The 119,949-nt window shown below is 42.7% G+C and overlaps 3 protein-coding genes and 1 pseudogene across 5 annotated transcripts; 2 read left to right on the top strand and 2 right to left on the bottom strand.

The window, feature by feature from the left end:
- The first annotated feature begins 5,935 nt into the window (after positions 1 to 5,935).
- rassf10a (Ras association domain family member 10a) lies at positions 5,936 to 9,401 on the top strand. Its single transcript, XM_011492362.3, has one exon. It carries the CDS (start codon positions 6,209 to 6,211, stop codon positions 7,649 to 7,651), a length of 1,443 nt encoding a protein of 480 aa, XP_011490664.2. The 5' UTR covers positions 5,936 to 6,208; the 3' UTR covers positions 7,652 to 9,401.
- Positions 9,402 to 23,727: 14,326 nt separating this feature from the next.
- si:ch211-266k8.4 (uncharacterized) lies at positions 23,728 to 100,713 on the bottom strand. 3 transcript variants are annotated; one of them, XM_078948204.1, is made up of 15 exons: positions 100,466 to 100,713; positions 100,133 to 100,220; positions 99,938 to 100,045; positions 98,527 to 98,686; positions 97,912 to 98,037; positions 93,498 to 93,624; positions 92,192 to 92,261; positions 91,063 to 91,177; positions 86,678 to 86,795; positions 85,137 to 85,246; positions 54,052 to 54,162; positions 50,919 to 51,013; positions 49,434 to 49,552; positions 42,733 to 42,927; positions 23,728 to 24,016 (listed from the first exon to the last, which is right to left on the bottom strand). In XM_078948204.1, the coding sequence occupies exons 1-15, from the start codon at positions 100,600 to 100,602 to the stop codon at positions 23,950 to 23,952; spliced, it is 1,746 nt and encodes a 581-aa protein (XP_078804330.1). In that variant the 5' UTR covers positions 100,603 to 100,713; the 3' UTR covers positions 23,728 to 23,949. The 3 variants fall into 3 exon arrangements, with proteins under 3 accessions (XP_078804330.1, XP_023811194.1, XP_078804329.1); XM_023955426.2 differs by having other exon boundaries at positions 50,856 to 51,013; XM_078948203.1 differs by lacking the exon at positions 23,728 to 24,016 and adding an exon at positions 27,127 to 27,224 and having other exon boundaries at positions 50,856 to 51,013.
- LOC144992374 (uncharacterized) lies at positions 87,211 to 90,498 on the top strand (annotated as a pseudogene).
- Positions 100,714 to 108,371: 7,658 nt separating the features above from the next.
- On the bottom strand, positions 108,372 to 115,972 carry olfml1 (olfactomedin-like 1). Its single transcript, XM_011492341.4, has 8 exons — positions 115,653 to 115,972; positions 113,371 to 113,474; positions 113,089 to 113,279; positions 112,829 to 112,932; positions 111,249 to 111,437; positions 110,807 to 110,987; positions 109,296 to 109,455; positions 108,372 to 108,696 (listed from the first exon to the last, which is right to left on the bottom strand). Exons 1-8 carry the CDS (start codon positions 115,779 to 115,781, stop codon positions 108,555 to 108,557), a joined length of 1,200 nt encoding a protein of 399 aa, XP_011490643.1. The 5' UTR covers positions 115,782 to 115,972; the 3' UTR covers positions 108,372 to 108,554.
- Positions 115,973 to 119,949: the final 3,977 nt, after the last annotated feature.

A 119,949-nucleotide genomic window follows, 5' to 3' on the forward strand; every position in this document is an offset into this window, starting at 1 on the left:
GGTCCAGATGACCCCCCCCTTCCATTGAGGTGTTCTCCCTACCATGACAAAGGTGGGTAAAGGTAGAAAGATTTCATGTAATCCATGGACACCAGTGAAGATCACAAATCATTGAAGAAAAAAGGTTCAGAGCTCTGTCTAGTGGGTCTAGATGACCCAACTCCCAATGTTAAAGTGCCTAGGATAGCACAAGGGTTAAATTTCATTTGATGAGAGTGAAGCATGTATATGATAATCTTCTGATGTCCGTTTGATGGGCATCAGTCTGCTTCACAGTCTTTCATTTGTCTCAATATTCTCTTATGAAACAGGAAAGTAAAGGAAAAGGACATTTCTTCCCCGAATTTCATTAACAGTTTGGTTTTGTTGTCTTATTTGTTACTACATTTTTCCATCCAGCATAAAAAGCATAATATTTTTCTCAGAAACTCCTGAACAAATGAGTGATCAGATGATCACAGGAGGGTCTTTACAAATGCAAAGATAGTTTAAATCAGCGGATTTCGTCATCAAAGCAGATTCTATGTCATGGTGCCTCTGTCAGACCCCTCCCCCTCTCCTCTCCGCTTGGTTTCCTGATTCAGCCCAGCTGCGACCACTCACTTCATCATCACCGCCTGCCTACTTAAGGAGCTCCTGGACCAGTATTCATCGCCAGTCCGTTGCCCCTGATGGTGCATACTTGGCCCTCAAGTCTAGTTCATGTTTTGCTATCTTGTTCCAAGCCTGTGCCTAACGTACCTTGTCTTACCTGTCTCCAGGAAAACCCCAAGTCACGAGTGGTCACCTGAATCTGCCGTTGTCTGGAAATGTCATCTGGTCTGTTCCATCAGACCTCACCACGAGCCTCTGCCGAACCACCTACTTCACGGGACTCCTCCTACGCTGTCGACTCTGGACCCCTCGGACGAATCCACCAGTGACGCCACAGGAATCTGCCTCTCGCTCTCCGGACCTCCAGGAACTGTGCCTTCTCATTCTGACCTGATCATTAAATCCGCTTACTCGCCACGCAAACCCTGCCCTGTGTCTCATTCCGGGTTTCAGCATCTGGGTCTCTGAAGTTCTGTAGCCATGACATTCTAGGGGTGTAATGATTCATTTTAACAACCATTCAATTCATATAATGCTTGACAATAAGATTCATCGTCAGCATTGGTCTATTCTGATCGATCTGATTCTCTGGCCTAAAATGGATTCAGAACATCTTCATCCAAAACTTCCAGCAGTGAGACTCAGACAGAAATTCCTGCTACTGAACAGTTAAGTTTTCCAGATTCTTGGATTTCTTCCAGATCATCAAGTGGAAATGAAATCTGTGTCCAAAAAAACAAGTAAACTAGAATGAATGTCAAATCCATTCACATGTTAGTTTCCTAAAGTTCAGCCCACTGTTTTTACACATCCAAAGGGAACATTCTTAGAACATTCTAGCACTATGGATGGTCACATGACTTTATTCAGAGTCTTTCCACACATTGGACTGGAACCAGAATCAGAAGCCTTTAGTTATTGTACATAATACAACAAAACTGTAGCAGCCTTGGAGTGGTAAATACTATAAATCTAATCAAAATATGTACAAGCATAAAAAACAAGTGACACCACAATCCAAGAGCTGCGAGCTGCTGCATCCGTACGCGCCGCCATCTTGAGCAAATTTTCTGGATGGACGGATCCGTTTTTGCCGACATCACATGTGTGTGTCCGTTTTTTTATACTAGTAGTAAAATAAATCTACCATGTCTCAATCCAAATGGTATTGTGCGAAAGAAATATAATTATTATATTGTAGTAATCTGTTGGTATGGCTACCCTGCCCATGACAGGAGTGCATTGTGGGAGTTTTCTGTTTGCTTTTTTGAAACCATGAGTGAGTTGGGTATTTCCAGTAAAGACATTTATAATGTTGATCTGTTCTGTTTATTTTTACTGTTTCCAAACTGTTCTAATAAAGGGTGATTCTGAAGACATTGGATGCCGCCATTTTATTGTGCCTCCTGAATTTAACCCTTGTGCTACCCTATGACCCCCCCCTTCCATTGAGGTGTTCTCCCTACCATGACAAAGGTAGATAAAGGTGGAAAGATTTCATGTAATCCATGGACACCAGTGAAGATCACAAATCATTGATTTCAGTTCAGAGCACTGTCTAGATGGTCTAGATGACCCAACTCCCAATGTTGAAGTGCCTAGGATAGCACAAGGGTTATAGCTGCCTGGGGTTGGGTGGAGTTTGGGGCACGGGTCAGCTCACTTTTTAGCTTGCTGCTACGGTTCAGGCGACAGGCGCTAGCACCTTGCTAGTTAGTATTGCTAAGTTCTGCTCCATCCTGGCCTACCTGAGTGAGCAGCTGCTACAATATATAATTTATGTCCTTCAGAAATGAGTTTACATTGGTATAGTGTGGTGTTACCCTTGCCTTTGGGCTTCACGCCCAACAGGCTTTGCAGTTGCTATGGCGTGGTCTAAATCTGTGTTTATTACCCCTTGTGTTATCCTAGGCACTTTAACGTTGGGAGTTGGGTCATCTAGACCCACTAGACAGTCATCTAAGATAGCACAAGGGATATGTGATGTTTTGCTCGCCTTATCTTCTGTTGGCATATGAGTGAATAAAGCTTCACGTTCAGAAGTCAAGACTTGTCTCCTCATCATTGTCACAACAGGTTGATTCAATTTACAACTTGCCTAAAACAGAACAATCGGATTGAATTATGAGAAAATAAATGAATTCAGTGATTGATGACTTAAGTTTGTGTCTGATCTGACTCTCAGGATGCTAATGGGGGCTGCTCCTCCATCTTCCTGTTTTGCTTCATCTTGTTTGGGGTGCGCTTCTGGGGGTTTGGGCCGGGGGGGGGGGGGGGGGATGTTCCTGTGCTCTCATGTCAGCTGCGCAGTGTCCTTTCAAACAGCAGAGGGCGCCCTTCTCAAAGGAATGGTACTGCACGAGCTCACGGTTCAGACTTGAGGTCCAACATCATACTTTAGCATTGAAAGGTCCTTGAGATTTTTTTTAAACTGAAAAAATTAGTTTATTTCTCATTCCTCAATCAGGTTGACATTATTATGCAACAAAACATTCCCATCAGGCCTTGCAGTCACTTTTCCTTTGTTGACGTTTCAGAAAAAACGATCTAGCATTCAATAATAAGTCAGCTGGTTACTCATAGTGCTCTCACAGGAAAAGAGATGAAAAAAAAAACGTTATCTCCAATCCCAGACGAGAGACGAACCTCCAACAATCCTCTTAACCCAAATCTACTGTTTGCAAAGCTCAGAGCGCGTGTGTCACGTTGGTGCTCGGATTTTAGTGAGTGTTCAAATTCCCAGATGCTTTTTATAAGCATATATTTAACCAACAGAGAGCAGAGGTTACAGAACACATGGAGGCTTTGTGGACCAACAGCAGAAACAACACAGGCGGATGCGACAGAACTGGCCCCAAATGCAGAACACAGACAAACGTTTCAATCATTTTCTACATTTGTTTTGAAGGATCTGGAAGCTCCACGCGGAGCACGGAGTTCCTGCAAAACACATCTGTTTGTGGCTAAACGTAACTTGTGAGAATGAAAACTGTGAGTTGATGACACGAGACAGGGCGCGCGTGGGGATTTCTGCAAAAGTCTCATTCTGCCGCCGTGATGTCCGTGAACGCATCAAAACAAACCTGAAGATTCAGAGGTGAGGCTCTGCAGCCCTTCTTTCCACGTAGTTCCTGCTGCTTTTCTATCAAACAGAATGACTCTGACACGCGCGCCTCTGCGGGACCTGTGTGCGTTTCAGGTGAAATCCACAGAAACCCTGAAAACCGCATCTCCACCGCGTGCTGAATCTGGAGGCAGTGGCGCCACCAGGGGGTGGCCAGGGGTGGCCACGGCCACCCCTCTCCGACACCTGGCCACCCCAGTGGCCACCCCAGTAGCCACTATAAGCTGTGGTAGCATCAGTTGTGCGTTTCATCCCAAATGCACAGCCAGCAAGCGGGCAAGTCGCTCTGATCACCTAAACCGGCCCTCACCCCCTCCCCTCCCTGCTGCCTTTGAGTGCGCAGACAAGAGGAGCCGCTGGATGCAGAATGAATAAGACGCGTGGTTCACTTCCGCGTTCGAACCCTCAGATCCTCGGTCAGACAAAAGAACCAGTCTCAGTCACTAAAGATGAACTTTCTTTATTACTTTTTCTTTAAGTCAAAAACGGCGACTGACCGCGCGTGTACGCGCTCCACACCCTCACGCGCTCTCCCCCCTCTCTTCCTGCATTGCGCGAGCACCGGTTTCAGCACGCACACACACGCGTGCGCACGTGAACGCACGCACGCACACACAATCACACATCCCAAAATGCTACGTTTCTATTCCTGTTAAATATTTTCCGTGGGTCTTTAACAATCTGTTTACTGTACTTTAGATCTGGATAGATAGATAGATAGATAGATAGATAGATAGATAGATAGATAGATAGATAGATAGATAGATAGATAGATAGATAGATAGATAGATAGATAGATAGATAGATAGATAGATAGATAGATAGATAGATAGATAGATAGATAGATAGATAGATAGATAGATAGATAGATAGATAGATAGATAGATAGATAGATAGATAGATGACTTTATTAATCCCACAATGGGGAAATTTCATTTATCTGTGGCAGCAACACGACATTCAGAAATAATCGGTATAATATAACATCAATAAAGGACATCACAAATGACATTTATATTAAATAATTAAAAATATCACTAAAATTATTGTGAAAAATTATTATCAAAAATTAGATTCTTATTAAATAAAGAAATAAATATTAAATTTTAAATAAATACAGCTGCAAAGGTGTAAAAAACATGCGGTCTGCAAAACATGTAAACCCAGTGTGCAAATACTTGGTGCAAATACGCCACATCATCAGCGGTGGTGGATGTGTCATTACTTTTTATTAATAAGTAAAAAAAGGATGTCCCTGTCACAAGCCACTCATTTTCATGGCACTATTTAAGCACCGGTTGTTGTGTTACCGCAACATTTTGATGTGTTTTTGTTTCCACAGAGTTACCTATAGTCATTAGTTGATGCTTGTGTCTGTCCATTTTCAGAGAATGAAGAGAAATTCAACATATATTCTTATTTTAAGAATAAAAGTGCAGCAGAAGGAGTGAAAGAGATGGTAGGGGAGCAACAGAGGAGTAGTGAGGAGGAGGAGGAAGATGAGACAGAGCAGCATGAATGACAGAAGAGAATAAGGAAGACAAAGATGAGACGGCATCAGAGGAGGGACAGTCAGCATCATCGGTCAGAGAAACAAGGCAGAACTCAGCATAAGCAGGGGCTCCACCTGTTCCTGGACCAACTGGTGAAGTTAGAATTATGTTACCCTAATAATAAAAATGTTTCATGATTATTAGTCTGAATAGAAATCTCAACAGATATAATTAATAATTAGAAGGATATTTTTATTATTATTTCAGAACAACAGATTTAATTTTTTGTTTATTATAGATATCTCTCAGTCAAGAGCCGAACACCCCAAGCAGACACACCTAAGCATTAAATATAAACAAAAAAATAAATAAATATATATCAGTAGTAGTATGTACTAATGGTATCTACTAGTATCTATTAGTTATTATACTAGTAGTATCTACTATAAGTTCATGTTCTACAAAATATCAGTAGGCATTTATCTTTCTGTTGGTTTTCTAAAGGTTGTTTTACTACGTTTGGTAGAATGAATTTTAAAAATATAGCTCATGGTTTTTGTGTGCCACCCCAAGATTAAATGTGGCCCCCCACTGGCCACCCCCATGAAAAATTTCTGGAGGCGCCACTGTCTGGAGGAGACGCGTGAAGCAGACAGCTGCTGTTTGTGTTTCTCTGCGTGGGAGCAGCGAGACGGGGTGGGGGCTGGGGGCGTGTCCCAGCAGTTACAGCAGCCTCCTCCGTCCCGCACGCCACAGCAGTCTGTCCTCCAGCACGGGCGCAGTCCTCCTCCTCCTCCTCTCCCGTGGAGCTGCGCAGAGCCTTCAGTCCCGGCTGCAGCCCGCGGAGCGCCGGGAGTCCGCGGATGGCGCCGTCCCCGCGCGCGCGCGCAGTTTGAGGCGCAGCGAGGTTAGAGTCCCGGAGGACGCGCGCGTCTGTCCGGCCTGCAGAAGGAAAGTTTTGATTTGTTTCCGTTGATCCGAAAACTTTGTGGTCGGGATGGAGCCAGAGGAGGGCAAGATCTCGGTGTGGGTATGCCGGGAGGAGAAGCTGGTCTCCGGGTTGACGAAGAGAACCACCTGCGCCGATGTGGTCCGAGTTCTGCTGGAGGACCAGAACCTTCAGCAGGGCGGTTCGGCTGCGATGCTCACCGGCTCCCCGCAGTCCTACTGCGTGGTGGAGAAGTGGAGGGGCTTCGAGAGGATTTTACCGAACAAGACGAAGATCCTGCGGCTGTGGAGCGCGTGGGGGGACGAACAGGGGAGCGTGCGCTTCGTCCTGGTGAAGAACGATGCATCGCTGCCCAACAACGGCCCCCGCAGCGCCGAGGCGCGGGTGGTGCAGAGCCGGGAGAGCGGCGGTCCCGGTGGGCTGCTGAAAGGCACCGCCAGGACCTGCTGGACGGCCGCGGCCGCTGCAGCCAACCTGTCCCAGGAGAAACAGAGGCGCATCGTCAGGAAAGCCTTCAGGAAGCTGGATAAGATGAACAGAAAGAAGGAGCAGCCCGCGTCCAAGGAGAAAGGCTCCGCGGAGAAGATGGAGACGCTGGTCCACCTGGTGATCTCACAGGATCACACCATCCGCCAGCAGATCCAGAGGATCAAGGACTTGGACCGGGAGATCGAGCGCTATGAGGCCAAAGTGCACTTTGATCGCATCAAGACGCACGGGGCCAACTATGTGCAGGACACCTACATGGTGGACTCTTCCACCACTGAGGCACCTGCCGCCTCCTCGGACTGCAAGCCCAAAGCGGAGCGTCAGGACGCGCGGGGCACGGCGGAGGCGCTGGCGCAGTTTGAGGAGTACGCGCGCTGCTGTGAGGAGGTGGTGAGGCTGCAGGAGGAGCTGACGGAGCGGGAGGCTTTGGTGGAGAGCATCACCGGGGAGATTCAGGAAGAGCTTAACCGACGGTGGATGAAGCGGCGGCGGGAAGAGATGGGCGCAGAGGCGGCGCCGGACGCGGACAGCGCAGAGGAGGAGCTGTGCCGCGCCGCAGCTCCTGCCGCGGACACGGAGGAGGCGAGCCTGTCCGAGAACGAGCTGGTGCTGGAGCAGGAGAGGATCAGAACCCAACTGGACACTAGTCTGTATATTGGCCTGAGGCTGAAGACAGACCTGGATGCCATGAGGGGAGACTTAGACCTGAGTCTGGCACTCTGGGAAACCAAAGAGAGCGAACTGTTGGACCTGCTGGCCAAAGTTGAAACCATTGAACTGGAACCAGGGCACCAAACCCTGATGGATGAAGGACAGGAGGGCCTGGCAGCGGGGAGAGCCGAGGCTGATAGCAGCTCAGCAGAGAAGAGCGGCGGATGGGTGGAGCAGGCTCGAGGTTTGGCAAAGGCCTGCAGCACCAACGACGAGGACTCGGACACGGGCCTGAGCTCCATGCACAGCCAGGACTCTGACAACCCGCCTGTGTGCGAGTCCCTCGTGTAGACTGACTGAGCGGACTTTTATGCAATTCATTACCACAAACTCAGGGTGGATACATCTGTGTTGGCAGTTCAGAGCATGTTCCAAAACTCCAAATGCATCAGTGTAAACTCTGCAGTCCCACAGAAATAATGTGCAGTCATTAGAGGCCAGCTCTGAGATTCTCTGCTGATGACCTTTGACCTCCACGAGGAGAGCCAATATGAAAGTAGCCTAGAAGAGTATTAACTCCAAAGTAGTCCTCAAAATGATGGCATGCAGCTCGCTTCTGTCGGTGCATTCTGATGACTGAAGCTGCAAAAAATCATGTGCTGCTAAAGATCTCTGGAAGCAGAAGCTCCTCAAAGCTCCACATTAGAGGAACTTAGCAAACAAAAGAAATCAGATTCTTCACGGCTTCTGTAAATAAAAGTCCTTGAAGCTGCAGATGTTCCTCTGTTTAAGGAACAATAATGTTAGACAAGCGAGTGTAGAAACACTGACGCCTGCCTCGCAGACCTGATGGAGGAGCCAGAACCTCCTCACGCTGACGTGTGATCCATGCCCTTCTGTCCACAAGGAAAAAAGAAAAACTTTAGATTTTTCTTTCAGGATGTTCAGAGCTGCAGTTTTCTGCTTTGTTTGTGTTTGATATATTTCTATATTGTGGCTGATTACAAAAAGCTTATTTGAACAGAAAAAGCAGAGAAGGAAGGATAACCTAAACTTTACTCACTGAAACTTTGATTTCAATCCAAATAAAACATCATGAACGGATCCTGCAGACCCCAAAGATCTGAGATAACTACCATCAGTTATGTATCCCCACATCCACAGTAATGCAGGGAGTGACGGTTGAATTTCTTGGTTAACACTCGAGAGGACCATGTGGCAGAAGAAGCTGAGGAGTTCTGACTTTCAGTCCCAGAAGCAGTTTCTGCGTTTGGTTTACTGTCACTGGATGAAACAGAGGTCAGAGTTTAGATCAGATGGCTTTCAGCTCAGATCTTTACAAATCCTTCCTCCCATTATCAGACTGAATATCACCAGAGAGACGGGTTGAGTGCACCTTTAATGCTTCTTTTGCATTGTTGCTGCTGTTGCTGCAAAAGGTTTATTCCCCACAAAAAGCTTCTTATCAGCCATTATCAATGTGAGCGGAGCACTGAGTCTGTGTCTGTAAACATCAGGATTTATTTGCTGTCAGGTGGACACTATTCCGTCATTAACCCTTGTGCTATCCTAGGCACTTTAACGTTGGGAGTTGGGTCATCTAGACCCACTAGACAGTGCTCTGAACCTTTTTTCTTCAATGATTTGTGATCTTCACTGGTGTCCATGGATTATATGAAATCTTTCCACCTTTATCCACCTTTGGCATGGTAGGGAGAACATGTCAATATAAGGGGGGGGGGGTCATCTAAGATAACACAAGGGTTAAAGGATGTTCTCTGGGTTTGAGCACCCAGCCTGTGTTGATGTCGCTCCGTTGAGTCTGTTGATCAGACCTCCAGGAGTTTCAGGCTCCGCATCTCTGAACACTTCAGAGGGGAAAAAAAACGAAGTAAACTTGTTCTGTGGCCTCTCCAGTTCTGTAATGATGTACAAATGACCCGTGGGGTTTGTGGACTCGATCAGGGAGACTTCTCGCCCTGCAACATCAAACCAGCTTTTTCCAGAAACTCGATCAGCTCCGAGGCTACAGTTAGAAAACTCGCCTGCGCCAGAACTCCTCACATGGCCGTTAGTGATGAAATAAAAAAGTCGAAATTTGTGTGGCTCTCCTGACATTTTTTGGCCTTTGGTGTGGACGGGAATAAACGTTGCATTCCTCAAAGCCGCGGCGCTTGATGCTGAGCCATGTGTGTGTTTGCATCCGCCCCTTCGTCATGCATGCTTGTGTTTAATTGCTGCTTCTTGCTCGCTCTTGCATGAACGCCTGCATTAGTGATGAGAGGATGGAGCGGAGGCCTGGATGTACAGAGCCCAGCTGAGCAGCTCTTGTTACACCTCAGTAACACATCTCTTCACATGCTCCACGGGAGGGGAGTCACACTCTTAGGGTTTGAACTCTGGTTCTTCTCATGGATGGAAGTGAACAGAATCATCTCACAGTCCTGTGGAGGTCCCGTGACCTCACGTGGGACTGCTGGCGTCTGATCTGAGTGACTGTTCACTCACGCGTGGCGGCTGGCTTTGTCCACCACCCACCAGAATTCCAGAAAGTCCATAATGAAACCGTCTGGTGAGAACGCCACTCCCTGCAAGTTGCCTCAGTTTAATGAGCTTCCACACGGTGACAGGGAAAATGAGCTCTGGGGGAGAAAAGAATCCATTTGACTGCTGCAATATTCTCGTGAGCACAACATCCAGGTGGAAGCGGGACAGGACGTTCTCCGTCTCATTCCGATGTTCCACTCCACTCCATCGCTAGATTCTATGCACAGACGGTCACTGGCAAAGATGGGCGTCAGAATTTAGTCCTGCTTTCCCTCCATATTTCTGCTCCCAAACAAAGGGAGGTTCATCAGAAGTCAGATTCATCTCTTTCTTCCACACTGGTCTTTTATCAGACTCTTCTCTTTTACAAATTAAGATGACCAAAAAAGGCCTCTTTGATTCTGTAAAAAATGTTTAGGTAGCGCCTTTGACCTGTAGAGGAGTTAAATAGTCAAAAATAAAAAACGTTCATCTTATCATAACTGATCAATACAAATGTTCAAATCTGAACGAAAGCACCTGAAAGGTATTGCTTCAAGCTTTTTCCCTTCACATCTAAAGTGTGCAAGCTTTCATGTCTGTTAAAACACATGCAAGGGTTGACAAGTTTAAACAGAGCCCAAAACACATCTCTGAACTCCCAGAAATCCCTTAATGGACTTTAATCCCTTTATCAATCCTATAAATCCCAACGGCAAATTCCTCTTTCAAGAGAATCAAGTCTAGATGATAATGTGGTTGTAACAGTCTTGTTATTGAGACAATCAGGTATGATGAACTCTGCCTCCAGTGCAGCTTTAATAGCAATAAACAGACCTCCATGACCATAATCCATCAAGTGGCCACCAAAACCCTGTAAAAATGTCCCTTTGAATTAGACATAGAACCGCAGCAGTGCTTTTGTTTTGAAATTGACGTGTAGACTAAGCATGCTCCACAGAATCCTAGACGCACATGTTTGCTCCATCCATCATCAGTTAACTGTAAATTGTCACAACAGTGGAGGAGCGAGCCCAGTTTTTCCTCATGAAATGCCCTATTCACTGTTTGTGAAAGTGAAGCATCACATTTGATGTTTGTACCAGGGAAGTAAAGGCGTTTCTCTGTAGGGCTTCCCCTAAAATCATGGGAAACTAACTCTAGCCAAGAGTCAGCCCTTCACACTGTGGTGGCTCACTGAGCACAGAATCCGGTCTGTCAGGACAGCAGGCCCACTCTTTGTCTACACTTACAGATGAAGTTTTCATTCTTGGGTGTTTAGGTCAGAGGTAAGGAACAGCATTTTACCGCCGCCGACTGTGTTGCTTTTGTTTCAAACCTCAGAAAGACAAAAAGTACCAAACTCATTCAATCAAGTGACAAAGTTTGGATTTTTCGCTCAGCTCCAGCAGTCTTTGTTCAACCCAAAGAATAACTATTTAAAGTTTGGTTAAGAACCTGGATCATCCATTTGTCTTTCATTTATGTTTTTCCTGTTTGTGGTGGTTCTCTTAGACGACCTGTGTGATGCTGATCACAGCTTGGTGTCCCGTCTGTTAGAGTTTTTTTTAAAAAGATTTCAAGCTCAAACAATGCCAAATATAACTGAATTTATTCCTTACGTTTATCAGTTTTTGTTTCACTGACAGAGGGGGACTGACTTTTTCATGAACATTTTGTGCAGTCGTTGCTGGGTATTTTTCGGAAACAGACCATGAGTGTGTTTTTTTGATGACTGCTGAAAATGAACCCATAAGATCCCATAGTGACATGAGTGTAACGGAAGGACATCAAAATGTGTTCTGTGGTCCAATTGGTCTGTAGTATATCCCATATCATTTTCATTTGAAGGAAAAGTCAGGTTCCTATAATTATCAGTCAGTACTTGATGGCGCACCCTAGAGGTGACTTGGTGAACTCACTTGGCTCCATCAACGTTTGGTTCTTATGCCTTTAAATGTTAATAAATCTGGAACATTTTTTAGTGTAGTAAAAGTTTGCTTGTCTGTCTCCCAAGTGTGAGACTTTTAATTTTTCGCCGTTTATCTGACTCTGCAGCTCTATCCTTATCTCTGTTACGCTTTTGTGATTTATTTTTAGATACATTTGACTCCAGATTTGACAATTTTTGACTAAAATTTCATTGAGTTTAAATATTCAGAGTTTTAACCTTTGTATGCTACACTCTTCCAGATCACTCAGTTTACTTACAGCACCAGAAATAATGAAACGTGGCGACAGAGCTGGAGGGACTTCTGTCACTGAGCGCGAGCAGCACTGGTCTGAAATGAAATGAAAGAAGGAGAAAGAGAGACTGATAGGGTTCAGTTACGCAACCTCATTTAAATGTGTGTATGTGTGTTTTTCCCCCCTGGTGTTGTGTTTGGCAAAAACACTGTTGGGTGGTCTAAGCACAGTTATCAGCAGCTGCTCACATCGTTCCCATACAACACAGCCATTTATGTAATCAGACCTGGAAACTCGGCGGACGGTTGGCTTCAGCAGAGCGGTCATGGGTTCCATGGCTTTCTCTGACATGAAAGTGTGTGCGCTCCATTCAGTTCCAGTGATCAAACACGCATCAAAATGTTTTTGGAGGGAACCGCAAACCTGCAAAACAAGAAAACAAAAGCTTACAGCCACAACCCACCAAATCCCCGAGTTTCCCCGAGTCTCCCAGCTGATGACATGAAAACATAAACAGCTGTGCAGCCCGGGACGAAAGAGGATAGTGTGCGTGTGCGCATGTGTGCACGTGCAGCCGCGGGTCGGGTTAATCCCTGATGACAGTTTGTGGACAGACAGACTGACAGAAGTGCACGTGAGTGTGTTCAGCGTTAGTGATTGAGCCTGAGGTCACTGCACCTCCAAACGTCTGCGCTCACACCTGCAGGTTCAAACCCAGACGCCGCAGGTGGATAAACCTGCAGTTTGGAAGCCATCAAACTCTTTGGTGAAGCATGTCAGTTGAAGACAGAGACAAATGTTTTCTGCTTGTGTTGCTGAATGACCTGTTTCTCTTAAAGACAGAGAGCTCACTTTCCTGCTGTCATTCAGCTGATCCTCCTTCAGGTTGCTGGTTAAAATAAGCAGTAAACTCTCTCAACAAGTACCTGCTATTAGTGTAGCCATTTGAGGCGGGGCCGCTCTGTAGATAAAAGCAAACAATATCATAATTAAGATACAGGAAGTGAAAGTAAAAAGTGAAGCCAAATCATTACAGTTGACCTAAAAAACAAGGTTTTGCTCTTATTAGCGTTTGAGTGTCACAGTCTCCCTGGTGGATCACAAACATGAACATTTATCTTCAAACTTTCTCAGCTTTGTTTTTGCGTTTCAAACACAGTTCTTGATTAGGTTTCCCTGAAATGCAGGAAGAGTAGGGAGAGCTGGATGACCGCCGAAAACCCAAACTGTGACCGACCGGACACAAAGTCTGGTTTAAAGAGCAGTTTGTGTCACACAATCAGCTCTGCTAAGACTTTGGTCAGGCAAACAGGACTCTTTAGAATGATGAGGAACTTGATGAGGAACTAGATGTAATTGTGAGAGAGCATCTGTCCCTTTGAATGTGCACCATGAGTCGTTTCTTTTAGAGCTGCTGCCACAGACATCAATCAGTTTAGAACTGTAATAAAAAAGTGCAGCATCTATGTGTTCTATGGCCAGAGGAACCTGTGCAGACTACACCGTGTGACGTCCTGTTTACAGTACAATCACCTTTTTGCTCACATCGCTTACGTTTCTTTTGGAAGTCACTTTTATGAGTATTCATTGTGTGTGGGGTCATGGGTTGTATGTGCTAACGGGGGCCAATGGGGAGGGGTTTTATTGCAATACTGTGTATGTTTTTTGTTTTTAAATGTAAAGAGCTTCGAGTTGTTCAAAGGATGAGAAGCACTTTTTTTCTTTTCTTACAAATAAAGGATAAAGTTTGATCAGACAGCTGCTTCTGGCCCCTCCTAGTGGGACTGCTCTGACTCACTCCAATAGTTTCCATTTTCAAGCCGCCTGTGGCGCCTCTGCTCTCAGTGGGTCTTTAGTTTTCATGCACGATCAATCCACATCCCAAAGAAACACAAACAAGCTCATAGAGTCAATTAACTCTCACAACTTTGCATCAGTTGAAAGATAAAAAAAAACTCTCATTGGGACAACATGAAAATGAAAAACCTTACAAAGGAGTCTGTGACATCAAAATAGGCTTCCTGTGAATTGCTCTCATGATGAAAACAACATCTGGGTCACATTAAAAGTCCTTCTTGAAGTTCAGTGTGGAGTCTCTCCTGGTTTCATGTGGGTTATTCAAATATCGCAGTTATGGAATTGAGTAGTTGGAGCTCATGCCTGCTCTTCTCCTCAAAAACATCAACACCCAGTGAAGAAAAACAGGTGGCACTTCTGCGGGTTGTGTGACTCATCATAAGTCAGGGATGTTGATGCCCGCCAGGCCAAGGTCACAGGGTTCACCATGGTAAGCCACTGATGCCCAGATAAATCTCTAAAAACATAATTAATATGGTAAAAATTTTCTGACACAACCAACCCTGGGCTACACAGTGGTGCAGTGGTTAGCACTCTTGCCTAACAGTGAGAAGGTTGCCTGGACATATGCTTGTGGAGTTTGCATGTTCTCCTTGTGGATGGGTGGGTTTTCTCTGCCTTGCTCCCACAGTCCAAAAACATGCTTCATAGGTTCGTTGGTGTCTCTAAATTGACCCTAGGTGTAAATATGTGTGCACAAGTCCCTCCTACAGCCATCACCCAACTGTAACTGGGATAGGCTCCAGCGACCCTGCAAGGGATTCAGTGGGTTCTGAAGATGGCTGAATGGATGGACAACTAAACTTAGGACACAAAAAGAGAACATTTCTGCTTGGCTGATTTTTCTAGTTCAAATCTATTAAAGCCAAGCAGGGCTTTATCAGTTCCCTATCACAGTTAATTTATCAGAATAACGAGGACTAGAGAGGCTTTGGTGCAGGTTATACGAAGTAGTTGGGTGTTGTGTCTAATGACACCACTGTGATGGTATGGGGGGTGAGAATTATGCCCTTTGGCTTCCAAAACCACTGGTGGCATAGTGGTTAGCGCTCTTGCCTCACAGCAAGAAGGTTCAAGTCCCGGCTGGGGGACCTGAAACAATAGGAGACCTTTCTGTGGCTTTTCTCCAGGAACTCCGGCTTAATCCCACCATCCAAAAACATGCTTCACAGGTTAATTGGTCACTCGAACTTGTCCCTAGGTGTGAATGCGAGTGTACATGGGTGTGTGATTTTGGCCCCGCGACAGGCTGGCGACCTGTCCAGAAAGTCCCCTGCCTTCGCCCACGGGTGGCCGGGATAGGCTCCAGCACCCCGGGTTTAGAAGATGAAATGATGGTTTATGTTTTTCTCCTGCCATAATCTTTGATAATTACCCGATCTGTCTTTGTTTAAATAATTGTCTTCTGTGTGTTTAAGTTTCTGGATTTCAGATGATCTTGGTCAGATCGTTTGCTTCATCACCCTTTTGATTCTTCCTTTGGAAATGAATTAGTCATGTTTAGGTTCCCCCACAGGTCTGGTCTCCTGCATTTTGAGTCCTACACCATCAGGTACTGACGTGGGGGGCATTTAGATAAAACCTACCTTGAGATTGGAGAAGGAAACATATTTGTTGCCATTTTTTTCATTTGTTTTTTCTTTCAGTAGCTTTTGAACTCATTAGTCTATCTATGCTACCACATGGCTCTTGACCTAAACTCATTTACCACATCATGGATGAATGGTTTCATGTATGGATAAATGGATAGATGCACTATAGCGGATGGACAGATGGATGAATGGCATCTTTTCCTTCACGTCGGTATATATTTAGGCTGCTTTAATTATGTATGTGTTCAATGCCCTTGGGTGTTTTGAAAGGCACATTTACACAAAATGCATAATGTTTTATCATGAATGTTTAGGGCAACACCATCAGCAGATGTTCCCCCCATTGACGTTTTGAGCTTTACCCACCTCAGTTGGGAAAACCGACCAATCAGACATGTGCATTGGTCCAGGTTTGACAGGTGAGCAGGCATCAGCTCATAATGAGTTGATTGGATGAACAGAGAGCGGTGGCGCATGGTGCATAAGAGCCCTCTCCACATTGAACCTTTTTCTTAAAGCTTCCACAGGTGCTGACCTCATAGGAACATGTCCCCAAACTCATGATTTATTAACTTGGACTGGCTCGTGCCTCGGGGCACAAAGCATCCAAATTTCCTATAAAATCCACAGACAACTGTGTAATAGACTTAGATGATAAATCATGAGGCAGACACAGCTTGCAGGACCAGCTTGCTGCTGTTCTCCCGTGTCAACCTGAATTAAGAAGAGGAACAACTGAACCAGCAAGAAAGTCAAACATTATCACAATGTGTTTGCCACAGGAACGAGCGGGTCAGAGTTTACGATGATAAACAAGAGTGAGCCACAGTGATTTATTTGGGAAGGAGGAGGCAGCGAGGACTTGACGTTTATGAACTTGAGGAGCCGGTTTTCCTCCTTTCTCATCTCTGTTTTTAATTCAGAGACTTCAGTCATTTTTGCGGCAAAGCCTTGGCTCTCGTCTGCCGATCAAGACAAACGTCGGCAGGGGGGAGGAGACACCACCATGCCAGACAGACAGACAGACAGACGGACAAACGAAAACACAGACTGTAGAACAGTCAGACAGACAACAATTAGTTAGTTAAAAAACAAAAAGGTTGGAGCTTCAATTATTTCATTGGTTTTAATGATAGTTCCAGGTATTGGACTTAGTGAAATGTCCTATGATTCTCACAAAGCATCTTCAGACAGAAGTGGTTTCCTCACACGCACCATGAAAACTAAAGAAAAACACTAACAAAACAATTAACTGGGGATTAAAAAAAGTCAAATTTCTATAATAAATGTTTGTACCATTGACTGCATGAGAACTGGATTGAGTGAGTGTGATGTCATCCATAGAAAATGACTTACTTCCAACTGAAGGAAGTCGGTTCAGTGAGCTTTTTTTTGTGATACAGATGCCGCCATGTTGGTGCCAGACAGTTGGTCTGAGTCAACACCACTCTCACTAATCAGAGTTTTTGGAAGGCCACACCCCTACCATTTGAAAACTGGATCATAGAATCTGTCAGTCAAACGTTTTGAATGTTCAAAGTGAGAACACGTGCATAACTTGAATAACGTGCAATAAAGAGAACATATCCTAAAAAAAGAAGTTTATCAAGAACATGTTAAAAAAGGTATCAGATCAGGAATTACTCTTCTGACCAATAGAATGACTGAATAACAGCTGGTTGTTTCTCTATAGAAGTCTATGGGATTTTGGCTTCTTGGAGCCAGCGGGTACTTCCTGTTTGGAACGCCAGGGGGAGGACTCACTCAGTCCAGTTCTCTTATGCAGTCAATAGTCTTCACTTGTGAGAAAAATACCAACATAAAACAAACATTTCTCATTGTCTGCTTCCAAAGACAATTAGACTCATTTCTTCTTTTTTTCTTCTTTGTTTTTTTGCTTCTTTTATTTAAACTTGACTATAGCGCCATCCTAAGGTCTTAGTGTAAAACAACACATAAAACAAGACATATGAAACCTTAAATAAAATGTGGCAGTTACATGTTCAATTTCGCAAAGAATTTAATAATTTAATTTCACTTTGACTGATTGCAGCTGTTAAATGGTAAATGGTGTATACTTATATAGCGCTTTCTACCTTCTTACGAAGGCCCAAAGCGCTTTACAGTCACAGTCCCATTCACCCATGCACACATTCACACACTGATGGCGGCTCTGCTGCCAAACACTGGCGCCAACCTCCCACCAGAGGCAAAGTGGGGTTCAGTGTCTTGCCAAGGACACTTTGACACATGGGCGTGCAAGGCGGGAATCGAACCTGCAATATTACAATCATGGGTCGACCGCCCCACCGCTGCACCACGGCCGCCCTGTTAACGGTTCTTGGTCATGTTCCAGGAGCTCACGCTGGAGTTTGTATTACTAAACAGCCAAGCCTCATCAGTTCACTGGTGAATGGGATTAACAACTATTACAATAACCCTCTCAACAAATAAAAAAAGCATAGGCATGAAGAGAACCTGAGGTTCTTGATCCCTGCAGCCCATTTTCAGCACTGATAAACGGTTCCAGTCTCCAGAGCTGTTTACATCCACGCGTAGAAGCCCTCACACATGAAAAACATCTAGTATGTAAATAAATAAGAGTTAAATAAATACAGTTATTGGAATGTCAGGAAAGCCTCTTCTACAGTGTAACCCTTGAGCTAGCCTATGGGGTCAAGATGACCATTGACGTGTTCTTCCTACCATGTCAAAGGTGGATAAAGGTGAAGATGATTTCATGTAATCTATGGAAATCAGTGAAGATCACAAATCATTGAAGAAAAAAGGTTCAGAGCACTGTCTAGTGGGTCTAGATGACCCAGCTCCCAATGGTAAAGTGCCTAGGATAGCACAAGGGTTAGAAGAGCTCTCCCAGAAGCCTGTTTGGTTTGTCGCCTTGATAAATTGTAATAACGAGATTTAAGCATTTAAGTCCTGCAAACTGTGTTATCATCCCATCAGTTTGAGCCTCTGCCAGCTTTTGTTTACAAGACCGGTAATATCATAGGAAACTTACTTTCTTCAGGGAGAGACTTCCTGACCCTGAAGCAGAGCAGCGGCAGACACTTATGCACAAATACCTTTTAGAGGAACACTTAGAAGAAAGAGGAGCAGGAGAGTAATGCACAAATACCTTCAAAAAATGAGTCTTCTGACTGTTAGAGAATCTAAGAAATAATGCAGCATGTTTGGTTTTATATTACTGTAACCCTTGTGCTATCCTAGGCCCTTTACCATTGGGAGTTGGGTCATCTAGACCCACTAGACAGTGCTCTGAACCTTTTTTCTTCAATGATTTGTGATCTTCACTGGTGTCCATGGATTACATGAAATCTTTCCACCTTTATCCACCTTTGTCATGGTAGGAAGAACACCTCAATGGAAGGGTGGGGTCATCTAAGATAGCACAAGGGGTCAATGAGGTGCTACGGCCCTCCCCTGGGACATCCGGGAGTCTAGAAATTTAAATCCTCACCCTTCTGTTCTCCAGGTTTTCTTTCTGGAACTAAATTCTGAGAAAGAAAAGTGCTGTGGCTTCAAAGCTAAAACAGCGAGTGCACCTATAACTGAAAATGGAGGTCATGCAGTTGTCTCTTTCTAAACAGCGACCTGTTGTAAAAGCTGGTGTGATAGTCTCCTCTCCTCATTTATCCACAGAAGATCCAGAAGAAGTGAATGCATTCAGATGCAGCTCTGATCAGCCAATCAGGGAGCAGATAATAGAGACATCAGTGAGTATAAAGTGCATTTGAGTGAGAGGTTGAGGCGCTGCTGAAACCTGGAAAAGTTTTTTCTGAGGGAGTCTGAGCTCAGACATTTTTAAACTGGATCAGGTTTCAGTGTGTGTGAGTGTCATATTTATTTCTCCAAAATTTTGGTAATTTTTTATTCCAGAAATTATGGGTGACACAGTTACCACGGAAAAAAACAATACACATCAGAAATGCTTTCACACTTTACTGAATCACATTTCATGGACAAAAAGATCAGATTTTCACATAGACTTCATAATTAAGTATTTTTGCAAAATCTGCAGCATTATTTGTCCTCAGTTTATCTTTTTTTGGCAGACATGCAGAGCCTCTGATGGGTCTCTGTTAGAAACTCAGCATGTTGAAGCTGAAAGTTCCACAGAGCCTCGGAGAGCTTTGGTGGAGCTGCACATGAGGGCAGTGAGACAGAGCCGCAGGCAGGAAGTTTGCTCCGTTTCCAGCTTCACGTCATGCAGCTGAATGCAAGGAAGCAGATGCTGCCTTTCCCTTTCCTGCCTGTGCTACATCCATGACGAGTGTTCATTTCACACACAGCATGGCTGTATTTCACCTGCATGCACAGGGAGGCTTTGTGTGTTACCTCTGATATTGAACCAAAACTTCAATCTATTTGAGCTTTTCTTGGAAGTGTTTCAGAGTGGGGCAGGTTAGGATCATGTAGGGTGTGAGTTCCAGGACTTCCCCGCCTCCAGTCAATCCTGGTTGTGAACATTTACACATGAATTGCTTCAACGCTGACATCTGTGCACACAGACATCACATCCTTCATTCACAGAAAGAGGAGCTCTTGTTGCCCACGAATGTGTGACTAAGGTTAACCAGACCATCAACTGAAAGATGACAGTTAAACTTTTGTTGCCACACTAACTCATTTTGCATTCATTCTTTATTATAACATCTTCAATAATATTGATTTGCATCATTCTAATTGTCTTTTATAGCTCTGCAATTTTCTCAGTTTAATGTATGTAAAGGATTATATCTTAGCATCCGTTTTACACTTTTAGCATTTATTCTAAATATTTTACCCATTTTTTTTATTTTTACTTTTTCAGATAAGTTTACTTGAGGGTTTATATTTCAAGATTTTCATATGAAACATTTAGCATGTTAGGTTTCACTTTTTCTGACCCCTTACTATTTATTTAAACATCTGAAAAAGTTAGGCTTTGATTAAATGCAAAAGCGATCATTTGAACATTAAAATAGATTTATATTTTATTAGCATTGTTTAAAATTATGTAGTTATTCTCCTTTGAAGAATTAATGTTTGGATTCAAAGTTGAGAGCTAATCAACGTTCCACTCTGGTGTTTCTAACAAACTTGTGGCTTTTTCTGATGATGGAGGACATATTTAAAGAAAAACCTTATCTGGCATTTCTGAGCATTTCTTTATACAAATTGTTTGAAAAAGATTGCATTTGGTACGTAGAAAATATGCTGGGCAGGCCACAAGCTTTGCTGCTCCCAGTTCTAAGTAACAGAGAGGCAAAGGGGGGCGGGGTTGCTCCATGCCAGCAGCCCCCCCCCCCCCCCTTTCAACTCAGAGGTGAATTTCTAACGAACTCCTGCTGCTTTGCAGAAACTATGTCCTAAAAAATGGCTAGTTTTTTTTTTGTTCTGTCCTAAAACAGCATAATCATAATTAAAGGACCACCGGAAACACTTTCACAGTAAATCCAAAGATGATCGGAGAACGGATTTGATTTTCACAGCAGAATTTCTTCGGTCCAGAAACTCTCCCTTCTTCTTGTTAGTAGTTGTAATGTGTACATGTTTATATGTGAACATTTTTGGAGCCAACAGGTATGTTTGTAAAATGTGTGTGTGTGTGTGTGTGGACAGGCTCCGCCCCTTCTAGATGTGTATTACATCTGAACCTGACCGTAATGATTATAAACATTCAGCAACTTGTTGCTTTATGCTGCGTCATGGTTTTACCCCCCCCCCCCCCCCCCCTTCTATACTCCCCCTCCTCCCCCCTCGCTAACATCCTTCTCTCTTCGACCCTCCTTTTCTTTTCCGTCAGGTCCAACAAAAAGCTGTTACAAATATAATTAAGATGAATAAAGTTTAGTCTAAATTACAAAAGGGGTTTGTTCAAATATACCTCTGGTGTGTCAGAAGATCCATAACCCATGTTGTAACAGTAAAATATGTCCAACACAAGAGGCCTTCAGGACAAGTTAAGGGGAAAAAAAAGAATTCCTTCAGACCGTCTGCTGTGGTCAGGAGCAGAACTTCAGGAGGTTTCCAGCGTTTGATTGCTGATCGAGACTTTGGGCTGTAGGACTCCTCTGTACCTTCCCCTGGAATGAAGGAATGCAATTGTAGATTAGCCCAAGCGGGAGGATGTCAGGGAACAGCTGGAAATCATTAACCTCCACTCTCTGTCCAGCTTTGGATCGTTCATATTTGCTACTACAATCAGTTTTTTTTGTACAATGTTGGTGAGTTTAATGTTCGTGTTCAACGGTCAGTAAGAATAAATTTGGTTGGAAAACGTTGAAAATGTGTGCACCAACAGTTGTGAGGGATTTTCAAATGTGAGGTCCAGAAACCTCAAAGACAGAAAGAGACTGTTACCTGTTGCAGCTCAGGTGGGCTCTTCAGATCAAATAAAGTGCTCACAATGAGGCCTTCACTGACTCAATAGTGCGTGACCTCAGCTGTGACTCAGAGCTCTACAGCTGTTCCCGCTTTCTGAACGCTCATGTATAAATCAAGAAGGATCAGAACCTCCACCTCTAAAGTGGGAGCAGTAATAACACGTTTCCTTTCTTGCATTTGTCATACTTTAACCCAAACAGCAATTTTCTGCCAGAGACTTCATACAAAAGGCATTTATCCTTACAACAAATCATCTGGACCATTAAAACAGAGTAACATTTGAGTGTTGCTCAGATAAGCTCCTCCTTCTTCACATTCATCACACGAGGCAGCTTGAAACGCCAAAAAACTGTTTTCTGTAAACTTTGGACACAAATAAGCGTCGGTGACGAAACGTCTGCAGAGGTTTAATGTTTGTACTGCACGGACTGCTGGTTACACAAAGTGTGCAGCCTAGCGAGCACAGGTATGCCAGGCACCCCCCACCCCCGCAGGTCGGCTTTGATCCTGAACTGCTGGGTCAAACCACTGCCAGGTCAGAGGGGCCAGGCCTACATTCCTCAGCTTTTAATTGGTGACTATTGAAACATTTCCATCTGCAAACAGAGTACGGAGCTTATCAGAGAAGGAGAAACTTTCCCACAATCCCTGAGCAGACGGCCTGTTTGTGCTTGTTGCAGCTGACTGCGCTCCACCAGAATCCAGTCCAGTGTGTTTTCTGTCTTGGCACAGATTGACACTAAATCAGGCTTTGCTGTCGTCACACAAAACCAGCAGAAATCACCATGGAGACGCGTGGATTTACAGGTGAACGGCAACTTTGGAGCTTTTCCACCATCAAAAACATGACGGAGGACTTAACCCCATTTGTAATTCAGAAGATCAGTTACAAATAACTGAATCAACAGATTAATGAAAAAGGTTTCGCAAATCCAGAAACAACAAGGAATCTATGAAGACAAAAGGTTTTACAATTACATTTAGGATTTACGTGACTAAAGGTCTGTACATTTATTAAACAATAAACCACAAGTTATTCGTCTAATAAAAAGCAATTTACTGTGGAACTTTAAAGCGTTGTTTCATGAAGTATCTAGTGGTAAACTTGAATTAGAAATCTCATTTAGTACTTCTTTTTTTAACTCAATGTTGATCTTTAAAAAACTGTCATCGTTTCTAAAGACCTTCAGAAATCCTCCAGATTTCTTGCCCTAAAGAGAATCACAAGACGACGTCGCAGAATTCTACACTGGTTTCTTGAATGTGTCTTGCTGTACATTTATAGTCAATTCCTTGTTGCAGTTGGCATGCATTTGGGACAGTAGAAATGGGTCTGCATCATCTTCTGAATGAAGAGCTTGCTGTGAAAGATTTCTGGACCCTGCAGGTGCAGCAACAGAGATCTCTGTGTGAGTAACAGGGCCTTCTCAGCGGATAGCGGCTGCATAAAGCGGTACATTTAATTCCATCCACAGCTCTAATTTGGGCTGAAGAACAACTGCTGCTGCTGCTGCAAGTCTTCACCAATGTCATAGATCTTGTAACATGTGTTTCAAACACAGAAATCTGGTTTCAGAGCAGTTCCTGCTGACACCCAGAAAGTAAAGCAGACTCTGCACATGCTGACTGTGTACATGCAGAGAATGCCGTCACTTAAAAGACAAGACCCCAGTGACCCAGTTGAACCAGGATTTTCCACGCACCCGCATAGATCAGACTGACAACAAGCAGCAGCTCCTCACTGTGGGGAGTTTGATTCAGGGTCCCACTGGGATCAAACGCACCTCTGTGGTAGGATCTGACATCTTTGCATGAGCAATTTAAGAAATCTGCAGAAAAGAGACAAGCACACTCATTAATCACTAAGATGACTCCAAGGAAAGCAAGATCAATATTTTATTTGTAGCTACAACAGGAGCAAGAAAGGCTGGAGGACAACTGGAAGAGCAACCAGCAACAGCGCATAAACAAAAAAGTTTCAAAAGTAGATCTTTGAGTTTCTACACAAAAACAGGCAGCTTAAAACCAAAAACATAAAGACAAAAACATGACACTCTAAAATCATGTTCATAACAATCCTATTTCCGTCTTCATTGACCCTCAGATCAGCCGAGACTCTCTGGTATTCCCGACCCGGGCGCCACTCTGATGACCGTGTGACGCCTCTCTGAAAGAGCAAACAGGAAAAAATAGAGTCCAAATCTGGATTACACTGAAAAATCAACACAGAATTTCACAAAAAATCAATTACATGATTAGAACAACCAAGATCAGAGACAGAGAAGCTTTCCAATCAAAAAAAGCAGCCATCAATCGTTGTTTTATGAGCAATAATCAAGTCATTTTTACACTTGTTATTGGAAAACTGAAAAAGACGATGTTTTTTAATCAGTTAAAGTAAACTAGATAATTAGGACTGATGTCTATTTGTTTCTCTGTTCCAACTTTGGTCAAAGGATCCTTTTAGAGCTGGAATCCCTTCCCTGCAGAAACTTTCCCAAAGTGAAGCACATGTGATCGCTTCTTCAGTCCTTCTTTTGGTCGTCAGACAGCTTTCACCCCATGAAGAGCTCCTCTGGTGGATTAAAACATCAGAAATCGACAGACAGAAGTAGAGACGCCGTCTGTGGGAAAACGCTTTTTTCAGTTGTTGAAGTTCCGCCTGATTGTGCGTTTCTGTCGATGTGAGAAGAGATTAGCCTGAGCAGGTTAGCTATGGTAGCTTTAGCTGCATGTGGCTGGAGACGGGCAGCAGCCGCTGACGGGCTCAAACACGGAGAATAAAACGACCAGTAAACATCATCCAGTGCCGAGGCCACTCTAGTCCTCCTTACAGCACAACCACTGAAATCAGATGTTCCAGTTGCTCCATAAATCCAAGCTTTTGCATTTATATACTAGACGATGACCAAATAAACTGCTAGTTTTATAAAAAGGGAAGCAAACATGATGCTGGAGGTTTTTTTGGCACATCTTATTGTTTGTGAAGTTCTTCAGTCTAAAAACCATTCAGACTCCAAGATCCTCCTCTGATTCTTTTGTACTTTTCTTGGAATGGAACACGTCCAATGCTTTCATCAGTGTCAACCGTTCTAGTATCAGTCAGTCGAGCAGAGACGACGCAGAGGCATGCTTCCACAAAGTCCACACATTTCTGAGAGAAATGTCACGAAAGAAAAAGATATTCATTCAGTTATTAGTACTTTAATCTCGTTATTTCTTTAACATTAAAGTTATTTTTCACAACAAGCAGACTATTTCATTGGAGGTGTGACGCGTTGTCAAGGTAACGGCTAAAGAGCCTGCACCGATCTCGCTCTGCCACAGCGAAGATGTTAAGTGATCAATAGCATCATTTCAGAGGGAAAGTTTACCTCTTAATGTTTGTTTTAAGTTATTTTGCATTCTTTTTAAAATGTTTTCAAGGTCATGTTATGATATAAGATAACTTACTACAAAGACCTTTTCTAAAATGTAGCAGTGAGCTGAATTTGTGACACTTTTGGCTGTTTTGTTGCAATCTTTACAGTCATTTAACAATAAATTCACTTGGTAATCAACTATTGTTGGTGCAAAAATAATGTCATTCTTTTTCATTTTAATTTCCTTCAAGAAATGAAAAAAAAAATCAGCAAAAACGTAATTATTTTAACAAATATTTCAGCTTTCTATATTTTTTATATGTAAACTTCAGAGGTTAGCTGTAGCTGGCAGCATTCACAGGAAATTGATAGGAAATTTTTTAATTACAAGAAAAATTTGGGACAGAAAGTTGTTGCTTCCACCTTTGTTTGAGAGGGGAAAGGTCTCTTCATTTCATGGTGGAGAACTTCACTTGTGGGCACAGTCAGGTGAGGCTCTGCCTGTCTTACTTGAAGACTCTGGGGGTGTCCTCTGTGTGTATTGTACAGTAACGAACAGTTCTTATCCAGGTAACATCAGTCAGGTGGTCTGAGCTCAGGTTCCTTCTGCTTCTAAGAGGCTGTGTGACACAATGCATACAAGCTGGAAAGGTAGACGATAACAGCATGACTCAAGCGAAGGTGTAAAAACTCCAAGAGCAGCTAGAAAAACCAAAAAGGGGCTGCAAACACAGAAAACATTGCTGACCAAAGGAGGCAGAAAAACTTTGATCGGTCTACTTAGGCCGGCAGTCTTCATCAATAATCAAAATGGGGGACAAAGGCAGGTGCACACAGACGGCCCCAGTAAAGACATTTTCTGCTGTGACTCAGCCAATGGGCTCAGTTACTCAGCTCTTTCTGACCCTTCAGAACAGGACACCTGACACCAGAGACCCAAACAGCCCTGAGAACCACAAGCTTGGCACAAGTCACTGGAAACAGCTTTTTCCCACCGTTATTGTTTCGTTTGTTTTTTACATTTTTTTTAGTGTTTAATGATTCAACAACAAAGTGAAAGCACAAGTTCTAAATGTGCTAACATAGTTTAAAATAAACCTTTTTACAGTGGGAGCTCCATTAAAATCCCCACCAGGAAATGCTAATTTAACCCTGAAGTTTGGTTTCTTTGCATCTAAAAGGACTTTCCTGTGTAATGTGACGACTAAAGTGCTGATTTAAAATACACTTTTTCTGACCCATTTCCTGTCCGGATCATGTCATGACACGGACACATTGCAGCTTTTCTACTATTAATTGCAGCTCATCTTACAGTGTTCATGAGCAGATGAGGTTTGTCCAGCTCTGTTTGCTCTTGTAGTTCTTAAAAATATTAGAACAAAAATCACGGAAAGGTTTTGAACGAAGACCACCCGTTTGATTTTTCAATTGAATGCACTCCGCTTTGAAAGTAATACTATCATTAACCAATTCTCTGACCGACTGGCTTCTGCAGTCTTCATCAGCTGTCATTAGGGCTGCACGATATGAGGAAAACTTGCGATATGCGATAATACTGATCAATATTGCGATGACGGTATAACATGCGATAAATAAACAAATAGCAAAAACAACAAAAACATTTCCATTTCACTGCAAAAGTTCAAAGTCAAAATACCTTAAATTATTCCCAAAATGACCCTCGTCTAACTAGGAGGGCGACATCTAACATAAAAGCTCCATCTAATTGGTCAAATGCATAAAGGGACTTATTCAATTCATTAAATACTTCAAGTTGCCATAAGATTGTTTTAGCACATTTTAGGTTTACCATTTATTGCGAAATTATTATTATATATTATTAAGTTAAATTAATTTATTTTTTATGATTTTATTAAATTATGATATGAAAGATTGTTAAAATAACTCGTTCCCCCTCTCCTCTACTGGTGTTAAAGGGATAAATTGTTCTGTGCGCTTCACTTAGCTTCATCATTCTTCTTGGAGGTCTGGTACCACTCAGGTTTGGGTTTTCTAAGAAAAAATGAGCAGAACTTTGCATTAAAAAACAGTTGTTCAAAAATCTTAACTCTGTCAAGAGAGGATTTTTTTAAAATGGAGAAAAAAAAGTTCACATGGCTTTAATATGTTTATATTTGCCGACATAGTTTGAGTTTATTATGTTTGTTTAATTTTTTTTTAAACAATTTTAATGATTTAGGGGGAAAAAAATTACCAACCTACATCAATACAAAGGAAAACTGTGAAAGGGCAAACATTTCTTTAAGGTAGTACGTAATGGTGTACGATTATTTAAGAACTAGGCAGTAAAAAAGACTTTGCTCACACTCAGCACACTGTGTGTTGAGGTGACAATAGGTGGAGGTGAGGGCTGAACTCAAGCACAGGTGATAGGAGGAAGGAAGAGGAAGATAAGGAAGCACAAACGGCTAAGCCAAAAAAAGAAACAAACAGCCCTTCAATGAATTTCCTGTGGGAAACAAAAACAGTCTCTTTCTAGTGTTTTGTCAAAGCTCCCTTCCCTACCTGTCTGCTTGCTTAGCCAAAATACACCAATCTGACAACTCACTGGCAATTTCTGTCTTTCACAAGCCGAGACAAACGGGTCACACACCATCAGCCTTTACAGGCGGGCCGCTCCCTCATCCTGTGCTCAGCAGATGTTCACACTAAGGCGGCACTGATACCATCTGTGATATGGCTGATGGGAAGTTACTGAAGAACTCTAGCATGACAGTTTATCTAAAGCAAGAAAGGTCCAGCTCAGGTGCACATCTGATAACAGCCTCTGCTGTTCCTCACATGCACGTTTAGTTTTTCTTACATTTTAGTGCCACAATGTTAGGAAATGATTACAAACATAATTGATGCTCTTAGCTAGCTCTGTTCAAATGGAGGTGAAAGCTAATAAATGTTACATCTTTATTTGTTCACACAGCACTCTCACAATTTACACCAATGGTATGGACCAGTGCACCCCCAAACTCCCACAATAGGTGGCAATACACTGTATGCCCTTCTACCAGGCTTGGCTCCTCCCTTTAGTGGGTCGCCACAGCAAATCCTTTGTCCCCATCTAACCCCATTCTCTGCATTCGGGTCGCTAACACCAAGCACCATCCTATTATTGATGACAACATCCATGAACGTCCTCCCTGGTCTTCTTCTTCTAGTCCTCTTTCCTGATGCTTATCTACAAGAAGGGTTTGTGTAAAACAAAGACGTCACAGACCTAAAACTGTAACTATATTTTTCACTGTGGTCTTTCTTTAGAAAACAACATTTGCAGTTTGGTTAACGTTGGAGTTCTTTGTGGAGATGTTTGTAACACAAGATGTTATTTAACTGCTGCCACAGCTTTGAAGAATTTAACCCCATCAAGATATCACAGCAGATCCATACAGCTCCCAAGTCTTCTGGACGGACTCCTGAATCAGCTTCAGCCCGGTTCACTCAAACAGGTCAGATAATGTGATCCCTAATAATGGAGGAATCACAAAACCAACCAGAATTTAGGCGCCAGTTTCATCACCTGACAACCAACCGTGTGAGTGTGCCCTCAGGAGAAAACCAAATACTGAAATGGACCAAACCACCTAGAAAATAAATAGTGTTCCCTCACTAGATCGTGGTTCACCTTTTGTGGTCTCGCTGTTTCACGGATTTCTTTCAGCGCACATTGACATTCTTATTTTCTTTTCAACAGTGCATTGTGTTCTGCATCCCAATTGGCTTTTGATCTTGTCAATAAATCTCTTTTGTGTTGTGTCTCCCGTTCAGAAACGTTTTACATGAAGTTTGACAGAGTTATATAATTCTTTATCGTGATCAGATCTTTGTTTTCATTCTATAATACTGGACTTTTTTTCTGTAAAGGTGAGAACTTTGAAAGGAATGTGTGAAAATGTTCATGTCTGTCTGAGAAAAGTGTAGAAACTGTTTTGTGAGGAGTTCTAAAACATCTGTAAACATACTTTGGGGATTTCACCTATCGCAGGTTATTTTTAGAAAGTAACTCCTGCGATAAACTAGGGAACAATGTGAATAAAATTATCACGCAGTTTATTTCAAGGAGCTATCGTCTGCAAAATACACGACCAGAGAAGAAAAGAGCATGAAAAAGAAGAATTACTAGCTCGCTAACTATTTTACCAACTACATCTATAAAGTCCAGAGAGAGTCTGCCTGCATTCACACTGAAGGGAACTGCACCGGAGTTCTTCTGCAAGTGATTAAAGTCTCTTGTTGTAGAGTTCTTATGTTTGATACAAAGTTCAGGTTAACCTTTAAACTTAAACTCAAACTTTATTTGTTTAGCATCGTTCATTCATTATGAAGCGCAAAGTGCTTTACATGAAAATCAAACAAATTAACTGTTAATAAAAATTAAAAGTGTTTAAAAACAGAAACATGTTTAAAAAAAGAAAACAAAAAAAATGACATTCACACAAACAAGACAACCCCCCCCCCATTCATTCCTCCACCCAATCAGTTCCCCCCGAATGCAACCCTTACATTATGTTACAACAAATACTTAATAACTGCAGCTCTGAATTATGGGGATCTATTTATTTTAGGGCCCTGCCTGACCACAGGGGCCATAGCCGCAGTGCCGGCCCGAAACATGGCAGTGCGGGGGCCACTCTACAGTTATTAGGCTGCAGAGCAGGACCCAAGTCGCTCCAGTGAGAATGAGCAGAGCAGCAAAAGCACCCCCCACCACCCCCACCCACAGGAAGAGGTGGTAGCCCCCCCAGAACAATGGCTCCTCCTGACAAAACAAGAGGACCACCGATGGGAACTAGACCTGGATTGGACTAGAACCATCCATGTGAACATCTGATCTAAACAGCCGTTTTCAATACTTATTGCAAAGAATAGTTTAAAATAAAATGATCAATCATTAGATTGGCTTGACTGCTCACCATTCGCAGAAGATGAGCCTCACAACAGAATGTTTACTCCATTTTTTTTGGTGTACTTTCTAGTGGCTCTCAAGAATCCTAAAAAGTAAAGGGAACCTTCCAGAGCGACGTTCTGCCCCAGAGACGTCTGAGATGAATAACAGGAGCCTCGCTGAGTTTGCAGCTTTCAGTCGGACTGAGGTTTGACGCAATTCCAAAGGACAGACACACTATTTCAATGTAATGTCAGTAAATGCATCACAAAAAACACAGATCTTCCAGAAAAACTCTTTATTTTCTGAAATCTGTGGAATAAAACAAATAAACGTTTAAAAAGAATTACACAATTTTGTAATCCTTGCAGTTTTTAGTTTCTCCATTTGCACCAGAGTAAATCTGAAAGGACCATGTCTGCCTGAATGTCTTTATGAAAGGGCTATAGATATGATGAAATATATTCAAATTGTTAAGTGTAAATGGCTTCCTATTTTTAGTTAAATCTGTCGTTTAAGATTGAATGTATCAGCGGATTGCACAAAAAACGTTTTCCTGTTGTGAGGGTCAGCTTCTGGGCATTCACACAGGACTGGAAATGAATGAATTATACCCACAACGAGCTGGTTTCATAGAAAGGTAAACACAAGCCAACAAGTGCAAATGTTTAAGCAAGGGAATCGTGAATGCACCACACCTCAGTGACCATCTGGAAGAGAAAACACAGCCGATCGAGCAGGAATTTACTTTTCATTTTTCATCAAGTTTCACTGCCTATTGAAAACAGGACAATGCATCAGATTTAAGGCATGGCCTGGAAACATGTCATATCCTCTAACCTTCCTTCAATGGCAGATTAGTGAACAGAAACGGTGAGATTTAAGCAAACACTTTCACACGTACATATTTAATAAAGGTCAATGCACCACATATGGATGCTCAGGAAATGATTCTGAGTGCACAGATGAATAAAGAATCAAGGATTCATTAGGTTAGGATTTTAACAGGATTATTCCTGGGTTGTTTTTTGTGCTGTCTGCTTTTTGACATGAGTATGTGGTGTTTTACGGCATTTGTAAAGATACTAGTAAAACATCACCTAAATACACTTGACCTAGTTCTGGGTGCTCCAGGGTTTTATTCTGTACAGAAAACTCTTGGCTCACACAGTTCTCTATGCAAACTTGTCTACACAGCTTCGTTAAAAAAATAAATAAAAAACAGATTTGTGACCTTAACCTACAAAACGTCATTGTTAGCCTGGCAGAGAATAACTCCAAAGAATGTCTCAGCTTCAGTCCTGAAATGCTGCAGATAATTCGGTTTGATCACAGACAAGAAATCTGATTTTAAACGAGCATTCAGTTTCTGTCCTGGTCTGATCCAGAGCTGGTTTTCTCTGAGGATCCTCCTGGTTTAGCTCACTTGAACTTTGGTTAAACCCAAACAAATGAACTTTGCTCCTCTTGAGAACAGAGTCTCTGTTCACCAGCAAATGAACTCTGGTGTGGTTCACTTGCATGTGAATGTAGGCTGTGTTCTGGTTTTTACCTACTCATCTAACTTACTAAACAACACAACTTAAATTCATTGATTTTCACAAAGCTTAAAAAAGTATCAAGAAACATAGTAGAAACAGCTGAAATACTGCCATGAACATTCTAGTTCCAAGACCCATAATGTGAAAGTCGGGTTCTAAAAGCTGCTGCATGTCTTTATTGTTTTTCAAACTAGGAAAATTGAATTGTCATAATAATGTGAGTGGCTCAGAAGCAGCAGCTTCTTTACAGAGTTTAGGTGAGGTTAAGATAATGAACCTTTGCTATCAGGTTTCCAGTCACCACTCGGGTTCAGGTTTGTGTGGCTTCTTTCAGCCCAAGACCTGAACTGTGTTTGCTCCTGAAAGACTCAAGGCAGAGTCTTTGGTCAAGAAGCCACTCAGGTGTGGGTCTATTCCTGTGACACAGTTGTTTCCCTCATACGTGAGCCTCCCTGTGCCATCATTCACAGCTAAACCTCCAGCAGCCGAAACTGCCAGGAGTCGCTTAGCATCGTGAATGATTTAGATCTTTTACGCTGGAGGAACAGTAATTAACATAACATGGATCACATTCTGCCAGATTGGATAAAACTACATTAAGTCAATAAAAGTTAAACATTGGAGCAATAATGACACAGAACATCCTGAGGTTTAACAGTTGACAGAGTAATTATCAGCTGTTTTACTGAGAGGAACCAAACAAGCAGATCAGTTTGAGGTGCTGCAGGAGCCATCAATGTCTGCAGGATTACAGACCATTTTCATTCAATGTATTGGTTCCTAACAGAGAAAACAGCGTTATTATCTCTAGTTTACAGTGGAATTTGCCTGACATGAACCGTTTGAAATTGTTCAAGCAGGCATTTAATAGGGATAAGGAAAATTTCACAACCTCTACTTTTTTTCTATTCACAAAATCACAAACAAAAAAAAATTATGCACATGAAATGGAAAAACATTATACCACCTTCATGTCCAAAAGAATAAACACAAGTTTCTTTGCCTGCACAACCTTAAGGCTAGGTGGTGTTGTATTTATCAGACACGCCCTTAAAGTCGGATGACGCTGAAGTTGGCGTCTGATTTTTTTAGTCTCCACTTTGACAGTTGTGGGGTTAGGGAAAATCCATATCTCATTTTAATGGTTCCTACATGAAATCTACTCAAATAATTAAGTTTAAATGAGCTGCTGATATTTTACAGAGGCTGAAACGAAACTTTACCCTCAAAAGTTAAGGGAAAATTGAAGCTAAAAAAATGCGATGCCCACTTGGGGCTTTTACAGACCTGTTCATAAAATCATTGTCAGACATTTAACCAGTCAGCTGCCTGAAAAAGGTTTAGAAACACTGCAATAAAGCACCAATATTGAATTAAACGTGACGAGCATGATTTTCTTAGAAGATGCTACCATTACTGAATGAAAAAAACTTTTAAAGTTTAGTGCAGCTGGGGATCCAGACGGCGTGCAAACACTGATGAAGTCTGGATGAAGATGTTCAATCTGACAAACCAAAAGACAAAGGGCATGTAGTTTAGCTTGGTCTCACAATTGAGACTACAGCGGGGAAAATAAGTATTGAACACCTCAACATTTCTCTCAAAAAACACATTTCTAATTGAGCTATTGACACGAAATGTTCACCAGATGTCGGCATCAGCCCAAGTAATACACACATAGAAAGAAATCCAAACATTTATGTCCATAAATGAGGTTATGTGTAATAAAGTGAAATGGCACAGGGAATAAGTATTGAACACATGAAGAAAAGGAGGGGTAAAAAGGTCTGGCAAGCCAAGAAAGCAGCTGGAGTTTGTCAGTATTCAGAAGGTTAACCTGCCCCCTATTAGTGCAAAGTAATATCAGCTGGTATAGTCCTGATTGATGCCTTTTAAAAAGGTTTCTCACCAGCAAGGTGTTAGACAAGAAGCATTGCATGATGGGTAAAAGCAAAGAGCTGTCCAAAGAGCTACGCATTGGTTACAGGCGCATTTCTAAACTTCTGAAAGTTCCAGTGAGTACCATTGGGGCCATCATCCGGAAGTGGAAAGAACACGGCATTACCATAAACCTGCCACGGCCAGGTGCTCCTAACAAGATTTCAGACGGAGGAGTCAGAACAATCCTCAGAAGGGTTCTCCAGCAGCCCAGGACCACTCGTGGAGAGCTTCAGAAAGACCTGGAATCAGCAGGAACCGTTGTTTCAAAGAAAACAATGAGTAATGCACTCAACCGCCATGGCCTTCATGCACGCACACCACGCAAGACTCCATTTTTGAAGAAGAAGCATGTTGAAGCTCGTTTAGAGTTTGCCACACAACATTTGGATAAACCCATGACATTCTGGGAGAAGATACTCTGGTCAGATGAGACCAAAATTGAACTCTTCGGGTGTCATGAGACACAACATGTTTGGAGGAAAAATGGCACCGCACATCGCCCCCAAAACACCATCCCAACAGTCAAGTTTGGAGGTGGGAGCATCATGGCGTGGGGCTGTTTTTCAGCATGTGGTACTGGTAGACTTCATATCATTGAAGGAATAATGACTGGAGAAAAGTATGGAGACATTCTTGATCAGAATCTGCTGTCATCTGCCAGGCTGCTGAAGATGAAAAGAGGCTGGATCTTTCAGCAAGACAACCATCCCAAGCACACAGCCAAGGTAACACTCAACTGGTTGAAGAAAAAGAAAATAAAGCTGCTAGAATGGCCCAGTCAATCACCAAACTTGAATCCAATTGAAAATCTTTGGAAAGAACTGAAGATCCGGGTTCACAGAAGAGACCCCCGGACCCTTGAAGATTTGAAGGCAGTTTGTGTGGATGAATGGACCAAAATCACACCTGAGCAATGTATTCGACTGGTTTCTCCATACAGGAGGCATCTTGAGGCTGTAATCACCAACAAAGGTTTTTGCACTAAGTATTAAATAAATTTCAGTAAGCGTGTTCAATACTTATTCCCTGTGCCATTTCACTTTATTACACATACCTTCATTTATGGACATAAAGTTTGGATTTCTTTCCATGTGTGCATTACTTGAGTTGATGCCGACATCTGGTGAACATTTCATGTCAATAGCTCGATTAGAAATATGTTTTTTGAAAGAAATGTTGACGTGTTCAATACTTATTTTCCCCGCTGTATTACCATCTCCCTGGCAGAAACAGTGGTCCTCTGCTTTGTTTGAAGCAGTTCCTCAGCTGATGCAAACACTGCAGTTTCTACAGTTTAAACAGGATCAGGTGGAGATGTGTGTGTTTGATCATCCATTCCATTTTTACGTAACAACACTTCCATGTATGCAGCGCCCTTCGTAATGTCAGGGGACATATTTGTTTGTGTTACGGGGAAAAAAATCTGGATTTCTCCACTCCATGAGGCACGAAGCACTCAGACCCTCGTCGATTGGACGGCACATGCACATCAAACGTGTACACAAACAGACTTCCCCGGTGGGGGGAGATGCGAGGTGAGTGCAGGATGCCAAAGTGGCTGCCAGACTCCTGAGCGCACGACCAACAACACTGTAGGATCAGATGACCAGCCCCCCTTCAGCCCCCACACACGGTTTTACTGCATGAACCCTTCTGGCTGATTGTGTAGTCACATGTGCTTCGCTGTGATAATGTGATTTCACTTTGGCCACAGTCTGCTTTGATTATTTTTTTCTTAGCTCACCTGAATATCTAACTGTTAAAATAATAACACACTGACACAAACTCTTGGTAAATAAAGGAATTCTTTTGTTTTTTTAATGGTAAATACAATAAGGCACACTTAAAAACTTGAATAGTTTTTTCAAAAAATGCACCATGTGCTTCATAATCCATATAGTGCCTTCTACTGTGTATAGATTAATTGTGCTTACTACTGTCAAAGTGATTTTGACAGGTTCACGGCGCTCTGTCAAAATGTTTGGTTGGGTGTTCCTGTGAAAACGCTCATGTGGCTTGTGTTTGTGGTGTCAAGACTGTGTGTTTTTTTTTTAACGTGTCTCTAAAAAGTTTGGAAGTTAGTGTAGTCACGGTAAGATTTGTTTTAGAGGTACCTCAGTCGTGTTGCCGGTATTGTAAATCCTTTAACTTGTAGCGTGTTACAAGTATGGGTTAATGGCCGACAAAGTGTGTGTTATCACTTTTTAACGCACGCCGTGGAAGCCTGAACCGTCCGACGCGAAGTTTCCGCGAGGTGCGTTAAAAAGTGATAATGCACACTTCGAAGGCCATTAACCCGCTTATTCCATGGTCACTTACAATAGAAATAAATAGTAACCAGTTTTAAGTCCTTAATTCTTGTTTTTTCCCCCGATTTTCTCACAAAAAACATTATGTAACAAATAGTCAGCGCCAAACCACCGCTGCAGTCAAGATTCGGCGATATAAAGAAATATTTCTGTCAGACAACTCTTGCAGTAAGAAATATTTATTTCCACATACTTAATATTCACATTCTTTAGGTTGGCATTCACATCTTTTTCGTTTTGGCATAAGGCTCCGTTCAATTCCATGAGATAAATTTCCATAAAACTTTTGGGTAACAAAATCCCCCTTAACGGAGTCCACAGGTGGAAGCCGGGGAGGAGGGAGGGGCGACGAATGTAGCGCTGAAGGTAAGAAAGAGAATGAACAACTGCACACCTGGACTTAAATAGGACGCTGAGCAGGTGAGTTAATTAACTGAACCGCCCTAGGGGAGTAACCTGTAAAACCCTGCCGAGTGTCTGCCAGAAATTGCTACGGGGTCGCCCATATATACAATGATGATGATGGGTTGAATAAAGCATCAGTTCATAGAGAAAGTTCTCCTCTTACCGCTTGTTTTTGTCCAAATGGTGAAGCAAAAGGTTGTTTTAAAGAAGCCGGCACAGTGATACAAAACTAAGCTAGGTGCTTAGTTTTGGTTTAAGCTAGGTGACCGGAACTTATTTTTTCACCGTGGGGTTATCATGTGGTATATCACTTTTTAATGCACACCCAGCAGCCAATCAGAATCGAGTATTCATGGTATAAACAACTTCTAATGTGAACACAGTTAATAAAGATTGACGGACGCACTTAACTCTGACTTTTTTGACTCACCTAATGTGCCCACCGCTGCTAACCAGTAATCAAACCATCAAGAGATGACTTCTGAATTCTTTAAAAATCAGACAAAGTGATCTTCTGGATTATTCTTTCTCATTTTGTCCCTCATAGTTGAGGTATATGCTTTGTTGAAAATTACAGGCCTCCTCTTTTTAAATGGGAAAACTTAAACAATTGCTGGATAAATACTTTTTTGCCCCACTGTATAAAATTGTCCTTCAAGAGACCAAAAAAATTGCACATTGATGTAATCTATAAGTGAGTGTTTGTGTGCGTGCAGCTCAGCTTTTTTAAACGTCTATTTCTGATCATTTCTTATTGAAGGTAAACCCTAGTCTTTTTCCACATTCTGTCGCCTGAGTTTTTCTAAAATACTAAAACACGTTTAGAAGTGATCCAAAGTTTGACCTAGCTGAACAATACAAACCCTGCAGAGTCATGTGTTTGTGCGTCTGTTACAAAACAACATTTCTAGCTGAACACAAACACGTTGAGGTTTTATGACATCATTTTCATGACAGAACACTGTGTTCCCGTTTGACTGCCTTCTGGTTGAGCGGGTTCCCCGTCAGTCACAGTCAGTTTGCAGGTCTGGAAAACACGCTCTGCTGTCTGTCAGATCGTCAGCGGCTACGCTCGTCCAGGAAACAGGACATGCCGAAGAAGCACATGATGGAAGGGTCAGTTCGCTCAGGTCTGTCAGCTGATCACGCTATCAGGGGGGCATGATACCCCTAAACTGTCCCACTGCAACAAACAGCCATGTGGATGTCTAGGAATCATGGGACGTTGTCCTCAGTGCAGATTCTACGTGCAGCATTTTTACAATGTCTAGTAGTTTCATAAATGACTTAACTCCCTTTTAATATATATTTGTTCTACTCATCCATTTCCCAGATTAGAGGAGTTAGAGCAGCTGTTTCTGTGTGGAACAGCAAATGTGAAGTTTGCAGACTTTATCAGCGATGAAAAATGAAATCTTTTAGTCCCCAGCACCTGTGTGCAGGAAACGCTTTATTCTGATCTGGGCCGGCTTGCTTGTTGCTTTTGCTTGGAGAATGGGAGTGCCGGGCCTCCTGCAGGCCACAGCAGCATGTTCAACCACAAAGCAGCTGAACTCATCTGACTGGGCTTCCTATTATTTTCTTTACAGAAAAAAGCAGGATTTATATGTGATTTAAAAAATAGTAAAAATAAAATCAAATGACACATGAGGAATCTAAAAAAGATGTCCCAGCAGTCCTGCACAATTGTTATCCTGCCAGAAAGGATTTGCATAACTGATGGGGCAGAAAAAGCTTCGGAAACTCAACAGGAAGAGTCAACTCCTTCTGCCGGACATATGCGTCACATGAGTTTAACAGATTTCCACAGAACAAAGATATATATATAAAAAAAGCTAACCTGATGATAAGGGCTGTACGTGAAAAGAGAGAAATGCAAAATAAAAATGTCCCTCTGATTCAAAAAAGTCAGAATTAAAAAAATTAAACTTGATTTTTGCAGCAGATCTACGTTTTTCTAAAGAGGACTCAACGATGACTAAATCTACTTGTCTGCTATTAAATGCACAAAAAGAGAAGTTTTGTGGCTACAAAAGGAAACACTTTTTTCAAAATGTTACTTTTCCAGAATGTGCTTTTTTCTAATCAAGGTGTTCATGAAGATATCATACATAAACCATAGTTCTGAGAGCTCTGGTATCAACAACTCTGGAAAAAGTCCTTTTAATCGGTAAAAGGTGATGCAATTACAGATATTGTCAGATGATTTCTTAACTTGGAATGACAGATCCTTTTCGGTTCTTTTCCTGCTTTTTTCCATGACATGAGAAGACAAAGAAAACATTTATGGACAATAAAGACACGTCATCAAAATGTCTACAATAGTTCATAAAGAACGACATTATTAGCATGAGCTGAAGAATCTAAAGATGATCCTGGTGTTGCGCAATAGAGGCAGCGCTCCGCGTGTGCTGTTCCACCTTGCAGCCTGAGCCCACTACCCCCCCTCTTCTTCTCACACACGCGTGTGTCAGGAGACAGGAGCAGCTGCAGGGACGGTAGTTCACAGTTTCAGGCTGTTACAAACTCTGTCATATAACAGAAAATAAAGGAAACCATGAGTGGCGCAGATTTTCCAAGCACTGAGCCGCTGTCACCGCAGTCCCCCGGTCAAATTTGCGCCCTGGACAATTGCCCGTATTACCTGTGCCTGTGATTATATTTTGTGTGAGAAAACATGTTTGGAGGGCTGAAGATGGATCCGAATCTTTTTATCGTCGTTATGCAGTGATCAACCAAATAAATTCCGGATTACAAAGCGCACCCGATTACAAGCCGCACCCACCCATTTTCACGTGTTTAATTATTTTTATACATACACAAGCCGCGTCAGAGTACAAGCCGCGCATGTGTACTCATTCACTCTGGGAATCAGGATGTGTTGTTGTTGACATCCTGACAGATCACATCCTGATTCCCAGAGTGAATGCAATTCATTAGCACACTGTGGGTGGAGTCAGCTTTGCCTCAAGCTCATGTATTTGAGTATGTCAACATCTGTCAAACAGCACGCACCTCTATTCTGTTCACAAGTTCCTCAGTTATGGTTTTTTTATCATTATTTTTTTTTTTTACTTATTGACAATCTAGGTATCATACATAAAATTACAAACAGTAACCATATAATCAACATTACATCCCTCAGTTATGATGAGGAAATTTACATCCGCCATTTCCCATGAGTCTTAGGGGCTAAAGGCGGGGCCAACGCCCGGCTCCCCACCTTGTTGTACGTGTTTAAGAATAAGCAAGTATCAGCAGTGCATGGAGGGGTGAACGGGAAAAGCTCTCCTTTCGCTTGTGTCGCGGCAGCGTTATGGGAGTAACAGGACTGGTTAGAAAACACACCGGTAAAATACAGCAGCGGCGACTGAAAAGCGCGCGCCTCAGCGCGATACGCGTGCCTCAGTGCGGCGCGTGCGTCAGAAGCCTCTGCACTCCGCGGACGCCTCTGCGCTCCGCTCCCGCCCGCTCCTTGTCTCCCCTTCCTATCTACTCCGACACCTCTGGCCAGGGCGGCTTCAAGGAGGAGCACTTCGTCCCCATTGCGCTGGTGGATGGAGCAAATCGTGTCTGTGCAAAGCAATCGGACTTAAAACTGCACGTTTTGTGTATGAGGGGCGGGTGCGTTGTTACGTGTGGGAGCCTTCAGACTGCCATCGGCCTCGCAGCTCTATGTGAACGAGCAGCAGAACATGTCTCCAGCTCACACGGCGGTTGTGGGTCGGTGTGAGCTTTTCAAAGCAAAATTCCGCTCAGTCCTTAGAAACCGTAAAAACGATCACGTCGATTTGTGTTTCCAGTCGTGTCCCGACAAATTAAAGGATGATGTTATTCTCACATATTTACGTGCAGCCAGCCGAGTCACTATGACTCAGAGGTAAATTCACTCCATGCGCTGTTCTCTCCGTCACGCAGCTAACCGGCTTTTCCAAACCCGTTGGTGACGGTGGACTTTTTTACGCTGCTTTTAACGATTGCTTTTAACTTGAAAGCTTCATCATATTGTAGCGGCGATCACGTGCACGTTGGGTCTAATGGCACCAAAGGATTCTGGGATGCGGCCGGGCATGCGTGTTTCGTTTTGTTGAACCATGACTGAAGTGTCTAAGACCTGAAGTCAAGTCCATGCTGTTTGGCTGCTTAGAAGTGTGTTGAAAAACAAATGACTTGTGTTTGGTTTTAGATGGAAAATTCAAACCATTCACCAAGTCCGAAAATACGTACATGGCGGCCGCCAATTAAATCCATAAATTAGCCGTGTCACTGAATAAGCCGCAGGGCTGTAAGCGCAGGAAAAAAGTAGCGGCTTATAGTCCGGAAATTACGGTAGTTTCCAGCAGCTCTTTTCTATAAATACCAGTACAAGTAAGAAAGACAGTACAGTAAAATATCAATGATTATTGCACAAAAATTGAAAGTGCATGTCACAGTGTATGTATTGGCAGGGGTTAGTGGGTTATGTTAGTGGGGGGGGGGGGGGGGGGGGGGGGGGGGGGGGTTGGACTTCACAACTCTGGGGAAAAAGCTGTTTCTCAGTCTATTGATGTGAGTTCTGATGCTCCTGTGTCTCTTTCCAGAGGGAAGCAATACACACAGTTGGTGTCCCGGGTGGGTGGGGTGGGGGTTTCTGTAGCTATGTGACCAGCAATGACCATGGATCAAATGTTTAGACCAGCAGAGAAAGATTCTTCTCTGTCCCCCAGAAGCTCAGAGAAAGCAGCGCTGAAGCTTTAGCATGTCAACGGGTCACCTGTTGACAGGGTGACGAGCTCATAGACTGTAAAAACAATGGACAAATCAGTGGGATGTCACCCACAGAAAGGGCCCCTGCTTCCTGATACCATCTTGAAACCAGTCGACATGATTGGTCCGAGTCGCTCTGCGTCATCGTTTCTATGGCAACTGCTGTCGCAAAACTGCAATGGAAACACGTTTTTCGGATTAAACGAGTCACATGACCAACAACTCTGCACAGTTAGACCGTTTGCATCTATTTTCTTAAGCCGCTGGGGCCCGTCCGGCTACTGTTGGCCGAAGGAGGGAAACAGCCTGGACAGGTCGCCTGTCCCGGTATAGCAGATCCCTATGCCCATAGCTGTGCTATGCCGCAAACAGAGCACCCGCCGTCCAGAGCATTTGTTTAAATATCCTCTACTTTTTTTCGTTTTTTCCCCCCTCCTGAACTAATGTGGGACACAGAAGTAGCGGAAGAAAGCAGTTTTTGCAGCAGGAGTGGAGTTAATACCGGGAGAGACTGACTGATCTCATGAATGGGATTACAGATGCTTTTTTAGACATTTTTAAAATAAATAATCTCAGCTCTAAACATCCTTTTGTTTTCCATATGTTGTAATTTGACACATACAGACAGAAATGTGAAGGCATCTGCTGTATATCAAAGTATTGTTCACATCTGTGTTTGAATGACTTATTGCATCAATTGGTTTGTGTTTATTCGCACAATTATGATTTAATGGAAACAGCGAAAATGTGGCTGTGCCCGAATTCCCACCCTAATCCCTAACTACTAAACAGCTGTAAAGTACGGGATTATGCAGTGCCCTGGATTTTATAATTTCATAGTGAGAAGGCAAAGACACAGCCTGTGTTTTTTGACATTTGTAGAATTTTCAGAACGTTTTGCGCATTTGTGCTAACGGAAACATAACTGTGTTCAGCTTTCCCTTTATACAGTCAATAACCCGGCACGGGAGAATTGCCGTTGAGAGAAAACCATTTGAACATTGGAATCTGCAAAAGGTCATTTTGCAATTTTGTAATTTTTTGATAGTTTTTCACTCCTGGTTCATCCCCATTGAGCCCGAGAAACATAGGAAAATCTTTTTTTTGTAGCCTTTTGAAGAGATTTTAAAATAAGAAAGAAAAGAGCTTCTCAGACGGCATGAAGGAAGTCTGCTGCCATTGGCTTCTCAAAATCTATCAATCAATCAGACGTTGCTTTTACTAAGGCATCTGATCGGTCAGTTAATAACTTGTGATGAAGAAAAAATAACTTTGAAAAATAATTCGGATTAGAAAAAAGATGTTAAGAAAAAGGTATCCGCGCAGGAATGTTCATTCTGACAAATACAATGAGTGAGTAGTAACTGTCTATTTCTCAGCAGCTACTTCCTGTTTGGGAACACGAGAGGGGAGGGGTTGAGCTGCCCATTGTTTTTACAGCCTATTGATGAGCTGCTGCTGTGCTGTCAGACCCTGGGTGATGTGGTCTGTCCATCCTCCAAACAGACATTATTACCCTGACAGCAACTCTTCACCATTAAAGAACTTCTTTGCAGTCACTAATGAGCAGCGAGGAAACAACGTGGCAGCAGGGTTTGTTAGTGTTTGTTCATTTGAAATGCAGGTGTCATCAGCACTTCTGACTTTTCTTTTTGAATGTAACAAGGATCTGTGGATCTTACGTCATGAGAGCGGCACTGGACGTGTTGAGATGCTCTGCACTGGAGGTGCTGCTGGACCTGGAGCCTGAAGGATGGACAGGGGCAGGAGGCGTCAGGTTCACTGGATCGAGAGACTTTGTTCTGACACGGCGGATGATTCTGTGGTTGCTACGACGATGAGACGCAATCCATGTTCTTCTCAAGGTCTGCTCACATCTGGAAACAAAATGATCTTAATGTTTTTTAACCCATATTCTTTGAGCTCAATGTGTGTTTATATTTCTGAGCACAACCAGTAGCTTCTGTGTTCAGTTTATTCATTCATTCATTCATTCATTCATTCATTCATTCATTCATTCATTCATTCATTCATTCATTCATTCATTCATTCATTCATTCATTCATTCATTCATTCATCTTCTTAACCCTTTTTGTCCCTTTTAGGGTCACAGGGCTGCTGGAGCCACTCGTGGGCGAAGGCAGGGGACTTCCCGGACAGGTTGCCAGTCTGTCGCAGTGCCACAACCACACACCCATGCACACTCACATTCACACCTAGGGAAAATTTAGAGCAGGGGGCCAAGGCAGCCTGGCCCCCTGCTCTAAATTTTCCTCAATAAAAGAGATCCAGATCAGGTTCCTTTGAGGAAAAATGTTGTGTTAGTGAGGAGAAAAGGCGCTTTCAAGCTAAGTGCACAAATGCTTACTTTGTCGTACCTCATGGACTTGATAAAGTCATGTGCCTTATTTACAAGGAGGTAAATGCAATTCTCAAAGTATTTGATACAAATCATGATTACGTTACAAATTATAAAAACTATGACAAATTCAGCAGCGAGGAGAGCAACAATAAGCTCCAACAACAACAACCAGGCTGTGCTGCACAGCAGATAATGTTTATAAAAAAGGCTTAATCCAGTGGAGCTGTGACAGAAGCTAGTAGCTACATTGTAGCTTTGGAAATGGCCCGGCGTAGCAAGTCTTAAGTGACGGGAAGGTTGTAACAAGAATGTTTGCTGGAAGTAGCTGACAATGTTTGTCCAGAGCAAAAGAAAGTCTGTCAAATGATACAAATGGACGAGTAGAAGATCTGGGCAGCAACCTCCAACTGCAACTGGGAAAACATCTGGAGGGCCTGGTTAATTGTAAAGTTATTAAAAACAACTTTTTAACCAAAACTGGCCCCCAGTCTAATGTCGAGTTTCTAATTTGGCCCTCCACTTCAAAAACGTTGAGAACCCCTGATTTAGAGTAACCAATTCACCTATGAAGCAAGGCTATGGACGGTGGGAGGAAGCCGGAGGCCTACGCATGCACGGGGAGAACATGCAAACTCCACACAGAAAGGCCCCCCATTGATGTTCTGGTTCAGGTCCCCCAGCTGGGACTTGAGTCGTCTGTGCCACTGTGCAGCCCGTTTTCAGTTTATTTTTATTCAAATCAGGTTCAAAGCAAGAAAACGCACAGTTTGCTGAACAGAAGAAGCTAATCAGAAAAAATGAACACAACTGTTTGTCCAGGAGCGAGTGGCTTGATGCGGGGGTGTCAGGTGTGACGCTACAGGTGAGGTGACCATCGTGGACACCTGTGGATGGGTCTGGGAGGGGGCAGCCACAGAGTGTCTTCTGCACAGTAGATGTTTCAAAGAGATGCCAGTCTGAAGGAGGACAGTGAAGCATGACCTTCTGATGCTGCCGAGGCCAAATGTGCATGCTGGGAAGTGGAGGAGGTCGTTTCTGTAAAGTTCATTACCAGGTTTCTTAGAGGATCAGTGAACGTTTATGATGAAGCTGTGCTGCATGAAGGTCCATCAGCTGCAGTTTTCTGATGGGACAAACTGGGAAAAAAAAGCTCCAGGTGCAATCGAAAGAAAAAGTCCAGGCTGTTCCGATGTTGCCGTCAACCTGCTGCAGCCACAAGCCGCCATGTTTTGCTAAAGCTTTAGATGATCTACTTTTGGCTAATCTACAACTTGCAGAAAACCGAGTATGTGATCCTGTGCAGTGAAAGCTAGAAGAATGCAGAACTCTGTGTTTGATTCAGGGAGTCCAAGGCTACCTCAAAGTGGTGCCGACTCCTGAACAGCTCGTCTGAGGATACTGCTGCAAATGCATGGCACAGGCTGAGGTTAGAAAACGTTACATGCAGGAAAATGCAACTAAACCTGCTTGGGCTGATAATACAGAGAAGCAGCAGGAATTCTGAGATGCCACACTGGAACGTCAAGCATTCCTGCTATTGTTAGAATGCTCCTCTCCTACAGTAAGCCTCCGTTTTGTCCTGCATGTTTAGTCTACCAGCTTCCCAACAAATTCAACATGTCTGACGTGTGGTTGATGACTTTCCTCTGACACAAAAACCGATTGAAGAAGTCTGGAAAGCAGTGACATGGTAGACAACAAAAACAGCTTCCTGACAGAATCCTCAACTGAAATAGTTCTGGACATTTGCTGAAAAACATTTCCCCATTTTCTAAATATCAGTGTTGCAGGATTATAATGATAATAAACAAATGTTACTTTTTTTTAAAGCAACATACATATAGGAGCATTTGTGCTCTTACAGTAGAGGTTTTCTGTCTGACAGTGAGCCTGAATAAAGTTGAATATGATTGTTTTGATGGAGCTGCACTGAGCTTATAAATAAACAACTTTATCAAAAAATTAATCAGTAACAAAATTCCATCCATATCTGATCTGCATTAATATGCAGAAGTTTAGCTTTAGCTTTGATTCTCTCTGCGTCACTATTTAACTGAAAGAAAAATAACACTATGGTGTTTTGTCTGAAGTCTGACTAAAAACTTTGCACCACAGAGAAGCTTTTCATTTTTCAAACAAATGAGGAATTTCCAGCTAAAACCTGGACAATAGTCCCAAACACAACCATTCCTCCTGTGAGCCCTGATGACCCCAGGTAACCCCCAGCTTCCCACAAACAACCTGGGGCCCTGGACACAAGGAGCGTGGCCACCAGGAGCGCCTCAGACATGTGCACGGACGCGTGCACGGAGAGCAGAGCACAGAACGTCTAGCACCTGAGTGGCAGGCTTTTGTCCTGCACGTTATGCTGGTTTGAGGAAGAAACAACATCACAACGAGACGATTGGAGGACTAATGTGAAATTCTAAAAGCTGCTGTAAAACCTCAGCGTTTCCTGACAGAAAAACAAAAGCCAGAAGGGTTCATCAAAGTTTACAGAAGAAACTCATTAAACTTTGACGTTTTTTAATGAATGAACTTTGTTACACAAACAAAATCCAGATGAATCAGATGGTTTTTTTTATTCATCGTTAATTTATCTAATTTTATTTTTATCTGGCAACATTGACACTACAGATTTAAGTGGACATAATAAAATTGCATCTTTTTATTGACCCCTTTTACTAATTTCCCTCAGGATCAATGAAGTTCTTTTGTATGTTGTTTTACTGCTGACAGTTTTACACGACCAGGAGTGCAAAAGCACAGCCAGAGGTGGCACCTCACCAAAGTTTCCTCTAAGTAATGGCAACGGTGGGTCCATTTGTGGACATCTTCGTTAAAGCAGTTCAGTCAGCTCTTGAAACGAAAATCAAATCTACAAAGCGGAAGTCTAGAGCTCTCGCAATCTATTTGCAGCCGCTGCTGAACTGTTTCAGTTCCTTCAAACAGCTGGGCTCAGTAATGTGTACATGTACCTGGAGAAGCCTCCACCTTACACCAGCCAGAACATGACAGGACGAAGGTAGGAACAGGATGAACGTTCAGCTGATCAGCTTCTCCTTGAGGTACCGAGGTCTAAGGTCTCAGGCCCAAAGTGCTTTACATACACAGTTCCATTTACCCCATTCACACACTGATGGTGGCTCCACTGCTGAACACTGGTGCCAACCTCCCACCAGGGGCAAAGAGGGGTTCAGTGTCTTGCCCAAAGACACTTCGACACATGGGCGGGCAAGGCGGGAATTAAACCTGCAATCTCCCGTCCTATCACTGTGCCACAGCCGCCCACTGAAGTGCATGGGAGAATGGGCCTTCTTCTTTCTGTGCTCCTAAACTTTGTAAAGATTTACCTCTAAACATAAGACAAGTATCTTCATTATCCAGTTTGAAAACGTAACTCAAACTCGTTTTTATTGCCAATGTGTCTGTGACCTTCACTACAATATTAGCTAAAAATCCCATCATGCAGTGCATCAGCTGCCTTGCCAAAGACCCTTGTTTCCTGCTTAGTTGGGGGGGGGGGGTACATTCTAAATTTGAGGGCAAAAATACCTTTGGGTGGGTCTGGGTATTGTTTCTTTTTCTTCTTCCTGCTCTCGCCGAGGACAGACGCTTTTCCTCTCGCTCCTCCTGTGTCAGCCATCCCAAGGCTTTTTGTCCTGTCTGGCCTGGAGCTGCATTTTTCAGCCTTTTGCAACTTCTGCTCTTTTTACTCTCTGAATACGGATCTGATGAACTGGTCTTTGAATTTGATCGACAACGTTTTATCCGCACTAAGGAACGGGAAAGCAGACCTTCCTGCCCAGACGGCACCCATGCGACTGGATACACCAACGATCCGTGGGGCAAATGGAGGCTGGTGTGCATGGCCCAGCTGTCTGTGGAAGACGTCAAGGATGTGCACCCATTTGGATTTCTGAGAATTGGATCCATCCTAATTGGGATCGGAGGATATCTGATTTATCGGGGAGTCTGGGAGCGGAAGATGGAGAGAGGCGATTCAGCCATGCAGCTAAGATGCCCATGATCACTCTGGATGGACTGCAGAGGTCTACAGCTGAGGTGGGAGAGTCAGTCCGTAGGACAACAATCAGTCACATACTGTACAAATCTGACCTTTATGGAAGAGTGGGAAGAAGAAAGCCATTTCTTAAATGTTATGTTTGCTCATCACCCTGAACACACCAGGGACAGGGAGGATGGTTAGAATTGATGGGAAGATGGATGGAGCTAAATACAGGACCATTCTGGAAGAAAGCCTGATAGAAAAAGACCTGAGACTTTGATCAAGACAATGATCCAAAACATAAAGCAAAATCTACAGTGGAATGGTTCCCCAAAGAACACAACCAGGTGTTAGAATGGCCAAGTCAAAGTCCAGACCTGAATCAAAGGGAGAATCTGTGGAAACAACTGAAAGCAGCTGTTCACAAACGCTCTCCATCCAGCCTCACTGAGCTCCAGCTGTTTTGCAAGGAGGAATGGGCAAAACTTTCAGTCTCTCGATGTGCAACACTGATAGAGACAAACCCAAGAGACTTACAGCTGTGATCACAGCAAAAGGCGGGGCTACAAAGTATTAACTGAGGGGCTGAATAATTTAGCACGTCCAATTTTTCAGTTTTTTATTTGTTAAACAAGTTTGAAATATCCAATAAATTTCGTTCCACTTCATGATTGTGTTCCACTTGTTATTGAAAGTTTGAAAGTTCAATGGGGCTGAATACTTTCACAAGGCACTGCACTGTTGGGTGAAGGTACACCTGGAAAGGCTTCAGGTACAGGAGCAAGTAAGCCTGCCTCGCCTGTACCGGGCACAGACTGGCTGGCGAGGCGGGCATCCACCTTTCCTGTCGCTGCCTGCGGCTGCCGTTGGCTGGCGGGCAGACGGGAGAGCAGCGGCAGCTCTTTTTTCCCACCACTTCGGGGTAGGGGTGTAACTGTACAAGTAGTTGGACCGAACCCTTTTGGTTCTGCAGTTTGGGTTCGGATAACTTTTGTACTGTTTCAGTTTTTCGATTTTTTTTGTTTCTTAATGTTTTCCCCCCAAACGTATTAACGTTGCGGCGAGGCGAAACTAATGTTGACCGCGAGTTTCCGCCGAGACGCTCAATGGTGTCTGCACTGGCGCCCGTTTAGGAAGAAGGTGGGGCAGAGCGTGGCAGCGCAAGAGTGTGTGAGCGCACGTTCATGGTGTGCTTCTCCGTTCGCCGGAACATTGATAAATATGGTTTCCTCTAAAAGAACGGAGACTGGTTCTTTTATTAACCCGCTCTGGAGGCTCTGAGGGTCTGAACAGGGAAGTGAACCCCGAATGAAGATCAGAAACGTCATTGCAGGAAGTTCAACAGCTATTAGGTGACGGCGGTGACGGTGAGCCTGTCAACAGTATCATGCAGACGCGAGGCCAGAGCTGGAGCACTGTAAAAATACAGAAAATATATCGAACTGAGACCTATGAAATTCTAAACCGAACTGAATTGAGATTGTAGTGTACCGTTACACCCCTACTTCTGGGTACCTTATAACACACCTTAGGAATGTCACTCTGTCTCTCTGTGACGTAACCTGTCAGAGACTGTTACTTTGTAACAGTACCAGGCCATAATCCATGGCTCAACAAATGCTGAAAGCAAAACTCTGAAAGAACTTTCAAAGATAACCTTTGGTCCAAAAGGCTGCAGGGAAAACCTGAAAAAATGGTGGGAATCAAAGACCTGGCTTGACTTTAGTGATCGTTAAAGAACAGGTGAAAGATTGTGCAATGAGTTATGTCATAAACAAAGAATGATGAAACATTCAGAGAAAAATAAAACTTTCAGAGAAGCCCGCTAACCAGTTTGAGACTAGAGAAAGCTTTGCTTGTGCTCATCTTAAAAACAGAAACTCCACAAACTCTGCGGAAAACTGACCGTTGGCATGAATTCGCCGGAATTTATATTAAGGAGCTAGCAGCAGCCCAAGCATAAGTGTGGTTTATAAATCCAGCAAACATAAAACTCTCCTCCAGTTTCTTACCTTTCCCTGTTGGCTCCCGCAGCAGCTTCTCTGAAGGTCACGAGGAAATCATCGCCGCTCCTCTGCAGCTCTGTTGGGTGGGATTTGACCCTCCGATGGCTCTGCCACCTGGATCTCACCTGAGGAGAAAAATGAAAAATACAGGTATATTTTATTTTCATGCATCTTTTTTTTTTTTTTGCTTTGCTGCTTTATGCGACAGAGTTTTAGGGCCACCAAAAAAAAAAAAAAAAAGTAAACTTATGAGATTTTAAGCCAAAAGTGTATGAGAAAAGAACTCGTAAATTTACGAGATTAAAGTGGAGGTGAGCATACAGAGCAGCAGGTGAATGCTGCCCAGCAGCAGAGCAGACCAACAAAACTAAATTGAACAGGTGAGCTGAATGTTTATTGATAATGTTCCAAATGTTTGGGAGCTCATTTGTTTGATTTATGATTTATTCATGTTTTATTTATTGATGGGTGGTTTGCAGGATCTCTGCAGCCGTTGATGAAGACGTCGGTGTCCCTGCAGCTGTCCACTTCAATCCTTTCTTCCTCCATTAAAGACCAGATCTCTACGTCTGTGTGACACTTCCGTCTGAGGAGGAGGAGCACTTTTTGGTATTTTCAAAGTTCTAATGCTAATATAACAGACTATTTTCATTCCTCTTTATTGTTTTATGTTAAAACGGGACGGTTCTGGAAGAGTATGTAACACTGTTTACTTCTGCATTGGTGTTAGGATGACAGGTTCATGACGTAAGGTGACAGATGAACTTCAGGGTTTGTGAATGAAAAGGAGAATAAAGGCTGCATCGATCCTCTACACCCAAACGTGTCTCTGAGCTGCTTATTTGACAGATGAAACTCCGCTTTACCGACACCGAACCCTGGAAAGCCGGCTCCACTGAAAATAATCTGATTTTGAATGACTGAAAGGTTCCGAATCTCTTTGTTTTTTAAACCCATCCGGATATAAAGCTTCACAAAAGGCTCCACACATTTCATCTTCAAGCTAGGCTCCGATAAACAGACAACTTTGGTGTGTTTTTTTCCTCGTTAATCTATGACTTTTTTCTCGTAAATTTTTTAATGAGATATAAACTCGTAAATTTACAAGATTGTTTCACGTAAATTTATGACTTAAAATCTCGTAACAGTTATGACTTTCTTTCTCATAAGTTTATGACTTAAAAGTTTTAATTAAAAAACTTTTTTTTTTTTGGTAAACTGGCCCGAAAACTATGTCGTAGCTTTAGAACTATGAGAACAAGATTATTCTCCATTCTGAAATCATACAAACCAAGAAAATATAAAGAAAGAATTTTTATGAATCAAGTGAGGGTTTCTCGTGTTGATGTGGGGGATCCCATCAAAGCTGAAAACATGAAAAACACATATGCTTCCTTCCTGAGGACTGGGGAGAGAATGTTTTGTTACCTGAGGTCGTTTTACTGAAGCTGCAGTCTGATTTGGTTCGGCAGTCAGCTGTCTGGACTCTACCTGAGATTGTGAACGCTTTCCTTTAACATGGCGTTGGCCCAGAGGGTCAAAGAGGTACCGCTGTGCCACACGCATCACACGCGTCAAAACTGAATCTGCAGGCAAAAAGCATTTGGTCAAGATTGGCTTTACTGACCTTCTTCCTTCTGATTTTCAAAAGCTAATCAAACACTCTGCTTTAGTGTTAAAACTCTGAAATGGTCCAATGAACCACATAATTCTGGGACGCCACTGAGGACACATTGTTGCCGTCTTTGCACAACAACAGACTTACTCTGAAGAAACGGCTATGTGAGTGTACTGGACACATGCGTTTGGTGTGAACGTGTCCCTGTCACACAAATGAATGTTATCAGTGGCGCCCATGTTTACTCAGGGGGCAGAATGTGTCTGCTTTGGCAAGCAGTGAACACAAAAACTAACTTGTGTAAATTACTGTCCAAGTTCGTGTGGAAGCATACTCATGTTTGCACAGTCTTGGACTCTGCAGTCAAATCTCTTTTGTGTTAAGAAACTAAGTGGTATGATAGCTTTAGTGTGTTTCTAAAATTGTTTCTACAGCAGATTTCCTTTACGCACTCACTGATCATGAGTGCGTAAGGGACATTTGCATATCTGTCTCAAGGATTCATTGATTAATCCAGCCAGATGAATCTGTCTGAGGGAAGTTGTTAATCAAATCAAATCGACCTATACCGTTATAAAATAGTTTCAAAATGGAATAAATTAATTATAATCGATTTTGGAAGAAAGCAGAGTCTACCAACACCAGCATTGGATACTTTAGTCCACATCCTGACTGATTGTGAAGATTTCACACTGGACCTCCAGCCTGGGTTCTTCTCCTCACCAGTCGTCCTCCAAACCCTTTGACCTTGATTACCAAATGAAAGAGACACTTTCCTTTCATCAGAACACAAGATCTTGGACCTCTGGCCAACAGTCCAGTCCTTCTTCTCTTTGGCCCAGTCGACTTTGCCTCTGTTGGTCCAGGCTCAGAAGTTTCTTGACCCGAGGAACCAGCCACTTGGAGCCCAATCTCCTGAATGCGCTTAAGGGAGGTGGTTCTTGAAGCTGTTGTTCCTCCTCATTCCACTCTTTCTGCAGGTTCCTGTCCTTTTGATAATCTCCTGAAGTCCACTGTTGTCTCTTTTGCTGCTGCATCTTCTCCTGACCTATTTTGCTCAAACATTAGACTTTCTGTTGATCTGCTTGGACACAGCACTCTGAGAACAGTCAGCCTCCTTAGCTAGGAGGTTTTGTGGCTTACCCAGACTATGAAGGGGATCAATGATGGTCTGCTCACTGGTTTAATGACATGTGGGAAATCTGTGCAGGTGCTTTGAGTTTAGTTGATGATTAGTTAGTAAAACTAAGTTGAAAACATTAACAACAGACCATTGATGGAATTCAAAGTTTTTGTACATTCTTTTTTTCTTAAAATTGCTATTTCTTTCAAGGTAAAATTGTAATCCCTCAGGAGTGTGGGATTTTTGATCACCGCGGTGATGAACCAGTAGGGGGCGCGGTGTCGCAGGTAGCCGCAGCCCCCCCCCCCAAAAAAAGATAAAATCCCACAGCGGCCGCGTTGCAAATGAATACAATAACAACACAGTATTCTAACAACTAACTACTACCTATTTAACAAATGAACTAACTATATAGGTGTTGTAGAATGACTATGTGTGTTTGTGTCAGCGCGCTGCGTGTGTAGGATGAAGGAGCGCGCACACGTGTGTTGGGGGTGCGTGTTGATTCTTCTGCAGTGGACCGCTCTCTAGCTGCACGCGACTTTCACCTGTGCTCTCTGACTGATACTGACATCTTCTCAGAATATTATATATTGCCCAGTAATAAGCAGACTGCAGAGTGTTCAGTGTCACCTTTCCGGTAGCCGTGAAGCCTGACACACATGAAGAACGCAGGGCAGGAGGCTCCGCCTTTGTTTATACAGACGTGTAACTCTGCGCTGCACAAAATAGTTCCCAAACGAAACATGTAGTGATATTCATCGGAATCTAACAGCACGTGCTCATGTTTGGTTTACAGAGTGAAGGAGAACAGTAATAACCCCCCTCCCAACACAAAATCCTCCGGCGGGCGGCCGTGTCGCGCACTTAAGAACGCACACAGCTTGTAATGGAAATGAATACAATGGAAATGGATAATTAGAACGCAGTAAATATGTCGTATTTCCTCGCAAGTCAGAAACTTCTGTTGTAGAATGAGGATGTGTGTGTGCTTCTGAAACAGTGTGTGTGTGTGAGTACAGTGACCCGCGTGCGCGTGGCTCTAAGAGGGAGTGAGAGCCGAGCAGAAACCCTTGAAGTCTGAACACAGGACTAGCAGAAAAAGTAAATTATCAGCAAAGATGGATGTGTTTAATGTGTTTATTATAGTTCCATCACGCACCATATGCTAAACTTTCACCAAAAAAAAGTGTGGTGATGAGGTCACCCCTACTTTATAGTGAATATATTAAAGAGTTCAGTGGCGGTTCTACACTAAATTACCCCCCCACCCCACCCCATTAGAGTCACAACTAAATATTGTTCGTCCACATCAACTTGATACCTACTGTACCTAGATCTGCTACTTAAAAACAGTTAACCCAACTATGCCAAAGAAGCTAAATAATACCAAAAGGCTGTTTCCAGACAGACTTTGAATAAAAACAGTGCGCAGCTCTAAATCCTATGATTTCTGAAAGTTGCTTTTACAAAGAGTGGTGTAGTTAAGGTGTCCTGCTGAGCATCTTTAATAAAACTTTCAGAGAATGGGGAATAATGACTTTCGTATTACAACAAATTAGCAAACAAGCACAAATACTAAGAACATTCATCTCTAAAAATCCTTTAAGAGATGTGATGCAACTTGCAGAGAACAGATGTGAAAAGAGGGTCTTAGACCTTAATGTGTGGAAGTTACCTGACAATGGTTAACATGTTACCAAAGATTTTCTTGCTGCAGCCCTGCAATTAAACAGCCTTTCTGAGCACGCTCATACTCGTACTCTTTTGTTTGGGACCCTTCCTGGCTAAACTGATTTAGTGCCTTAGGTGGCTTTTCTAGTATTAAAGAAACAGTTTTGTAAACAGTCACTTTATATTCAGACAAAAACAGACTCACTCACCTTTTGGAGCAGTTTTCTCTTCCTCCGGTGATGCAGACAGATTTTCTCCGTCGTCTTCTTTCATTGGACTGGACGAAGATAACTTCAGGTCACCAAAATTGAAACAGATATCTGTTTAAAAAAGAAAAAGGCAGGAATGTTTGCCAAATGTCCAGCAACTTCATTCAATCCGGAAAAAGTTTTTGTTCTGGATAGTTTTTTTCTAAAATCCTCCCAGGACCTCGGAGTAGATGATAAAGTGCTTCAGTATTTGTTCACAGTCCAGACCACTGACTATATAGGGGAACTGGACTGTTCCTCCTAGAAGCGGCTGTGGTGCAGTGATAGGGTGGACGACTTCTGATCTGAAAATTGCAAATGTCAACGTGTCCTTGGGCAAGGCACTGAACCCCACCTAGCCTCTGGAGGAAGGTTGGCACCAGAGTTCGCCATCAGTGTGTGAATATGTCAGAATAACCATTGTAGTTCTGATATCTTTTTCTCAACATGTTATTGATAATCCCCGTTTTCTCACTGTATTTTTCTGCACGAAGGTTAATCGAGTTCTAAACTGACCAATCAGATGCCTCAATAAAAGGATGTGGTCTCACATACAACGTTCAAAACATTTGATCGACAGATTTTGTGTAGCCTGTTTTAAAATGGAAGAAGTGTGGACTTCCAACAAGCTCTCTCCTGATTGATGAGAGTGGTTGCCATAGAAACAATGACTTGCTTATTGGCTTTGTCTGGTTTAAACATGTCGGCGTCTGTATCACAAAAATTGGTGACTGGATTGACTTAATTTGGTTGAAGCTGGACCTAAGTCCATATGAATGGGTGACATCAAACTGACTCGGTCCAGTTCTCATATACAGTCAATGGTTCCGACGGGAAGAAAGGATCCAGTTCTCCTGGTTCTCTGGATGATTATTAGCTTGCTGGGTTTTAAGATTAATGACATCACTCACTTACATTCAGACATTTCCCCTTTATTCCCATCCTCCATCCATCCATCCATCTTCCTCCGCTTATCCGGGACCGGGTCACGGGGGCAGCAGACTGAGCAGAGATGCCCAGACTTCCCTCGCCCCAGCCACTTCCTCCAGCTCCTCTGGGGGGACCCCAAGGCGTTCCCAGGCCAGCCGAGAGACGTAGTCTCTCCAGCGTGTCCTGGGTCTTCCCCGGGGCCTCCACCCAGTGGGACATGCCTGGAACACCTCTCCAGGGAGGCGTCCAGGGGGCATCCGGACTAGATGCCCGAGCCACCTCAGCTGGCTCCTTTCGATGTGGAGGAGAAGCGGTTCTACTCCGAGCTACGGACGCCGCTCCGATCCGCCTGTCAATCTCACGCTCCGATCTTCCCTCACTCGTGAACAAGACCCCAAGGTATTTAAACTCCTCCACCTGGGGCAAGGACACTCCACCCACTGAGAGATGGAAAACTACCTTTCTCCGGTCATTCCCTTTAACTGTTATTCTTTCTTGCTTTTTATTGAAACAGAGAAAACAAGTTAAATTCAGCAGGTTTTGTAAAGTTGTAATATAATGGTGTCATTATGCTTGTAGAACAAAATCTAAAAATGTAGAATCAATTATAAATATGAAACAAAATAGTATAAAATAAGCTTTCTTACTACTGCATCAGAGGTTTACACGAGTGTGATCATGATGAAGAGCTCTGGAAAAATTTTCTGTTTTCGGTAGAATCCTGGGCAGGTTTTTCTTTTTAAGTTTAGACATCTCAGTTTCCCAGACACACCCTTCCCCTGCCATCGCCTGTGGCCCTGTCCCTGTGCTTCTAACTTCCTCTCTCCACCTTTCCCCCTCCTCCCAGCTCCATCCCCGTCATCAGTGAAGGAGGGGTTCCCTTCCCAGCCAACTTCAAAACACTGGCATGTCACTGCGCGTCTCCTGGTAACCACCCAAAGACTGGTGGGATAAACCCTGACTTAAAATAAACCAAGAGGATGAATAATTTAAGTCGTTCACTGCAGATGACTCCGCCCCCATACATAGCTTGACTCTGGGGACCGCTGTAGCACAGCAGCAGTCCCTACAAGCCAGCACTAATATGTTGTTTCTTTCCTGGATTGATGGGAGACCCCACTGATGAACCTGAAGATAGTCACAGAGTGAGCAGATCCACCACACGGTCGACTTTGTCCATAAACCCCAGATAGAGGAAGTGAGAAACTTCAAAAAAATGAGGTTTTGGAGAATGACGGTTAACATCAGCTCCACTGTGACTCAAGCCTGTAATGAGAAGGCCTGAATAGCTCTGTGACTATGTAGGAGTGATTTATTGCTGAAGCTGAGCCTCACACAGGCATTTACCCCCCCCTCCAGGGTAAGCTGTCACACTGACAGACAGACAGTGAAGAGAAACATCTCCTCTTCTTCACAGTTCACGTTAGCTTGTCTCCATCAGATAAGACGTAGCTGTTTAATAATCAGACACAAAGGTGACAAATCTTTAGACAAAAATTCTGGTCCTGAAAAGCCCCACAAGTTCATCCTAAAAATATTTTTGAAAGTGGTTTAGTTAAATGTGCAAATTTAGCTCCAGGTTAAGCAAGAATATTTTAGCCTAATCAGAGTTACCCAAACAAATGTTCTATTATCAGGTATCGCTCTGATCAGCTGGTTGCACGACTCTATGTGGGACTAGCAGTTTCAAATGCAAGAACAACATGTTTACAACCTGGAAGGAGGTGGAGCTCGTGAGGCAATCGGAGGTGTTGCACAGCAAAACTTTCATTTCTCTCTTGTGTTGTGTGTTGACAGGCCCTGCAGAGGCTGGTCACACATCGCAGACCTGTTAACTCCATAACACGGGTCAGAAAAGGCTGAAGGGGGTTCATCCGTGGAAGGTCATGCTGGTCTTTTCCAGAGAATATCTTCAGAACTTAAAGTCCCCCTATGAACATTTGTTTTTAATAAAAACATTCCCAGTGGTGTTTTAATTATGATGATGATGTTTTTAACCAAAACCGCACAACCTAAATGTCTTTAAAAGCCATATTTCATGTCTACCTGAAGCCTCCGTTTCCAAAATCTCCTCTACATGTGCGTGGCCATTGGTGCCCAATGGTGCCCCCCTTTCTGGAAGCTGTGTCTTGTATGAGTGAAGAGCTTGACACAAGCCCCCCTCCCCCTGGGGACACAAATGACCCCGACTGATGGTCTCTATTCCCAAAAGTTTCTCTTTTCAAATCAGTTTCAAATCTGCTACCATAGTCCTTATTCCTAACCAATCTAAGGTCACATGTCTGAATGACTACATACTAACTTCCACTCAATTCCATCCCCACAAAATGCCTAGAAAAACTAGTCATCAAACACATCAAAGCAGCAATACCACCACCATGTGACACATATAAATTTGCTTGCAAGAAGAACAGGTCAACTGAGGATTCCAACCCCGTTGTGCTCCATAGGTTACTGGAGCACCTGGAGCATAAGAACACCTATGCACGGCTTCTTTTTGTGGACTACAGTTTGGCCTTTAATGTCATTTGGCCGTTCAATCTTCGGGCCAAGCTACACCATCTTGGACTTAACACCACACTGTGCAACTGGACTACAGATTTTTTAAGTAACTGCAAACAGAGTGTTAGAATGGGAAAGTACACATCATCCACTGTTTTAATCCATACAGGGGCCCCCCATGGGTGTGTGCTGAGACCAATGTTCTACTCTGTCCATGTTCATCCAACCTCATTGTCATATTTGCTGACGACACCACAGTTCTTGGACTTACCAATGACAATAATGAAACAGACTACAGGGCAGAAGTGCAGCACTTGGTGTCATGGTGCAACAATAACAACTTGATTCCAAACATCAAAAAGACCAAGGAAACTATTGTTGACTTCCATAGATGCAGTAAGAACCATCAGGTTGAGAGGGGGACCAGTTTTAAATTTCTGGGGGTCACTCTGACTGAAGACCTATCCTGGGGTCCACACACCGCCTCAGTGGTGGGCAAGGCCCAACAACGCCTGGACTACCTGAGGAAGCTAAACACGGCTTAAACCTCCAGGCAGCTGATGGTGAACTTCAGCGACTGTGCCATCAGCAGTGTTCTGACATCTGGATTTTAGTGTGGTTGTGATGTCTAAAGAGAGTCCACGACATCCTGCATGACCAGCACCATCAAGCCCCCCCATCTCCTCCATCTGCTGCCCTCAGGAAGGAGGTACCGGTCCATCCAGGCCAGAACAACCAGACTGAGTGACAGCCTTTATCCACAGGCTGTGCGGCTGCTGAGCAGTTCTGCCCACCTACTGTCCCCCCCCCCCCCCCCCCCCAATCTTCTTCTCATCTGAGTACACTGTGAACTGAATTGCATTACCCCACACCTTCTCCACAATAACCGTACCCACCTTAACTGAACTGGACTTTGCATTGGTGCACATTAACATCAAGCTGCTATTGACTTAACGCCTGTGTACACTGAATGATTAATTTTTGTTTAGTAATTTCTGTGGGGGTTTTTTGTACAGCTGTTGGACTTTGTTTTTTTTTTGTTTTTTTTTGGTGAATCTGAGTTTTTCCCCACTTTGAAATAATAAGGGTGATTGTCGATGCTCCAAACACAATTTCGTTCATGCTTTAATGACAAGGACAAATAAATGAATCTTGAATCTTTAGCGATAAAGAAACGGTGAAAAGTGACATTTTCCTGGTTCCAAATTGACACTTTTTGAACAATGTGCAGACTGACAGAACAAATGTGTGTGCCAGACCCTGCTGTTCACCAAAATTACACACAAAAAAGAACTTTGATAAGAACATGAAATATGCTTTGAATTACATTGTAATTTAGGCTACATTGCACCAGAAGCAGCACTGGCTGTGGCTCAGAACTGATTTGATGCTAGCACATGCAGTTTGTTGAATTACCTTGCACAGCAAATTAAATATAGATATACAGAAAGAAAGTGACCAATCCCAAGTAATTTCCAACTACGTGCGGCCAGTTCTGAACTATTTACTTAGCCGCACGGACCCAGATAAAAGGTCAAGTTTAGGATTACGAGTTACTGTCAAGGTGCAAACCTGATTCTCGTGGAGGAGGCGACCAATTTTATTGTTAAGTTGATGGTACAGACGCAATCCGAGGTCCTGCAGCGCCATTTGAGCGATGGGTGCGGGCGGCGCAAAGGTCTAGCAGCAGCGCGATTTCAGTGATAGCCGTCATGGCTACTGCTGGGCGAAGGCAGGTACAGCCTGGACAGTCTGTCCCAGACGGTTCTCTGTCTGTCCCAGTCTGTCCAGTGCTGAAGCGATCCCCATTACTAGGGATGGCCCGTTTGACACAGACGCTTCAGCGCTTGTCTCACCTTCATGAAGCAGAGTGGTTCAACACAATGTTTCGGGGTGTGTGTCAATTAGCACAGATCACGTGGTTGATGACGTATGAAGCACCAAATGCATCGTTTGGTCGAACCACGGTTCAGATGTCACTAGTGTTTGAACAGTTGGGCGCGCTATTCTCTATAAATTATACAAATGAATCCTGAATGTTTCACGAACAGTTTTATTGTTTCATATCAGCGTCAGTTCATTGCACTTTACCATAGTTCCTGGTAAAAAACGTACTGTGGCCTAGGATCATTTCAACTCGGTTTCTCCTAATAAGATAGTACACTATGAATGTTATTCATAAAGAAAATACTTCTACAAATATATAATGTTTTTTCCGCTTGGCGGAAAACTCCTGGTATTTGTATCCAGAAATCCTGGGTTCAAGACCAGCAAATTACATTTTTTTTCTGCCTTGTTTATTTTCTTCATGTATGTGTGTTTTGCAGCGTCAAGCACTCCTCACAGAAAACGTAACTCCTTGTGTTGTTTTACGAGTTTTTTCCATCACCATTAACAACATTTTTTTTCTTTTTACGTTTCCATTTCCACATTGAAATGTTGCAAGGAGCTTAGTTAAAGCATATAATATACGTCCAGTTCGCCACCAAATGCCGCTGTTCTGTGTGGTTTTAAAGCCCTGACTGGGTGGTTCATTTTTCCAGCACAATTACATGAACCCCAAGGGAAGCTTCATGGGGCTTCTATTCCCATCCCTAGCCATTACTATGCCGGCTCCCAGCAGACGAGCTGGCAGCCAGACAGAGAACCGCTGCGGGACGGAGGGCCAGCATGCTCGGGCCTCCTGAACTTTATGAGATTCATATTTTTTGAAACAAATCAATCATAAAGGTCCCCTGATTTTATTTGTGTTTATTTTTAACCTCACGGGCAATGCGGGACAGCAAGCCTTCAAACTCGGTCAGATAGAGAAGACAAATATCGAGAACACATGTGGGAAATTATTTTAAATAAGTGCGTCCAACAACAAAATCCAGCCTTTGACGCACTTAAAATGTGTGCGGGGAATGCAGCAATGTGCCATCTTCTCTTCTCCAGCACCTGAGCTTGTGCCAATGCGCATGCGCTCCTGGGCTGTTGTGAAGCTCTGCCCACATTCTGGTGTAGGAGACTTGGACAATCCAATTCATAAATAAACAGGCTTAAACTAGGCAACCGTACCTGTTGACTCATCAATGAAATCAAACAGAACATAACCTTATCAAAGCTGTGAGAATAAAACAACCTTCACTAGTTGCTGCTTCAGTGCTCCATACATTTAGTCACCAGGTGCGGTTTTGGGGTTCAAAACCCATGAAACAATTCAATTTAGTGTGCTCCACAAAAGGAAATGTAGATTTATCAAATACATGAATCAAGTTTCCTTTGAAGCGATTTCACATAACCTTTTCGGGCAAAAAAAAAAAAATCTGCTCTTGAATTTTGATGCAAGACATTCACTTTTTTTTTTTTTTTTTACCCATGTTCATTTAAAATTTAATGTTTGTACGTCAAAACATAAAAAACAGTGTTTTCAAACCAAACAAAATTGGTTTGGGAATAAAAAAATAAAAATAAAAGAATATTCACTAAAAATGTTTGTCAAATTGGAAAAGAATTGATTGAGTCTGTTTTCCGTCCGGAACTGTCAAATACAAAAAAAGATTGAGAAAAATATAGTTTTATTGTTCTGTTATTATAAAAATGCTTACATAAAGTCAGCTTTGTTATGATCACTACTGACTTATTGATAACAGAAGCAATCATTCTGAAAGCCAACAGAAGCTTTTCTTACATTTCTACATTTAGTTTAGTATCACTTCATTCATTACAGACTTGCTAAACTGGCAGATGACGACTATTGACTGTAAAGAGGAACCTTAAGGTTGAGGACATGGACTATATCAGAAAACTGGGTAACCCTGCCACCCTGGCGCTCCAAATAGGAAGTTCCTGCTGGTCCTTAGAAGCCAAAATCCCCCAGACTTCTACAGAGAAATAAACAGCTATTGCTGTCATTTGGTCAGAAGAACCATTCTTGATCTGGTATTTTTTAAAGATGTTGTTAATACTCTTTTTTTTCTTTTTATAGTTTTTTATATTACAATTATTGAAGTTAGAAACTGACCAATCAGATGCCTCAAAAAAGTACGTGGCTTCTCATCCAACATTTGAAACGTTTGATTGACATATTCTCCAGGGCCTGCTTACAAATGGTAGGGGAGTGACCTTCCAACAAATGGCGTATACTTATATAGCGCTTTCTACCTTCTTACGAAGGCCCAAAGCGCTTTACAGTCACAGTCCCATTCACCCATGCACACACACATTCACACTCTGCTGCCAAACACTGGCGTCACCCTACCACCAGAGGCAAGGTGGGGTTCAGTGTCCTGCCCAAGGACACTTCGACACATGGACGTGCAAGGCGAGAAACAAACCTGCAATCTTACGATCATGGGTTGACCGCCTAACGCTGCACCACGGCTGCCCCGGAAGGCCACTCCGGCATGTTTGAGAAAACCAAAACATGCAAACTTAGTTTCTGTTTCTGGTCCCCCAGCAGGGACTTGAACCGGGGCCTTCTTGCTGTGAGGCAAGAGCGCTAACCACTCTTTACTGCCAACAATGGTTAGAAGTAAACCATTTTCTGTGGATGACATCATACTCACTCCCTCGCTTTAGTTCTCTGACAGAGACAATGATGACGACACAGAAAAACATCATCGGTCTGCCTCAGCATCGTCTGCAGACAAAAGCGTCTCAGCCTGCTGGAAGATGGTCTGGGATAGACATGGTGTCCTGAAGCTGTGCAGCTCCATCCGCTGCTAAAGAACTATAAACCACATAACATGTACACAAGAATGTACATTTTACGTTTATTTTTACACAACAAAGGAGAGAGCAGGGGCTGCACGGTGGCGCAGTGGTTAGCGCTCTTGCCTCACAGCAAGAAGGCCTCCGGTTCAAGTCCCGGCTGGGGGATGTGAAAAACTACATCGACAGGGGGCCTTTCTGTGTGGAGTTTGCATGTTCCCCCCGTGCATGCGTGGGTTCTCTCCGGGGTCTCCGGCTTCCTCCCACCGTCCAAAAACATGCTTCATAGGTTAATTGGCAACTCTAAATTGTCCCTAGGTGTGAGTGTGAGAGTGAATGGGTGTGTGATTGCGGACATTCTACCCTGCGACAGACTGGCTACCTGTCCAGGTTGTCCCCTGCCTTCGCCCACAAGTGGCCGGGATAGGCTCCAGCAGCCCCGTGACCCCAAAAGGGAAAAAGCGGTTAAGAAAATGAATGAATGAAAGGAGAGAGCAGCTTCCGCTGCAAACGTCATTGCAAGCACTTTTGCAGGAAATGCAAAGTTCAAACAGAGAAGTTCAGTAATGTGCAGCTATGAAAAGACAACCTGGATGAAATCACTGACACACAGCTGCAGTGAGTGAGCTCAGCCCCGGGCCTTCTCTGTGACTCAGGGATATAATGAGAAGCTATCAATGACAGAGTTTGTCTCCCCGCCCCCTCTCTTCTGTCAAAGTCAGTTTCGGGTGACAGGGCACTCTGCTGATTCCTCAATGTGCAGGAGTTAATGTTGATGACACGCAGCCTTTTGAAGGTTGAGTTTTGGTGCGTTTGAAGCGTCTGCCGTCCTCGGGGAGTTGCCATAGCAGCACACCTGTAGCTGACATCGAATAAACTGATGTAAGGCTGGCCTCAGCAGTTCTGGCAAGGTGGGGGCTCCCTGACGCTGCTCAATGCCAGCTTTGAAGTGCTGATCATTTACAGAGAGGGGGAAAGTAATGAGCAAGGAGAGTGTCTCTAGGGAAGAAAAACAGGCAAAGGGAAACCTTACACTCTTACCTAATCTGAGCAGCAAGCTACCTGAAGGGAGGAAAACTGTAAGTAGAGGTGGCAGCCAGGACACATGTCTGTACCTGCAGTGTGACAGCAGAACCCACGACCTTCATCACTGTGACACGGCACAGTGAACAAAAATATCTGACCTGAATGAAAACAATTGCCTTCACAGAAGGTCCTACAGTGTCTGGATAATGGAGGACAACGTCTTAAAGGCACAGAAGCAGGTCAGTTCTTTCATGGAATTTTCATTTCTTCAGACAGGTTTAAGATCCCCTCAGGTGGTCTTGAGTCAAACAACCTGGAATCAAATTTCACAACCTGGATGGCAGCAGACAAAAAACAGCCATGGGAAAAAAACCTTCAATTTCAGATATTGCGTGGGCTGCACAGCGGTGTAGTGAATAGTGCTTTGGCCTCAAAGTGAGAAGGCACTTGGTCCTTGAGACAGACTGGCGACCTGTCCAGGGTGTACCTGCCTACAGCCCACAGTATCTGGGACAAACTCCAGCAAGCTCATGACCCTGAAAGGGATTCAATGGGTTCAGAAGATGGATGGATTGCAATCCTTTAGAGAAACAGAAAAACAACATGTCTTCATAGCAAGAACTAAAAACCAGAGTGGTACCTAACGGAAAGATGACATACTGTTGAGTCGATGCACAATAAGTCCACATAGTCACATTACCACAAAGAAGGCTCAGCAAAGAACAGGAGTTAGGTTAAAATCAGAAATATGGTGCTGTCTGAGCCCACTGTGTGGAATAATGAGACTCCATTTCTTGAAAAAATAACCTGCACATCTCTAACCTTGAGACTAACATTAAGATACGAGGAAGACCTTTATTGGATGCCCGTGGTTGTCTGGCCCTCAGATGGCTCTCCATCACTCATCAGCACACTTACATCTGTGACATAACTGAAGGATTCACAAAACCTCCAGAAACCTTGGCGGATAAACTGACCCCTTCTTATCTGCAGAAGCTCCATCATCAGAAAAGAAGCCATATTTGAGCATGGTCCAGAAGACCTTCCAACATACTCTAAGCATTCAGATCACAGCAACGTCTCAGATTATTAGGGGAGGGGGCATGAGTGCATATAGTGTTGGCAACTGCATGAATCTTTTTGAAGGAACTGTGAATCCTGAAAGGTTTTCCAAAGACTTTAGGGAAACCTCTGCTTCAGATGTCTGTTTCATGGAAGTCTTTAGCAGGATGATAACTGAAGTTTTACAACAACATGTTTTCCTCCGAGAGAGGGAATGCTGAGCATTTACCTATAGAGAACATCTGGAGGATTAGTAAAGGAAAAGTAATAAAGACAAAGGGGCTGAACTCCTTGGTGTGAAAGATCACTTTGGTGGAAATAATCATCATTTCTGCCAATTCCAGCCAAATCCAGGGAGATGTATCAGAGTAGACATGACATTAGTTGATGTAAATGTCAAGGTGTGTTCTACTTGAGTTAAAACATAAGAAAACACAAGAAGTGAAGGCAGAGGACGGCGAGAGGATGGGAAACCCCACAGGGAGGTCCAGAGGAGAAACTCAAGACAAACAAAGCTGTGTTCTTTATTCATGGGAAGGGCTCTCACTTTAATGAGCTCTAAACTTTTCTTTATGCTTCCATCTGTCCGTGGTGACAGTGAAAGCTGCTGAACCCAAAGTCTGACACTTTAACACAAACCCCTTTACATTGTGCTTTCGGGAATCCCCAAACAACAGGAGTAGAAAATGTGAAACATCCAACATTGGATGAAATATTAGCAAGTCTTCCAGTTAGCTCCTTACACTGGCCTCAAAACCAAAGGGACTTTTTAACTAACCCCATTTAAGGCTGTGACAATAGCTTACTTTGCACAGTCATTACTGTTACTGTAAATGTATTTTGTGTATTTGCGGTTAGTGAAATAAAGAGCTGGTACTGCTTTTGTCTCACCTGCAACAGACTATTTTCCTACTTCCAACCTACTTGCTCTCAAAAATAAACAGTATGACTTTATGTGGTGGTAAATAAAGAATATACATTTTTTGATAAAAAACAACTATTTTTAGGTTTTCCCCCTTATTTAGTACCAGGCTCAGCACAGTCTTTAGACTGCAAACACAGATTTTCCACAACAAAGAAAAACTAAACACTACAGTTTTCCTTTGCAAAATGATTTCAATAAATTAAACATGAAAGACTGAAGTACTTAGGTCTTAACCTGGTATTTGGTTAAGGATTTGGCTGCCATGGCAGCTTCCAGTCTGTTCAAGAATGATCTTTCATGCTGGCACATCTTTCCTTTGGAAAGTCCTAATCTGTTTGAGGTAAAACCCCAAAACAACAAATACCTTAGATTATCAGGCAGATTGCTCTTGATGACAGATTGCTCTTGACATACAAGCATAAACACAACATAATGCTTTTTTTTTCTTTCACATGAAGCTGCAGAAACCCAAAGATTTGTCTCAGTGATGACATAAATATCCCATCACAACTTGTTTCACAACAATAACACAAAAGTTGCCGACTAATGTTCAGAGGACAATTTACACTGCTAAAAATGAAAAGTTAAGTATGAATCCATCCATCCATCTTAAATTTAGCTTCATTGTTCATTTGGTAATGTATCAAAGTGGCATTTGTTATTATTGCGTTCACTTGTGTTCACTTATAACTTATAACTTAGTCCCTGTACAGGGCACACAAGGATACATAAAATCAAGCTTATAGACTACTTGGTGAGCCCATAAAAAGAAAATAATGTTCATTCACAAATGTTTACAGGCATCCTGAGGGAAACGGGTGGTGGTGAACACTTATACAACATGTCAGGTAGGTAAGTGTGAAGTAGGTGAGACGCTGGCACGTCATACAGATGTTTTCATTGTTTTTAAGCTCCCAAATTCTGCACACAGCGCAAGTAGGCCTGTCTGTGCTGTTCATGTGATAAGTGCACGTTGGAGTGCGAGCCTGATTGTCAGAAATGAGGAAATCAGACAATCTGAGTGTAGTTTGTGTGGACATCCTACAGACGTCCTAGGGGCACTTGCATATCATATGCACAGTGCAGTTTATGCACACAGACAGTAAGGAGTCAGTACTCACACTTTACAAACAACTGTGGCGTAAGGTCACCGGACCACTATGAAAGGTCACATGAGACTTCATTCATAGTTTGTCGCCCCATTCTCCTATACTCTTATACACATACTATCAAATTCATACACACACACACACTAGGTTAATAGTCTAATTGTTTTTGATCATTTCAGATTAGTCATTTTTAATGTGTCTGCAGGGAAAAAATGTTTTTAAGTCTGCTTTTTAACCAACTACTTTTGTGGACATAATACTTTGCTTTATATATTATTAGATTTTTTTTATGTTTTAATTGAATAGAACCTTGACTCAGTCAAAATAAATATTTTAGGTTTAGTCACTGTAACATCTTTCCCAAACATTCATGTAAGATTTTTTTGTAAATTACTTTAAAATATAGAAAGGAACATAAAGACAAGCTCCCTGCTCCGATGTAATCTGATGCATCCACTTTTAGATAAATAGACCCATGAACGTCTTAGTTTTCCTCGTCTGAGCTGGAATCTGGATCCGAACTGTTTGGCTGGATAGCTCTGATATGGCTCACCATTCTTGTTGCACCAGTAAAGGCTGGGGTAGTAAGGGGATATAAGCTTGTAAATGGGTAAACAGGGAAGGGGTTGCTCCGTAACAACAGTCCCGCCCACAATCTAGAGGTGAATTTTTTGTGAACTCCTGCCGCTCTGCAGAAATTATGTCCTAGACAACGACGCAGGTTTTTTAATTTGGGTAAAAACTTCATAACCATAATCAAGAGACAACAGGAAACGCTTTGAAAAAAAGATCAAAAGATGACTGGGAAAGCTGTATAAACCTCAATGCCAATTGGACTTAGGCATACCAGGTGATGGACATTTGAGTAATGAGGCAGGCCGTGGCCTAAGGAGTGCATCATCATTGGCAGATGATGATGTCCAGAAAAAAGGCGAAAAAGAATCAGTAGTATGTCAGCTCTGGTGAACGTGTACTGGGAAATAATCACACATCAAGCGTTTAGTTCCAAAACTAACATTTCATGTAACATACACTCATAGTTGGGTGAAGCCATTTACTGTCACAAAATTCTGTTTACCCTTTTTAGACACAAATATCGACAGAAACTTCCCAAATGTCCCTGTTCAAAGTTGACATTACCCAGATCCTAATCTGAACCTCCTTTTGCATCAATAACAGCTTGAAGTGTCTTGAAGTCGTTGTAAATGAGGTTCTATATATGCTCTAATGGTAAAGCTGCCCATTGTTCTTGGCAGAAAACTTCAAGATCTTTTAAATTCTTGGGCTGTCTTACTTGAATTGCCCGTTTGAGATCTCACCAAAGTGGCTCAATAATATTGAGGTCAGGAGACTGAGACGTCCGCTCCAGAATCTTTACCTTATTCTGTTGGAACTAATGACAGGCGGACTTGGCCTTGTGTTTTGGATCTTTTTCGTGTTGAAATGTCCCAGGGCGCCCCATGTGCAGCCTCCGAGCTGAAGAGGGACAGTTTCCCTCCATCTGGGATGTTTCTGATGTCATTATTTATCATTTAAAAAGAGTTAACTGAACTTTTTGACAATACATGGCTTCATCAAACTACTAACTATAAATGGGAAAGAAAGACTTTTGTGTTAGCATTCATATTCCATGAAAAATTACCAAGCAATCCTAACTTCTTCTAGGGTAGGTAAACTTATAAACACAACTGTGTTTCTTGGCAGTATGGAAAATTTTCATTTACCGTGAGGTGAGGCTGGTTTGGGTATGGTCAATGATTGCGTTTTTGTAACATTAAGGTATTATTATTGTTTCTGGGACAGATCGTTGTTTTTTATGAAAAACAGCTTTTCCTAAATTGTCAAACTCTCTCTAAACGATTTCCATCTCTATATCCAAACTCTCCCTGACAGCAGCTCTCCATCAAGCCTGACTGGAGAATGGAGCCTGAAGGATTCGTTTTGCTGCCAAACTAACAGCAAACCTAAGAACCACTTCCAAAATCAGTCACGAGGTACGGCAAGCCAGTGAAGCTTCAGACATTATTTTCAGTCCCTCCCCTCATTGAAGCATTGATGCGCATTGATGAAAAGCCCCCTTCCAATAGTTCCAACACTTCCAACACTTGCCTCCCATTTTCCTCACATCGCTAGCTCACAACTCTGGTGGATTCATTTAATGACCATTTTAATCAAATGTCAAATAAAAAACTCTTTGTGTTCTTGTCTCTTCAAACCATAGGTGCCCAAATCCAGGCCTCGAGGGCCATCATCCGACATGTTTTCCAACCAACCTGCCAGTAAAACTCGTTATTGGTTATTGGCTAAACACACCTGGTCCAGGTAATCTACACCAGATAAGACAGGGTTTCTGGAAAACTAGCAGAAGACCTGCCCTCGAGGCCTGGATTTGGGACTGCCTGCTTTAAACGGTCCCTTACAGACCAGGGTCTACTGTATAAATTGGTCGGTCGATTACAGTTCAGATGTTTCAGATAATAAAATCAAAAACTGGAATGGCCGCAGCATTTACCAGGCGTTCTGCACCAAGAACAGTTGCAAAAGTTAAGGATGTCAGCATTGAAAGTCAACAGTGGGGCTGACTGTACAGACATGGAAAGCTGTCAGGCTTTAGAGAGGGAGGGTCGAGGGGTTAGTGTGCGGTCCAGCAAGGGTTTAGGCCACAGATGGGAGGGGGAGGGGTGTTGCTGCTGTCTTTAGTGCTGCTGGGTTTAATTTGATTAATGCTGTTAGCAGACATTGTTTGACATTTTACTCTCTAAGCAGATACTGATACACCATTCACAGTCGTGCCATTAAAACGTTTTACTATGGAAGGTTTTTGATTTGTTTGTGTTCTGCAGACGATTTTTGTCCTGTTGGCTTCATCGAGCCAGGGCCTCCAGGTTGCATTGGGGTGGTTTGTGGCTGAGTGTGAAGCGGCTGGGGTGAGAGTTAGCAACACTAAATCTGAGGCCATGGTTCTCGACCGGAGAAAGGTAGTTTCTCTCTGTAGGTGGAGTGTTCCTGCCCCAGGTGGAGGAGTTTGAATATCTTGGGGTCTTGTTTATGAGTGAGGGGAGATTGGAGCGTGAGATTGACACTTGAGTTGGAGCGCTGTTATGCAGTCGCTGTATCGGTCCGTTGTGGTGAAGAGAGAGCTTAGCCAGAAAGCAAAGCTCTCAATTTACCGGTTCATCTTCTTTCCATTTCTCACATATGGTCATGAGTTCTTGGTCATGACAGAAAGAACAAGGTCCTGAATACAAGCGGCTGAAATGAGCTTCCTCTGTAGGGTTGCTGGGCGATCCTTAGAGATTAGGTGAGAAGCTCAGTTATCTGGAGAGAGCTCGGAATAGAACCGCTGTGTCTCCACATTGAGAGGAGCCAGTCAGTTCAGGTGGCTTGGGCATCTGGTCCGGATGCCTCCTGGACGCCTCCCTGAGGATGTTTTGAGGGCATGTTCCACTGGGCCCCAGGGAAGACCCATGACACGCTGGACAGACTATGTCTTTTGGTTGGCCTGGGAATGCCCGGGGTCCTCTCTACGCAGAAACTGGTACATCTCTACAGGCGTGGAGTACGAGTTTTATCGTAGGAGATCTTCAGGAAATTTGACATGTTAAAAATACACGGATTAACTTCCATTTATGGTTTTATTGGCTTTGTTTAAAAACTTTCCAAACTGCAGAGTGAAACTTTTTTAAAGCACTCTTTTCAGTGAGTAAAGTTGTTTTTCTCTACCATATTTCTAAACCTGAAATCTGAAAATTTTTGATACATTTCAGCTTTCTTAAGAGCATACTTTGCTGAAATATCTCATTGAAAAGAAAACGGTCACAAATAAAGTCATCTTTCCAATTACAAGCCTTTCATTCATGGTTTTTTTCTTCTTCTGTTGTTTAACCACAGTCTTCCAGGCAGCATTCAGATTTTTTACAGTACATCTCTTGTTTAGGCTGGAACCAAAAGTTCTTGGTGGAGTTAAGGTCTTTGTTGGAAGATGCTGACCAAAGCCAGCCAATCAATTCAGCTAAACAACAACAAACATACACAATGGAAAACATTTACATTGTAATTGAAACAAATTATCTGCGGATCTTTAAGGACAAAAAAACTGCTCCATGGAACGACAAGGCATATCAGTTTCTGCTTAGCCAGAACAATGTCAAGCAAAGCAACTGCTTTGATGTATTGTAGGTGATAAAAGTGAGTTTGCTAAAGGCAAGATTGTGCTTGTCTGTCAAAATTTAAGCAAATTAAATGGTAGAGGTCTTGATCACAAGAGAGGCGTCTAATGACGGGAGGTGGTCGGCCTGAGGGCTGAGTGAGTTAGCGAGCAGGTGGCATTCCCCCTAAACTAGAGGGAACAATCGAATCGAGGGGAAGGATTATGAAAAAGCTCACTTGAAAGCCAGCTCAGATTGGAAGGTCATCTGGAGGACAAGTATCCACAAAGGGGAATCAAGAGACATTCTTGTTCCAAAGCAGCTCACAGCAATATTAACAAAACCAACTTGATTTTTTTTCAACCTCCAACATCTGATGAATGGTTTTGACATTAAGTTTCTCCAACTTTTCAATTTGAAGCAAATTATGGGAGCAGAGAAGCTGCACAGTCCGAGTCCTGCAGAAAACAGCCAAACCAACAAAACAAATCTCTTCATCCACATCCACATGAGGGGCAATCAAACTCCCCTCACATTCAAATCTAACAGGCTCTATGGCAGTGGTCCTAAACCCCCGGGCAGCCGACCGGTACTGGTCCGTGTGCCACTTGGTACCGGGCCCCAGACAGAAAACAAATGCATACGTTAACTTCGATAATTTCTGTTTCTGTTTTTCAATAGAGACGGAACTTTTATTTTAGAAAACTACCAGATTCTGTTCACCACATCCGTCTGTCTCAACGCGTCACGCAGCTGCTCGGAATGCAAAGATAGTAACTCAAAGCTAAACAAACAAACAATAACACGTATTTGGAAAGTTTCTTTGGGGAGAAAAGAGTCAGTGAGGAACCTGAAGAAGAGCCTTCGACAGAAACATAAAGCTGCTGTTTGCAGAAAAAACAGGAGTTTTCCTCCAAAAACGATTTATTGAGACAGTTGTTCTCACGAAGCAGAAGCTGCGGTGATTGGGTCTCAAATGTTTCACACATGGAGATAATAAAGTTGCAGACATTTATGTTTATAACTATATTTAGAAAATACCAGTTTTATGATGGTTGTCATTTTATATTGCTTTATTTATCCATCACACCTTAAAAGGCAGATGTGGTTAAAGTTAGCGTCCGGTTGTTAGCCTCCACTTTGACGTCTTCCTCTTCATCACAAAGTCTAAGTTTAAACCAGCAGCAAACATTTGACAGAGGATGAAGATTCAGTCAAATAAAGTTGCTGACCTGCAGATGTTTCTGGTCTGAGGAAACTCGTAAAATGGAGATTAATGGTAAATTAGGCATCTGTTAAGAAACTTTTGTACAGAAAATGTTCGTCTGTTAAAAATAAATACTTAATGAATCAAGATTTATGGAAAACAAAATAGGAATAATCGTTTTGCTCTGAATGTTGATCTGAGACTTATGTTATAATAATCTTCTATGATTAAAGAAAAACTGGAATGTTGTTTTTATTGAATTTTTACAAATCAGAAACAACTTCTACAAATCAACAAGTTTCCTTCACCGAATCCTCGTCATCTGCACACACAAAATACAGCAACCTAAAAAGGTTTCATTTTTCAACTAAATTTCTTGTAGTAGCATTTTAATGTGAAAAATAGGTTTTTCAGAAACCAGAAGCTAAAAATTATTAATGGCAAACTTCTGCTTGGTTCGGACCGGTCCGTGAAAATATTGTCTGACATTAAACTGGTCCGTGACCTGAAAAAGGTGGGAGACCACTGCTCTATAGAGTCTTGAAGAAAAGTCAAACACTTTTGAATCAGTAAAGATTGGGGACAGTAAGAACATCTTTTTAGAAACATCACACCTATTGATTTAAACGGATGTGTTTGGTCATTCCAATCCTATAACTGAGGTTATTTCCTATTTTTTACTTCTTTGATGCTCAGCAGGTTCTACCTACGTCTTTAATTTGTTTCTACTTCACTGTAAAGCACCAAGCTCTGAATTTACTGGCATGTATCTATATCTGTCACTGCCGGAAACAAAAATGAAAGTGAACACGCAAAATGTAAGACTCATCCTTTCAGTAAAGCACTCTGAGCTTGAATAATTCATTGTGAAGGTTACTGCATTCACCTAAAACTACATATAGGTGGTCGCTTTGCACAGAAATACACAAAGTACTGTAGTGATTCAGAGTGGAAAATAGAGTTACAAATGTTGAGAAAAGTGGGCTAAAGGTCACTACCTTTAGAACAAGCTAATAAGCAACCACAATGTGGCCTATGAAGCAAAACTCCACAAATAATGAACCATGCAGCTGTTCTGATTGGTTTTGATAATTGACCTCCAAAGCTGGGGCATCTTTGCTAAGACTGCTGAACTCAGGAACCGGTCCATGATGAGTGTAAGGAGAAGATGGATGGATGGATGGATGGTCGTTTTAATTTTAGCTTTTATTAGCAGCAACTATAATGTCACACAAAATACCTTGATTTTCCTTTGTGCATTTTCTAATCAATTTATAAATAATATCTTAAACAGATGTGATACATCTTTGTTTTTTTATTCTTAATTGTTGTTTTTCTCCCTATATATACACATATATATATATGTGTGTATATATATATATATACACACACACACACAACCTTAAGTTAAACTTGAAAAGCAATGTTGGATGTTTTCTTTTAACTCATATTGCTGTCATGAGATGTATGTTTGGTATATTTATTCTTGTTTGAACAATTTTAATATTCTTTTTATTATTTGTAAATATAGTAGTTGCTGATTCTTTATTTTTTATAAATGAATCATTAATTGACCTAAGAGCGCTTTCTGAATTTTGTAGGACCAGTTGTTGTTGTTTCCCTTTCGGCTTTTCCCATCAGAGGTCGCCACAGCGAATGAGTCGCACGGTGAACTTGGCAATGTTTTACGCTGGATGCCCTTCCTGACGCAACCCTCTCAGGGTAACCGGGCTTGGGACCGGCATGGAGGTAGAGAGGGGAGCAGGGAGCAGCCCGGAGTCGAACCCTGGTTTCATGGACGGAAGGCGCCGCAAACCAGCACGAGCTAAACAGGCTCCCCGAATTCTGTAGGACCAGTGATGATGATAAATAAAGAATCCATCCATTTATTAGACTGATTGCAGTCATAAACTTTATAATGGCAAAAAGTGCTAGTGCTCCAGGAAAGATAAGGAAAAGAAGGACTAGAAAAAAGAAATCCACCCTTCTGCTGCTTTTCTAAAGCTCTTTCTTCTAGTTTATGCCTGATTACCATCTAAGACAAAACAAGGTCCAGATGATCAGACCATGACATGAACACCTGACACAGAAATGATGGTAAAAATAGAAAACCCAAACAAGTCTGCTCTTCTGGCATCCCCCAAAAAAAGAGAAACATTTGCAAATTGCACAGCACCTGCTGGAGGGGTTGAAGGGGCTTTTAAATACAACAAATGCTGAGTCACTGCACTAAAACTGAAGCATCAGGCGGTCAGGAAGAAAGCAGTGCAGATCTCCTGGGAGCTGGCTGTGGAGGGGAGAACGCTGGCATCTGCTGCCACACAGGGGTGGGAGGGGGGTGGAAAAAGGGAGAGATACTGTAAAAGGACAGGAAATGGAAGAAGAGCATTGGAGGAAAAAATGAGCAGAAGGTTCACTGAAGGTCATAGGAGGTGAAAACCAGAGTAGAGGGCTTTAAGGGGACAGGCTGAGTGGAAAGATAGCTCAATGAGGTAAAAGCAAACAGACAGCAAGCTGCAGGAGACACAGACAGTCTCTCAGTCCCTACAAATGACAATCACTAACTCCTGTTTGTGTTCGTTTCAACCACAGACTTTTTACACATTATCTTTAAAGGGCCTAAACCATGCTTTTCATGGTAAACTATACGCTTATTTTTGATCATGTATTACCTTTGGCACACTAAAAAGCGATTTTTAAAATGAAATTTGAGTTTTTTTCACAGCTCATTTTTGTACCTGGATGTAAGACGACTCGATCTCCGTGGTTCTGTCTTTCTGTCCTCGTGGGTGCCGCCCATTTTATGACATCAACCTAGAGTCGGCCTTAGCAGCGTGTCTGCGTTTTGCCCACAAAATCAAACGACATCCAAACTTTTGCAAAGATGGATGCACATGCTGTGGAGCCTTCCAAAAGCATTTTTGCCGATCACAGCTAGCTCCACGGAGAAAGTGGGTGATTGTGTTAGCCTGGGGGCGGGGCTGGCAGCGCAGACTCTTCCTGGAAGGTCACATCTAATTTCCGAGTATTCCCAGTGGTCTTTTAGTGAGGATGATGCAGTTTTTAGCCAAAACTAAAAAACCTGTTTCGCTTTTTAGGGCCAACAGGCAACCCAATAATACCGATGCAGTAAAAATGGCCAGCAACATTGCAGCTATCCATCCGTGCAGTTTAGATCCAGATTCCAGCTCAGACGAGGGAAAAAAAGACGTTCATGGATCCATTTGTCTGACAGTGAATGCATCGGAATGGAGCGGAGCAGGGATTCTTTGGCCCACCCAGCGAATTTTTTACATCACAATTGAGAGCTTTTTCTAACTGAATTTTTTCGTCTGCTCTTGATTCACCATGATTTGAATAAAAAAAACTCAGAAACACATATTTAGGCTTAAATACTCTCTATATGTCCTCCATTGTCAAAAAAAGAAAAGCTTAAAGAAATAATATAAAAACACCAAACACAATTTCTATTTAAGGGGGGTCTCAACACCCTTTCAAAATAAAGCTGACATTATGCACTGCATACCTGCATTTTTATGGAGTGATATTTCTGCCACTACGTTGCACACAAAACTTTAAGAGTTGCAAATGAAAATATTAAATAATTCCTGTTTTTGCGTTTGCAAAACACATGTTTTCGCATGCGTTGTGTCAAATCTCACTTTTTTTTTTTCTATCTTTGGTTTTGCTGACATTAGTTTCAGACAAAGCTGCCATCAAACAGCTGCTGATTGGTCCAGATTCTAACCAATTAAGTAACCACATTTATCTAACATGATGTCTGCTTCTGAGGCTCAGAGGCTGGACCAGTTTTTGTTTCCCCTCAATTTTGGCTCTTTGGATGAAGACATTTTCATTTTTTAACATCTTTAACAATAATTCATACTTTCTTTCTTTTTTAGCCTTGTTTAATTTTTCTCAAGTCAGATTTATCAATTTATGGCAGAGGATATATTGAAACTGTAAAATAAACGTTAAAGTTGATCTGCTGACATTACATCAACAGGTCTGTGTCTGATCTGTGATTCCTGCAGAGCAAATTATTGGTAAAAAATGTTATTTTCTTTAAGATCTGTCTGTTAAAACAAAACAATAAAAGTTCCAAAGCACATTTTAATTAATGCTGCACAAGTGATTGGGAATAGATTAACAGCAGTGACAAGCAAAAGAATGATGGCTCAGCAAAGCAGAAGAAGCAGTTTTAACTTTTTATGTTCATTTTCACAGTGTCTTATGTTTTAGAACTCGTTAACGTTTGTCCAAAGTTAAAAAAATACTCATGAAATTTCTCAATATTTCAACATTTACTGATTAAAATAAAACAATTGTTCAGATACAAAAGGTAAAAAGTGTTACTTCCGGCTGGACGGAGTCGGAGCTCAGAAGTTTTTTCTGCTGCAGACGTTTTAAACACGTTGGTCACTAAACTGACATAAATAAATACAGAACTCTGATTTTAGCTGCTTTGCTGTTCCTTCTGGGTTTTACTTTGAGAGAAACGGGCCAGAATGGTTGAAAACGGCAGAATCCCGTATGAACAGTACCGACACAGAGTCCATTTCTGCTTTCAAGCACTGTCAATATCAGACAGAGACACCTGATTGGTTAGTATCTGGACCAATCAGCAGCTGTCTGATGGCAGCTTTGTCATGCTAAACAGAAACTTAACTCGGCAAAATCAATGATAGGAAAAAAGTAAAATGACACACAACGCATGCAAAAACGTGTTTTGCAAACGCAAAAAACGTTTTTGAAAGCAAAAAAAAAAAAGAAATTGAAAAGAAAAATATTTTGTATTCTCATTTGCAACTTAGAAGGTTTTGTGTGCAACGTGGTGGCAGAAATGTCACTCCATAGTTTTTGAGTCACTGGCACTGTTTGCCAAAACAACTGTTTAGAAAACAATGGACAAGTTCCACAATGTCTTTGTGATTACAATCAATAAGATATTGATCTTCTTTACTTAATCTGCAATGTGTAGAAATAATTACTTGATCTAGGACCATCTGTCCCCTGCCTCTTCCCTGGTGGGGGGTACGGGCCCCTTTGCAACGGCGGCCGTGTCCCCGGGGTGCCGGCTTCCTGGGCCCGGTGGTGCTCTCTCCGCGCGGTGGGAGGGTTCACATTACATCTGAGCCGGGGGTGTTCGTGTCCCTGGGGGGTGGGTTCTGGTCCCTGCTCCTGAGCGCTGGGCCCCGCCAAATTTCCAACTGTGGCCGAGCCTGGTCGGGCCATATTTACAACACCCCTTGTGGGCCCTCTTTTTTCCCCGGGGTTCCCCCTCCTGGGCGGGGGGGGGCGGGCCCCTGCCTTGCTCCTCCCTGGACCAACCGTGGGCCGGGCGGATGGCTGCCTGGAGTGCGGAGCGGGTCTCCCTTGGGGGGTCCTGGCTCGTACCTGGGGTGGGGGCGGGGGGATGCCCGGAACTCTCTGGCTCTGGGGGCCTTGCGGCGGTCCTGCTGGCCCTGGCCTGGGTGGCGGGCTTGGTCGCCCGGGCGGCGGTTGTTCCCTGCCGGTTCCCGTGTGGCGTTGGGGGGATTCCGGCTGCCGCTGCTGCTGCGGTGGGGGTCTTGGGGTGGGGATGGCTGGGCACTCTCCCTCCTTCTTTTCACGTTCCACCATCCATTTTAGAAGAACATAAACACTCACCTGAGCACAGGTGTTAGCTCACCTTTGCACTAACAGTTTGCATGACTGAATGACTGAAATATTTCACACTAGTTGGTTTTAAGGCATAAGTATGCGTGTGAACACTGTTTTGTGTACATGTCGACAGGTGGACATTTTTGCAGCTAGCAGGTGTGTTTATAACATTTGAGTGTGTGTGTGGATTGGCCCCGCCCTTTTTGTACTACATTTGAACCTTACCATAATGATTAACAACCAGTAAACTTGTTGCTCTATGCTGCTTCATGGTCTTACCCCCCTTCCCCTCCTATTATCACCCTCCTACCCCCCCCCCTCTCTCTAACATCCCTCTCTCTTCTTCCCCTCTTTCCTTTTCCGTCCGGTCCAACACCAAAGATTTTCAAACATGATTGAAATTAATAAAGTTTGGCCTCAATTACAAAAAGGGGTTTATTCAGACATACCTTTGGTTTGTCTGAAGATTAATAACCCCTCTTGTTAAAATAAAATATGTCCAACACAAGAGGCCCTCAGCTCTCATCTGTCTGCCCAGCTGTTGGACAGGACAAGTTAAAAAAAAAAAAAAAGAAAAAAAAAAAAAAGAAATAATTACTTGATTAATGTGATAATACGTTCTAATAAGATTTCATGATTATTACATAACTGTTCCTGTCTACCGAAATCATGAATGAATGTTTTCTGAAGATAAAGTCATTACTAGGAACAGGATTTTGTAACTTAAAAAGAATCTTTCTGATCAGAACCGGATTCCAAAAGCTGTAAAACTATCAAATGAATGAACTCAGTAGGGGTGGAATTATGTAAACTAGCTTCTTCCCACTCCTTGTCTAGCAATAAATCAAGCTCTACTTGACTTTAATTACTGATCACAAAGACACTAATGATAAGTGTCTTTTTTTTGTTTTATTTCTGTTTATTCATTTGTTTGAAAAATGTGTTTACATTCTTTATTGCTTTGACTACAATGCTTGAAATAACTCAATAAGTCAGATCAAATTACCGTAAATTCCGGACTACAAAGCGCACCCGATTACAAGCCGCACCCACCCATTTTAACGTGTTTAATTAGTTTTATACATACACAAGCCGCGTCAGAGTACAAGCCGCGCATGCGTTAGGCGATATTGTCATCCTGACAGATCACGCCCAGCATCCCAGAGTGAGTGCAATTCATTAGCACATTGTGGGTGGTGCCAGCTTTGCCTCTGGCTCATGTATTTGAGTGTATCGACATCTGTCAAACAGCATGGACCTCTATTCTGTTCACAAGTCCCTCAGTTATGGTGTTTTTATTTCATTTTTTTTTACTTATTGACAATCTAGGTATCTAACATAAAATTACAAACAGTAACCATATAATCAACATTACATCCCTCAGTTATGATGAGGAAATTTACATCCGCGATTCCACATTTCCCATGAGTCTTAGGGGCTAAAGGCGGGGCCAATGCCCGGCTCGCCATTCTGTTGTACGTGTTTAAGAATGAGCAAGTATCAGCAGTGCATGGAGGGGTGAACGGGTACAGCTCTCCTTCCGCTTGTGTCGCGGCAGCGTTATGGGAGTAACAGGACTGGTTAAAAAACACGCTAGTAAAATAAAGCAGCGGCGACTGAAAAGCGCGCGCCTCAGTGCGATACGCGCGCCTCAGTGCGGCGCGTGCGTCAGAATTCAGAAGCCTCTGCACTCCGCGGACGCCTCTGCGCTCCGCTCCCGCCCCGCGCGCTCCTTGTCTCCCCTTCCCATCTACTCCGACACCTCTGGCCAGGGCGGCTTCAAGGAGGAGACTGCCATCGGCCCCGCAGCTCAATCAGCAGGAGAAGATGTCTCCAGCTCACACGGAGGCTGTGAGTTTTTCAAAGCAAAATTCCGCTTTTACGGTTTCCTTAGAAACCGTAAATGGAGTGTACATTCACTCCATGCGCTGTTCTCTCCGTCACGCAGCAAACCGGCTTTTCCAAACCCGTTGGTGACGGTGGACTTTTTTACGCTGTTTTTAACGATTGCTTTTAACTTGAAAGCTTCATCATAATGTAGCGGCGATCACGTGCACGTTGGGTCTAATGGCCCCAAAGGATTCTGGGATGCGGCCGGGCATGCGTGTTTCGTTTTGTTGAACCATGACTGAAGTGTCTAAGACCTGAAGTCAAGTCCATGCTGTTTGGCTGCTTAGAGGTGTGTTGAATATAAATGCCTTGTGCTTGGTGTTAGATAAAGAATTCAAACTATTCACTGAGTTCGAAAGTACGTACATGGCGGCCGCTAATTAAATCCATAAATTAGCCGCGTCACTGAATAAGCCGCAGGGCTGTAAGCGCAGGAAAAAAGTAGCGGCTTGTAGTCCGGAAATTACGGTAATCCTGGTAAAATTCTATTATTACCCCATTTTAATAGCCAAAAAGAATTCCCCAGCTAAATTTTGCTTTTTGAAAATATGGCCCAACTAACATTACAATGAAATAGCCTTACCTTACAAAAACTGAAATCTGATCTTAAAATTAAAATATTACTGAAACCCCATCACTAAATAGCTGTTTTTTTATGTCACTTCAGCTTCTTCACCTTTAACAACCTGGGAATGTCCCACCTATGAGTCACAAAGGGATGTAGCCAGCTGTGTGTGTCTGTGCAGCAGACCAGGACGATGGAGAACATGAAGACATGATGGTAGATCTACTACACTCCAGATCACCGTCATTTCCTAATGCTGCTGCAGTCATGTTTTTGTTGTGGAACATATTCAAGGACCCACAAAACCCTGGATGCAGTGCAGGACTGAGTGAGAAGAGTGAGCAACAAAGATGGGTCCGAAAAAAAGTGAAAGTGCAACAGAAAGGGATTGAATGAATCAGCTCATCTTCCCCCTCCTGAGGGCAAAACGGTCCACCAAGCAGGCAAACAAGGATGACTCATCCTGATGTGTCTCACGCACACACACGCGCACACACACACGCACACACACACACACACACACACACACACACACACACACACACACACACACACACACACACACACACACACACACACACACACACACACACACAGTGTGATCGCTTTTTCTAGTTTTCTTATTCACTTATTCTAAACCACAGTCACACTTTTTTCTTAGAAAAAACTTTAAGAAAGGGGGGGGGGGGGGGGGGGTGATAGCAGAACGCTGTGTCACACAGGCACACGCTCGCACACAGCAGTTCATTGACTGTCAGGATGAAATGACAGGCACATGCGTGTGCGCTCGCCGTTTCGGGAGGCTAAGGCTCCAGAGGTGAGGGCTTTTCAGGTTCTGAGCCGATGATTTCTGAAGAGCATTCAGAGATGACAGCTCTCTGATCTTTAGAGTGACAGCATGTGCTCACGTACAGACACGCCCAAGCACACGCAAGGATATCCGACCAAAACATACCGAAATGTCTGCAGTGACCAAAGCGGTTTTTAAGCGGTGGCAGAAAAACAAAAACAGATAAACCTACAGCTCTCGTATTTTTTCAACCACTTAAACACTTTAATTTGTAACAGATGCCAAACAATCTTTCCAATAATATTTCCTTCAAACAGAAACTGAAAAAAGTTGGAAAAGTGAGAAGACAATATTTCATTTGTAGAAAAGCTCTTTCAGTAGCAAACTGGAGAAATCCTCCCAAACACTCAGCTCTCGGACACAATGAAGACAAGAACTAAAGAGCGATTGTGTAACAGGATCAGTGTGAGTGTAAGAAAGGTTAAAAAAACTGAACAACTGTCTGTGGAACAGTCCCTCCAGCTCCTCTTTAAATGCAAGTACGTGTATGTGCTTTTTTTAACACACCTGTGCATGAGTGTGTAAATCTGGGTGTTTCATGTTTGTATGTGTTTCTGGTAATATATACAGCATTTGCAGGTGTTTTTTGTTAACATATGTGCAAATGTGCATTAGGCCTGCACAATAAATCGCTAATTTTTTGTTGTCGCGATATCAAGCTGTTCAATATGCATATTGCAAAAGACAGCGGAAATTGCAATAAATGGTTACATTAAATGAGATAAAACGATCCTATGGCAGCTTGAAGTATTTAACGAGTCAAATAAATCCCTTTTCAATCAAATCAGATGCACACCATCACATTGCTGACCAATAGGTGTTCACATCAACAATAAACTGGACTGGTCAGATAACACGAGGGTCCTGCACAAGAAGGGCCAAAGTCGCCTCCATCTCCTGAGGAGACTGAGGTCCTTTGGTGTGTGCAGGACACTACTCAAGGCCTTCTATGAGACTGTCGTTGCATCAGCAACTTTCTATGCTGTGGTCTGCTGGTGTGGAGGAATCAATGAAAGGGACAAAAAGAAGCTGGACAAGCTGGTCAAGAGAGCTAGCTCTGTCCTGGGCTGTCCCCTGGACTCAGTGGACTCTGTAGGTGAGGGGAGGATGCTGACCAAGCTGTCCAGCATCCGGAACAACCCCTCCCACCCCCTGTATGCAACGGTGAGGACTATGAGTAGCTCATTCAGCCAGAGACTGCTGCACCCCCAGTGCAAAAAAGAGCGTTACCGGAGGTCCTTCATCCCAAAAGCAGTCAGACTATACAACAACACGGTCTATTTTTATTCTTACTCATTGCTACTTTGTTTTTCGTAGTTTTCCAACTGCTATTTTTCTTGTTTTTGGCTGCTGTGACAACCTAATTTTCCTCCGGGGATCAATAAAGTCCTATCTTATCTTATCTTAATAGGATGGAGCCCATTTATGTTAGATTTTTACCTCCAATGTAGACGAGGGTCATTTGGGGTATATTATAAGTTATGTTGACTCTTATTTAAATAACACTGTTGCAGTGAAATGGAAATTATGTTTTTTTGTTGTTTTGCTATTTGTTCATGTATTGCTAGTTATATCGTCATCGCGATACTGATCATTAATATTGCATATCGCAAGATTTCCTTATACCGTGCTGCCCTGATGTGCAGGTGTGTTTGTTATCATATATATGCAGGTGTGTTTGTTTTCATATATGTGCATGTGTGATTGTTATCATATATATGCAGGTGTGTTTGTTTTCATATATGTGCATGTGTGATTGTTATCATACGTGTGAATGTGTGATTGTTATCATATGTGTGCATGTGTGTTTGTTATTATACATGTGCATGTGTGATTGTTATCATATATGTGCATGTGTGTATGTTATCATACATGTGCACGTGTGTATGTTATCATACATGTGCACGTGTGTTTGTTATCATACGTGTGCATGTGTGTTTGTTATCATACGTGTGCATGTGTGATTGTTATTATATATGTGCATGTGTGATTGTTGTCATATATGTGCATGTGTGGTTGTTACCAAATATGTGCATTTGTGTTTGTTATCATATATGTGCATTTGTGTTTGTTATCATATATGTGCATTTGTGGTTGTTATCATATATGTGCATGTGTGGTTGTTATCATATATGTGCATGTGTGATTGTTATTATATATGTGCATGTGTGATTGTTGTCATATATGTGCATGTGTGGTTGTTACCAAATATGTGCATTTGTGTTTGTTATCATATATGTGCATTTGTGTTTGTTATCATATATGTGCATTTGTGGTTGTTATCATATATGTGCATGTGTGGTTGTTATCATATATGTGCATGTGTGGTTGTTATCATATATGTGCATGTGTGATTGTTATTATATATGTGCATGTGTGATTGTTGTCATATATGTGCATGTGTGGTTGTTACCAAATATGTGCATTTGTGTTTGTTATCATATATGTGCATTTGTGTTTGTTATCATATATGTGCATTTGTGGTTGTTATCATATATGTGCATGTGTGGTTGTTATCATATATGTGCATGTGTGGTTGTTATCATATATGTGCATGTGTGATTGTTATTATATATGTGCATGTGTGTTTGTTATCATATATGTGCATGTGTGGTTGTTACCAAATATGTGCATGTGTATTTGTTATCATACATGTGCATGTGTGATTGTTATTATATATGTGCATGTGTGATTGTTGTCATATATGTGCATGTGTGGTTGTTACCAAATATGTGCATTTGTGTTTGTTATCATATATGTGCATTTGTGTTTGTTATCATATATGTGCATTTGTGGTTGTTATCATATATGTGCATGTGTGGTTGTTATCATATATGTGCATGTGTGATTGTTATTATATATGTGCATGTGTGTTTGTTATCATATATGTGCATGTGTGGTTGTTACCAAATATGTGCATGTGTATTTGTTATCATACATGTGCATGTGTGATTGTTATCATACGTGTGCATGTGTGATTGTTATCATACGTGTGCATGTGTGTTTGTTATCATACATGTGCATGTGTATTTGTTATCATACATGTGCATGTGTGATTGTTGTCATATACGTGCATGTGTGGTTGTTATTATATATGTGCATGTGTGATTGTTATCATACATGTGCATGTGTGATTGTTGTCATATATGTGCATGTGTGGTTGTTATTATATATGTGCATGTGTGTTTGTTATTATACATGTGCATGTGTGATTGTTATCATATATGTGCATGTGTGTTTGTTATCATACGTGTGCATTTGTGTTTGTTATCATACGTGTGCATTTGTGTTTGTTATCATACGTGTGCATGTGTGTTTGTTATCATACGTGTGCATGTGTGTTTGTTATCATACGTGTGCATGTGTGATTGTTATCATACATGTGCATGTGTGATTGTTATCATACATTTGCATGTGTGTTTGTTATCATACATGTGCATGTGTGTTTGTTATCATACATGTGCATGTGTGATTGTTATCATACATGTGCATGTGTGATTGTTATCATACGTGTGCATGTGTGATTGTTATCATACATGTGCATGTGTGTTTGTTATCATACATGTGCATGTGTGTTTGTTATCATACATGTGCATGTGTGATTGTTATCATACATGTGCATGTGTGATTGTTATCATACATGTGCATGTGTGATTGTTATCATACATGTGCATGTGTATTTGTTATCATACATGTGCATGTGTGATTGTTGTCATATATGTGCATGTGTGATTGTTGTCATATATGTGCATGTGTGGTTGTTATCATATATGTGCATGTGTGATTGTTAATGTAAAAAAGTATTCAGCCCCTTGAACATATTTCACAAATCCACATATCCAGGTGTTAGAATGGCCAAGTCAAAGTCCAGACCTGAATCGAAGGGAGAATCTGTGGAAACAACTGAAAGCAGCTGTTCACCTAAGCTCTCCATCCAGCCTCACTGAGGTCCAGCTGTTTTGCAAGGAGGAATGGGGAAAGATTTCAGTCTCTCGATGTGCAACACTGATAGAGACAAACCCAAGAGACTTACAGCTGTGATCACAGCAAAAGGCGGGGCTACAAAGTATTAACTGAGGGGGCTGAAAAAAAGTTTGAAATATCCCCAAAAATGTCATTCCACTTCATAATGGTGTTACACTTGTTGATTCTTCGCAAAAATTACAGTTTGATATCTTTCTGTTTGCAGCTTGAAATGTGGGAAAAGGTTGAAAAGTTCAAGGGGGCTGAATATTTTCGTAAGGAACTGTATGTCCAGGTGTTTTATTTTTAACAAATGTGCACGTGTTTTTGTTTACATTTATATGTATATGGGTCTTTGTTCATGTGCATGTGTGACTGTTTTCATATATGTGCTTTGTTAAACATTCGTACATGTGCATTTCTTATTAACATATACAGTATGTGCATGTGTGTTTCTTATAAACATATATGTGCATCTGTGTGTCCATGTGCATTTTTGGTAACACATACGTGTGTGCGTGCGTGTTATACCTGCTCTGTATCCATGGTTTTCATCCAGCACCAGACTGTTCAGACATTTAAGCTCCCAGTCTTGGACCTCGAGTCTCCACAGGGCAGGAACAAATGTAGAGTACTGAGCTCTGCAGACGGAACAGAGTATGGTGAGGCCAAGGAAACATCCAATAAACACACTCATTTTAAACAGGATTCGCTAGGGCACAGACTCAGTACGGCAGCTCAGTCCCGTCTGGAACGTTCTGGTCTGTCTCGACTGCTTCACAGTGAATAAAGCATCTAAAGGAACGAATGCTACAGTTTCCAAACGTTCTCACATATCTGAGTATCACCTGTTTTTACTAGTTAACTGTGGCTGCACGGTGGCGCAGTGGTTAGCGCTCTTGCCTCACAGCAAGAAGGCCTCCAGTTCAAGTCCCGGCTGGGGGACATGAAAAACTGCCTTTCTGTGTGGAGTTTGCATGTTCTCCCCGTGCATGCGTGGGTTCTCTCTGGGATCTCCCACCGATCCTCCCACCGTCCAAAAACATGCTTCATAGGTTAATTGGCAACTCTAAATTGTCCCTAGGTGTGAGTGTGAGAGTGAATGGGTGTGTGATTGAGGACATTCTACCCTGCGACAGACTGGCGACCAGTCCAGGATGTCCCCTGCCTTCGCCCATAAGAGGCCGGGATAGGCTCCAGCAGCCCCGTGACCCCGAAAGGGAAAAACGGTTAAGAAAATGAATGAATGAATGGTGAATGGTTAACCGTTATTTCTAGTTAAAAGTTCCACTATGTTTACTTAATTGTTTGAGATGCTTCACATAAATGCTCTGTTTAAATGTTAAATGATAAAAGCAGGTGAATAAGATAAAAACAAAGACCAACGTGGATCAGTTTATAACACATTTTAAAAAAATGTTCTATGAAACTGTTGGATGGGGACTCTGCATTTGTACCAAAAGCAAACGACTCGAAATCGGACATAAAACATAAAAAATCCAACGCATATCAGTACGGAAATTAAAATGTTTAATTGATGCAAATTTGATATAATAAATCATTTCCCAATCCAGTCGAAGACCAAAAGATTTTTCTGATTGCTTTAGGTGAGCTTCACCAGAACATGACAGCAGGAACCTGCTCCTTCTAGTCTCAGCAAATAGAATCAGCTGGTTTTATTCATCCCTCTGCATCAGTCCACGCCTCACACAGACCCGGTCCCCCTGCTCAGTTACCATGACTACAGCTGTGTCAACAAAAGGCGTCTGTCAGCGTTTGACGTTTTCATTCAGTGTAGAAACATGGAGACGAGGGGCTCCTCCTGAAAGCAGCAAGGCTGCCGTTGAAGGAACTCATTCAGCAAAGACCATGCGCTTTCAGTCGCTCATGTCACACATGATGAGCTCATTGGCAATCATGGGACGACGGCAGTTCATTCAGGATTGAGCCGGAAGCGGTCAGCTGTGAGAACATCCCTTAAAGCTTTTGGAGAGAACTTTTTGAAGAAAAGATCCCAGACAGCACCAGTGTGGGAAACTATCAGAGAGGCAGCATGTCTTCCCAGAACTTACACGTCAACAGGGACTCTGAGCAGCAGGGGCAGCACCGCTCCTTCATCTGTTAGTCCCAGCAGCCGAGGCTCCAGAAGCTCCATGATGGTCAGAGCGGAGCGGAAAACAGCCGGCAGACCTGAAGACAAAAGCCATGAAGCTCTGAGGACCTCCGAAAAAACGGAACATCTCCAAAGACATCAGTGTGACAAATACAACTCAAAAACAGGAGAGTGAGAATTCATCCACAGGAGTGATGAGAGTCGGGACCAGGTCTCGGATTCAAAGTTATTTTCAATGTAAATAACTTATTTTATATAAATGTGTCTCAAATATTTGCTGATGACATAGCTTTGTTCTGGGAAAAAGTACTGCATGCATTATGTGTAAGACATGAAGAAAAGTTGGAAAGAACCAATGCCAATAAATGACATAAAAACTACAAAGGACAAAAAAAAAAAGGCTTCAAGCTGCTGATCCCATGGAAAATCAAAATGGTCAAAGGAAGTGGATTTCTAGGACTTATTAATGATGAACAGCTAATCTAGCCACAGGGGTTGCAAGCCAGTTACTTCTGTGCCGGTCCCAAGCCCGGATAAATAGAGAGGGTTGCGTCAGGAAGGGCATCCGGCGTAAAAATTGCCAAAATAACCATGCGAATCATCCACAACACTTTAGACATACCGGATCGGTCGAGGCCCGGGTTAACAATGACCGCCACCGATGCTGTTAACCTACAGGGTGTCGGTGGAAATTTGACTACTGTTGGTGGAAGAAAGAGGGGAGGCAGAAGGGTCCGTGGCCAGAGAGAGAAGGGAAAAGGCAGGAACATAGGTTTGAGAATAGGGACTCTTAACGTTGGCACAATGACAGGGAAAGGCAGAGAGCTGGCAGACATGATGGAGAGAAGGAAGGTAGATGTACTGTGTGTGCAGGAGACAAGGTGGAAGGGCAGCAAGGCACGTAGTATTGGAGGAGGATACAAACTGTTCTATCATGGTGTTGATAGGAAGAGAAACGGGGTAGGAGTGATTCTGAAGGGGGAGTTTGTAAACAGTGTTCTAGAGGTGAAAAGAGTCTCAGACAGGATGATGAGCCTAAAGTTAGAAATTGAAGGGGTGATGGTGAATGTAGTCAGTGGGTATGCGCCACAGGTTGGCTGTGAGTTAGAAGTGAAGGAGAGATTCTGGAGTGAGTTGGATGAGGTCATAGAGAGTTTCCCCAGAGGAGAGAGAGTTGTTATTGGAGCAGACTTTAATGGGCATGTTGGTGAGGGCAATAGAGGTGATGAGGAGGGGATGGGCAGGTTTGGTGTGAAGGAAAGGAATCTGGAGGGACAGATGGTGGTGGACTTTGCGAAGAGGATGGAAATGGCTGTAGTCAACACTTACTTCCAGAAGAGAGAGGAACATAGAGTGACATACAGAAGTGGAGGTAGGAGTACCCAGGTGGACTACATCCTGTGTAGACGAGGTCATTTGAGAGAGGTTAATGACTGCAAAGTGGTGGTAGGAGAGAGTGTAGCCAGACAGCACCGCATGGTGGTGTGTAAGATGACTCTGGAGGTCAGGAAGAAGAAGAGAGGGAAAACAGAAAAGAAGACCAAGTGGTGGAAGCTACAGAATGAAGAAACTTGTGAGGAATTTACGCAGAAGTTGAGGCAGGTCCTGGGTGGTCAGGATGAGCTTCCAGAGGACTGGGAAACTACAGCAGAGATTATCAGGGAAACAGGTAGGAAGGTGCTAGGTGTGTCATCTGGAAAGAGGAAAGACGGTAAAGAGACTTGGTGGTGGAATGAGGAAGTACAGGAATGCGTCCAGAGGAAGAGGTTGGCTAAAAGGAAGTGGGATGTAGAAAGGACTGAGGAAGGTAGACAGGAGTACAAGGAAGCGCAGCGTAGAGTGAAGAGAGAGGTGGCAAAGGCCAAACAGAAGGCTTACGATGAGCTTTATGACAGGTTAGACACAAAGGAAGGAGAGAAGGACTTGTACAGGCTAGCCAGACAGAGAGACAGAGATGGGAAGGACGTGCAACAGATAAGGGTGATTAAGGACAGAGATGGAAAGGTGCTAACAACCCAAGAGAGTGTACAGAAAAGATGGAAGGAGTATTTTGAGGAGCTGATGAACGTGGAAAATGACAGGGAAAGAAGGGAGGAAGATGTGGTTGTTGTGGAGCAGGAAGTAGCAGAAATTGGAAAGGATGAGGTTAGGAAGGCTCTGAAAAGGATGAAGAGCGGAAAGGCCGTTGGTCCTGATGACGTACCTGTGGAGGTATGGAAGTGCCTAGGAGAGACAGCAGTGGAATTTCTAACAAGGTTGTTCAATAGGATTTTAGAGAGTGAGAAGATGCCTGAGGAATGGAGGACAAGCGTTCTGGTCCCGATCTTTAAGAACAAGGGTGACACGCAGAACTGCAGCAACTATAGAGGAATAAAGTTGATGAGCCACACAATGAAGCTGTGGGAAAGAGTAGTGGAAGCCAGGCTTAGGAAGAAGGTGGAGATTTGTGAGCAGCAGTATGGTTTCATGCCCCGTAAGAGCACCACTGATGCCATTTTTGCTTTGAGAATGTTGATGGAAAAGTACAGAGAAGGTCAGAAGGAGCTGCATTGTGTGTTCGTAGATTTAGAGAAGGCGTATGACAGGGTGCCGAGGGAGGAGCTGTGGTACTGTATGAGGTCGTCTGGAGTGGCAGAGAAGTATGTCAGAGTAGTTCAGGACATGTATGAGAGAAGTATGACGGTGGTGAGATGTGCTGTAGGTCAGACAGAGGAGTTCAAGGTGGAGGTGGGACTACACCAAGGATCAGCTTTGAGTCCCTTTTTTGTTTGCTATGCTGATGGACAGGCTGACAGACGAGGTAAGACAGGAATCTCCCTGGACAATGATGTTTGCGGATGACATTGTAATTTGCAGTGAGAGTAGAGAGCAGGTGGAGGAACAGCTAGAGAGGTGGAGGTTTGCTCTGGAAAGAAGAGGTATGAAGGTCAGTCATAGTAAGACAGAATACATGTGTCTGAACGAGAGGGATCAAGGTAGAAGCGTTAGGTTACAGGGGACTGAGGTGAAGAAGGTGCAGGAGTTTAAGTACTTGGGGTCAACAGTTCAGTGTGATGGGGAGTGTGGAAAAGAGGTGAAGAGGCGAGTGCAGGCAGGTTGGAGCGGTTGGAGGAAAGTGTCAGGAGTGTTGTGTGACAGAAGAGTGCCAGCAAGACTCAAAGGAAAGGTGTACAAGACAGTGGTGAGACCAGCTCTGCTCTATGGGTTAGAGACGGTAGCAGTGAGACAGAGACAAGAGGCTGAGATGGAGGTAGCGGAGATGAAGATGTTGAGGTTCTCCTTAGGAGTGACCAGGTTAGACAGGATAAGGAACGAGTACATCAGAGGGACGGCTCACGTTGCCTGTGTTAGCGACAAAGTCAGAGAAGCCAGACTGAGATGGTTTGGACATGTTCAGAGGAGGGATAGTGGATATATTGGTAGAAGGATGTTGGAGATGGAGCTGCCTGGCAGGAGGGCAAGAGGACGGCCAAAGAGGAGATACATGGATGTCTTAACAGAGGACATGAAGTTGGCTAATGTTAGGGTAGAAGATGTCCATGATAGAGTGAGGTGGAAAACTGGAGGTCTGCATGTAAAACTGCATTTATGTGGCATCAAGGAGCTTCAGAATCACAACAGAGATCTTCATTTCTTCATTTAAAGCTGCTGAAATGTCAACACTTTGTAAACTTGATCATTTCACAGTTGGTGCTTAAAATAAATATCTTCAAATACAAGTTCTAAAAAAAGAGAAACATTCAAATACTGCAAAGTAGCGTTGCAGTTAAAGGAAAAAGAAAAAAAACCTTAAAGAATGAATCTGTTCATCCCCCAGACCAATGACCGGCGAGCAAACAGGAAGTGACATCAGTGTTCTGGTGATGTCATTAAATGTTGACACTGGCTTTATGAACTGAATGCATTCTTGTTGAAAACCAAGCAGAAAAAGGACTTTTTATTCTTTTTCATTCATATGTGGATGCAACCAAAGAACATTTCCAGAATCATCAGATAGTTATCTTGATCTGATAACCCCATGTTTTTCAGGGAAAACATCACTAATGGAGCAAATGGACTAAACCAAAAACAACAGGCCTCCACAAACATTCGGTTCTGTTCATTCATGTTAAATGGATCCAGATACTGTTATTGATATAAACAAAGCAGGAATTCATCACTCTTGATGTCCTGCCTCAGTGTTTGGTTATTGCTCATCTCCCTCTAGCACCGCACTGGCTGATGGGTCAGGAAGATCCTAACCAGGTCCATTATGCACGTTTTGGGACGGCGAATGTTTGACTCGGCAAGAACAGAAAATTCAAACAAACTTTAGTGGGTGTGTGTGTGCGCGTATACACCAACCCAAGAGGAAGAAGAGATCCCAGACAGCAAGGACAGTGTCCCAGCAGGGCAGGGAGGTGAAGAGGGTGAGGAACCACGGCATCACGTAGTGGACTGAAAGGACCCCCACAGATTCCTGCAGGGATGGAAATGCTTCCACGTCACTTGGCATGGATTTAGAGGTGATCGCTTTCAGTTCCTGCTCAAAAAGCTCATTTATTTGATCCTGTGAGGCATGAATGCAGAAAAAAGCCCCAACAGCCTGTCAAAAACATGACTCTGGGTCAATTTGGCCCCATGTGTTTGAAAATTAAAATCTGCCTTTGATTTATTTATTAAATTAGTAACATAGTAAAATATCTCTGCTCCTAACCCACAGTGTATTGATGGACAGATATCCTCCGGTTATCTTTGTGTCAGAATTTCACTTTTGGATGTAATATTTGTCTTCCCAGCAGATCTAGCATAAATGTTACACAGCTTAAAATTATAACGTATTCAAATTAGCAACTCAGCACTTGTATCCCCTCACTTTCACACACGGTTCATTTTTACTGATCTAAAAACATTTACCATTTTTATTTGTGCTTTTTTGATTCTCTTAAAGACGTTTTGATAAAAATGATACCGTACTGTAGCCAATAACTGTTTTTTGAAAAGCTGCGCCCCTTAAACTCTCTCAACCAGACGTGGCTAACACTTCCTGGTTCTGACATAGCTCAACGTTTCTCAGTTTCAACAAAAATAGCAGATCAAGATCGTCTTTAGTGGTTTTGTCAGACCTTGTAAAAAGTGCAGAAAATAATCAAATACCACTGTTAGCACTACATCTCCCATGGTGCATTGGGTTAAAGTGACAGCGTCTCTGACTGCGCTGCTGTTAACGGTCATGAAGCTCAACAAACCCAAACATGGAACAGACAAATTCAATTTGAGACTTTAAGCACTTTTTTAAGAGTAATTAGAAAGAGGATTTTGGTGACGAGGCCAACAGACACATTTAAACTAAACTGAAAAGAACTTATTCAATCCAAAAACTTTATTGTTTGTTAAAGTTACATCTTTTATTTGGACAAAAGAAAAACTTGAATAAACATGAATATAACCTGAACCTCGGCTGAAAGCCGGTGAACTTCAGACGGACACTCACCAGGTGCTGGGACAGCTGAGGTTTCCGGTGTTTGAAGAACTGCTCAAACACCTTCGCCTGATGTTGGACCCTGATCACAAAACAGAACTGTGTCTTCACAAAGCTCTCCTGCTGAAACACACCTGATCATGCTACACCTGACTGTTTCGTCCTCTCAAATGCTTTTGGGTTTGCCAGAGAAAAGATGGTTTTTTACATAAAAGCAGTCTTCCCCATTCATCCCAGGAGTTTCTTTCTAAAAATAACTAGCGATAGGTGAAATCCACAAAGTAGAATTAAAGATGTTTTGAGGCTGTAAAACTCCTCACTACACTTTTCTCAGACATGAACGTGTTCACACTCTTCTCTCTGGTTTAAACTAGGTCATGTGATCTGATCTGATCATGTGATCGGAAATGTTCTGATCACTTGGTAGCTGACTCAATAGAAATTGAATGTTGTCTCCCGATTGGATTTTTTACATTTTTTTTTATTTTGATCAGCGCTGTACATTTTTAGCTCATCAGTTCAAATAAGTGTCCTAGTAGAAATCTTCATATGCTTTTGTCTTTATGAAAACAGCGACCTACAAAGACACGTCAACAGAAAAAAAGACCTGATTCTTGTTCCTTTGTCTGTAATGAGAACGGCTCTCCTGCTGCAGACAGAGAGACGCTGCAGAGAGCAGTCCAGGAGAAACTTCAACAACCAAAACTAAGAAACGGTTACATTGATATGTGCTTGTCGTGAAAATTCATCATCACATTAATGCCACAACAACGATTATGTGAGAAAGTGCTTGTTTTTTTATTTTAATATAGATATGATCACGTCTGATTAAAAATAGTCTGAAGATCCTAAAGCTCCAGACCCCAAACTGTCTCACATGGCTAATGATTATCTCACTGTAATGCTGCTACAGAGATTATAGGAGAAAATTGATTCTATTTTTAAAACATTTTTAATGTCAACATTATAATTTAACAAAAAGACTTAAATAAATCCAGGATTTTAAATATGAAAACAAAGATCTGATTGCGATCCTTGATTTAAGCAACTCTGGCAAACTGATAGCATTCTGTACAGAAGACACAACACAGAGGACATTGATCGACAAGGTCAACAGCCAATCAGGATGCAGGGTTCTCAGGATGTTTTAAAAAAAATAATAATTGAAAACTACACCACTGTGTAATTTAATATTTAATCATCAATGAACATTGCAGCTCTAACCATCAATAAGACTGTTCTTTTCATCTCTAGAAGAAACTTCTGATCATGTGAGCGTGGATCTCAAGCCTCTTGGGTCATTTACAAGTTTTCTTACTTGGTGATGGTCAGGTCAAACATTTCAGCCAGGTACTTGGGTTGGCCCAGCAAGGCTGCCAGGGCCCAGAAGGCCTCCTCCTCCTCCCCCAGCTGCATCAGCAGCACTGCAGCGATGTGGGACATTCCTGTCAAACACACTCACACTTTAGTTTTCTGGTCTGAAACAACTAGAAACACGTTTCTGCAACATGATAGAATCACCAGGAGCATGTAATTAAGACAAATAATAAGCGCTTGATAGTGATTGAAAGCTTCCATCAAACCCCATTTAAAAGAAAACAGTTTGATGGATGTCACAGCAGCTCTATGGATGTTAATTCCTTTAAAAAAGGGGAAAAAAATATTCAGAAAAACAATCATTCAAACAATTTTCCTCAAACGATTGACGTAACTGACAACTTCATGACAATCCAACAAGACTGCAATAAGTTCAAACCAAACAGAAGACAAACACCCCTGATAAATCCATAGATTACATGTGAATCAAACTGTCCTGATCAAACAGAAAATTAGTTAAGTCACAAAAAATGCAAAAGCAATTCTAAACTAAAACTAATGGACAAAGTTTTGAAACCCTTTGATGATGACGTTCTCCTAAAAAGTCTGTCATGGGACACAGAAGAATCACTGCGCTCACCAGAATGGTCCTTTGCTGCCACCTGTTGGTTATATAGTTAATTACTTGGTCATTTTTTACCCAAAGTTTATAACAGTTCCAAAAAATCCACAGACTAAGACAATTCAGTAGATTCAGCCTAGTTTGAATGTTTTGCTTGTTTCATTTCTGTGAAGCCTTTTTCTCAGTGTTCAAGTGATTCCCAGATAAAGTTTGATTTGATCCATTTTCTGCATGTTCTTTATTCTGACTGTGTAAACTGGGGTTAAGGTTACTGTGGGAACCCCTCAATCTGATTACACAGCTCTTTCTGGCATGTTCCCCTGCAGGGCAGTTGCATTGCCATAGTGTAACATGTGAAATAATCCAATATTTATTCTGGCTGACCCAGCAGACCTGCAGGGGTCAAGGTGGGACTTCAAACTAATATCTGACCAAAGTAAAGGAGGGATGAGAAAAAAAAAAAGACATAAAGTGGACTGAACACACAAAAAGGTATTTAAAGATGGGGGAAAAGCCTGCAGTATTAAAACCATTGAAAGTACCCTCAGAAATAAAAGGTGTCAAAGGTCTGCAGAATGAAGCACTGAGTGCAGACGATGCGAACAGACACCAGAAAACAGTTAAGATTCAAACCTTTTGTTTGCATCAAATAAAAACAGAAAAACCACAAAAACACATGTATTCATTGTTACATTTTATGTATTCAAATGTACACAGTTAAACTGTATATAAGAGCTGTTTTACTGTGATTCTCCACCTCTCCCTCTCCAAACCATGAGTGGCTCCCAGAAGCCAAAATCCCATAGACTTCTATAGAAAAATAAACAGCTGTTACTCAGTCTATTGGTCAGAATAACCATTCCTGCTCAAATACCTTTTTAACATGTTCTTGATTGTTTTAATTTTTTTCATAATGTTTTTTTCTTTAGTGCAAATTATTCAAGTTATAAACTGAGCAATCAGATGCCTCAATAAAAGCTTGTGGTCCAACTTTCAAAAGCTTTGACAAGTTCTCTGGAGCCTGCTTATAATTGGTAGGGGTGTGGAGTTCCAACAAAACTCACTCCTGATTGACCGGAGTGGCTGCTATAAAAATGCTGACTCAGTCTGACTCACTGAATCAGTGCTTAGCTGTGGATGAGTTCGCTGCTCCTCACTGACAACGTCTGCCTCCAACGTTGCAATGTCAGTATTGCAAAAAGAATATTGCCTGAATCACTTTGTTTTGTTGGAGTTTGAAGTCAACCATTTTCTCTGAATATAGTATAGCTGAGGCATCCCTTTGATATCGGGCTTCAAGTTTGGAAAAGATCTTTTGGTTGTCTTTAGCTGAACACATGAAAGTCAAACAGAAGACTGAACAATACCTGTATCATGCTTTTCTTCAGCCTTTCAGAGTAAACTATGTCCATATATACGTCACATGCACTGGGGCAAAAAAGTATTTAGTCAGACATCAATTGTGCTCGTTCTCCCATTTAAAAAGATGAGAAAGGACTGTAATTTTCCTCTTACCTCAATTATGAGAGACAACATTAGAAAAAAAAATCTGAAAATAAATATCTGACTTTTAAAGAATTTATTTGTAAATTATGGTGGAAAATAAGTATTTGGTCACCTACAAAATGGTAAATGGCGTATACTTATATAGCACTTTTCTACCTACAAGGCCCAAAGCGCTTTACAGTCACAGACTCAGTCACACACTGATGATGGCTCCACTGCTGAACACTGGCGCCAACCTCCCACCAGAGGCAAGGGGGGGTTCAGTGTCTTGCCAAAGGACACTCCGACACATGGGGGTGCAAGGTGGGAATTGAACCTGTAATATTACAATCATGGGTCGACCGTTGCACCACGGCCGCCCGATTTCTGCCTCTGACAGACCTGTAACTTCTTCTGTAGATGATCCTCTGTCCTCCACTGGTTACCTGTATTAATGACACCTGTTTGAACTGGTTATCTATAGAAAGACACCTGTCCACAACCTCAAACAGTCTCACTCCAAACTCTGCTATGGAGACCAAAGAGCTGTCTAAGGACACCAGAAACCAAATTATTGACCTGCACCAGGCTGGGAGACTGATACTGCAACAGATAAGCAGCTTGGTGTGAAGAAATCACCTGTGGGAGCAATTATTAGGAAATGAAAGACAAGACCACTGAGAATCTCCCTCCATCTGAGGCTCCCCCCAAGATCTCACCCCATGGGATCAAAATGATCACAAGAACAGTGATCAAAAATCCCAGAACCCCACGGGGGACCTAGTGAATGCCCTGCAGAGGGCTGGGACCAAAGTGACAAAGGTACCATCAGTAACACACTACACCACCAGGGACTCAAACCCTGCAGGGCCAGACGTGTCCCCCTGCTAAAGCCAGTACATGTGCAGAACCGTCTACAGTCTGCTAGAGAGCATTTGGAGGATCCAGAAGAGGATTGGGAGAATGTCCTATGGTCAGATGAAACCACAACAGAACTTTTTGGTAAGAACTCTACTGGTCGTGTTTGGAGGAGAAAGAAAGCTGAGCTGAATCCAAAGATCACCATAGCTACTGTAAAGCATGGGGGTGGAAGCATCATGAATTGGGGCTGTTTTTCCTGGATCTTCAGATTTAGAGTAAAAACCTTTTTCCATCATTGAAGATGAAACGTGGCTGGGTCTTTCCGCATGACAAGAATCCCAAACACACTGTTGCCCAGGTAACGAAGGAGTGGCTTCATAAGAAGCACTTCCAGGTCCTGGAGTGGCCTAGTCAGTCTCCAGATCTCTACCCCATAGAAAATCTTTAGAGGGAGTTGAAAGTCTGTGTTGCCCAGTGGCAGCCCCACCCATCACTGCTCTAGAGGAGATCTGCATGGAGGAATGGGCCAAAATAACAGTTTGTTAAAACCTTATGAAGACTTACAGAAAACCTTTGACTGCTGTCATTGCCAACAAAGAGTAAATAAAGTCTTGAGTTGAACTTTTGTAGCTGACCAAGTAGTTACTTTCCACCATAGTTTACAAAAATATTATTTAAAAATCAGACAGTGTGATTTTCTGGATTTTTTTCTTTTTGTCTCTTATAGTTGAGGTAAACCTGTGATGAAAATTACACGCCTCTCTCATCTTTTTAAATGGGAGAACTTGTACAATTGCTAGCTGACTAAATACTTTTTTGCTCCACTTTGGCACACTAAAGAATGACTTTTGATGAAACACAAGGCTATTTTTTTCACAGTTAATTTCATTGTACAAGAGGACAATGACAATAAAGGCATATCTATCTATATATCCATTTTCTTATCGGGAAATAAGACGACTCGATCTCTGAGGCACCGCCTTTTACTCCTTGTGGGTGCCGCCCATTCATGACATCAAACTAGAGACGGCCTTAGCAGAGTGGCTAATTTTCTCCCACTAAAACAAACGACCTTCTAACTTTTGCAAAGATGGATGCACATTTTGCACATATAAAATGAAAGTATTTCAGAGGAATACTCAGAAATGCATGAATCGGTCAAAACACCACCTTGGGGTTGTTTATGTGAGAAATTAACACACAAAAGTTTTAAAAAGTGGTTTTGCATGACATAGCCCATTTAACATTTAGCATCATTTGCTTGGAAGCACTGCAGAAAAATTACTCTCCCAAAAGAACCTAATTGGGTTAGCGTCTCCTTAAAACATCAGATGTTCAAACACATTGAGAATGGCCTGATCACACAAAGTCAGTATTTTCTATCAATTTAAAAAGAAGAAAAACTTGCTAGAATGAAAACCCACCACACAACTGAAAAGAGCATTACCTTGACTGTAGCCGACCTCGGGGTTATATTTTGCGTGGGCGACGAGGACCCTGAAGAGCTTAGCCCGACCCTCGATGGCTTCTGGAGTCTCCCCCATCAGAGATCGGTGGGTTGGGAAGGAACGCTCTGGAGGATTTGAAGCAAAAGTCACATTGTTTTCTTTTTCTCTAGAAATAAATTCTGTACAGTTGAAGAAAATTATCGATTATAGTCTTAATTTACTAACAGCTGCGATCATTCAAATCCATAAAACTATTCTTTCCACACCAGAAAACCGGTTTACACTGACTGGTAAAGGTAAAAACAGAATCTCCCATGAATCCAGAGGGAAATTCAACAAATTCTAAAACTTAGATTAATTTAAATTAATTCAGGAATGTGTCAGTGATGCCAAACCCTACAAACCCAGCAGTCAGTCAGTCAGTCAGTCAGTCAGTCAGTCAGTCAGTCAGTCAGTCAGTCAGTCAGTCAGTCAGTCAGTCAGTCAGTCAGTCAGTCAGTCAGTCAGTCAGTCAGTCAGTCAGTCAGTCAGTCAGAAATAAATCTGGTCAAAATGTGTTGTTTGATTCTGGAACTTCCAAATTCCAGTAAGTGTTTCTGTCTGTGGGAACTCACGCAGGTCCAAGGCGATCTGCCTGAACAGAGAGATGTCAGACTCTGATGGGACGGAGGTTAGACGGTTCTGCGTGTCGCTCAGCATGGTGATGGCAGACAGGATACCGTACTCACTGATGCCCAGGTCCACCAAAGGCTGTCGCACTTCTGACAAACATGTCTGCGGAGCAAAACCAACAACACGTCCTCCAGCTGGCAGTGACCTCAGGACCCCTCACATTACACTCTGTCCCCTCTGTCCTGCACATTTACATGACACCTTGAAATCATTGACTGCATAGAGAACAGGACTGAGCGATCCCTCCTCGGTCGCGTTCCAAACAGGAAGTACCTGCTGGCTCCAAGAAGCCAAAATCCCATAGATGTCTACAGAGAAATAAACATCTGTTATTCAATCGTTCTATTGTTTAGAAGAACCATTCTATGAAAGCGATGGTGTAGCATAATTCAAAATAAAAAAGTCAAAACCAGAAATGCTTTTCCATTTTCAAAATGAAGCTGCATTTTTTGACTCAAAGTTAAAATGAAAAAGCAATCCACCAAAATGCTTTTTCATTTTAGTCTTCAACACCGCTTATTCTGTCACTTAATTAAAATGATAAAGAAAATGGCATTTTACATTTTCATTTTCAAAAAGTTCTGTGTCTAGCAAAATTCATTTAGAAATGTCTAATTTGACATTTCTGGTTTAGAATTGTATTTTTAATGACGCTACAGAATCGCTTTCATACTCGCTTCATACTCCGATCCCTTTTAAAACATCTTTAGTTCAAGTTATTCGGGTCATAAACTGACCATTCACATGCCTCAATAGTACCAGGTGGTCTCGCATCAAACTCTGAAAGCTCTTGATTGACACATTTTCCCAAGCCCACTTGAACTTCCAACAAGCTCACCCTTGATTGGCGATAGTAATTGCCATAGAAACACCAAGTCTGACCGAGTCTGACACGTCTAACACGGCGGCGTCTGTATCGTAATAAATGACGACTGAATTGACTTCATTTGGCTGGAACAGGACGTCGTTATCTATGAGTGACATCACACTCACGCCGTGGCGTGCCGTTCTCACACACCCTTAATCCCTGAAATGCTTCATAGATAAACTGAAATGTAATCCAAGGGATTTTTGCTCTGCCGATTAAAGCGTTAATTCTATGCGAAATGCCATAGATTGATCTTTATGCTTTAAGTATGACTGAATATTTCTCTGCTAAAGAAGTCAAAACACAAGAAAGAAAAAAGTTTTTTTTTCAGGAGTACATTCTGTTTGTTGGATTGAACGTCAAACTAATGCTTTTTCTTTAACATGAAGCATTTAAGATTTTCTGTTAAATCTTTTTTTATTGTAATTATTGGATTTCTAGAGATAGTTTCTTAGTTGGATGTATTTGAGGAGGACTGGAGATACCAGGTAGTGGAAGTGGGTGGTTTCTCTCAGAGCGTGGATGTTCAGAAGGCTCTTCCACACTCTGCCCCGCAGGCTGGAGGGAATGCCCATCCTGATGAACCGCTCCATCTGGAAAGCGAAGCTTTGTTTGTTTGTCTGTTTGTTGGTGAAGACTAAAGGCCCACAAGGACCCTCTGGAGCTGGACCAAGCCTCACCTGACTCCTGCAGAGGAAGCTGGAGGCGTTCCAGTAGCTGAGCAGCTCACACAGCTCCCGGTGCCTCCCACTGCTCAGCTGGGGGGAGCTGACAAAAACATCAACTCCACAAGGTCAGAGTTCATGCAAACCCAGATTCAAAACAACAGCCCAAGCAAAAGGGAAATCTTCCTTTTAGTTCCAGATTTGACTCAAGAGTTTCCACGATGAAGATGATGATGATGATGAGTTAGTTATTACCATATGTCCTCTTTTAAACAATCCGGCTCATCATCATAGTTGGCATGTGGGAGCTGACCTATAGTTCTCCTGCAGTCGGTCACCTGTCCTCACCTGTAATGGTGACACCGGTGATGAACTTTCTGCTCCTTCCTTTTAGTTACAGCGAAGCCGAATTCATCGAAAGTCTCGCTGTCACTTGGTCTCCGGAGTGAAAGGCTTCTCCTGCTGGAGCTGCTTCTCCTCCTCATGCTGGAAACAGACAAGCTGCGTTTGTCTGGAAGCAGCTTTTCCTGCTTTCGCGCTGCTGCACCTCGGGCCGCCGTGGGACCGCCCCCTTCCCTACGTCATACTCCAATTTGAAAACGTCTCAGAATTTTCTTCTTTTTTTTGCATCACGGGTGTTTTTCAACCTTTTTTGAGCCAAGGCACACTTTCTCCTTGACAAAAATCCCGCGGAACACCAGCATCCAAAAAATAAAAAAAAGGAGAAACTCATAGTCTGCACTGATCTATAGTCCTTCTGCAATCTCACACGCATTTTAGTGATATTGTGGCAGAAAACGCTGGAAGTTGCAGCTGTTTTTGTTGTAAGTTGTAATAGAAGTTAAGTTAGTTTTCAGTAATAATTTTCAACTAAATTATTTGACATTTTACCCTGGTAGTTGTTTTATCCATTCAGTTTATTAACAATTTTATGTAACCTCACAAAAAACCAAATATATTCTTTCTAAATAGTCATTTATTTTTTTAAAGATTTTTCTCAATGTTAGTGCAAAGACAATTGTAATTTTTGAACAATGTGATCCCAATGTGTTTGATAAAGTTTACACAAAAACTAACATTATATTTATGTTTTCTGTAGCTACACAAAAAGTGAACATGTTGACGTTTTTTTTCTTGTCTTAATCAAAAATGAAGTCCTTGAAAACTTTAACAAAAATGTTTTATTTCTTTTTTTTTTTTTAAACTTGTTCTGTCCAACAGCTGAGCAAACAGATTAGAGCTGAAGGCTTTTTGTTTTGGACAGGTTTTACTATCACAAAAAGAGGTTTTATAGCTTTGAGAAACTAGAGTGTAGATTTGTATAAACCCCTTTTTGTCGTATTATTTTTTATTTATTTGTTACATTTAGTGTGTGTGGGGAGGGAGAGGGGAAGAATGTGAGGGGAGGGTGGAAGAGAGTAAAAGGAAGAAAGGTGAAAAGGTGGGGGATACAAGCACTGATTTGAATAAGTTATTATTTTAAGCTGTAACAATTATACCAGGGGCCTCATTTCTAAAGGTTGCGTATGCACAAAAGAAGGCGTACGCCACTCTCTACGCAATAGTTGAGATTTATAAAAAGCAAACTTGACGGGAAAATGTGCGGTCCTTCACTCAAGCTCTGACCCAGGCGTACGCACAAAAACGGGTGAAATGAGAAACGGCGACGCCGTCGGCAGATGGAAGAAACACGTGAAAGTGAAAATGACAATCCAGCCTCTCAGAAATAACATGAAGACTTCACAAAGCAAGTCTAACAATTAACAGCCTACACGAACACCCGTTGGACCGATCAGCAGTGAAACAAACAAAAAAAAAATCAAACGAAAATTACAACAGAAATTCAAATGAACACTTATTTGCAAAAAGAAAAGTGAAATATGTTCTGCAATATTGGCATGTTGTGCAATTCATCCTCATAAATAATATAGTTAACAGAACGAAATAATGTACAAAACTGACATTCCCGTCAATGTGTCCGTCTGGTGGAGCAGATATAGGTGCAGACAGACAGACAGATGCATAGATAGAGAGAGATGCATTAATTGTCCACTAAGGAAAGTTGTTTTCATAGTAAAACATTTCTTCATAAGGTACGGAATTATGGTATTCATGCATATGCCTTTAGTTTGTTTTATTTTTGATAAAACAATGTATGGCGTATGTCTCAACCATTCAGAAAGCAACAAGAAATTACATTTGCGCTGATCAATTTCCCATTTCCACGTGGATTATTACCGACATCTGTAGCTTGTCAGATGTAATTAAATGGATGGAAATAAAATGCCCCATCACAATGCGTAATGACGCACAATGGCTGATCTTGCACTCTCAGAAGATGTGGCAAATGGAAGAATTCGGAGTGAACGCATCTTTAGACAGCAAGAAGACTTGCTGGCAAACGAGGACAGTGGCTTATGAGCCGGTTCCGACTTCCTCTGCGGGCTTTTGGGGGTGTGTCACCCGGTGCATCTGGCGCGTCGGTGTCCCCCTCCGCCTCAGACACCACTCCACTTAAAAGGGATTCCCCAATTATTGCCGCCAGTCTCTCATCAGGAGGGGTCAGCTCCGGTGTCCCCCCCCCACACCCGTGGCAGACACGGGTGTGTGTGTGTGTGTGGGGGGGGGGGGGGGGGGGGGGTCAGCGCTAGACGTTTTTTTGCCTTGACTTTGATGTCCGACCATTTCTTTTTTATTTCGGCCTTTCACCTCGCCAACGATAACTTCTACTTCACATTGAGTGAAGTTACGTATTTTTGATTTTCTCTCCGTGTTTGCCATGGTTTCGCAATCAATGAATATTCATTTGTGGGCGTTTCACGGACTATTTATGGGCAACTATGGGCGTGTCATGAAGCCGCAAATGCTGCGCTGCATTTAGAATTGGTTGTGATTTATTAAGGGAAAGATGCGTAGGATGTGCGTGCGCACGGTTTTATAACTCCGAATATTTCTGTGCGTACGCACGTCCTATGTTTCATCCTACGCCACTTCTGACGCAAATCCTACGCAAAGTTTTATAAATGAGGCCCCTGATCTGCTGGAAAGACGAATGTTACATAAAAGGTGAAAATCTGACACTAAGATGAGCGAAAAAAAATCTGTCCATCAATACACTGTAGGTAAGGAGGAGGGATGAAGCAGACAGGGAGCAGTGTGCACGTGGGGGTGGAGATACATGCATGCTGCCGACGTGAACCGTGTGTTCATAAAGGGAACCAGATCCTACCCAGCCAGACCAGCCAGACCTGGGGCCTCATTTATAAAACTTTGCGTAGGATTTGCGTCAGAAGTGGCGTACGGATGAAACATAGGACGTGCGTACGCACAGAAATATTCGGATTTATAAAACCGTGCGCACGCACATCCTACGCATCTTTCCCTTTATAAATCACAACCAATTCTAAATGCAGCGCAGCATTTGCAGCTACATGACACGCCCATAGTTGCCCATAAATAGTCCGTGAAACGCCCACAAATGAATATTCATGGCTTGCTAAATCTTGGCAAACACAGAGAGGAAATCAAAAAAACGTAACTTCACTCAATGTGAAGTAGAAGTTATCGTTGGCGAGGTGGAAAAGAGGAGAAAAATGTTGTTTGGAGGGCACAGTGTGGGCATTACTAATGCCAAAAAGGCACTTGAGTGGCAAACGGTGGCAGACGCCGTAAATGCTGTAGCCTCACAATCTCGGACCGTGGCCGAAATGAAAAAGAAATAAAAGAAATGATCGGACATCAAAGTCGAGGCAAAAAAACGTCCAGCGCTGCATCGGCAGAGTGTGTCCGCCACGGGTGGGGGAAAGGGGACACCGGAGCTGACCCCTCTTGATGAGAGACTGGCGGCTATTATTGGGGAATCCCTATTAAGCCCCCCTCATCGGCGTCCCCCTCCGCCTCAGTCACCTGACTGACGCACCGGGTGACACAGGTAAGAGAAATAATTAAAATGAATGCAGTCAAGTCACATGTATGCAGGCTACACAATTACAGATTATTAATATAAAACAATTTTATTTTAGTTGCTGGGTGTTCCAGCGGGGCCAGTGGTTACGATGCTGCAGCTGAGCAGCCGTCTGGACCCAGCGTCTCCACGGCACGCGGCTCTCAACCCTCCAGCAGTGGACGTGTCCTCACCGATGCAGTCCTTGAAATGCAGAGGGAAGTCAGTAGTTCAATCAGAGAGGTGGCCAAGGAGTTGGGCGAAATCAAGACTGACTGAAATAAACTGCACGATGAGGGAATTCTTAAATAAATAATATTTTCCACACCTTTTGTTGTTCTTTACAAGTGACGCATCACTTCCAAACGCTGGCGCACAGCAGCAGCATTTGGCTCAAATGCGTGGGGATGGGGTTCAGGGTCGGGGCCGACACAGCAATCGGCGCCAGGGGGCAGAGGCACGTTTTTAAGCTGTGCCACATTGTGTAGCACAGCACATGCCGGCACGATTTGGCACACACTGTCACTTTCACGTGTTTCTTCCATCTGCCGACGGTGTCGCCGTTTCTCATTTCACCCGTTTTTGTGCGTACGCCTGGGTCAGAGCTTGAAGGACTGCACATTTTCCCGTCAAGTTTGCTTTTTATAAATATCAACTATTGCGTAGAGAGTGGCGTACGCCTTCTTTTGTGCGTACGCAACGTTTATAAATGAGGACTTTGATGTCCGACCATTTCTTTTTTATTTCGGCCACGGTCCGAGGTTGTGAGGCTACAGCATTTACGGCGTCTGCCACCGTTTGCCGCTCACGTGCCTTTTTGGCATTGGTAATGCCCACACTGTGCCCTCCAAACAACATTTTTCTCCTCTTTTCCACCTCGCCAACGATAACTTCTACTTCACATTGAGTGAAGTTACGTTTTTTTGATTTCCTCTCTGTGTTTGCCATGATTTTGCAATCAATGAATATTCATTTGTGGGCGTTTCACGGACTATTTATTGGCAAATATGGGCGTGTCATGAAGCCGCAAAAGCTGCGCTGCATTTAGAATTGGTTGTGATTTACTAAGGGAAAGATGCGTAGGATGTGCGTGCGCACGGTTTTATAAATCTGAATATTTCTGTGCGTACGCACGTCCTATGTTTCATCCGTACGCCACTTCTGACGCAAATCCTACGCAAAGTTTTATAAATGAGGCCCCTGGAGAGGGGAGGAGAGCCCCCCAGGCCAGGAACCCCCCCAGCATCCGGACCCAGGCAGCCCGGGAGGGGGGTAGGAGGGGATCGCCCACCCCACCAGCCAGGCACAGAGAGGGGCCCCCTACAGGGCCCCCCCCCCAATGCCCAGAGGCATAAGCGAACCCAGTGTCCGGCCCCCAGGCCACAGGACAGGAGCGCTTAGCCGTACCAGGCGGCAGCCATGGGGGCCACCGGGCGCCGGACACCGAGACAAGGGCCAAGGACAAAGCCAGGGCCCCCAGAACCCATGAGCCCGCCCCCCGACTGGCGCCCCGTCTCCGCAAGCCAGCCCAGGCACGCGACCTGAGCAACCCAGGGATCGCCACGCACCCACAGCCACCCCCCATAACCCTAAAACCCTACGCACTACAACCCCCCCCCCCCGCCATAATATCTGAGCCCCCCTCCCCAACCCTCTCAGTGCCCTCCCCTCTCTGTGATGGGGAGGGAAAGCCCCAGAGGGTCCCAGCGAGCTAGCCCCCAGGTCCGTCCCACCCATGCACTCACGCACACATACTCACAATCATCTGGTTACCCTCCCCACCCCCTGCCGCCACGCAGGGGGTGGTTGTGACAAGGACCAATAAAGTACGCACCTGTTAAAGCTTGAAGCGACTCGTCATTTATGACCAAAGAGAAGAAGAAATACTCAGACCAGCCCGTTTGGCACCAACAACCATGCATGTTCAAAGTCACTTCAATCACCTTTCTTCCTCATTCTAACTTTGAACTGCAGCAGATTGTCTGGAGCATGTCTACATGACTAAATACATTGAATTGCTGCCATGTGATTATAATGAGCAGTTGGACAGGTGTGTCAAATAAAGTGGTCACTGAGTGTATGTGAGAGGTTTGACTATATAATCAATTAGATTTATATCAGGGACATGTCAATATCATGACAGTCTGTAAGCCTTTAATTCTTCCTTTTTTTCTTTTTACAAATATGCCACAGTACACTAGTGTGTCATAAGCAGTGATCAGGTGTGCTGTGGAAAATGATTCATTTTCACCCAATTGGTCTTAGAAACATTTACCATCGCCAAGACATAAGCTCTGTATTCATCCAGACAGGTCCTGGTTCCCCACTGAGTAGTTAGCAATAAGAAAGATCAGAAAAGACTTTACTCTTTGTGTTTATTTGATATCCATTTATGACCCTTTTATAAGAATTGCTCTTCAGTATATTGTTAATACAGACCACAAAGTTTCCTTTTTTACATTTTCGGTTGGTGGGGTGCCCTGCTAAGGTTCAAAAACACTATAATATAAAGTTTTAACATAACAATGTAAATGCATCACATAAGTCATTTACACTGAACAAAGGCAGAACTTTTCTTTCAAAACTTATGACCTTTCTTTAACGAACTGAATTTTTTTAAGGAAACTTCACTCAATTGCTTTAATGGTTTGTAGCACTCTTACCTCTCAGTGAGAAAGCCCTGTTCCAGTTCTCTCTGTGCCGAGTTTGTATGTTCTCCTCAAGCATCTGTGGGTTTTTGTCCAAGCACTCGGGCTTCTTCCCACAGTCCAAAGACATGTTTTCTAGGACAACAGGTGATTCCTGGATACCTATGGGCTCAATCCTCATGACCGTGCACAGGACCAAAGATGCATTTAACGGATCAATGTCATTTGCAAAGAAAGCCTCATTTTGACTAAATATTTTTTCTAAAACCTAGCACTGCCTTTGATCACCCTTTATATGAAATATTATAACATTTATCTTTAAATAGGGTGGGCCTATACACTTTTATCAACATTTGACATGTTTTCTTTGGGAATTTTATTGGGTGTTTTTAGATTACCAAATCTTTGCTGACATACGTGATTCAGTTTGCTGTGTTTGCTGCAGAATTTGAAATCAGCATATGGTAATAATTGCGTCCTTGTTAGATGCTGTGCAAACAGAGACTCTTGTCTTTTGTCTCCAAAGGTTAGAGAAAGCAAGCGATCAAAACTCAAAACGCAAAATGAATGATCTCAGGAATTCAACCAAACTAACTCGGCCCTATTGTCTGAACAGGGACACTGAGAAAATTGTGGGACACTTTTATAGTTATAGTATAATTTTGCATTAATAAATGTTGCTTGTCACCACAAAAGGGGATCATTGATAAAAGAGAACATTCACGGTGGTCAATAGTAGAGTGCTGGTGTTTCCCTCAGTGGTTCATCTTTCATAGAGAGCACAGCTGGGTGGTGCAGCATCTGATGGGCTCAAAGAAACTCACTAGGGTGATCCAAAAGGTGGACTCCATGCTGAATAAAGCTGGAAGCTCTGGAAAACAACATGCTACTGAAACAACAGCCCCTGCAGTTCTCTAGCTCCACTTTGTAGTGGACGTGTGTAACGGTTTCAGTCACTTTGTGTTTTGTTCCTTGATTTCCTGTTTTATTTTGTAGTATTTCCTGTTTTGTTGTAGTTTCGAGTTTTACCTTGCCCCGTCAGTCCTGAGTGTTTCCACCTGTGTCTTGTTCCCTTGTATGTATTTAAGTCTTGCCTTTCCCTTCCTCCTGTGCTGGTCCATATTGTGCTGTTCCCTGGTTTCGAGCGTTGTGTATTTTCGAGTTTCTAGCCTGCTAAGCAGTGGATTTTGGTTTGTAGTCATTTGTTATTATTAAAGCCCCGTTCCCCTGCAACCTCCTGCCTCCTCTCCTCTCTGCGCCTGGGTACTCCCTCTTCCTCTCCCCGTAACAACGTGACCTCTGCAGAAGAACCTCCTGCAGCAGTTTTCCTTTCAGAGACGTCTGCAGCTGCTTCACAGCTTCACTGTGACATTCGGAAAATTGGGTTGCCCTGCAGGGATCTAAAAAGGCAATTTGAAGGAGTCTGCTTCATAAAATGTCATCAGTTCTGAACTGTAAACACAACCAACCATCAACCATTTTGAATTTAGTTACAATACATTTGGATTACATTTAACAGCTGAACTTATAAACTATCTGGGAGGGTAAACTCTGTTGTTGAGATCTGAACCGTATCATATCTCGTACAAAACAAGGGTGACATCCTGCAGCATGTTTTCACTGCACTCTTTATTTGTTTTTATCTAAAAAACGAGACTTCATAAAGATGCAAAAAGCCAAAGATCTTTATTGTTGATAAAAACCATAAAAGTTACAATTGCATTTGAAGCCCTTTACTGATTGATCTTCTCTACCTGTCTCACTAGCAAAGCTAGCACTGATCACAACCAAAGGGTGATTGGATAAGTTATTTGTGATGTTTGAAGTGAAGCTTGACTCTGAGGAATCAGTCATTCCTACGTGTCTCCACTTCGTAGATGGTCTGGTAGCCATCGTCCCAGGCATACAGGTGCTTGTCTCCGGGGTGATAGTGGATGCTGCTGTGGCTGCTGTAGCGCTTTGGAAAGAACACCACAGGACTCTCATTGCTGTTCAAGAGAAAAAAACAAAAAAGATATTCAGTTGAGTGTCTTTTGTCGTTTTGGTCAAAAAGCGGTCTACAGCTTTCATATTTCCTGTGGGCCCCGAACATGTTTGGCCACTTTTTGTCTGTAGACAACTCGTAATCACCCACAAGGTCAGTTGTGATGAAGGCCTTAAGTAAGAAGCTAGGAGCTGCCATGCCTCGCATCACTTTGAAGTTTGTCTTTCCCTTTTTAGGTGGTAAAAAATGACTTTATAGAGTTCGGCTCAGTGACAAAATTTGTTTATAATTATCATAATAACTGCTTGTAGATTCACAAAAGTCATTTGCCAAAGAAACCCTTCAACCCCTTGAGGCCTGACTTTACTTCCCAAAAATCCCAATGTTTTTGCTTTTACATTGATGCTAAATTAAGGTTACTTTGGACCCAAAGGGGTTTGATGCATATTCACCTCAGTAGGTGTCAAGGGGTTTTAAACAAATAGGAAACCCCCTCAAATCAAACTGATGTGCTGTTTTTGTGTGTTTTTGTGAGTTGAGCAGAGAGCTCTTGCAGGTTTACAGTGTGTTGAACATAAAGTGCTCTTTTGTGTGAATGCTAACCTGTGGACGGTGTCATGAATGTCATACAGACACTGTATGGTGGAGCGCCCCCCATAGCCTGTGTTGTAGACCACATGAAGGGTCCCGCACACCAAGAACGCCCCTTCAGCATCTCGGCTTTTACACTGTGTATCCCAGGTATACTTCACTGCCAGGGTTTCTAAAAGCAACAACAAAACCATCAGAGGCTGATCCCTATAATCTAATATCTTCTGTGATAACAATCACTCTTTACAAATATCCATGTTTGCAGATATTGCCATGGTTGGTGGTCATGGAGGACCCAAATTCAGGAAACAAGAACTCTTAAACGGTAACTTCATTTAACACTAGAGCTGCACGATATGAGGAAAACTCGCGATATGCGATATTGGTGATTAATATTGCGATAACGATATAAATTGCGGTATATAAACAAATAGCAAAAAAAAAAAAAACATAATTTCCATTTCACAGCAACAGTTTAAAAGTTATACTCCAAATGACCCTTGTCGACGTAGGAGGCAAACATCAAACATAAAAGGGCTCATCTGATTGATCAACAACGTAAACGGGTCCTTCCGATTGGTTAAACGCATAAAGGGATTTGTTTCATTTGTTCAATATTTCAAGCTGCAATGAGTTTGTTTTAGCACATTTAAGGTAAACATTTACTGCGATTTTCGTCGTCTTTTGCGGTATGCATATTGCACAGCTTGATGACGCGATAACGATAAATTTGCGGTATATTGTGCAGACCTATTTAACACATTTGTTTCATCATGACAAAAAGGACTAAACATGAATCTAACTATGACGAACAAAAACATACACCATAAAATAAACTGAGGAAGAATACAAGGGGATTCATGACAACACTAATCAAAGATGGCAGAACCTCTGTCACTGCAGACAAGTCTGCTCCACATCTAGTCCAGGTTCCATGTCAGCCCTCCTGTTCCTGGGAGCATTGCCACAAAACCTACTCTGCTGTTCATGCCTCTGTGAGGGAGCCTTCATTCTACTTCTGTTAACTTCCATCCTGATTTGCAGCGATCTTCATCGCAACATTTTTCTGTCTAACAGCATTGCCCCTCTGTTTGGTGCTGTCAACGTTTTTTTTGGTTGTCTAAGATGACGGTTTGTGGTCAGGTTATGTTCTATTGTGTTTTTCAGCCACAGTCACACCAGGTTTGACTCGTCAGTTGTTCACAGTGGTTTCTGTCATTCATAATTCGATCTTTTGTAGTTTGTGGAGTTTGTTTTTTCTGCGCCACTATTTTTCATAATTTTGTCCAGTCATCTTTCAGGTTTTCAATTGATCATTTTTTAGTTTGGGTTTGCTTTTATAATGTTTGCTTTTCATTAACAAATGAGTTTCTGCCTTTTAGATTCTTGCATTTGGGTCCTCCAACAAGCAGCATTTATTTATTTCATTAAGTACAGGGGAAAATATTGCATCATTGTAAACAGGAAACAGGTTTCCGTGTCTTTGAGTCTCCTATGAGTTATGAAACCAAATGAAACCCCACCTTTATCTAGTTTGATGATGACAAGGTTTCCTCCATAGTCAGGGTCGGCATAAATAACCCAGAGGCCGAGTTCATCGACTGCCAGGTCCAGGTAGGTGTTGGGATTCAGACTGTAGGTGGGGAGCTTGCCTGCCCCCGGTATAAGAGTCCTGTCCACCACTGTGCTGTTCAGCAGATCAAACTACATTTGATGAGGAATGAGAGGAAAAAGGAGGCATCCTCACTGTCTGTAGAAGGATTCTTGATTCTGAAGCATTACAATAACAAAGCTCATTTATGGGGCTTCATGTCCGTCAATAACTCTGACCAATCAATCCAAAATGTTCTGCTGCTATGAACCAGAACTAATTCAAAGCTCTTTATCTGCAACATATTACACAAACCTGTTCCATCTGCATTGGCCTTACTTTCAGGTTATGGTTACCTCACCACAGGAACAAACCTTCAGTATCTGGTTGGGTGTGTCTGCCATGTGGTAATACAGGAATCCATGGTGGACCACATGCCCTGTGCCCTGCCAGTGGAACGGCAGCTGCAGCAGCTTTGTCTGAGGCTTTGTCTTTTTTTTGAAGCTTTGGAGCGATGGAAACTGCAGCACAGTGTTGTTCCGAATTCCACTAAACAGGTACACCTGAAACAGAAAAAGATTTCAATTTTGAGCTAACTGAAGACAATGATTTGCAAATAAAAGTTTTTTTGTTGTCAGACTGTGTCACGCTTCTCCACTTGACCGTAGGAGAACGACCATATGGGACTTCCTGTGATGTCTGACACTCATCATGTCATCATGATCGTGTTTTGCACCTGTTTGGTCAGGTATTTAAGAACCCTCCTTTTTTTATTCCAATGTCACATCCTAGTATTTTTCCACTTTGTGCGGCGTCACAGTTCACGTCTGGTCATGAAACTAGTTGCAGTCCACCGCCTTTTTTCAGATCCTGAGATGCTTCATCCAGTAACTGACTTCCGCCTGCTTTAACCACGAGTTTGCCTCCCGGATTTCTGTATTGGATTCAGTCTTTCACATCATGATGCTCTACACTTTTTGTTGCTCTTAATCCACTTTTGCGAACTTTGACAGAGAAAACTAGAGAGCTAACCGACACGATAAAAGGAAGAATGGTGTGCACTCAAGAGAGCAGATGAAACGGAAGCCAGATGGAGTTAGATACAATGATGAGTCTGACGCCGGAAGCTGGAGGTGTGATGGTGAATCTTTTCAGTGGGGACACCCTCCAGGTGGAATGCAAGCTAGAGAAGGAGACATTCTGGAGGGACACGATGAGGAGATCATCTCTAGAGAGAGGAGATTGGAAGAAACATTTCTGACTGAACTGTTTAAGAAGATCTTGGAGAGTGAGAGGAGGATGAGAAAAAGAGAAGAATTGTTCCGTTTCCATTTTGAAGAAGAAATAAGATATGCAGAGAAATTACAGAAGAATAAAACTGATGAGTCAACAGTCCATCAATACAGAGTGTAGGAAAGAGGTGGGGAGGCGTGGTCAAGCAGGTTGGAACAGGTGGAGGAAGGTTTCAGGTGTGATGTGTGACTAAAGATAAAGGTAGAGGTGTAGAAGACTAATGAGAACAGCCATGTTGTTGATGCAGAGCTGGAGGAAGCAGAGATGAAGATGTTGAGGTTCTCTTTGGGAAAGACCAGGATGGATCAGGAATGAATCCATCAGAGGAACAGATCATGGTGGATGTTCTGGATAAATGCAGGGAAGCAGATGGAGATGGTTGGCCTGCTTAGCAATGGACTATTCAGACTGCATTCACAGTGGTTTCAACAGTAATGCCATGAAAATTTAATTCTTTTCAAAGCTAGAGTTTTTTTTTGGTAGAGGTGGGAAAATGTGCCACTTTTTCACAACATCTCTTCAGTGCTAAAAGCTAAGAAAACAAGATTTATGGTATCTGTGTCCGTTTTTAGTCCAGTTCATTTAAAAGTCGTAAAACCGAGATATACATGAATAAGTTTTTGTGTCAGTTGATAAAAAAACCATTTAAATGACTACAGGCCTTCTGGGATCCTTCAGAGAGGTCCTTTAACCAGGAGCCGGACACGTCTCCAGCCTTTTTCACGACCTTCAGAGACTTGATCTGACTCAGAGTTCTCCTGCAGTCTTAAGTTGTTGGAAGAAGAAGAAAAACATTATTAATGACATCCAGAACTTCATTTTGGATCTTTTTCTTTTTTTTTTACTTTCCTTTGAAAATGCCAGCTCTTCCCGTTTACATTTTTTTGACCATCACACAGGCTGTTGTGCAAACCCCCTCACCATTCTCCACTTTAAATCCAGCTTTCTTCTTCAGCTGCTCCAGCTCTGCAGCCTTTATCTGTTGCTCCAGCAGAGCTTCCTCAATCTCAATATTTGACTGAGTTGGAATTTTATCCTCCAAGTACTCCAGCTCTCTCTCCACTCGATCCATGCGCATTGAAATGCCGTCCACCTGGCTCTTCACCTCTGAACTGTAGGGAAAAATCAGCCAATCCTCTTAGCATGTATCCACCTTGACAGTTTAAGGAATGAATCCATGAAAATGCCGTTTGGCAGGTGCACCTAAGCAGACTGAGTGTGGACAGAGAAGCCCGGATCTCGGAGGAGAGGTCGTAGTTTTTCTGGGTGACGCTCTGCGTGTTGAGCTCACACTGACTCAGACGCTCCTGAGAAAGATGGAACAAATCAGACATCATTCAAACTACAACAACACGCAGTCTTTATCCACAGGAGGCCCTCAAAAGACAGTATACCTGTTTCAATCATGTAACAGTAATATTTAAACACGTTAGTTTTCATGTCAGTGGCTTCTTGGCAGTCTGAGACCCAATTTCATTTCTGGGTTGAAGCATGTACTGGGGAAGTACTGAGACCAGTACATGGCTCAAACTTTACAAAAAAACAAACCTACTTTCAACCTAGTGAACCAAACAAAAATAATGTCCGTGTTGAGTTTTGGGAATGGTTCCATGGTCGGATCATACCACTGACTAGCAGAAAAGGTTTTGTGTTCACAGTTGTTGGACACAAGGATCTACTCAGAATAAAAATTAAAAATCAAAATCCATCCTGATAGTCATGATGCATGTGATTTCTGTTGTTACCCAACACTTATTAATGTCAAACCAGGAAGAGCCGCATGCTGCATGAGTTTGCACTGTAAAAAGAAACATGTTTAAATCCTGGTTTCAAAACATCTTAAAATTATTAATCTGTTTTATTTTTTATAATAAATGCAAGTGTGTAAATGTTTAGTTTATTCAACTGTTTTGATTTTATTATAGCTGTAGACAACCTGCAGAGAGAAAATGTGCATGCAGTTTTTTTTTGGAGTGACGGTTGTAGTGAATGCTTAACACTTATGGGCAAGTTTGGGTGAAGTAGGTGAGACCCAGGCCAAGGGAACAGATTTTTTAATGTTCAATCCCCCCCGAACTCTGCATACTGCGTAAAGTGACCGTTAGGGTTATCTAGGGGATGAATATGTGGACCTTGTGTGCAGCCTGACACGCAGAAATGAGGAGAAATTAGACAACCAGAGTGTCAGTTGTGTGAACATCCTATGGACACTTACCTAACACGTGCAAACCCCGTGTGTTCATCATTTCTGCATGGTCACCAAGGAGTCAGTACTCACACCTTTCTAATGACTAGAGTGTGGCGTAAGGACACTGTATGACAGCATCCTCTGTGCATCATAAGTGCCCACAACTAGTATTATCCTCACAGATACTTCACCATAACCTTACCACACGCACCACAATGGTGCATTCCATTTTCATGACGTCCCTTAAGGTGGTCGTATGATGAAAAATGTAACACGCACCATCGCTTCCTTTAGAATGCAGCTGCTCCTCTCTGTGACCCTCCATGGGCCCACCTGTACGGGTCAACCCAGGATGGGTGCATGTGACTAGGGTTAGAGCCCTAGTCTTATGCCGTATATTGATAATTTGCAACGTAACACTAAATCCAGGACTCCACTTAATTTAGCATCACCTTCAATGGGAAAAACATTGAAGAATATTTCATTAACATAAGTGGAAATAAAGTCAGACACGAACCTAGAGGCACGCCCAAGAAGCCCTTTACCTGTGCCTAGAGTAGCCAGGAATCAAACCACCAACCCTGCAGCTGAGAGATGCCTGTTCTAATGCCAGCTCACAGACTCCCAAAGATGCAAACATAAAAAAGAAACCTCCTCCTCAAACTTCAATTTCCTTAAGAAAGTTCAGCAGGTAACTCTTCAGTTAGCTTAGTTCATTGATCTAAGTCAGAAGTAATAAATTAAATTCTAGAATCAACAGGAATATTACTAGAAGCCCTTTTTCATTACAGCTTTACTTATAAAAGTCAAACTTCAAAAACCTCCAGATTCATGAAAACCATGACCTTTAATCCTTGCAGAGTCATGGTCTTGGCTGTTTGTAATGAAGTCACTGACTGGTCTCTGCTTACAGTCCTCTCTCAGCAAACGTTCTGAAGTCAGCGGCATTTTCACAAAACAAACTTAAAAATGCAGCAGGACCCCAGTTTAGTTTCTATCTACAGCAGTTTGTTGCTGCAGATGTGCAGGAAATGCTGAGAGACCGTCTCCGTCGGCTCATTCCAGAGTCAGAGAAGCTTTATGGAAAACACATGGACTGCACTAAGATGCCAAAAACATTGCAACCACATGAACTGCTGTGGGGGGACTCTGATAAAAGGATACAATGACTATTAAAATGTTCACTCTTAAAATATTTGCCCACAGATTAATTATAACTGTTGAGCAAAATAACAAAGAAGGAAGTCAAAATGTGACAGAATCTGCTCCTGGATGTGAGCCAGAAGCAGAAACTCACCTCCATCTGAGCCAGTCTTCTCTCCAGGTACTGGATTATGAAGGCATCATGAGTGGAACCCTGGCTCCAGACTGAACCCACAATCAGGCACAGAGAACAGAGGAAGAGAGGATTCCCTCTGGAGGACATTTCTTCTCTGTGATGTTTCTGAACGCGCCTTCAGATTCCTCAACGTTTTCCACCGAACGTGGGATCAGCTCTGACACAACCTTTCTGGGCTGAAAGCAGTCCTAAATCCTTTGAAGGTCAATTTTTCCTCCTCTTCAGTGTCTGAATTCTTTTCTAGTGGTGTTGGGTTTAAACCAGCTCGCTCCCTCTCTGGCCCTCCCTTGATTTAGTGAATTTGTGGTATGAAGGATGAAGCCAAAAGAGGAGGGAGGAGGGTGAGAATTCATCCTATGTGGATCCATCAGGATTTTATTAATCGACACTTTGTAGATCTACAGATTAAAAATAGTGAGCAGTAGGAGAGTCGGCTGTTAAAGAGGAGTGATTCTCTAACACTATCGTGTGAGAACGTCACATAGAACCCATATTTTTTAAAATATTTTGAATGATAAAATACAAATGATTTAAAGAATGCTGACGGTGACGTGTCAGCTTGTGTCCCCCTTCCCAGTGCTGATAACACCATTGCCCCACAGGAGGAAGAAGATGGATTCTCAGCCACCTGTGGTGGTCACTATCTCAGTGTAGCACAAAGTTTCTGTCTTCACTCTGTCCACAAGATCCCTGTCACAGAGGAGCAGCTGACAGCAACAATCTTTACCTCCAGGTAGAGCAGAGGAGCATGGAGGGATTGGAGGACAGTAGATGGAGTCCTGATCGGTGCTGATGGCTTCCCACAGGATCACCTGGATGGCCCTTGACTACCTGCTGAGTAAAACCACTGCAGAAATGGAAATGTTGGGGAATAGCATTTACATTGAAGTCAGAATGCTGAAGCTCATGCCATGGTTATTGTGGAGCGGCAGAAATCCAAGCTGTGCACAGTGAGAACATGTTATAGCAACATTACTCCAGCCACTAGGGGGAAGTGTTGGATTTAGCACACTGGGGGCCCAATGCTAATGTGCACAATGCCCTGTTGTTTCTAACACCAAGGCTTTCTGAGCTGCAGGTGATGTCTGCTGGAACACAACATGGGTTACACCTGAGCAGGAGCAGAAAGGCTTCATGGGAAAAAACCCATGTGGTTCCTGGCCAGTCTATTTGGTGTGGGAGACAGCAGGAGCTGCTCAGTCAACAAATGAGAGCAAAGTTCAAAGTACTTCAGTGTCACAATCTGAGCAACGCATGAGAAATGAGTCAGGAACAAGGTTTTTTTATACAATAAAAAAGTGTGACCTGCCGCAGGTGGATGTCAGGGACACCTGTTGCAAGATGATGAACATGTTAATGAAGAAGCTGTGATGCAGAACAACATAACCCAGAGTTGACCTCAGTTCCTGCTGAGTTTGCAGGGATGGGGGGGGTCCTTCCAGACCCTGAACCGGTCAGCACAGAACCGGTTTGTCAGCAGCTGATTGTCATAAACAAACTGTAACCTCTGCTGTCACAAAGCTGAGAAAGTGGATGTGAACACGAAAGACACTTCCTGATGTTTCCTGTGGGAGCTGACCTTTGACCTCTGGACTCCCAGCATCCAGTCAGACTCTGGGATCTGCAGCATCTCTGCGTGTTTGAACTGTCAGTGTCTAAAAATACGCCGCCATGTGGATGTTGCTGCTGTGTTACATAAGGCTGTGGGATCCGAGTGTCAGGAATGTGAAGAAGGACAGAACCTTTTCCATAAACAGTTGAGGAAAAAGTAAGGCTTCACTCTGGAAAATGGACTCATAACATTTGAGATGTTTGAAGACATGTTTTGTGGCGTTTTTCCAGTGAAAAAGTGTCCGCTTCCTCCTGTGTATCCTGGATCATGTCTGTTCTGTTTCATTCATCCTCACAGAAACCAAACATTCTCACCACCTCCCCTCCATCCTGTTGTTTGTTTGTGTCCAGCAGTGATGCAGGAGGGTGTTATTCATCCAAAGAGCACACACAGACACAAAACACACTGGATTTCAGGAAATAGCAAAGGTTTTTTGGAAAAGTAAACGGGCATGGCAAATCAAGACCTTTGGAGATTTGATTCAGAGCCTCTGAAGTTCAGCAGGATGCAGACTATCTTTGAACTTCACACCTGATTTTTACTGTTTGGGGAAAAAAAGAACGTCTGCCATAGCGGCTGGAAACCATGCAACTCCTGAACTGTTTCTGAAAACAGGTAAGCTCATGTAAGGAACTTACAGGGGGAACTTACCATGACTCTGAAAACCTGTGCTGAGAGTTGCAGGAAGCTTCTGAGGTCCCTTATCATTCAAGCCAAGTGAAAGCAAATGTGCACCCCAGCAGATCTGGTCTGCGAAGGCTAAAGATAAACTTCATTTGAAAGAAACTCAAGTCCTTAAGCTGCAGTCTGCTGTGACAAACACCAAAAGATGAGCTTCACTTGATTCATTTGGACAAAATGATTCTTGACTGAACCTCTGGAACCCCCAGAGTGACCTGTGACCTGAACCTGAACATGGAGATCCTGAACAAAGCCCTTGTCTTGAGGCAGATGGACTACAGCAGCAGAGACTGCACATCTGTCAGCTAAGAGCAGGAAACTGAGGCTACAAATCACACAGACTCACCAAAACTGGACAACAGAAGATTGGAAAAGCATTTTCTGGTCTGATGAGTATCTGTTTCTGCTGCCACATGCAGATGGTAGGGTCAGAATTTGGCATCAACAACATGAAAGCATGAATCCATCCTGCCTTATATCAGATGGTGGTGGTGTAATGGTGTTTGGGGTATTTTCTTGGGACCATTTAGACCCATAAGTACACATTGAGCATGGGAGTATGGGTGTGCTATGGACATTTACATGTCAGGAGTTCACACCTTTGGTGCAGTATTTGTGTGCGGTCAGTAAGGAGCCGGTACTCAAACCAGTGACGTGCGGTGAGGTTGATGGCTGGTGAGGCACCGACTCCTCTGCAGTCAGATTTACAAGAACTGAATATTTCAGCATTCATCCAACAGCAGGTAACAGCATAGATGGTACACACAAGAACATATTAGTCCTACAGAGAATATTGCTTTTATAGACATGGATAGAACACTCTTCTTGTGTATACATTATTCATATATACTGTAAACAAATTAAAGTCTACAGATGTGATCAGCACACATTTCATTTTGACCCTCTATAACTATTTCTGGTATTTTTTCAACTTCAGATTCTGGTGCTTTAATGTTATCAAATGTTGTCAGTGAAAATGATCATTACAATAATTATTTAGGCCTAAAATCTAGTTTTCAAATACTTACATGTTTTTTCCACTTACTCCCATGTTATTTTTAAAAAACAAACATTGAAAACCATGTTTGGCCTCACTTTTTGAGTCCATGCGTTGATCCTTCTCCACAAAAAGCTCTATGATCTGTTGGAAAAGTCGTCCTTATTTCCTTTAGTTTAGTGAGTCTCTCTCTCTCATTGGAGACAGACGTCCTCAGTCTGTTCTGTTTCTACTACAAAGCAGCTGTCAGCTCACGTCTGCCCCCTGCTGGCGAGGCTCGCCTCACTGGCAGCTTTTTCTCCGGCCTTACAGTCATCGCTCTGACCGTACTCTCTGTTAAAACCGAGTCCTGCAGTCAGACATGAGGCGAAGCGCTCCAGAACCTCACCCGGAGTTTCTGCTCCGTATGTGTTCACGCAACACTCACATTCTGCGATTTTAACCTCATGGAAAACATGTGGAGTCAACTGAAAATGTATCTTTAACACGGATCAGTGGAAAATAATAAGAAAAATGCGTCATGTGTCTTGTTAAAATAAAATATGTCCAACACAAGAGGCCCTCAGCTCTCATCTGTTTGCCTAGCTGTTGGACAGGACAAGTTAAAAAAAGAAAAAAAAAAAAAAAAAAAAAAAAAAAATGCGTCATGTAAACACGCCGTTCGGAATAATCTGCCCCGATCAGAGTTGTTGGGATCAAAATTTCTTTCCGATCGAGATAGGTGGGTTATACCGATTGTTTATCCGATCATTGTTCATGTAAACGGTTCATTCCGATCGTGTGTCACTACTGCTCTGGTTTACGTCACGCATAGGCGGTGCGGTGCTTCAGAGAAAGCTTAGGCGCTTAAACAGGACCGACCGGCTGCTCTGCGCCAGTGAACAGTGTCTGTGAGCACAGCAGCAGGTCTTATAGCTTTGTGTTTGTGGGCGGGGGGGGGCTTTGTCTCTGGGTGAGCTACCGGG

The sequence above is a fragment of the Oryzias latipes genome, chromosome 6 (genome assembly GCF_053564925.1).
Source record: "Oryzias latipes strain Hd-rR chromosome 6, Olatipes_Hd-rR_3.1".
NCBI lineage: Eukaryota > Metazoa > Chordata > Actinopteri > Beloniformes > Adrianichthyidae > Oryzias > Oryzias latipes.

Coding starts and splice junctions, on each gene's coding strand:
- rassf10a (XM_011492362.3), top strand. CDS start 6,209: ATGGAGCCAGAGGAGGGCAAGATCTCGGTGTGGGTATGCCGGGAGGAG.
- olfml1 (XM_011492341.4), bottom strand. CDS start 115,781: ATGTCCTCCAGAGGGAATCCTCTCTTCCTCTGTTCTCTGTGCCTGATT. Junction 109,456..110,806: donor CATCATCAAACTAGATAAAG/GTGGGGTTTCAT, acceptor TGTTGCTTTTAG/AAACCCTGGCAGTGAAGTAT. Junction 108,697..109,295: donor ATTCATGACACCGTCCACAG/GTTAGCATTCAC, acceptor TCTCTTGAACAG/CAATGAGAGTCCTGTGGTGT.
- si:ch211-266k8.4 (XM_023955426.2), bottom strand. CDS start 100,602: ATGAGGAGGAGAAGCAGCTCCAGCAGGAGAAGCCTTTCACTCCGGAGA. Junction 100,046..100,132: donor GCTTCCTCTGCAGGAGTCAG/GTGAGGCTTGGT, acceptor TTCGCTTTCCAG/ATGGAGCGGTTCATCAGGAT. Junction 49,553..50,855: donor CTTCAGTAAAACGACCTCAG/GTAACAAAACAT, acceptor TTTTCTCCTCAG/GTGAGATCCAGGTGGCAGAG.